Genomic DNA, 138,564 nt, shown 5'->3' with positions numbered 1-138,564 from the left:
TTAATCTTCCCTCTCGGTTTGCACGCGCCTCCCAGTGTGAGAAGTTTGATTTTAATGTTGTTACCTCTTCCGTCTTGGTTAAACACCTGGGGGTTGCCGTGGTAACAGCGAGTTGAGTTATCGGTGAGGTAGGGAGTCTTTTCATGCGGAGCGGCAACGGGAAAAAAGAGTTCATCTCAAAATGTTGCACCCGGAAATGGTAATAAAACATCTGGTTTGGTTTTATGATAACAAACGGGGTCATAACTTTCATGGGTAGCTCATCTGACCTTTACCAATCAAGCATAAATTCACATCTCTCTGTCCTCCCTTCTTGTGTAACTATAAACCCCGTGCATCGGTTCAGGTAAACAACGTGCTCTGAATATGTCATCACACTGGCTCTCTGACCCGTAAGATTTGTATCACCGGGTTTGAGGACGTGTTGGGTAGCAACGGAGCGCCGCGTTGAGAATAAAACCTCTCAGGGGACAGAGATTGAAAGCAAACCACTTGAGTTTCTCCACCGCTGTGGAGACCACAGTTGGAACAGGCACATTGTGTCGCTTGATGGAAATCGGAAGAAGCAAAAGCACGGCGATGTTTGAAAGGATATTTAATTATTGAAAAAAAGTCATTTGACTTGTGTACATGTACAATAAAGTGTGGTACAATAGAGAGGTACAGAATACACAATAAATAACAGTATTAATTAAACTGCAGAGAGTAAATATGATGGTTTGCATTACAAGTGGAGAACTAAATGTTTTTATGAAAAACAAGCTCATTTAGCCATAAAACCTGAAACATCTTGTGAATCCACAAAATCGCTCTTCCATTCTCTTTTCTGGATCATGTCCAGACTGAAGAGAAATTGGGAATTGAGTTATTGTGGCAGTTGTGGGCAGCGGAGGATGACCTAATTTAGGCTTTGTTGCGTAAAAATACATTAAAGTACTGTGAATGCAGGCAGGGTTTAAAAGGTGAAAAGTAACGGAGCCAAAAACATTGTCTGCTTGCAGGCAGACGAGCATGTGTGTGTGTGTGTGTGTGTGTGTGTGTGTGTGTGTGTGTGTGTGTGTGGCCACAGGAAACAACCTGAGGGAGAACATCAACAGCACAGTTGATGCATTGCATGTGTGCAGAATTGGAGGAAGCTTTCGCCAGACTCACAAAAAAAAAACTTTTTCCCCAAATGACATCTTGCTGCAGTGATTTCAAACTCTGTGGCCTGAATTAATCCTGCAGCTGCCTTCGGGTAATTGTAACGAGCTCGGGGCTGTTTAGAAAGGATCCCGATGGGCGCAGGGAAGACGACTCAAAGAACCTCATTGATTTCTCTTTGAGCACCACCCGACATCCGAGGGATCAAGACCGCGAGGCAGCTCAGCGCGGACAAAACTCCGCCACGTTACCGACAATGTGCAGAGATTCGCAGAAGAGAGAAGGAGCACGACCAGACGCCCACGGGGGGGGGGGGGGGGGGGGGGAGAACCAGAGCGGAGCTTCATGCAGTTTGACTTGACAAAAGTTCAAGTTTGTTACAAACTATGAATCAGAGTTTGGTTCGGAATGGGATCTCGCTCTCTGTTGCTGCTGTCGAGGTGTGTTAGATCTTCGCTTGAGGCAAGGAGAACATTTCAAGTAGTTTTTTTTGGGGGGGGGTTTGGGGAGGGGGGGGGTACTGTTTAGTCTTTGGTGTACCGGGGTTGAATCATTCACTCAATCTTCATCTATCTACACTGGATCACAGGAGGGAACCAACGCTCCCGAAGACGCAGTTCCGTTCTTCTTCTAATTCCTAAAGTCTTAACGGTTGTAAATCTGCTGAGTCGGAGGAGCAAACTGGAGACTGGGAGACACATGTGACCTCAGCAGGGAGAGCGCTGGTCCTGGTTGATGCGAGGTGACGGCCCGACCACTTAGCCGCCGCGGTGCCTGAATGGATCTGGGTCACACGGCCTCAGGCCTCTCACTTTATCTTTCGCGCGTTCACTCGTCATTCTTTCAATGTCTGCATTTGACTGCGACGCGTTCTTCCCGTGGTGTATGACCACGTGGAGTGACGTCACCTTTTTGCAGCGAGTTATCGGTAATGCGGATATTATCCAAATGTATTAGTGTTTGGCCACAAACCCCGTACAGAATGAAACATAATCATTTATTTGTACAAAACAGCACTTTCAATAAAAAGTTGAGCGATGGCTTTTGCATCGTAGGATGACTTGGACGTATATTCTGCAGAGCCCGAGAGGAAATCCAAGCTGGATAATTCTCCATAAGACCGGGCTGTGTGAAAAGTTGCAACGCTGATGTTGTAAAGCTCCGGAGTGATAATAAGGGAAAATAAGAAGAGGCAGGCGGAACAGACTGCAGGCAGACGGCTCGAGAATAAAAGGATATTACGCTGAGGGAGAGAAGAAAGAAGATGTAATAAAAAAAAAAAGATGAGAAAGAAAGTGGTGCGGAATCCCGCCTGATCGCAAGAGTCGTCCTCAGATCGGATGCTGAAGTCAGCGCATTTGAAGCGGCAGAAGCCCCCCCGTGGGAACAACTTCCTCCAAAGCGAGAGAAAGGGGGCCGAGACGTGGAGACGTGGAGACAGAGGAAGGAAGGGGGGAGGACAGAATGCAGAGATTCTCAAGGCCTGCCGCTACTTGGGTCCACTGCGGGAACGCAAATCTCCAGGATTTACTCAAGACTGAAGAACTAAAATAACAGAAAACAATACTGGCAAAAAAAAACTGAGGTACAAAATCAAAATGCATGTACAAGCAAGTACGTGTTGTGATTGATAAATTGCTTTTTTTTTTACTGTGATATCAAATTGAGGATCAATTATCAATGGATTACACTTTTCTACCTTTTCTAGCGTTTTAAACATCCACTAATGTCGTCGTCTTTTTCATTTTTCACAAAGGCTTCCGAGTCAAAGTCTTCCTTCAGGTCATCCAAAGGCCAAACCAGCCTGGGGAGGGAGACAATTAAAAGAAACTGCTCTTTTATGTTAAACCAACCTCAAGGCCTCCTGTGGGCATCACAAAAATCATTCAAGAGACATTCAAGAGCCGCTGAATGATGTGCAAATACTGCGGAGAGCTGCAGACGGTCAGAATGGACTCCGTTACAGTCAAACTTCTGACGTTAAGGTTGTTTAGCTTGATTAAGGTTGTTAGGGAGTTGGACACGCTCTAAACTTGCCTGCGCCATGCATCTAGGAAATGCACTATACGTCGTTTGAATAAGGCCATATGGCCACATGCATGAAACCAAATGATTACGTATAGTTTAGGCGCTGTGGTTGTTTTTTTGTTTGTTTGTTGTTGACAGGTCCCACCTTGTTTCCACATGAGATACAACCACAACGCATGCAGAATCAAGATGAGAGGAAAGCTTATTAATAGCACATGTAAATGGCAGCGATATGATCGGGGATAAATCCAGAATGCGGGCAACATTTTAAACACACATTTGATTTAATCAAATAATTACGCTGACAGAAACATGTGCAATTGACGAGAAAAAAGGTCACGCTCTGGCCATGTCCGCCACGACAGCGCCAATAGTCCAGGAACGCTTTGAGAGGAACTCACCATGGCCGATCAAGATATTTAGCAAGAAGTCAAGGGAAAGAAGGAATAGTATTTCACCACTCCACCATTATGAGTCAAACTGGTGGGCCTCCAAGCGTAAATGTCAAGGGCAGAGGCAAAGTCGGAGGGATGAGCCCGCGCACTGTAAAAGAAGCCATTTGTCACTGTTCCGCATGCCATTACAGGTGCTCAGCATACAGAAAGAAGAGAGGGGGGGGGACATGGTATCACCTTTTAGAGCCCGGGTAATCTCTTGAAAAGCCGCCATGCAACACGGCTGCAGCCCTCTTTTGCATTTTGGAGGCATCCTCAGGAGGCAGAGTGGAAAATACAGTTAGGGCTGATTTGAATCGATGGTTTGTTCAAACGGGTAACATCGCCTATTCCACTTTTCGGCGGGAAGTCTTTAAAGTGGAAGAATCCGATAAAAACGGGCTCTTGCTGCCAGATCCAGTCCTGCAAACGGTGGAAGTTCAGAAAAAAAAAAGAAGGAATGTTGCACTTAGATCCGCTTTGATCCGAAGGAGCCTCGGATTTGAGGAATGTTCCTTACCCTGGTGCTCTATATTTACTCCATCTTAATCAATACCCCCCGGTGATGGAGCCATCTCGGGGCGCAGGCATCGGTCCGGCTGGGAAACTTTCTCTGATGTAGCACTTTCTGTGTGAGTGGGCAATTTTGCCCGAGTCCCTTATTTTGGGTCGATAATAAATTGGATTTTAAGTAAACAGTGATGAATCAGCTTAAGCAGTCCGTATTCATGAACCCCGCTCCCTCTCCTAATCATCGGTGACAAATGCACTTAAGGAGGCTCCTTCTGGGCCCCTTTGACAGAAGTGCTGCGTGCGCCCCAGATGAGACCCCCCCCCGCCCCCAAACCCCCCAATGTTGATCAAACAGCCAACCTGACCTTCCCAGCTCCTGCTCTCCATTTTGGGACTATATTTCCGCAGTAATCCACTCATCTGACAGTATCTTCAAGCCTTTTCATAATAATCTTTAATAAGGACGACCTTTGATGCCACAGACAGCTTCACTGGGGGCGTCTGATTCCCCCCCAACCACCAGCGTGTCGACAGGCTGGTAATCCCGCGCTCTTATCTCCTCTCCCTCTGATATCGAAGGCTTAGTCTTCTCGGGGGATGTGGCAGCGCGGTTGGTAATGAACTTGGCACTTTTCCTCCAGCGGGTTGACAGACCCCTAAAAAAGGAAAGGTTTGTGTACAATGACCGCGTCGGTCTGAGGTTCGCACGAATTGTATCAACCCTCTTCGAGGAGGGGGAAGCCAGAGTCGCAGCGACGTCATTTCACCCCCCCCCTCCCCCCCGGTGTTGCGGCGTTGGAGCGTTGGCCGCGTCGCTCGTGGCTCGCCATTCCGGGACAGCGGTCTGATGGGACTTGCACGGGAGAAGCAGGAGTCGCCGGATTCCCCCGTTAGGGCAGTTAGTGTCAGCCTGCGCTGCGGTGCTGACCAGGGGCCTCCACCTAAGCCGAGCTGATAGATGGTGGAGCCGCAGGCCTGTGGGACCGCCAAGCATCAGCGCACACAGCTCACTCACCCCCCTCCCCCCTCCTCACCCCCCCAGCCCTGGGACCCGCCAAAGAAGAGGAGAGCAATTGGAGAGCACCGCGAGTCTATTCTCAGAGGTTACAACGCCATTACAAGCTCGCGCCACTGAGGATCACTGCTTGGAGAACGCTCATCCAGGAGGTGGGGGAAGACGGCGAGGTGAGCGCGCGTTAATACTCACGTCACGCCGGTGGCATCCAGTCGTAGTTATGCGTCCGTGGTCGCTGAGCTCGGCGGAAGGCCCCCCCCCCCTTGCGTGTCTACGGCTCGTTCAGGACTTGTGTATTCTGTGCGTCTTGAATGAGGACGGGGTTGACAATGCGGCGGCAATGCGGTGAGACGGCGCCACGCCACGGCCCGCTTTGGGGGCGGGCGGTTGGGGCGTGGTTTAATATTCCTGGCACGGCCTCTCAAGGCCCGGCGCCCCCGGTAATCAGCACCCACAGCTGTTTCGCGGCCGGCGAAGGCGCCCGACGGGCACCGACAACCAGCCGGCGCCATATGTCCGGGATATTAGTGCTCAGTGTTTTCATCACGCCACAAATCGGCGCGGTCTCTATGTGGAAGACGTGCTCGCGCTTTGGACCCAAATTGAGCTGTTTATGTCGGGGGGGGGGGGGGGGGGGTTTAAACAGGTCCTGCACAGCGATGTAACCTTAAGCGACTAAAAATAACAGAACTGAAACAATCCCCCCAAATATACCCCCCAAGTGGCTGTCTAGTGGTTCAAGAATCATTGCACGGTGTCTGTTCTTTTTGCTCGCCGCCTGCCAATTGAAGCAATGCCAACCTGTAATTCTCTTCTCTCCTCCAGATCCCCACACTGACATCCAGTGAAACAAGTCCATCCCTTTCCTGCCTCCGGAAGGCAGGCTGCCAAATAGTTCCATTAGCGTGCCTCTGGAGGAAGGCGGCCAGGCAATAACGTGGCTCATCCTCTGCAAGTCAGATGGCGAAGTGCCGCTGCGGCGAGGCGCCGCCGGGCCTCGCGAAACAAATGATTCATGGCCACGCGCGGATGATGCTGTTGTAAAAGTTACACTTTTGATACGGCCTCGCTGGAACTATCTCTGCCCTTCTGACCCCTCCCCCCCCACCCCCTCCTCCTCCACCGAGGGGAAAAAATCTTTCCAGCTTTCAGGATTGTTGGGTAACTTGACTGAGGGATAGTAGGCTTTAGTGGTTTGGTCCCAAAAGCATTACGGAAGATAGATGGACTAAAATCTCTTCCCCTGCATTGAAATATTTGTGGGAAATAATTTGCGGTAAGACTTGGTTAGTATGGAACTATATTAATTGTATTGCATGTGCTTATAACACGTATTCATGCATGTCAAACAATGTCAATGTAGCATTGTCTTCTTAGTATTCAGTGAAACTGTATCTTTCACTAAATCATTCATTTGAGTGATGAGACCAGACAGCGGTGATAATTTAAACCAGAAAGGTGGAAGCTGACAAACCCGAGCAGCTAAAAACAGTTTTTAGTGCTTCACCACATTCAGATCTGCATAACTGAGATATAATTACAAATTTCAACTTCAGGTTAATGTCACAAAAATGTCACATCTCTCTCTCTACCTGCTCCTGCTTTTCATAAATATTCAGGATTTTTACCCACCGACTCGGCTCAGAAACTTACTGCACTTACGCGTCGCTTCGTTATTTTTTAAAGAAAGTCGGGTTAATTTTCCTATTTTCCATCCCGATGGCGAGCTGTGGCGCCTCGCGACTGCCCGGAACTCCAAAAGCCATTCAAGCTCTCAGCGAGCGGCATTAACACCCCGCGCTGCATGTGGGTTTCTTGATGAGCATTAATGAGGAGTCTGAAGGATCGTACAACCCTGAAAGGACGTGAAGTGATTAATGAGGAGTCTGAAGGATCGTACAACCCTGAAAGGACGTGAAGTGACTGGATCGCCTGCACTCGGACCGGGCCGTCTCCAGGCTGCTGCGTCCCCCCCCCCCCACCCCCCCTCCTGCTCTGTTCTCTATCAACGCCTTCTTCACGGCATTTCAAATGTATGACTACATACGACACCGAGTGAGGCAAGCGAATTAACGGTTTTTGCTTGATTCCGAGTCTTCTTCTTTACCCTCGAAAGAGAAAAAACAAGGCAGTTTAGCTCTATCGTTCTTTCACACACACACACACACACACACACACACCATATATCCTTTAACATTTCTTGAGTCAACCATTATTGTTCAGTGGTAATCAAGGCCGCTGCCAAAGAGCCCAAACAATTAATCAATCAATCGATAAGATCGACTTAAGAAATATTCTGCCTGAATAATGGACTAATGAGTAAAGTATTTAGTGGACGTGGGTTGGAATTCGCGCTTTAATCAATCTCCTTCACACTGAACGACTACATATTCTATCAAACATGCAAACTGGAATTGAGAGATGGATGGACGTTGTTTTGGCGGCGAAGTCCGATTCGGTCTCTTCCCCAAGGAGCAGGGGGGGAAAAAACACTCCTCTCCACACCTGCATGGACGGCCGGGCGCGTGCCTCGGAGCCACACCGTTGCCTACATTTAAAAGGCAGAGTACTTCTCCAGTGACCAAAAAAAAAAGCGCTAAATCGCGCTGAACGAAGGCAGGTGCGAAGGCGGAGGGAGAGACTTTGGCAGAGAGGTGCATGAATTCGCTTTGAAAAGCATCACTGACGTGTCGCCCGTTGGCCTGTTAAATAGGAGGAAAGAGACGGCTAATAGCAGCCGGGGACGACTCAGACAGATGCACCTCTCCTCAGTCCTCGGCACCTTATTAAAATGTCAAAGAGGCACCTCTGTGAACATTAGTTCTACACCACTCCTTTGCTGCGCTCTAACAGCCTGTCGCTCGGCATTCGCAGTGTGAGACAAAAGGGGGTCTGCGTGACCTCGCAGACGTTTGACATGCGACTGCGTTGCTTTGTGCAAAAACTATTGTCTATTTTTCTGTGCTATTTGATTTGTAAATGGGCCAAAAGCGAAAGTTCTAAAACGAGTAGTTCAGACTCTGTGGTTTAAGTGTAACTAGTTCTATGGACTACTTCCAATGGTTTTGGGCAGTTAAAAGTTCACAGAAATATCTCCCTGTGAAACAACTAAAGCAATTGTGGATTTAGCAAATATTTATGGTAAATAAAACCAATCCTGTAATTAAGAAATGACCCATTAAAACGGTTAATTGCGGTGTGAAGCCGTCATTGCAATGCTCTCTCTCTGCAACAAAAACTGTGACTAAAATGAACCTGATGTTGTCGAGTTCTGTGCCACAATGTCTGCACTGCATCAAAGTCCAGGTAAAGGGCACCTGAGGAAATCATTGGAAAAACATTTCATACAATCTGAGTGTCAGGTGAAGATGAAGTGATTTGTACCCAATGGGCTCCCTGCGCAGGGTTACATGAGCACAACGGATCCACTCGTCCTGCACTTCCCTTCAGCCCACGTCACAAGAGTTACCACTCGGCTTGTGAATAATGCAGGCAGCATTGCAGTAATTGCGGTTCATTGCGGTTCTGCTGAGAACAGCAGGTGCCTTTCATCAGCGTGACACAAGAAACAAGTGACACGCAGCGGGGTGTTTGCTCAGCACAAAGATAAATAAAGCCCATAAGTATGCATGCACGCATGTGCAGAGTGTGTGCATGCGTGCATGTGTGTGTGTGTGTGCGCGCGTGTGTGTGTGTGTGTGCGTGTTGGAGAGCGAAAGAGAATCACATCCTTGGGGAAATTACCTCCAGAATGTGGTATTGAGTGCACTTTACTGATGGACGCGAAGTGTCCCGCGCAGCAGTCGAATTGAAGGGTGAATTGTTTTGGTGGTGTACAAATGAGAAATAAGTAATGCCAGTGAAGTAAAGAAACGTGTAGGCCTAAACCGAGACTATTGTGTTTTCACTCCAACGAACAAGCAGACGCTTCCCCACTGACAATCACTCTCTGGGTCTATTCCACTCTTTGTGGAAGACGGGTTCAGCTCTTTGACTCAAAGGCCGATTTTGCTATTTTTTATTAAGCGAAAGTAAAAAACGGAGACGACCCGTTTATTTTTAGATTGGACCAGTATCAAAGATGCAGGGCCGGCCCTTCCTATAGGCCACCAAGGGGACCGCCTAAGGCGTCAAATTTGTCGGGGGGCGCCCTCTAGGTGTCTCTCAACAACATTGATTAACAAAATATAAATGAAATAAACCCCTGGTGAAATGAAACCATCATTAAAACAAATAAACATGGCGCCACCCGTTTGAGGTGGGGTGGGGTGGGGGTGGGGGGGACCTTATGTTTGCGGCCTTATGTCTGCGTGCGTTGCAAGGCAATGGTCCCACTCAAGCTCAAGATCAAGCTGACGTAAAATCAAAAGGTCCAAACTCTCTGGTGCAAAGGGACGAAAACGAAGAAGAGGAGGAGGAGAGGAAGGCCCTGCACAGAGGTATCTCAGACAAGTCTAAAATCTACTTTTGTCCATGAGAAAAATCCAGAGAGTCTTTTTTTTATGCCTTGCACACTATGTTAAAGTCGGTAGTGAGCGTGCCAAACTATAAAGACAGTGTTTGAGTAAATTTAAGTTAATAAGTTGAAGAAAAAAGTTAAAACAAGTTGTGAGCAATAACTTCATAGGATCTGGGACCATACAATAACATCCCGACACAAGTAGTGTCAATACTCTCATCTAACTTTTAAAAGGTTATGGTTCAAAGTGGGCCTAGCTGGTAGGTTGGGGGGGCCGGGGGGGGTCTCCAGTCTCCATCCACTAAAAGCCTTATTTCCCACTGACAGGTGCAGATTGTTATGCGTCACTTTCATGTCTGCAGCATTCGGAAAATCTGTCGTTCTCTTGCTAGTTTCTCAAGATTATTTCGGAATGACACTTTATTGTAATTATCACTGACTGTTTAATGTTGCGGTAGGAGCATATTTGAATTACTTTATAACCTGGTGGTGGTAGGTTGCTCTACTTGTTGGCGTGCACAGTTTATTCCAATAATAATAATGAACCGAGCTGTCGAGAGGGGCACAAAAGTCCCGTCCCGCCCCCCCCCCCCCCTCCCAATAAGAAGAAGCTTGAAGCTGAAGAGCGTGGGCATTCCCCTTTAAGGATCCGGCTTAACATTTAATCACCCCTGAAATTCCCTTTGATATGTGTTACCAAGAAGGAGAAGGAGAGAGGAGATGAGACAACGCGGCCTTTCAACAGCCCGAGCGCTGTGATGGTGATGGTGATGATGATGATGATGATGATGATGCCCGCTGCAGAAAGCTCTTCTTTCTAATTACCTAAACTTCAACTGCAGTTTCCTTTGAAGGCGGCTGCCTCCCAGGCCGATGGCGCCGTGGCCGTGGGCTGGATCGCTCCGACATGCATGTGCACAAGGAATGTCGGGAGGGGGGGGAAGCCGCGGGAGGTATCTGCCGCGATTTGTCGTTTCTATGGTAATTTGAGAGCTTTTTAGGAGTTTTGGGGGGAAGTGAGACGAGGGTCGTTTCATCCTTCAGGCGATGCGGTACGCGTTTTTTAATCCATCTTCTAATTTAGAGGATTTGATCTGGCGTTTGTCCTTCCTCAAATCCATATTTATCAATCAATTCCTCCAGCTTTCCCGCCCCCCCCCCCCCCCCCCAGCACCCCTGGGATAATCTGACACTACGAGTGGGAACTGTTTTAAAGGGTCTTCGACGTTCCACAATCTGTCCCTCTCACGTTAATCGCCGTGCCTCCCATTAAAATGGCTTTTAAAGTTTTGAAACCTCGGTCCAAAAGGAAAATAGCATTTGCACCGGAGGCCTAACACGAGGAAACGGCCCAATGGTAGAACATTACTCTACCTGATGATGTAAAGCCGGACTCTAGATTGGAAACCTAATTTAATACAACGCATAATGTTTGGGTCATCTCACTATTTTTGTAAAAAAAAAAGCAATTTTCTCAAATGTTGTCTCATTTCCAGTAAATATGTTCCAATTATAAATTCTCATGAAAAAAATATTTGACATTAAGAATGAAAATGCTCTCTCTGGTGAATGTAAATAATACAAACAATAATCAGAGATAATCATTTTAGTAAATAATCATTTTAGTAAATCAGTAAATAATAGTTAAATAATAGGACATAAGTAATGATTTGAACCATTCACAGCTTCTTTGTTAAAACCAGTGAAACCGATACATACCTTTTTTTTATAGACAAAAGTCTTAATTATGTACTATCAAATATCAAGTAATTCTAATTATAAGAGTTATAAGCCAACATTCGTCATCTCGCTGACAGGCAGGACGATGAGTTAAGCCCCGCCTCCTTTGTCTCAGCCCCTTCGTATCAGGTGGCTCCCTGTGGAGATCATGTCACGTCTATATTCATCTTCAGCAACTCAAATCAATGACTTCCCTCGTATTAGCTCCTCCGCCTGTTACCATGGTAACCTAAAGGCCAGTGAATATTGCAAGGGGAGAGGCGGGGGGGGGGGGGGGGGTGATGGATGCTGAGAGTAAAGGAGGGGGGGGGGGACACACACAGCTCTGACACATGGAGAGAGGGTGTGTATCCGGTAGGGGAGACAGAGTGCGTGATGTCTCTGATGTTCCACTGTGGCCCGTCAAGGATGCACGTCTCCCCCACCCCCCCCACCACCCGGAAAACCATCTCTGTTGTGTCCCGCTTTCTGCGACCCCGAACTGAGGCTTTGACAAGGAGGCGCGGGCACGAACACGGTTTATTTTCCCTCTGAGCGCGCTTTCACTGAGTCAAACCGCACGATGCGTCAGGCGTGACGAGCAGGAAACGGCTCATTCACGAGAGAGAGAGAGAGAGAGAGGGGGGGTGGGGTGTAACTCAAGGTCATTTTAGTTTCTTGTCATATTGTCTTTGCGTGAGGATTACAAAAAAAAAGAGCAGGGTGTATCCAGCTTTAACTCATTTTTTGGGCCAAATAAAAAAAATGAAATGAAATGCACCTCACACTTCAATTAACTTCAAATCTTGTTTATGCTCATGCAGCTTTAAGGCCAATGTGATTGGAAAAAACCATTAAAAGAATACATAAACTGCACCAACAACGCTGTGAGGAGAAACGCTGTAAAGGCTCCGGGGTCAAAGGAAGTCGAAGTCCCTCGTTTTTAAGAGAGAAGTGCTGGAATCCACAGGGGGGCTGTTTGAGAGTCTGGGGGCGAGCGAAGAAGAAAGAGGCGGGCGCCACTGGGAGCTGCAGCGCGGCGGAGTGAGGGTTCAGGACGCAAGCTGCCAGGAGATCACTCTTCAAGACGCCCCGGGAAGTGATTTAGAAGCAATTAGAAGCACCCGCGGGTCAACGCGTGAAGCGCCAAGACTGACAATCCAGAAGGTCTCTGTGAGGATGTAGGTTTTAAAGGTGTGAGATGTGCCGATCTCCTCACAGCTCCTGCGTGTGTGTGTGTGTGTGTGTGTGTGTGGGTTTACTGGTTTAAAAGTAAACATCGCGGTGAATTATTCATTTTTCTTTTGTTGGCGAAAAAGGCCCAAGGACTTGTTATGGCTCCCATAAAGGCAAACTATTTTAAATTAAAAGTGAAAATAGAAGTTTCCAACCTTTTTTTTTTATCAAAGAATGAGTTGCTGTTTTTTCCTTTTTCCCCAAAACAAACAGGAACTCTCTTTATTTCAGCAACAATAACACTGTTTTTTTGTTTTGTTTTCTTCAATCCGGTGTGAAACTCCACTGTTCTTGTCAGTGAACAACTCTTCCCATCACACACCAGACGGTTCCCCCAGATGCTTCCAGCTGTGCTATTAATTCTTCACGGAGCTCAAAGGGCCCCAAACGCCACCGACAGGTGTTTGGTTTTGGTGGCACGAGGTGCAGGATGTTGCTTTTTCTTCTTTCTTCATCAAACTGAAGCCACGAGAAGGACCTTGAGCGACCGAACGAATGAGCACACCAAATGTCTCAGCAGTCCTGTGACACACACACACACACACACACACACACACACGCGCACACACTCTGACTCACACACGCGATCTCATTATCGACCAACTGGTACGGAAGATGTCTGCGTTCACTCGGCGTTTGTTAACAAGCGGCAACCCAGGACCCTCAATGTCCTTCACGTCTTCTCGGCGGCGCCTTATAATTGTTACACGGCTCTTCCTCGCCGTGACGTCCTTCGACGGGGGCGGGGGGGGGTCCGAGGAAGAAGGGAGCAGGCTCTCAGAGGCCGAGTAATCGGAACCGTTCGTTGATCCGGTTCATGGTGCGTGTGCAGTGTGCGTTGGGAACGAGGCTAAAATCATATTAAAATAATGACATTCAGCTCTGCGCTTCCTCTGGTTACCTAGGTTACCGCCTTCTGCTGATTGGGTGTTTTGATGGCCCCAGAAGGTGGACCAAATATTTAGGGGTTAAGTATTCCATGTCCAGAGTACTAGTACTTTAATGGGAATGTGCTTTGTCCTCTTTTCTTCGTTGACAGGGTATCAAAGCGCCGCAACGCGACTCACGCCGTGGTCCCTTCTCGGGATTAGTCAGAACGCACAGGCCGCCTCCCCCCCCCCCAACGCTCCCCTCGTGACGGTTGGGTCTGAGCGGGAAGTTAAAGGACTGGACTGGTGAGACGAGAGGGCGAGAAGCGAGGTTCGGTCCCCTCGGCGGCTCGACTCGCTCAACCGAGTGCGCGAGGAGCTCTTGAGCTGTCGAGTGGAAATGCTGCTCTTCTGTATCTCTGCCTGAGGAGAGCCCCCCCCCCCACGCACCCCCTCCCTGCCCGAGGGGCCGGATCCAGGACACGGTGTCTCCTCGCTGGCAAGAAAACACCTCAGGAATGTCAACAAAATGACCGGTTTCCCCTTTTTGCGCCTTAATCCCGCCATGCCATGGGAAATAAACCAAAACAGGTCACGTGCTCCATCACGTTACCGTTAGGGAGACATCACCCCAATTTAACCTCAAAAGTGTTCAAAACGGTTCAAACACTCATCGGGTTTTCAGTCACGCAGAACAATCCGCTTCATTTGATTTGAACAAAATATCAGCCCACCAACAGCAGGCCAGACCTTTGCAAAGATTTGCACACCGCGAAGACACTTTAGAGCAAAAGATGCCGAATAAATAAAAACTGAGGCTGGCTTTGATTCCACGTGCCTTTACGTGGGAACGTCCCCTCTCCTCACCGCACCTGTTGAAGGTTACAGTCTAAAAAAAGTGTCTCTGGTGAGAAAGAAATCAAAGCTTTGGGAGTAGAGCACCTTCTTGTGTCACTTGCTTGTTAGATCAGCTCAAACTGTATTTTTTACATTGAGTGAGTGCTTGAAACCCCCCCCCCCAAAAAAAAATTGAAACAGATGCCTCACATCCGTTTTTTTCTACTGCGAACAAGCATTTGCAGCAACGCCAGATAGTTCTTAAAAAAAAAACGGAGCCTCGGCAGTTAAGTGTCACGACTTTTCATAATTTACGCATCCACAGTAATAGATTAGGTATCAGGCCATCGAAACACGTTCAAAGTGGAGTAACTACTGTCAAAATAACCAAATTAAATGGAGATTCGCACACTACAGTATGTGCACGCTTAATCAGACCAAAGGTGTTTCTGTAAAGCTGATAAGGTGGGATAAATTACCCCGCCATAATAAAGGAGGGTTTAGTAAAAAATAAGGGGAATGCAATTATAATGTCTCGGAGGAGTGATTACCATATTATCAAGCTGTGCATTTGTATTGTTTTATTCTGACAGAATGAAGACCATAACGGGGCTGATGAATAAGCATCGGATGACTCATCATCTGCAGCACTTGCACATGATGAACGTTGTTTTAATAAACCGCACTGGTTACAGCCTACAAATCCCATGAGTCCCTCTGTCGTTATTCTTTTGTGTGACGTTCCGCTGGCACCGGATAAAAAAGGTGTGTGTCCTTAAAATGGATCACGGGGACACATTCTATACTCTATGCTATGTTTGATTGCTGGCAATGTAAGTTGGTCATGATTGAAAACCACTATCAGGTGGACTGTAATACATTTTCGTACATGTCTGGTGCTTTAAAGTGCCAGTCGCAGAATCCAGGCCTCTAGAAGGATGGAATAATTGGCTCTTTTCATGGGACTCATCAACAAAAATGTCTAACACCACCGGATGTATTATTTAAGGCCCAACCGAAACGGTGGGCTTAGTTTCCATTTGAAGAGTCGATGCAATCCTTCAAAGTAAAATGCCGAGTTCTCAAGAGAGGCTGCCGCTGGTTTTATAGGTCAGGTATTAATATAAGTTAGTGGAGGGTTTCAGGAGCTTTATTTCCAGGCCTGTCAAGGTGTGATTGGCTGTCATGTTCTGTACTCTTACCTAGCTGCTCCCCGAGGGGATGAGCCCCCTGAGGAAGGACAAGTCCTTCTATTTATGTTTGTGTAAATGTTAGGGGACCATAAAAATAAAAAAACCGCAGATGTACTGTGGAGCTTTTCCACGGGATAATAACTCATTCCCTTTCACTTTTTCCAATTAGTCAAATCAGATGAAAAAAAAAAAAACATAGAAATCCTTTCATCACCTTTTAAAAAAATGACATTTGAAAACCCAAATGAATTTGACGTCATCAGAAGCTTCCGTTGGCCTGTTTGTTCCCGTAATCAAAGCAGCTGTTTCGCAGCTCGTTATCCCAGGCGGAGTTTTGCTTGTTTGCGCATCTGTTCGTTTGCAGCTCGTTTGCCAACATTACAGATGTGATTACCGCTGGAACCCGCATGCGCTCGCGGTACAGAGGAGACGTTTCAGCTGGATCGAATGTTGACCATTATTTATTGTTCGATTCCATTCACAAAGCGCTTTTTTCCCCCCCCCCCTTCTAAATAGCTAATTTAGTCTTATTTCTACATCGTCAGCATCATTAAATTTCTCAAGCTCTCGATTTCCTCCATCATGTTCCACCTGTGAGCCATATAAACTCTTTAGCATTTTCATTTTTTCCCTGATTGCACAATGAAAACCACCAGGGACCAGGGTGCCAATCACCAACAAACCGCCGCTCGGGGGGGGGGGGGGGGCGGGATGAAAGCCGGCGGGCCGCCGTGTCCTCCGTCGCCGCGACTTCTCTGCAGCCGGATCCCTTCCTCGCAAATAATTGTGTAAACGTGTTCCGTTCAAGGCTGTGATGGGTTTCATAAGAAAAGTGACACACAATGAGAGGTATGAAACTGCTGCTGAATGGGCAGCCGTTCAGGCGCTTTACGTGAAAGGAAACGGAGAGACGGTTGGACGCCGAGGCCGAGAAGGCTTTGTGTTTGCCGTGTGGGGGTTTTAACCTCGCGCTGTCGTGAACTAAGTTGTCAATGGTACTCCCTCCGTCCTGCTCCATCTTTAAAGACCACGTCGGCAGTCAGCGGAGACTCAGCCTTCCCGTTTGAAAAGAAATTCTGAACCTTCCGTGACCTTCTGTCAGCGATTACAGGCTTAAATTGTTATGTTCCGTTGCCACTTTTATTGTTTCTCATTCACGGATATGCACCAAACACTACGCTGTGGCTGAGTTCATTCGCTCCAAACCGGTCGATGACCAAGGGCCTAATTTTCCTTTTTACCTGTCACTTTTGGACGTTTGATCCAAAACCACGCATTTTTATCAGGGACCCATAAAGGCCCCGCTCGCGGTAGCGTGAGAGGTGTCCCTGATAATAACCCTGGCTTTGTTGGATCCAAGCCTTTCAGCTGGAATGACAGAGAGACAGCGTGACAACAGGAAGCTGAAATTAAAGCCACTAGATGGAATTCAGCCGTCATTAGTTTTAATATTTTTCAGCCGGGCTTTTTCCTCCTGAAATGGGTCCAAATGTCCTGCGTGCAGGAAGGCCCGTCGCTGCCGGTGTTGTCGTTAGTTACTCCACGTCGTCCAGTTATCTATTATCCATGGTCCTCCGCGGCGGTTTCCTCGCCTCGGCTATTTGTGGCCCTGAACGCGGCTGCCATGGCCTCGGTCAGCACGCGGCGCTGTTCGGGCCTAATGAGGCGACGAGCTCGGGCCGAGAGTCGAGCTTTGATTTCTCCCCCCCGGCGCGACCCCTGGCGGGCAGCTCCGCTGCCTCGTGGATATTCGGGAAGCCCGTCTCGACAAGTCACCGGATCGGGAAAGCGATTCCAGATCAGGGCCGGGTCTAGGCAGGGGCAAGAGGGGGCTTGGCCCCCTCAAATAAATGTTGTGCCCCCTCAAACTAAATCCCCCAAAATATGTTAAATTTCATACATAGCACAATGCCCCCTCAAGATTTGTGGCTGGCCCCTCATACATGCCTGTCTAGACCCGGCCCTGTTCCAGATCAATTGGAACCGCGCGCGTTGAGACACGCCCACGCTCCCGCTGCCCCCCCGGGGGGCCCGATCGATTCTTCCACCGCACAAACTTTTGAATAATAAGTGGCGTGGACGCTTTGTTAGCAGAGCCACTTAAGTCATCACAATGCCGCTTAATTGACACATTCCAATTAAAAGAATAACTTCCCTGTTAGATGACTCTGCAGAGTCAAATTTACCTCTAATGGCAACAGTCAAGGCCAATGCAGCAGTTAATGAAGCAGGACAGTGTGTTTTGGAATGTAGGCTTCGGGGCCATTTGGTCATAAATTCAAGTGTTGGACCAATTAATAGCGCTTGATGAATAGTCAATTAACCCTGTGGGGAACACGGACGTCTGAACCAAATGTCATGGCGATCCGTTCAATGTTTGTTTAGACATAAGACAGCCGGGGGATTACTAAAGTCTTGAATATCCTTTTGGGAATAAGATATTTGCCAAACCCTCTTTCCCATAAAAGGGGAGCTTTGGACCGGCTCAAGGCTCTGCACTGAACGGTAAAAAGCAAAACTCACCGGAGAAAGCTGGAGGAGGGTTCGACCTTCGTCCAGGGGGATTCTACGCTGAGATTATACTCGATAAAAACATCATAATACACTTCACTTCCTCATTTCAGTCCTTTGATTCAAAGACCCAGCTGTTGACATATTCTTCTAATATTTACCTTTACCTGCAGCTGATCAAGTTTAAAATGAGCCGCGTTTCTCGCCACCGAACCAGAAGTGCGCGCTTTCCTTCTGGCATGTTCCCAATGTGCAATATCGGCTCCAAACCAAGCTCCAAAAAAAACCTAAGCGATATCAGCATGCCACGCACACGTGCCTCAAACCAGAAGATGCTACAATCCGTAATGAGGCCCGGATTGTGAACATCCGAAACAGGTTGTCTGCCGCGCGGGTATTGTCATGCACAACATCAGCGCGCATTCAAACATTGACAATGTTCTCACTTCAGAGCGACGGGGCTGGTGGAGCCAGAAGGCAGCCGTCACAGCCAGATGGTTGAGGCGGCCACGTGGCGCTTTGACTAATTGCTTTTTGATCTCCGCGTTATTCGAAGATGAATAAGTACCCGGTGTTATTCAAACGTGAGTGAATATGTCGTTTATTTTGCCTTGTAACTCCCGTAAACCTGTTTTTAATTAATGGCTGACATTAGTTCCAGAGCGAAGCCTGTTTTGATCTCTCTTCATGTGCTGCGATGAGGTTCTGGACACTGAGTCAGGAGCTTTGCACCTTTTCTAGGAACAACTTCACATGATGATGATGATGATCTACAAAACATGAAAGGTTTCCCTTTTTCATTCAGCGCACAGTACCCGGTCAGTCGACTCAATGCCGTCCTTCTAGTGGTCAAACGCGAGAGAGAGCCGAGAACACGAGTGTGCCACGTGACACTTGGGTTTCTTTACATCCAAATGTTCTCCGACGCGACACAAAGCCGCCCATGCAGCACGCGTGGCATGTTAGGACGCCCCCCCCCCCCCCCCCCCCCCCCCCCACGAGCAACGCAGCATCCGAGTGCGACGGTGTTCCCCTCCTCCGTAAAAATGTAAATTCACTGTAAAACACTGTAAATATAATTCACCGCTCTCCCTCGCTCGAACGGATGTGCCCTCTGCGCGGATCCCGAGCTGATAGTCAGGGGCGGCGGTCTAAGAGAGCGACATCAATCCGGAGTGATGACTTTTCCTGAAGTGATGCAGTGTAACAGTGAGCCGTGAGCTTTGCGCTTCTCTCATTCTGGTAAATTAATCTCTTTTCACCGAATCCCCACCCCCCCGTGCTGCCGGATTGACAAAGTGCGCAGGGACAGCTAATGAACCGGATGCCCTCACAACACACCTGAAGGGAGAAGGCGAAAAAAATGTAAATATGAGGAGATACTGCAGGGATCATTTCCCTGTTCACTCAGATAATGGGGATATTTCTCTGAACCTGTGAGCGGCTGCCCGGATAATCGCATCGCCTCTTGTCTTTTTATCTTTTATCTCTGGACCGCAAAGTCACATCCGCACAGAGTGATGCTGCTGCTGCAGAACCATTCGTTCAGGGGCTGAAGTAACTACCAGGCAAATAAATGCAATGGAGAAGAAGTATAGAGGAGCATAACATGAAAGGTGATTTAATGTCACGTTATCTGACAAGTATCGAAGCGATTATTAAAAAGATGGATTCACTGGGTTTGAGTGAGCCAATACACATTGAATCGGGAAGCTGATTCCTTTAGTTATTGATGGTGGCACTGAGGCATCGTTATCGAGTATTTGGGAAAAAGAAAAATAGAGGGAAGCGGGGAGAAGGTCTGATTTGGTTTCTCTTTCTGAATGCCTACTGGGAGGGGGGGGGGGGGGAGGTTGGCCTGCCTCACTGTGGATGCATCGCACCCAAATAGGACCGGGCAAGAGGAAACCAAATCCTTGCATCCATTAGAGTCGTGACACTGACGGCTCTGCAAGCTACTTCAGAGGCGGATGGACGACTCTGGGACGACGCGCCCTGAGCTTTGCATGTTCCAAAAAAAACGACCAGCCGGCCAAACTGTTATCGCTCTTGACACATGGTTAACGTTTTAAAAGAGATTAGCCCTTGAATCGTTGTCCGGGCACCCGGGTGACACTATGCAAATGCATTACAAGGAGTTTGTATTCTAAAGGATATTTGGTTCGCGTTGAGTCCCGCTCTCTGTAAGCATGTCAAACAGGAAGTGTTGTTCTGTGCTGACGCCAGAGCGCCTTGACATGTGATAACCTTCAGGGGTTCTGAAAAAGTCTCTAAGTGGGAAAAATATGGAAATTGCACTGCCAAGGAAAAACCTGACCGCCTGTGCCCCACCCCCCCTCCAAATGCTACGAGTGCCAAAGTGTCCCATTTTTAGAAACCTATATTTCGCCCACATGTCTCTCTGTAGCGGCATGTGGGCGGCCTAATGCCCCTTTGGTCACCATTAGTGCCCCTCTGGTTGGCACTAAGGACCCTCTGGTGAACTCAAGTGCCCCCCTAGTGTGACCCTGGAAGGCAAAAAACGAACAATCACATTAAAATGCACATGGCTGCCCACGTTCTCACCAGAATGGTCTCGGGGGGGAAGAGCACAAAATGACCACAAATCCGCGACGCCGCACATGTAATTGAGCTGAAATGTAATTCATGGCATTAATGGCTTCACCAGAGTCCCGGCGCTCTCCTCTTTCTCCGAGCGCAGGATACGGGAACATTTGCCAGGAACCGGGGAGGGAGGGGGGGCGGGGGGGGGGGGGGGGGGGGGGGGGGGCGGTTTCAGAATAACAACCCCAGGCTCCTATCATGAGAAAGAGAAATGTCTTAATCCCCCCCCTCCCTCCTCACCAGGGATGGTAATACCGGCACACGTTGACCCGAGGGGTCTCGGGCCGCTATCTGGCCCGGGCTGGCAGCCCCCCCCCCCCCCCCCGCAGGCGCTCACTCACCGCGTTGAGGGCCGCGTGGCATTCTAATAAAGACTCCCGGGCTCACCTGCATTAGCGCGTCTCCTGCCGGGTGTTGTGACGCGGCGGTGCTACGGCGCTGTGTCTGCCCTGCCGGGGGTGGAGGGGGGGGGGGGGGGGGTTTTCGCCGTTATCTGCGCCCGGCCAGGCTCCCGCAAGAGAGCTATAAGTGAGCGCCGACAAATGCGATAGCTCATGTGTGGGCCGTGCGCTACCTTCCACTCTCATGCATTAAACAGTATGCAACAGTAAGTCTTCGCCGTTTCCGCAGGGAATATTTTTGGGGCGACACAACCCTCGAACGGGACTGTGTGTTTGTCGTCGACCCCTGTTCCCCCCTCAAAACACACACATTTCAAACCATGTTGGCATCAAGCCCCACATTCTGTGTCCGACTCTCCGGTTCCAGTCGCAGCATAATGAGAGGTTCGATTTGTTGAGGAAAGAAATCTTTCTGCTCCTTTCATTCTCTCCATGAAGTCTTCATGCCCTCCTTCTACAGACAAACAGCTTACCTTTTTCGGCGTGACCCATTCCACCGTAATAAGCACAGAGTACTTTTCAAATCCATTCGTTTGATGAGTGAGGGGATCTCTCACTTAGCAATCACACTCGGGACAATTAAACGCACGCCCAGAGAAAAGGGCCCGTCTGGAGGGCTTTTTACGGCCAATTACGTGGAACCGTCTCAACGTCTAATATTCTGATGAAATGAGCCATTGTCATCCGAGAGCCACCACTGCACCAACCGGGCGTTCTTGGCTACAAACCCCCCCTTACGTCAATCCGTTCAAATGTAACATGAGGCGAGCTTCAACTACATTCACAGCAAACCCAAACAGAAAAGGTGCATGAATCTAAAAAAAAAGGGGACCATCACTGCCTGCTGCTTTATTCATTACACTGTGTACTTCACACCCTCCACCTCATCTCACAAAACACCTTTTGAGCTGCAGCTATCACAACACGTGACGAGAGGTGCGAACCAGCGGCCTAGTGACAAATAGACCCCCCCCCCAGCCAGCGTAGCCCTGTCTCACCTGACTGGACAGGTTGTCATTTGAAGGTCATGATGGGTCTCAATATTGGTATAGAAGTACAAAAAAACCAAAATTGCAGCACAATTGGTTGCAAAAAAGTCCTCCCCCAAACCTTTCTGAATGAATTGAGTCGGACAGCAGGAAGGCTCGGGGGCCACATCGACCTGTCCGACCCCGAGCTTCAAACCCGACCCCCCCCACCCCCCCACAACGACGCATGAAGGACTCTGAGGGTGTTGAACAGCTGGATGAACGCAGGCAGAGCCAACAGTCGCCTCGTGACAGCTCCCCGCTAACAGTGATGAGTATTTCCCCCCGGAGTCCACAAAGGATCAAGAGATTGTTTCGTATCCCGATCGTTTGGATCACACACTCATGGACGCGATCACAACCGAGACCAAGAGGGTTTGTTACTCATACGGATTCGCTCTCAGAGAAACAAAGGGTCGTTCTCCGCCCACACTTCAATAGAGGCGGTAATAATAGCACTATTACATGGCTGAATAGGAAAAAGGGACCCCAGTCAGGGCTGGTAGGGTTTTTTTTTAGGCGGGTTTAAACAAAAAAGCCCTATCACAGCAGCAGAAATGGGACGTCGCATCTCGCGGTTTGTTTCCGTCTAGGTGCTTTATCCCTTGAACGAGCCACCTTGTTTTCGTAGACAAGATTAGATCATGATTCCCTTCATGGAATCAATTTCACAGCGTATTACAGCGGCAGCCTCTGCAAGATTAGTCTGAATGTCATTTTGGAGAATGATTTGTCTGAGTGCACAAGCATTTTTCCCCGCGTACAGTACCTACACTCCTCAGTTTATCCGATTTGCTCTCGGAAAATCATTATTAGCGGGCAAAGGCTCGCGGCGGGTGTCGCGGGGGGGTGTCGCGGGCCGTCACCGATGCGGATGACAGTCTCTTTCGGCGCAGCACTTCGACGGACGCGGAGACACTGAGGATCTGTCACGGAGCACCGCGGAAACTCACTGCTCCAGCTGCACCGGCTATAAATACATTTCCCCAAATAACCATCAAGTCATTCATGAGTGTGACTGACTCGTTGGGAAGGCGGTTGTTGGTGTTTCGACGGATGGAAGAAGAGTTTAAAGGGCTATTTTAAAAATAAATTCTGGCCTGTTAATTTCTCCAGCGTCACGCCAATTATGCTAATTACCAACAGCCTTTAACTCCGCTTAGAGTTTCCTTTTTTGCTGAACCGGGTGTTAGTACATGTATGAAAAATGTGCTTTGGCGGAACCCCTCGATTCATGAAACAAAGCCGCGGAAACAAGTAAACGTAGAAAGGTTTTACCAAACTGACTGTGGATCAGATCTGGAGACGCCATGGAGAGGTCCAATTGTCAAGTTCAGAGATTGTCACAGTACAATTTCAAACACTATGTTGTCGTCTTGATGTGGGTTGGAGTGTTGAAACAACCTTTCATTGCCAGCAGGAGACGGCATGTATTGTTTTCACAGTGTGAGTGTTGATGTCAGCGTGTGAGTGTGTCATCATAGCAACCGTCGCCGAGGCGGTTTTTGAGCACTTCAATCAGGTGTTTCTTTTTCTGTCCGTCTGAGAAACCTGTGGACAGATATGGCGGCAATGATTGCATCGCTGTGGTGCGGCATCCCATCAAAACTTGTGTAGGGTAAAAAAATGAAGGCACGGATGTGCTCCAAGTAACGGTGGAAGTGAGGTGAAGGGGTCGTTGGACCTCGGTTCAATCCCCCACACACACAATCGGCGCCACATCTGGTGTGACCCCATCGAAAGATGGTGACTTTTTCCTATTTTGCTGAAAATCCAATAAAAATATGTTATATGTATTCATTCGTTTTTGCAGGAAATGCATGTTTTCATGTATTTTTTTAATAAGTTGTTATTTTTCTAGTCAAATCTACTTGCTTGCAATACTGTGCGTAAAAGTTAATAAATCACTGAATCTACAATGACACTGATAAACAATTTCATGGCAATCCAAAAAATGGCAGCTGGTATTTAGGATAATTAGAGGCGAAAAAAGTCAAATTAAGTTGAGCCATGATTCTTGGGAGCACATCTGACGCGGCTGTTTAGCAAAATCAGGGCGAGAAGGGATACAAACAAAGTGATGAAGGAGGCAGAGGAGAAGCGCGAGGCCAGGTGGAGGCGTCCAGATGCTGCAGAGAAGCAGCAGAGCAGATAATGTCCCGCCTAGATTACCTCCGGGGCCTGATTACAGTGGAGCGTCTCATCTGGGTCACCTCCAAGCTGGTTCTGCAGCGATCAGCTGGTCTCCCCGATGGTCCGAGGTCTCATCTGTCCCTCAGCGCAAGAGGTTTGAAAACATCTCTCTGCTGTGTTGTGAATGGAAGGGTTCCTTTCAAAAGATGTCACACATCCTTTTAGGGAAATGTATTGTGAAATGTATTATACATGGTTTCACCTGTATTATGCTGTTAATGGTTTCACCTGTATCATGCTGTTAATGGTTTCACCTGTATCATGCTGTTAATGGTTTCACCTGTATTATATATTGAATACGGGACTTTCAGACTATGCAAGCTAGTTTTGATCAATTTGTGTCACTTGAAATGTTTAGAATGCACATTAGTGATCATATTTTAACATAATAGACTATAATAGAATATATATATATATACATATATATATATATATACTGTATATATACATATGATATTGTACCACTTAAATCTGAATTTGTATCCCTATGGCTGAAATGCACTTATTGTTAGTCACTTGGGATAAAAGAGTCAGCTAAAGCACATGCTAAATATCCCAAAAATATATAGTGTTTTTTCATTCAGATGAATCATTTTAGTCGATACTGACTTAAAATGCTAAAGTGGAAGAGTTTATAGATTTGATGTCTCTGTGCACAGGATGATGACTGATCACAGTTAGTTGTTCGTGTCGACGGCGGCTGATTTAATTTTTAACTCCTGCGGCGAGGCCTCCATCTTCTCATGGGCCAACACTGTTTGGCTAATTGCAACATGACGGCCTGCACACTGAGGGACTGATGATTATTGCTTATGGGGTCATTTGGAGTATCAATACAAGGTCCAAAGTTTCGAAGGCCAGAGGCATTTCCAGCTTAATTATGACCGACAATCAATTCAGATTAGATACTCAATTTTCCAACAAATCTTTTTCTGCATTGTGTCTGGAATCCTACAACGGCTCAGAATACTTATGGGTCACTGCAAAGGATGTCTGCTGCCGTACTATATGATGTCAAACATGTATTTATTGAAAGACCGAAATGCATCAGCATCAATCTCTTTCTTACTGCTCCTTTCCTCTCATTGTTTCCATTGATTTCCCCTTCATGCTTAAACATTGGATGAAACCCATCCAATGTGGGGGGGGGGCGGTGTAACTCGAGGATTGGACATACAGCAAGGAGACACTTGGCAGGGCAAACATAATTAACTAATCAGGCCGGCTGACACGTTACAAATACAGATCTAATTTACTACCAAAATGAGTTTGAAATATTCAGGCAGATGAGTCGCAACAGTTAAGACGGTGATACTGTAACAAACACAATCCCAAAACTAATTGGGTCAGCCACTGCTCAAAGAGGCAATTTGAAAAGCAATTACAGTCTCCAGTTTGCTCGTTAGCTTCTGACAGCCGCGTGGAAATGTCTAAATCATCCGATGAATCTCGCCAAAATGGAAGTTTGCTCTTTGCAAGCGTCACAGCACCTAATCAATTCCAGCATCAAAGATAAGCAGCGGACGCACCGATATTACAGCCACCAGTCCTTGAATGAACTGTATTCTGCAGAAACGTTTCAAATCCCACCGTCCAATCCCATTATCGCCAAGGTAACGGTCCCGAGCTGCATGTGATCAAACACCCGGATTTGTGCCTCTGAAGTTTCTCCGACTGAAACCAAATCCAAAGGAGCAGAAAATGGAGCGACTGATGTTGAAGGTGAATGAAATTGCTCACCCGTTCCCTCTTTTGTGGAGGGAACAAATAGAAAGGGAATGACTGGCGAGAGGCGAGAGTGAAGCAGCACGAGGTGCTGCGGTTATTACTCAGCAATGGATGAAATAATCAATGTCTAGTTATAATTTAAAAGCTGATCACAAGATGTTAACAACTTTTTTGGTTTCTTTTTTGAATGCTTACGATATTGTTGGGATTTTAATGGGTCAGCTCACTCAAATTAAAAGAACTATCATTAAAAAGTTAACTGGTATCACCTCTAGTTGGTTTTTGAGGTTTTCAATAACAGCTTTTACTCCAATCTAATTACTACAATCTAATATAGCAGAAACATCGTGTCTATTTTATATGCTTGTTTTTTCGGGTTCAAGGGAAAGATATTGGCAGCGGTTTCCTGATGCTACGTATATCCATAAGTGTAACTGAAACGTGGCAAATATCAGGTCTCCAATGATCATGGGTGAATTGTGAGTGTTTGCCGTAGCTGCAGGGAGACGTCTCTTTGCAAGCAAATTATGATTCACAGCTCTTTCAATTAGCTCAGAGCTCCTAATATAGTAGCCGGGGAACGCCACATCGCCTCAGCCATAAATCAAATGGAATTAGTTTATAAACTGGAAGACGTGCCAAGGCTGAACATGGAAATGCATCCCATCTAAATATTCATCTACATATTCCATCTATTCATTGATATACTACCATTTCCACAGCCACCAGTGCATCACTTGATACAGATTAGTCACAATGAGTGCCTTGAGTCAGCTACTGCTCAGCTAAATCATTAATTTGATCCAATTAAAGTTGTTTGTTGTTTGTGTGCCACGGTTTATTTGCATTTTCAAAGCTCCTTACCATTTTTTAGCATCCAGGAAGCATCCAGCAGATGGCTGCTATTCAGTGTTTATCAAGCAACACTAACTTTTTTTTTTATCTAACTCTGGTCCTCAGAGGCTCATTACCAATGCTAGTTACATGCTAAAACAAAAAGCTCAACACCTGGCAGCAGAGATGAAGAATAATACATTAACAGAATTTTTAAAATCCATTAGAAATAGGCTTGAAAGGGACACATTTTAAGGTGGATCGTCAAAATGGAAACCATTGATTGAGGACCCGACCTCCCGCGATCCCGTCCAAAAATGGACCATCCTCAGATTGTATTCGTACATCCATCACATAAGCCTATTTTCTTTCATAGCCAGGCTTTATCCGTGAGGGATGTCAGGGCCCCAGGCACAAACCCACTGAAAACCATCAGAATAATTCAATCAGATTGCCCAGAGATCTTATTACCGGTCTGGAGTGGGACGCTAAGCATTACGCTTTCAGTGTTGCCGGCAGAAGGCGCGTGGAGGCGCCGGGTCGGCTGATTGACGGACTGGAGGTTCTTTCAGGGTGAGTTCATAGTTAAATTGCTTTCTGCCGCCCGTTCTCTGTGCCCGCGCTCTGTCTTTCAACTCCGATGCCGACTTTGAAGTCCTTCATGTAAAAAAGGTACGCAGCGGCCAACGCACTTAATGGGTTTTCCTTTTGGATGGGCAGTGTATTCTTCAGTAACACCAGGTTTTCAGTATAGTTCTTAAACTCAGCTAATACACTTGAGGTAGTTCTAAGATAGCTCTTTCAACAATGTTTTTTGAGTGCAGCCAATAGATGTGTGTATCTCAGTGATTGACTGTCTGGTCCAATACCTCCTGTGCTGTTGAAGTATCACAGCTGTGGTTATGAAAAAAAACGACAGATTTCAAATAAAATGGCTTGGTTTCTCCCCATAAATCATCACATATATTTTAATATAGTGGATATGTAAGCAATTTTACAGCAACGACTACAAACGTCTGTGTCCTGAAGGTTTTGTACACCAAAAATACTCATGTTATCTAATAACTCATGACTTAAGACTGCAAACATCTTACCAGCTACTAAAAACTCTGCATTTCACTCAGAGCACCTTGAACCATGTTTACTCTAAAATATCTAGAGATCGTTGGATCTTTTTCTGGCGCAGCGTTCCCGTTGTGTAGAAAGAAACATCATTTTTTTTCGAAAAGTCTCAAGAGCCAAGTGTGAATTGCACATTTTCATCTGAGCAGCAACAAATGAAGTTTGAAGCTGCGCCATGGATTTCTCTTTGCATTTGGATTTCTTGGATTTCTTGGATTTGGAGTCTCTTTGCATTTGCTTACAACATCTGCAAATGAGAGTGTACACATTTTCTCAAAATAAAGTCTCCGCTGGGAGCTAGGGGTTTATTGCCTGCTGGTTGCTTCACAAAAGACTACTTTGTCATATTTTGTATTACAGAGGGCACATGGTTCAGGGAGAAATCTCTAAAATACAGCAAGTATACTAAATGTAGATATTTCCCAAATCTTATCCGACAGATATATGACATATGGCTTGAAATAAACACATATTCTCTCTATTGCACCATACTTTTTTGTCATTTCTGTCATTTCACCCCCCTCATGAAGGTTGTCTCTCAAACTGCAGCTTCACATGACTTCACTAACCTGTCTTTCCCGTCCTCTCCATCTCCCACAGACTTGCTCCATTTATTCTCCAATTATATTCCATTACCAGGCCAATACTGGAGGATGGACCACTTAGCTTTCTAACCCCTCTCTCTCGTCGATTTTTCTCTCCTAGTCCAGCGTCTTTCATGTGACGCATCCAGACACTAAAGAAAGCACCAAAGTCTACAAGTAGTACGGAAAAAAAACAACCAAAGGGAAAATATATCAGTCCTCAAGTGACAATTACAGCTTAGCAACCGTTACTAGGCAGGTTGTTGAAGCCCGGGTGCTTGACGTTTGTAGAAGAGTGCTTTAAAAGGGAAGTTTTCTTCACAAAACCAAAAGCAAAATAAATGAATTATGACTTTGATCTCCTCCGACTTTCTTACTGCCCACATTGCAATGAAGCATTGTCTTTATCTAAGATTTGGGGCCATAATTCTGGAGCCCCCCACACGCCTACAATATCCCCGATGCAGAGCTGTCTTTCAGCTAATCCAAGATTTCTCCTCATGTGACAGATTCATTTTGGCGCTAGGAATGCGTGCATTCCTATCTTCTCTGGCTGCGCCTGTTAGAGTTTAATGACCACTATATCACACTGTATGTGGTGCATTTTTTGGTCAGCTAAGGATAACATGGTGCGCAGTGGGCAGAAGTGAATACGGTCACATAATAATAATAATAATAACCTCCCTCCCGGCCCTTTGGTGAAATAACAGCTGCACATTAGGGGCAGTTGCAGCCTAAAGAAATGTGGGCTTGTGTCTGTTAATGTCAAGAGGTCAAAGCTCCGATCTGGTTGCTGACGTTTGGGAGAGTTTCCTGTCTTCGGTGCCCCGAGGACATCTGGCCCAGAGCTGCTCCACTGGGCAGTAAGCAGAAGACCGTGGTTGTACAGAGCTGCTCCCAAGTGTGACCTTATCAGGGGGGAAACCATGCAAGTGCCGTGCACAATATGTGTGCTCAGCAAACCTTTTCCTGCATAATTAGCACGAGGAGAAACGAACTCGGGAGGAAATGTGGTGAGGTCGGCCCGCTGCCACCATCTGTGCTGCAGGAGAAGAGCGATCGTTGCTGTTTTGCGCTGAAGAGCACTAAATGAAATCCACACCAACACATCGTCAAGACCCTCTGATTTATTCAAAAGCACCAGAGATCGACATTAATTCAGATGAAATGTGTTGTTAAATATTTATTTGGTGCTCAGTTTTGTGGTAAATATGTGAAGATGTTGCCTCAAGGCCTGACAGAGTAAATTAAAAAAAGACGCACAAACCCTTTATTGCAAAGCTCAAGTTATGAATCCGATTGCATCCTTACAGGATACAGATGTACAGCACATATAATATAAATAAAAACAGTTTGCTGGTACGCTAGCAGCTCTGTGAGTCAGTCAGCATGGCGGGGTTCAGCATGCCGCTGGTTAGCATGGCACTAGTTAACATTGTGCTGGTTAGCATGGCGCTGGTTAACATGGCGCTGGTTAGCATGGCGCTGGTTAGCATGGCGCTGGTTAACATGGCGCTGGTTAGCATGGCGCTGGTTAGCATGGCGCTGGTTCCCCGCGCCAAAAAGCCCACAGAGTTTATATTCTGCAATACTCCACTGATATATTCATTATAGAACAAAACATTACTATTTCTTAGATGTCCGGTAACAACAAATCATACAGGCATCAAACCAAAAAGACGTGTAGGTAAAAAATGCTACGCAAAATAGTGCTTTCACATTTCTACTCCAAAAAGGAAATGTAACGGCGCCTGAGGTGCAGGTACATTAGTGTGAAGTGTCAGCTTCAATGGACCAAGTTACTCAGTGGTTGAGATGAATGTGAAATTTGTCACAAGGGAAACACTGCAGGGTCGCCCATTTAGAACGAGCTACTCGCAGTGTGCACGACATCGATTTGGCAGATGCCAAAGCCACCAACAACGGCAACAGCGCGACGCTGTTTTTTAAAACAATGCGAGCTACTCTGCTGCGATGCAAACACAGCGGGCGTGCGACTCCCAACGCGCCGTTGTCTTCGCGTGCCACCCGGAACTAAATGGAACTATTTTGTTCACTCAGCGGCGAGGGCTTAGCCGTCGTCTGCTGCTCCCTCCAGCCTGTGCCGGGGGGGAGGGGGGGGGGGGCTTTGTCCGTCCTGGAGAAGAGAAAGAGAGAAACGGGGGGGTTTCAGAGGAAGCCGAGGTCCATAATGAGGTTTTGAGAGTGGAGCGGTTCGTGCCACCGCGAGTCAACAAGGCGCCACCGCGACGATGCGATGCGGCCCGCGGCCAAGGAGTTACAGTGAAGGGTGAGAAGCAAGGTGGCGCTTTCACATTTGAGATCCGGGCAGCGGAATCAGAGGTATTGACGATCTTCCCGGGTCACCGAGCAAGCACCTTATTGAGGTATTTGAGGTTATTGAGGGAGCTCTTTAAAATCGCTCGACTCCTAATTGAAGAAACCGCAGAATCTATCCCCCTATATTAAGCAATCATCGATGATGTTCCATGTTCAAGTAATAACTGTATTCACGAGCCTACCCTTAAACTACCAACATTCTCTGTTCATGGTCTGAAGTTGTGGATTAATACATTACGGTTAGTGTGAGTCTTATGTGTCCAAGCCTGTTCCACCTTAATCAGCATCCATCACTGAACTTCTCTTCATCTATCGAGATCCTTGTCTAATCAAATATAAATGCAAATTGGCTGCAAATGCTAAAAGATAAGCGCGTATCACATTTAACCTTTAAGGGCAGGGGAATTGCAGCGGGTGAGTCAGCGCCAGGCTTTTTCTAGACAGGTAAGGGATGGGGGCCTCTTAGAAAAGACCCAGCATGGTCTCCTTCCCAACGCTGGAGGCTCCTTCCAGGCATCCGCATGAGACGCAGCAGGACGACAAGAAACTGCTGTCCACGAGTAACGGCATTAAGTGCATGCAACTACTCCCGCGTGTCGGGGGGGGACGTATTAAAAAAAAGAGAGTCTGCAGAAGGAGGACGGAAAACATCAACAGCGGGGTCCGGACCAAGCGCCCCGATGTGACCAGGTGGGAACGGGAAGGGGTTAAAATGCAGCTCACCTCCATTATCACCAGACTCCACGGAATCTGAAGCGCTATTTAAAAAGGTATTTTTATACTCACCATAGGGCACTTTTATGTCTCTCTTTTTACTCCCAGAAGTGGGTGCAGATGTTACATTACAACCACCACATATCTCATACCGCATTGTTTTCATTCTTTCAAAGAGTTTACAAGCATAAATTACAAACTGAGGATATGCTGGACATATGATGAAGCCTTTTGAACGCGTTAAGCTATGAATCAAACTACTTTGCCTGACAAAACAGCAACAATGAGATAGTTTTATATATTTTTCATATCAAATATGATGAGGATTGTAATGAACCAACATTTAGCTGTATTGCATCTGTTTAATTCTCTTCATATTAACTCCAGTACAGATTATAGTTCATGTATAACTGCTGAAATGAAACCAAATGTCAAATATTAAATGTGATGGGATGATACACTTCTTTTTCTAATCAAACAATTCATTATCAACATCCATTTGACATTTCATTGGCAGACTAATTAATGACATAATCCCCGTTGGGCAGTTTTTTTCCCCTCATTGTACAATAATCCAGATTTTATCGGAGTCTTTACGCTAATGAGTTGGCTGTTACAAGTGGTGCAGATTAGATGTTTTTGTAGATACAAGTTATCAGACAACAACAAGGATTCTTCATTGTACATTTGGCATTTGTTGATTCGCCCGCAGGCTGTCGTGTCCCATGTCGTCTCGTCCACATTCCTGACGCTAAGTCAACTCCTCTGATACAAACTCCAGAGAGAAAGAAATGAAGTCGTCGGCTTGATTGCCCGTACGAAAACCTTTTGGATGTTTGACCTATCAAAACCTGAGCTGTAGTAACTGGGAAATGAGAATATATGTGTGATTTTTCTTTTTTCCTCACTGCGCATATTAATCAAGAAAAACAGACGTGTTGCCATTACGCCGAGATTAGTTGCCCGTGGCGTTTTTTTTTTTTTTTTTTTCTCGAGGAAGCATTCCGAGAGAAAATTGATGTGAGAATCGCAAATTAATTGGGTTTCCGGGCTCAAGGAAGGATCCATAATGGAACCGGCACCAAAATATTAGTGGTTTTATGCTTGAAAGGTCAAAAGGGAATCACACAACTGGAGGCAACTTTATTAGAAACAGTTATATACTAAGTGGTGGCAGGATGGATTGAGGAGGAGGATTCGTTTATATTTTTCTTCCTTCCCGGGTCTGAGGCCTACGATTCACGCCGCATCAGCAGGATGTTTATTCCCCCCCCCCCCCCACCCCCCGCGCCCCGCGCCCTGCTGCTTGATTGTGCCACGGGGGATTTAATGAGTGGAGACAAACGGCCTCGGCGGGGTTTTTTTTTTCCTCCCTCCGGAGCACGTGGCGGCGGGGTTTTTTGTCGGGGGGGCGGGAAGCGTTCGCTATTAGCCGCGCCGACCAAAGCGGTCACCTGGAGGGTTCGGGCCGCAGTGAGACTCCTCGAGATTTTTTGATTGCCTGCAATTTCCACCCCCCCCCCCCCCCACAGCGTGTCCCCCGCGTAATCACACATCAAGCTGCGTGCCCACTCCAATTAGTGTGCGACCGAGTGCGCGGCGGGAACGTGATGCGGCGCCTCGGGAGGACTCCGGCGTTTGGATTTTTTGAGGCGAGAACCAAACGGGCCTTTGCGGAGGTTGTGATGCGACCTCGAGCCCGTCGGTTCCCTTCTGCTCCACCCACAAATGTCACGCCATCGACCCGTGTTACGCGCGCGTCATTTCAAAATAAAAGTTCGGCATCCACAGGAAACCCGAAAAGGATATTGTTGAAAAGATCCCGGAACAACAAAACACTCCAAAACATAAAATAGCATTTTGTGATTGAGGGACTGACCTTGAGGTTCTAAAGGTTTCAAAATTGAATTGTAGGGTCTTGTTTTATGCTGCAGTGTTCCTTCTTTTAAAAAAAAATGATTGTATTGAAAAGGTTTGTTTGGTTGTAATTGGTTTGAGAAGTTTGTGAGAAAGAAAAAAAAACTTTGGATGTGGAGTTCAAATCGCGCTTTCGTTTCAAGGCCCTCTCTCTCTCTCTCTCTCTCTCTCTCTCTCTCTCTCTCTCTCTCTCTCTCTCTCTATCTCTCTCTCTCTCTCGCTCTCTCTCGCTCGCTCTCTCTCTCTCGCTCTCTCTCTCTCTCTCTCTCTCTCTCTCTCTCTCTCTCTCTCTCTCTCTCTCTCTCTCTCTGGGCGAACGACGACAACATCCCTGTTTTGGTACATCGTCGTCTCGTTTGTTGTGCTGTAGAAACAGTCCAGCGCCCCCTTTTGGAGCGTCAACACCTCCTTTTGTGCCGCCTCGGCAGACGTTTTGAAATTGAGAAATTGGTTTTTGTATTTGTGAGAAATGTAATGAAAGGTTCTGTGTGGATTTGACAATAACTTGAAGGGGGGAAAAAAACAAAAAAAACAAAGAGAACACACAGGTCCATGAAACGTGTTTGGCTCCTCAAACAATCCGATGACAAACAGCGTCATACTTGCATGCGGGTGCACGGTGAGCATTTGCACCGGGATGGTTAGTGGGTCTCGACCAGACGACCATTACTTCAGCTTCATTGGAAAGCTTTCACCTTGAATCAAAAAAGGAGTAAAAAGGTTCATTTGGCCGGCAGGAATTAGGAGCAGCCGCTAACGTGGGCTCCGAGTTATTCAAACGCATCCAGACAATTTTGTGAGATGAATTAACATTTTCCAGAGTCACGCGGGGGGATTTGAGCCTTGAGGAAATCTCTGCTTTCATCGCACCACTCTGTTCATTAATGCGGCGAGAAACACGCTGCCTTTCAACGTCGCCGCGCTCCACACAAGGCCCTTCCTCTGATTGAGGAACGGCCCGCGTGGCTCCTCCCGCGACCGCGGGAAGGTCAGAGTGCTCCATTAATGGAGGTCTTTTGCCTCTTAAACAGGGGGGAATAGACTTAAAATCTAATGCAGAAGCCGACTCGGTGTCTGAGGATTAAATGTTTGCTCGCGGCAAAAGTAAACTCCAACAAAAGTAATACACTTCATAAATTATTGAAATTAGGCAATCTAGCGTCTTAAATTGAAATGGAAATATCTTTTATGTAAGTGGGACGGAAGTGTAAAGAGGCAATCTCCGCAAAACTTTTTAATTAAGCCCGAATCACTATAAAGGCGAACATCTTCAATCTCGCGCTCCTTCATCTCCCGCCTGATACGCACAAGTGTCCCTCCATAAACAAGCCCGGGCGCGGGTCACTAATAACAAGGGGAGAGCCATTTCATCTCCGAGTAATTGAGCCGCCGCTCGCTGTGAACTCCCCCCCGCGAGCCGCGCGGCGGCCCGGTCGAGGCTCCTCCTCCTCCTCCTCCTCCTCCTCCTCCTGCTGCGGCCCCCCAAAAAGAAAAGAAGAAAAAAAAATGCACCTGCCCGGATTGGTCGGCCCCCGGACGCTGCGCTCCCACGGCGTCCTGGCGGAGAGAGACGAACCAAGCGCGAGGCTGGGTGACCTTTAACCTCACGTGGCTGGAACCTTTTCTCTTCTTCAAAGGGGCAGTCGTAGAAGGTCGCGATTTTACGATAAAAAGAGCCTTTGAAGATGTCTTATTGACATTTGTGGACAAAATGCAGACTTTTTTTCTTTCTCCCTTTCGTCCCCCTCTTTTTTTCCCTCTCGACAGTAAACGCAAATGAAATGACTCGTGGACCAAAGCCGCATTTAATGCACTTCTGCTTTCCGCTGATCTGATCCCAACAAAACCGCACATCATTACAAGGCGGATACAAAGGATGAGGTCGTGCCGTGTGAATTAGAGGTCGTGCCGTGTGAATTAGAGCGCTGCTTCTGAGCCGGGGCTCCACTTTGAAGACGTTTCACCGCGGGCCGAAGGACTCGATCGGCCGCCTGTCGTCGTCTGAGATGAACGCGCTGCAGTGACTGAGAGGGAGGATTTCACGCCGCTCTGCCTCCCACGCCGTCATTATGCTGCATTCGTGCACTAATGCACAGTGAATTAGCTTAAATTAGACACCGATCCACTCAGCGTTCCTGTGTTTTACAGATCAATGTGTGTGTGTGTGTGTGTGTGTGTGTGTGTGTGTGTCAGCGTGTCATTATTTAAACACACACATACTGTGACCGTGACAGTGTGCGGCTGTGACCTTTTAGAGAAGAAAATAAACATTTTAAAAATGTTTCCAGTGATGTTTTTCATTATTTATTACAAAGCATACAAAAAAAGAAGCATATTTATTAATTAGTTACATCCAGTTATCCAGCCGTGCATCTGCAGTCGCCAGGGTTCTACTCTTCTTCTACTATTTTGAAACATCCGCCTCACACTTGGACAGAAGACAGACCATAAAGACACTCACCATTTAAAGTGAGGTCGTATTTTCGGTCTGCTTAGCAACTCAAAGGCTTCATTTCTCTCAAATGTTAACTCTCTGAGGACCAAAACTGAAGGGCATCAATATCAGAGAACAGTTCTAAATCCGGGATCAATTAAACAAGTAACATCGCCATGGCGACGCCACCAGGGCCGAGTGACCACATCTGTTTTCTGCAACGCGGCACTTTAACGGTCGGAGTGGAGCGAAAGGATGCCAAAGACGCCATGTGACCATCGGTCATCGCCATCGGCCCCAAACCACAAACATCACTCCAGTCGGGAACGGCTCCACGCCACTGATGACATCACCAACAGGAGTCCGCGGCGAGGCGGGAGCACCCCGAGCACACGTGTCCGATGTTCCAGATGACAATCCGCCGGGCTGCAGGAAAACCCACGAGCGATTAGCATCGGCGCCGTTTGGCGCTCGCCTCGTGTCTGCCGGAGTTAATTAAACTGTCAGTGTTTTAGAAGGTAATCTTGACGCAATCTCCATCCTACTGGGTTGTTTTTATTTGAAGACTTTAATGTTAAAGCAAAATTCATGAAAGTGAGATTCATTCTTATGCGAAATATGGGAAAATAGGGAAGGACGCACTAAGAATGAGGGACTTTGGGTAAAAGCTTTCACGCTTTAATGAAGCCTTTGGGATGTTGTTTTTTTTCTGATGTCTTGTGAGTTGAAGTGTAAAATTCCAACCTATTTTCAGGAAAGTGTAATATTTGCATCACTTATCGCAGTGCTGAGCATTCGCGCGCGTTGCATCATTCCTGTGAACACTAGAAATGTGTCTCTGTCCTTGAGGTTTTAATTACTGTAACGTAAAGAGGGGAAGAGAGACATCGTCCATGGAAGGAAGACTTCTATCCGCTGGCTTTTTTTTTTTTTTTCCTTTTCAATAAACCGGTGAATTAAGGCGTCGCTTTTGTTGTTGTTGTTTTTTTGCGTTTCCACTAAAAAGGATTTAAATGCTCAACTGTGGCTTCAGACGTTTCGGCCGTTTCTGGATGTAGTGAAATCCTCTCCAATCCCGAGCGGAGAAACTCCCAAAAAAAAAAAAAAAGCAATTTGGTCAACATAAAAAGACTTAAGGTTTACTTCTGGAGAGAGAGGAATACTGTGGAAATTCGGCGAAGGGGGCTGCAAATTGTGTTGTTTTTACAAAAAAAATACATTATGGATTCTAGTCTCCTCTGTAATCTTGTTTTTTTCCCTCATTTTTCAATAAATACAGACACATTTTTAAAAAAGCCACGCAGGCTTGGGTATAAACAATGTCCTCCCACAATAGCAAAAGCGTGCGGCTGTTATCGCGTGCCCCTGATCCGCCTCTCCTATACCTCCCCGTCACCATGGCAGCAGCAAGTAAGGAGCGATTTGATAACTGTTTCTTTATCAGGAGAGAAAGAAAAAAAAAGGAGCTCCGGCTGACATTTGGACCGAGATGGCTGATATCGCCTCGCGGCCCGACATTCATTTCACCTCTTTGAACCCCCCCCCTCCGTCTTCATCTCTTTCTGCGTGAATTATCAAAGGCGAATAATCACAGTTGAGGACAGATGTGTTGTGATAAAGCTTTAGAATAAATTGTATTGAGGAAATGCAACACACTGCGGCGTTTGAAATGAGATCCTGAGACAGCGGGCTGCACGTCTCCATCCCACCGCTACACAAAGCTGCAGTTAAGACACCTGGACCAGACATCGAGTCTTTTTAGTCCGGCCAGACTTAATTTCCACTTATTTCTATGGGGATTGTGTCTTTGGTTGCTAAATCCTGTGAGGCTCTACAAAAAAAAACCCATTTACCAGCATTTTAAATTTGTGGTATTGTGTGATTATATTTTTGGGGGGGGATTCATAAAACGAGCGATCATTTCTAGGAAAGACATTTGTTTGCTTTTTTTTAAAAAAAGTTTTAAGGGTACTTATATTCCACTCTCTGAAATACACTCAAACCAATGGTGCAGCGCATGAATGGTGCATCGTGAACACTGAGTGATGTTGAACGTGGGGGCCCGGAGGAGAGGGAACTCTTTCTAGAAGGCATCAACTTTCCTCAAATTCAACCCTTCTGCATCCGACAAGGTCAATCTGTTTGTCACGTTGCAAACACAAAAACATTTCTTTTTTTATGCTAGAACACTTTCACTCAACAAGTTTAGTTGGTTTTTAGAGGTTAATTAAAATAAAATAAAGGCACCCTTTTCAAATTCACTCCACCTATTAAACGTAGGTCAAAGAGACTCCAAATGTCCCCTTCACATTCTAAACAATCGGCCACTTGAGTTTGACAAAAAGGATCTGATTCATTAAAACATCGCCGGTTTTGAGCTTAAAACGATTGTAAGCGAACGCAGACAAAGTTTGATGCCCGAAGGCGGGGGGGGGGGGGGGGGGGGACCACGCTAATTTATGTTCTATTAAATTAGTCGTGTCGAACGCGATAATTGCTCATGTTAAGCGAAGTGATCATCCGCCGGTGGACGCTGATTCGACGCGCCATATCTTTTAAGCTGGTGGGCATTTCGGCGTTTCTCTCAGTCATCACAGCCGGGCCCCGGCGCCTCTGATTCAAAAGCTCGCGGGCTTCAAAGCGCTCCAGCTGTTCCAGCGCGTGCACGCGCGTGTGTGTGTGTGTGTGTTTGTGTGTTCAGTGACATACACACACACACACACACACGTGTATAAACACGTGTTTAGAATTATTTTCGTCACAGTGTACCAGATGCAATTCGCATCATTAACCCTTTCACACACCGAACGCCTTTGAGGTCAAAGTAAATGACAGTAAAACCAGCCCAAGTCACAGACCTGATCTGTGCGGCCCACACGTGATCAGAAGAGAAGGGAGAAAAGCGCTGATAGAACATGGCAGCCGAGGGATGATTGCGCGAGGGGGGGATTGGGGGGGGGGGGGGGGGGGGGGGGTTTGTGTCACAAGGCCCCGGGTCCTGCCCCTCCTCGCAGGAGTGCTGCTTCTGGTAATTGAAGCTCATTATTGACGATTACGTGCACCTGCTGTTTGGCCTATTTAAAACATTTGCCTGCACTCTGTCACTGTTTGCATGGAGGCGCGGCCTCGCTGCAGAGCCGGTTTGAGCATGTCCCACGCTCCCATTCAGCAGGAAGAGTCGCCTGGGCAGCTTGTGAAATTTTTATTGGTTATTATTCATTCATTCAACACGTCGTCACAAACTGCACAGGCAGGTTTTAACACGTTTTGTTATTGTCAAAATAAAAGCCGATGTATTTCATTTTTAGTCTTTATTCCTGGTCCTAACGGTTCCCTCGGTGGGTTCATGTCACCTTCAATGACTGTTAAAGTTCATTAAAACATTCCTGCATGTGTGTCCCCTTTTGGTCCTTCAAGAAAAAGCCTTTAAGGACTTGATGGGTTTTGATTATTTAAAGAATAATGCAAAGTGAAACTGCCTGAGCTCCTCAACTAGGTCATCCTAAGATATTATTTCTGCATCCGCTAGCGACGCAATCTTAACTATTAACAGTGAGCTCTTCCAGCGGGTGGCAGGGAGGTGGATGGGTGTGAATACCACACGGGTTCACACCCACGGGTGTCCCAGGGTGTGGGTTCCAAGGAGTTGGTGTGAAAAGACACGATTGTATATAATATAAGTCAGAAAAAAAAGAAAGGTGTTTTGGATACCTTACGGCCACCGGTTACCATACACTTTATTTTCCAAGAAGCCCACCGTGGACCCAGTGCTGCAGGATGAAGACCTAGACAGCAATTGCAGGTACAATGTCTTATGCTACCACTTCCTGTTTTATCTTTTTTTTAATTGTCATAGCCCAGGTTATCCAATGTATTCAATAGCCCAGCACACTGGAACAGATATTTATTGAAAACTAAACGTTTCCCTTTAAACAATTCTGTATTTGTTTTCCTATTTTTAAAGGATGAAAAAAAAAAAAGCAAAACTCTTAGCAGCCCTTGTCTTAAATGTTACAAAAGCTTAAGCGGTCATTACGAGTTCCCATCTGCCAGTGTTGCTTTTAATGTAGCCAAAGTTCAGCTTCTAATTGAGACGATTAATTCAGCCAAAATTCATTTAAACCATTCAAACCTCTAACTGTCCAAAGCTTAATCTGCATTCCTAATCACCCGGCTGTTTCTGTGTGGGACGACCGGGTTTAATCAGTCTTAATCTTCGTAGTTCACAACATCTGGGAAATTAAAGCTGTTGTTTTTTGGAGGGGGGGGGGGGCTCTGCACCTGGTGGAGGCTTCATGGATGAAGTAAAATCAAGAACTGAACGAAGACGTTCCAACATTAATTAGTTTTAAAAACAGAAATTCTGGGATCTTTGAAATCTTCTGCAGGATTGTCGCCACATTAAATCTCTCAGGAGATGAGAATGATAATGTGTGATAGATAATGTTAAGCCTGGGAATAGTTATGTCCTGAAATGGTTCTCATTTTAAGATGAGAGACGAGAGATTAAATATATTTACCTTTCCCTCGGGGCCATCATGGTGTTCCTCAAGGCTCAACTGTAGGTCCCACGGGATTGTAAACAAGAAAGAAGTTAGCTTTGACCACCACACTTTAAAGATTTGATCTGTATCTCTCTGTGAAATTGTTCCAAGATAGCACTTCAATCATTTGTCTCGTCCTGACTTTTTAAAGGAACGGCATGACATGACATGACTGACTGATGCAGCTCTCGTCCAATTTCCTTTTTTTTTTCAAATATCAGAGATCAAATAGTTATTTCAGTGTTTGTGATGCTGGAATAGATTTATTTAAATGACAACATCTGCTTCATTTCCAACTGGCGACTTTGGACACTACTTCCTCACTACTCCATCATGACGAATAAGGAATCACTGTTCTCATTATATGTGCCATTACGAGATGGTTCTCACGGGTTTACATTGTTTTAGGCTGTAATGTTAGTGAGTTTGCCTTTCACAGAGGACAAGGGAGAATCCCAGAATATTATGCATTACACAAAGCACCTGTGCAGAGAGCTCCAGGGATCCACTTCTGCCCACCGGTACTAAACCTCCAGCAGCGTTAAGCAGTCAGTCCTGTGAGAGTCTGCCATGTGGCTTCAAGTCCCGTTTCATTTTGAATCAGGGAAATAATTAACTACACCAATAGTAAAAATCAAAATATATTATTACTACTATTATTACCCCAGGCTGAATTTACCCCCCCCCCCCCCCTCACTCTGAATAATTCAGCGCCTGCTGACGTGAACAGTATAACTTCTGCTGCAATATTCATACGGAATGCGGCAGCTATCAAATATTGACATTTGCTGCTAAAAGACATCCTGGATGTTTCTGCTTTGAAAAATCGGAGTTCATTTGCAGATCGGAGTGTTAATCGTGTGCTGTTATTATTATTATTTTTATTTTTTCAGCAGGGGCACAAAAGAGTAATTGGAGGCACGGTTATATTTACAAGGACGCGTCCGTAATGTCAGCGTCCGACCCCGTGATTGCACGTTAGCGGGCGATCGCTGTGCGGCGCGGTAATTACAGGCCGCGAGTGTCCCTCGGGCCAAGGGACGAGTGGCCGCTCACACGGGCAGGCCCCCCCCCCCGTATTTAGCCCTCTCTGTCTCTGCGTCGGGGCACGTGGGATGGCTGCCGGGCCCGTCTTCTCTCTGCCTGTAAGCGTTCAAACACTTTCTGTAATGTTGAAAGCGTTTGTGTTTTGATGCACTACAGTGTGAGTTTTCCTATTCCTGCCGCGAGCGCCTCCACGTCCCGGCGTGCAGGAGGACCAGGGAGCGGAGAAGGTTACGTGCAGAAAGCAGGGCCGCATTAGGGAAGGTTTTGACATGGGCGCTGTGGGCGGTTCTCAGTTGAAGGTGTTTTTATGTAGCATCGTGAAAAGAGGACAATGTCCCTTTTCCCACAGGATGACAAACTGTTTACTGATGTCCTCTGTCGGTCGCGTTTCTATGAGAAAATCGATCAAACAAGTCCATTTTCTTTCCACGTGACAGTAATTGAAAGTCAGTCAGTCGTCTTATTTACAGCTTATCCCCAGAGGTCCGTGGGGGGGGAGACAAACACGCATCCACGTTTACACACCTGGGGCCAATCGAACCCTGGACCTCTCAGCTGTGAAGTCCCATTCGTATTTTCATGTTTGAGGTTTACGATGTTTGCTGTGAGTTTCAGCACCAAAGTCAGGGTTGTACATTTCATTTGTGTTATTTATTTATTTTGGGAGACGTGGTTCTGAGCGCGGCTTTTACCAGCTTCTGTAATTGTTGAAATGTTGGACCGCAATCAACTCAATTTTTCCCTTCAGTGGAATCAATGCAATCAGCAGCTTGCTGGTGGAGGAGAAGGATGTTTCTAATGACGTGTTCCATCCCATCTGTTGCAAGGAATGTTTTCTCTGACAAATAATGTCATCGACAAATCCTCCACAAATAATGTATGTTGAGTATAGAAACATTTGAAATTTAAGCATTTACATGAAATATCATTTCAATAAAAAATAAATTAATAAAGCTCGCCATGGCTCAAAAGTGACTTATCTTGAATACTTTCACGCTGACCGTCACGCAGAGAAATGTGTCAGCACCTTTATGATGACTGTCGAAGTTAAGCCCCTCCCACCACTTCACAGCTCCGAGCCGCAAAGTGTTCGTCAGACCGTCCATTTACTCGCCTTTGAATCACCGCCGCAGGTACGCTCCGAGCACGCCGTCCACGCCGCTGTGCAGACGTTCTGAGGGCTCCGACTGCCTCCGGGCATGAAGCGACGCATTCCTGAGAAACGCGGCTGCCGCGCTGCCCGTCTGAGAGACGACGACGACGACGACGACGACGACCCGGTGGAATCGTTTTACAGCGTCTCATAAAACCGCAGCCAGAATCCCACCGTCCGCCCGAGGCCACGCAGCCAGGGTTTGGCCGGGACAACTATGGAAGTAAATCTGTGTCATCGGGGGTTGAAAAGTTGAGCGTGCGTCAAGCGAAAGGAGCGAGCACCCAAAACACCTTTGGATTGTATCCATGCCCAATAATAACAGGGCTAGACAACTCTCGCCATGAGGAAATGTTGTTCGGAGGGTTAACAACAACAGTTATTTCCTGACGAGGGTTCGCTTTTAAAATCCTCGTCTGCAGGCCCCCCCCCCCCAATAAAAAGGCCGTCCATGCGACGCGCCGTCCATTCCCTCGAGTGACCACCCCCCCCTCACCCCGCCTCCTCCCCCTGGCCCGCGCCCACAGGTGACAAGCTAGAATGAGAGATAGCTCCATTTGCTTCATGTAGCTAATTGGATTAGTGCTTAAGGCACTACAATAACGGCTGAATTTAGAGAGACAGGCGGAGAGAATGAAGGAGTGGGTGAGGGTGGGGGGGGGCGCTGAGTGGTGGAGCCAATTTTCCAGTGAAATGAGCTTTGCTCCAGGTGAAGAGGGAACTCCTGCAGAGAAATGGAGAGAGGATTTAATGCTCTACCAGACGCGGTGCTGAATATCCATTCAGAGCATCCCGTGACGGGGGGGAGGGGGGGGGGGGGGGGGTGGGTGCTTCATACCGTTAATTCACCGCCGGGATTGTTTCAGTTGGTGTTGTGATCGCGGAGAACGCGTGACGTGTCACAGGCTGTTACTCAACTGTAGGCCTCTTACAGGCCGAGGCGCACTGCACCAAAAACCCACTCGGCGCGTCCTCGAACCTCAACCGACGTGTTGCAAAGCCTATTTTTAGCCTCCGTTCCCGAAACCGGCATTGTTCGCCTCCTTCTCACCGAGCCTTTGTCCTCCTCCCTCCCCCCCCCCCCCCCACCCTCCCCCGCTCTCACACGACAAGGCCGTCTACCGTGGACATGTTTTCAAGGACTGTGAAATATCTTAATTAGCACGCTGGAAAAAAAAAAAGGCTGGTTTCGCTTCACTGCTTCGCTCTCTTTGGTGGGTTCACCTGCAGCCACCGCCGCGTTTTTTTTCTGCAGGTTTTGTTGACAAGTCTCTCGGTTCGCCGCTCGCTGTAAATCTTCAACAAAACACCCCGGGAACGCCGGCCGCTCCAGATGCTTGGCAGGAGGTACGAGACGTCTGCAAAGTGCAAATATGCAGAGTTGATGTAACCTGAAACCCGCGCCGCATGCAGGTATCCGTCGATGAGTCTGCGATGCCTCACTTAGCCGGAGCGAGAGGAGCAGGGCGATCAGGGGAGAAAGAGTATGTAGATGTGGAGCAGTGTAATTCCCAATAATGACCTCACGTAACCTCTTCGGCGTTTGAGCGGATAGACTTTTCTATTCTGTCGTTCTCACCAAAGGGCCAAAGGCACTAAGCCTTGAGGGCAATCATCTGGATGAATTCCAAACCTGAATTCTGAGCATTCCATTCATCCCAGCGTGCATCTGTTGGTCGGTGAGTTATCAGTAATTACGTATTGAGCTCAGCGACGTTAAATCATCGCACACAGAAGCGAGCGGCGACCTGTTCTGTAGGAACAGAGCAAAAAAGTTTTGTCACCCCAAAATCACACAAACCGTAGTAGAATTAGGCCAAATAATTTAAAACCCTTTTCCAATGAATACATACCTGAACAATTACGTATATTGTTTGGTAACAAGCATAACACGATCAGGGTTGAATAGCGGTTGACGCTGTCAAAATCAATTAGCGTCACGATCTGAAAATTGGCCATTATCCGCTTTATTATTCTCCCAGAACTCCTTTCTTCGCATCGGATCACAGTTTTCCTGTTATCTGGGCCGAGGTGTGACACGAGTGTAAATAAACGCAGCCACCAATCGGGGGGAGGGAGGCGTTGAAAGATGACACAGAGGAGATAATTGTTGAGGATGAGAAGACGGACGCGCCCCCCCCCCCCCCCCCCCTCGTGTTCCTCATGCCCTGTCCGGCTGGATCAGTGAGGCCCGGCTCTGCTGTGGCCTTAAATGACTGTAAGTAGCTCATTACCAAGCAGACCTCAATAGAATAAAGGTGTTGTAAATGTGTGTGTGTGTGTGTGTTTGCCTGCCAATAAACACCAAGGCCGTGAGGTAGTTTGAGTTGCAGAGGTTTAATCAACCAGGTGGAAGGATTTCTCCCCCCTCAAGCAAATGCATGAAACCCCCCCCCTCCCCCCAAAAAGGTGAGAAGTATAAATTCTCCTGAAAGTAACCTCCTGAAACCTTGGTCTCTGTGGGTGTACAACGTGGCGTGAAGAAGACCAAGCGGCTGTCCACAACTGGACCATCAAAGGCCAGAAAAAGGAGAAGGAAGAAAAAAAAAAACAATAAAAGTCCGTCCATCCATCAGCGGGCTGCTGGACACTTGGGGGGGGGGGGGGGGGGGGTGTGAGTCTGTAGGTGGGACGGCGAGGCCTGACACCGACTCTAAATCACTCGCTCTTATTTCCTGCATGACTGGACACTTTCTCCTTCCTGCCACGTGCCAGACGACCGACTCCTCCCCAAGCCCCCCCCCCACCGCCCCCCCGCCCCGCTCAATGGCGAGTCACGGGTCTGCATCGAGGGAGCGAAGAGGCCGCTTAAAATCCGCTTATAACACTTTAACGAGATGCATTGAGTGCGAAGCTCTTTGAATCAACCCGAGTGTCTCTCACACCCCCCACCCCCCCCCCCCCCCCCCCAGTGTCCTAAAGACAACGACAATCCGCAGCCCTCCACGCGGCGCATGGCTCTAGCACCAAATAGTTCAACTGGGGAGGCCTTAAAACAGTTAACTTGTAGAATTTGTCCAATTCTGTGAGACACAGAGATCCGTCTTCAAAAAAACCTCCACGACTCGAGGTGTTTTTCTTTTAACGGTTGACACGCTCTGTTTGTTGAGCAACCACGAACCTGAATTAAGAAAACAGGATGAGGGAGCCACGACATGCTTTGGTGTCTGTGCGCATGGAAACGCCGCGTTGCCTTAATTAGGACTTAGTTGTGTCTCCGGAGCTGGTAGATAATCCCCAAAGGCGCCGCAGCGCGTTCGTCAGAAACTGCGAACCCGGAGCCACGCTCTCTACCCAGCACACTTTGGGAGGGAGGGAGGGACAAAAGTAAAGAGGGGGGGGGGGGGCTGTTTAAGTGACGACGCGTCGCACGTAGCTGCCCTCCAGCTTCAGGATGATGACCGGGAAGCGTTTACACTGCATATGTGCAACTTTTTGATCATCTTTAGCGTTGCATTTACACGCATTCCTGCATTGTACTGCGACAGCAGCGCAACAGTTTTCTTCCTTTCTTCTTTAGAAAACCGTGACTTTTGACTCTATTTCCATTGCATTTCGTTGCATTTTTATTGCAACGAATGAAATAAAATACAGCTGCGGTTTTTCGTGCAGGGAGTTAAGACAACACGATTGGTGTTTTTGGGTAAACTAGCTTAGCATGCAGCGGGCGGGAGCTCCTGGATGCATGGTGCATTAACCTTCATTGTCCACGTAGGCTAACAGCTTTGATCCTGCCAGGCCTCGGTAGGGGAATCCATTGATTTCCCCTTAATCACTTTGTGAGTCTGACCCATCTGTGATGCAGATTCTCAGCTGAGCGCCTTCAAAGCGCCACCGATGACCTCCAAGGACCACTGCGTTTCACAGGGAACTCATTACTTACCCTTTTCCCGCTGTCTTATTACACCCGCGTTCTGTACTTTTTTGAATTTGTACATTATTGTCTTTGCAATGCAAATCTTCTGCTTTGTGTACACCAGGGGGGCGAGGGGGGGGCACCACGAAGGCCTCTTCCCGTTGGGCCGCTCGGGCGAGCTGTCGAAAGGGGGGGAAAAGAATATTCCCATTTTCACAAGGGTTGCCGGGTTTTTCTTCTTCTTCGCAGGTTTGCAGTAAACTGAACTGCGCTGATGCGCCTCTCCTGGATGGCGGGTGATGGCTCGCGTGTCATCGCTTCGCCGCGTTTCCCCCCCCCTGCGGCGTGAGAAGCCAATGCGTTCAGTAGACACAGATGTGGGCATCGCCTAATGGGATCCGGTCAGCGCGGCGCCGATACCATCAGCAAGTCGCACTGCCAGAGCCTCGATAACACCGGGCTCTCTCCTCCTCCTCCTCCTCCTCCTCCTCCTCCTCCTCCTCCTCCTCCTCCTCCTCCTCCTCCTCTTTCGAGCGATGGCAAGTGTCCGGGAGAGCCCTGCAGGGTGTTACATATTAATACTTCTCCACGTTCGCCGGGCGATAAGCGGGCCTCGGGAATGAATATTTCTTTTTCGCGAAAACGCCCTCATTGAGGAAAAAATGTGTATTTTCACCTCACGGACCAGGAAGCCAACATATGAAAACAAAAACAAAAGCATGGTGTTAGTAGTGGAGAATAGTAATAAGAATGACATTACATTGTGACGTACACGCTGTGTAATAAACAAATACACATGTGTGTGTGTGTGTGTGTGTGTGTGTGTGTGTGTGTGGTGAAACCACAGCCAGGAGACAAAGAGCTCGGCGTAGAGGCTTGAAACGGGGGGGGGGGGGGGGAAACGGATAAGTCATGTGGGGTCAGGACGAGGCGTCTGAAATCCCGACGCGAGGTGCACAGTGAAACCAATACAAACCGTCCCCCCCCCCCCCCCCCCTTTTCTCCTCCTCCCCCGGTGAAAAATGCACGTTCTATTTCCCCCATGAAATATGAATTGCGGTTTATAAGACGAGATATAAATATAAAAATTTCCGTGTCTCATGCGTTCCCAGACGCTCCCTCGCAGAGACGTCGTCTGGGTTCGTTCCTGGAGCCGCTCACAAGTGTCTTTTGTTCAGGTCCGGGAAAATGTGAAGGCCCGACCGGGCCAAAGGACGTTAACAATGACCCATGAAGCCGTGTGTGTGGAGGTGTTTTTTTTTTTTTTTTTTTTTAAACATGCGCTTCAGTTAGCACGGCGCTAGGGGAGTCGCCTGATCCCTCGTGGTGGGCTGGCATAAGGGAACGAGGCATGTGTCACATCTTGTTTAAGCAGCTTGATGCAGTGTGTGTGTGTGTGTGTGTGTGTGTGGTTTGGGTTGGATGGTTCACAGCTACTCCTCAGCCTCCCCCACCCCCCCCCCTCTCCCCTCCCTCCCCTCTTCCCGCTATAACCGGCGAGACAGTTTTCCCGCCGGATACCACGACGACGACGACTGTCGCCCGCACATTGCGCCGCCGCGGATGGAGGTCATCCGAAGAGACGGCGCCCTTACCGTCGCTGCCGTGGCTACGAGAGCCGGGGGGTGGCGGGGGGGGGGCTCCGCCGTCCCAGCATGCAGTATCGCGCCTTCAAGCGGGGCTGAAGACGAGTTCAGCCGGGCCTCTGTGGGCCAAAACACATGAATTATTCACCACAATAAAGTAAAGACCCCAAGTCTCCGACGTCTTCTTGTTCCAGTTGTTTTTTGGGGCTTTTTCATCCGTTTGTTTGCATTCCCTCTGGTTCATGAATGCATTCGTTTCCACACACACACACACACACACACACACACACGCGCGCGGTACCCACGATTGACTGTTTGACTGAGCTGGAAGCCGGCGGTTCCTACACGAGTGATCTTCTCTTGTGGGGTCGATGGGGCTTGACTCGGCTTCTGTGTGTGTGTGTGTGTGTGTGTGTGTGTGAGTGTGTGTCTGGTGCTGAATGCACTAAACACCTGGAGTCGGAAGGGCTGTGATGTGGGGAGAAACAGCCTGTTACAGGCGTTCAGAGAGCGCCGCTCGGCTGTGAGATATTAGGATTTTTTTTTTTTTAAATCGGCTCAGCGGAATTTGTGCCTTTTATTGAGATCACGAGTTGAAAGCTCTGCTGTAATTCCTAATATAGTGAGGTCCGTGACACGGAGCCATTGGAATAGCAGACCAAAACCGCTTGGGGGACTTTCAAAAACAATATTTGGCTGGTGGTTGGACGGAGCGTCTGTCAATCAAACTCCAGCCGGGAGGAGGGCAAACGTGTCCATAGTTTCTACTAAACCAGGCGCCATTGTTTGGATCGAGCGCTGGTCTCTGCGGGTCGTCTCACGCGCCAAAAGCATCGCTGGCGACTGAAAAACGCCTCTTCAATAATAAAATATGCAGAAGCAGCATCGGTTTCCCTTTTCGTGCTAATGTTTTCTACCTTTGTACAAATTCTGCACAAAAAGAGACCGCAAAGGAGAAAAAAAACATCAAACGCACATCTTAAACCTGGATAATTGCATTCAGCCAATGGCAGCGAGGCCCGGACGAGACGAGTCGACGGCGAGAATAACGCGAATAACCAACAGAATCAAATATTAAATGCCCTCAAAAGGGGGGGGGGGCAACGCTAATCAATCCACATCTTTGGGCCCGATCTATTATGGAACGGCTCAGACGAAAAAAAGAAGAACACAAGAAGAAGTCGATCCCTGTGCCGTCATCTCACTGCTTAATGTTTGCCCGACCTCTTTGTGCCCCCCCCCTCCTCCCCCACCCGGATCACCTCCAGTTCATCTGCACCCTCGGTGCGCTCCGCCGTGACGGCGCGCGTGGACTTTATTTGGCGGGAGGGAGGCCTTTCGCGGATTGAATTCCTCTCCTCTTGACAGATTTCCTCCTCCCTCTGATCCATCTTTCTCGGCGGCTCGGGCTCCCGAAACGGGAAGAAAAGGTCACGGCGTTAATGCACAGAGCACGAGATGCATCACCGGCAGCCACGCCGACTCCTGGCAATGCATCCCACGCTGGGTTTTCACTTCGGAGGGAACGGGAGTGATGAGACACAAAGTCTGTGTTAAAAAAAAAAGAAGAAAAAAATGTATTTCTTGTTAGCAGTTTTTAATAAGGAGGTAAACAAATACATTATTTATAATGTACCTTATTTAAGGAAACCAGATACACACTCACTCCTTTTGCCCTTGAAATAGTGTTTATTTTGCCAAGTTAGATACTTTGCACTTGGTTTCGAAGAGTTTCAATAATTGAATAAATTTGTGCTTTTCAGTAAAAAAAAAAAAGTTAGTCTCAGCAGTAAATGAGAAACTTCGGCATCACAGAGGTTTCTTTGCACTGGTGAGAGGGCACTTGGCTCAGAATCGAGCCCCCGGCGCTCTGGACTCGTTTGAAGCACCTAAAAACGTTTTGTTGCATCGATCCTGCAGATTGCAGCCAATGAAAGCGGCGCTTCAACCAGCGCCGTGACTGGCAGCCATATATTATATATATATATATATATATATTATATTTACCTCAGAGCCCAAAATATGTGGGAAACCAGGGAGGCAGAAACTGGAAGTAAGACGCCGTCGGCTCTGGCTCTGCTCCCAAAACGTGCACCTTCATCTGAAACCCAGCTTCTTTTTCCTCTTTTTTTTTTTTTTTCATCTTCTGAATGCTCAGACGTACGGCCCGAGGTGGGCTCGCTGCCGCCAAACGTGATTGATGACGGTTGTTGTTGTTGTTGTTGTTGACACGTTGAGGCCGCTGAGAGTAAATGAGCCCGAAAGGAAACTCAAGACTGTCGCGGCGAAACTTGAAATGAGGCATAAAGTAGGATGTGAATATCGAGAAGTGGGACACAAATTTGAGACGAGGTAAATAGCTTAGGCACGAAGGGTGGTGTTTAAAAAGGTCCTTTTTTTTTTTTTTGCCGTGTCATTGGGCTCCCTCCATCACTCCCGGGCCTTGTGGGTGATCAGAATGCATCCCGGCTGTCTGTCTGCACCGCTCATTAATCACGCCGCTCGTAAACACGCTAAATCTACAGTTCTGTTCCCATCTCAGCACTGGGCACAAAGTGCTGTTGCAGCAGAAACTGGACCACGAGAGACTCCCGAGCCTCTCCCATTAGGTCCTAAACATCAGACGGCACAGGTTGGGATCCTTTGTACTCGTCCAACACGCCGCTTTCACCTTCAAATGGCTAACCGACCTCAAATGAGCAGCATTTGGTACAAGTCAGCGCATATTGTTGGAGCAGAAGTTTGAACCATTCTCGACTGAACGCCGCCATCGGGCCAAAAGGCGATGCTCCAGATGTGGAGTTCGACGGAAAATGCAAACAACCCCCCCCCCCCCCCCCCTCCGATCTGCGGGAACATACGGGTCAACTTGAGAATAACTGTGATTTCAGAGGAGAGCGTTTCTAACTCAACACGCTCGATGCCTACAACCATTAAACCATTAAAAAGGATGGCGCACGCTGTAATTGGACGCCCCCCTTTTTCATATCGTAATTATTCCGCCTCCACATTCAAACCCCCCCCCTCCCTCCCCCATCGTTCCCCATTGCTGCTGCGTGATTCACAGGTGAGCGTTCTGAGGACTGAGGACTCAACCAGCCAGCGTGTGAGCGTGCAGCTCTTTGCTTTGTTTTGAACCAACTGACCCCCCCCCCCCCAAAAAAAAAGAGGGGGAACCAATTATATCTCGCCAAGGAAATGAATGTACACGAGAACCACAGGGGTGAGCCTTGATTTGATAAGTCGTCTGATTCATCGCCCGCCCCCGAAGACGAAAGGGATGAGGCTCGTGCCGACCGGGACGTCTGGGGATCGGGGGCCCTGATTTGAAATGTCAAACCCAATTTGCGAGTCCCAGTGAAGGAGGGTTGAAACGGAACAATATGGCGAGAGCAAAGCTGGAGGCGAGAGGTGCTACAGACGTGTAGGGGGGGGGGGGGGAGTCATCCCCTTTGATAGCAAAATGACTAAATGCATGAGTCATAATGGCAGTGTTACATTTTACAAGTGCGACATTTAGACCAATTAACAAGGCGAGCGTGTTACTACGGAGACACATAAGGAATGTGCATGAAGGTTTATAACTGATTCATGTTTAGGGGCAAATATTTGATGTTGCGTGAGTTTATTTTGAATCAAGCCCCACTTTGTTTTTTTTTGTTTTTTTCTCTGTTGGTTTTGTGCACAAAAAGGTACATAACTAAAAAAAAAAAAACATCCGGCGGTGTGAATTTGTTAGTTCCTCCCTGCAGCGCGATGGGTTGCGGGATGGGGGGTGGGGGGGGGGGGGGGGGGTGTTCTCCCTCCAGGTGGATGTGCCTCCTGGGTGTGAGGGATCATGTTTCCCTCTGACAGGTTGTCTGTTTGCTCGGGAAAAAAAAAAAAAAAGGAGATGTCAGCGGTTCATCTGCAGCTTCATTCCCTTTGAAACACGGCGCAGGCAGCACTTTGCGCGTTGGGGGGGGGATGGGAGGGGAGGGGGGGGGGGCGTTTGGAGCGGTGGGTTCATCAACACAAAGATGTCTCGTTGACTTACTGACCTTTCTTCTTGTTTCTGTATCCGCCCCCCGTCCCACCCACCCACGGCGTTTCAATTTGAGCCCGCCCCCCCCCCCCCCCCCGCCCCCTGATAATCCTCTGGATTGCATCTTGCATATTTCATGCTTTGATTTCACATTTGCAGAGAAGCCGCTGGATTTTGCTCTGGCAATTTACCCCCGCAGATGAAGAGGCCTCCCCGTGAAAAAACAGCCGTCCCCTTGGTCACAGATCGTCCAGCTTCGGGGGGGGACATTTCTTTTTAGCCCCCGAAAAAACATCCGTTTTCCAAACGTGTCATTACCGAGTGATTAAAGAAAGACGGTCCAATTACTGCACAGTATTGATCCGTAGCGTCATAAAATAAACCCAGCAGCAGATTACCAATATTACAACCAATCACTGACGCAGTCACAGCCGCAGCTTATTGACAACAACAACAACAACAAAAATCATTATAATTATTTTGTTTTGAGGAAAGGGGGGGGGGGATGATGGAGTTGAGATAAACAATTTAAATAAAAACACACAGAAGAGTACAAAATCTCGAAGAGTCATCACGGAATGCCTCAATATCTGCAGGTCAATGAAAAAAAAAAAAACACGATCGTTCTCAAGGAAAACAAATTTGCCCCCCCCCCCCCCCCCCCCTCCTTCTCCTGCTCTCGCATGGATTTATTCCGACAACTGTCAGGAAGTATCACTCGGAGGGGAGATGACACCGAAAGTTGCAGTTATTTGGAGACCTTGAGCTCAGCCAGAGAACTGCTCGGGCATCTTCGGCCTCGTCCTTGCTTCTTGTTAAGGTCCGGGGGGGGGGGGGGGGATTAGGGGGGGGTTGGGGGTGATTGGCAGGCCCTGAATTCCCTTTTGTAATGACTTACCGGAGCCCCGACCTCAAACGTCACAGAGGTAAAGTGGGAAGCGAAGCCGAGCGTGACATTTCCGGGTCATTTCTGCTGCACGTGATTGGAGCGCCATTTGTCTACATGGTTGGAGTTAGTCGGGATGTTTGGGGGGGGGGGGGGGGGGACGCCGGGATCAACAATGTGACATTCCCGTCCGGTGACGGCAATGACAATGGCGCGGTAAAGGTCGGCGCAGCGTGACCTTTGGAGGGCCTCGCGGACCCCAAGCGCAGCAGCGGGACGTAAAAAAGCTGCCCTTTTCTCTCTCCTGGCGTCGCGATTGGTCGCCTCCGAAAGGCTTTACTCTCCCCCCCCCCCCCCCCCCCGTTCGAGGGAATATCAGGTAAATCAGCATCTCCGAAATGGCACACAGCCAACGGCGAGTGTTTGAAGGAACGCGTTGATTGCGAGAGATTAACACGCCGTGATGCGGCTCGGGCAACATGCAGCGGGCGGAATCGCGCTTTTTGCTGTGCATGCGCGCGGAAGAGTGCGGCCGTATTGTTTCGCTGCAACCACTTTTAGATTTTACATTTGAATTAAAAACTACTTCGGAACACAGCCGCGGGAGGAAATCACTCAGAGAGAAGAAGAAGAAGAAAAAACACAAAAGCACAGAAATGATGTAAACAAAACATTATCCTGGAAAGGTCAGCTGTGGATGTTCTCTCACACAAATGAAACGATGTTTGACCACTTGGCTGTTAAGCAGCCATTAGACGAGCTGACTCACCTCTTCGAGGGGGGCCGGACGGCGCCCCCCGAAGGCCCGGTGATGCACCGCGGGGTCGCATCGCGGTTCAGTTCACGCCGGGACCTCAAAGCGCCGCTTCCAAACCGATGAATCATCCGTAGCTGCTTACGTTCTCTCCTGCAGCCGCCTCGGACAGGGAGCCGCTGGCCCAACGTCGCGGGTCTCCGTCCCCGTTTGGGGGGGGGGGGGGGGGCGTCACAACTTTTTCCGTTGTGCAAGTTTGAATGAAATCTGCTTCATGGATTGAGAGGCTTGTGGTTTTTTTCTTTCCGGTCCTTTAGCACCACGCGGTGCAGCAGCTGGGCAGCACAGGTGTTAGAGACTGTGTGTGTGTGTGTGTGTGTGTGTGTGTGTGTGTGTGTGTGTGTGTGTGTGTGTGTGCATGCACTGCACAGCCGTGTGCATGTGTGGTGAAGTCCAGCGGGTGGCGTTTTTGCCGAGGCCGACATTTTTAAGAGGTCGAAGGTCAAGCACACAATGATTGAATCTAGACAATTGAGGGCCTTTAAAGTGATTTAAGTGCATGTGAAGGTTTTGTTTTCTGGTTTGTGCCGTGTGGTTTCTGCCACATTTGCTGTCCACCTCAAATACATTGATTATTATTATATTGAGGAAGCTAGCTCAGTTGTTGGCTAGCTTAGCGTGGAACAAAAACATGGCGGCTTTGTCCATGTTTTGGGAAAACAAACTAGATTTAGCGTGTTAATGTCTGAATGTAAGAGGCAATAAGTTACATTTTGATACAATTTAGACTGTTATTCTAAGCTAAGCTAACCAGCAGCTAGCTCTAGCTTCATATTTACAACTTCAAACAAAGCATGTAAATGTAATGTGTTAGGCAGCAATTTTTTACATACTTTTTAAAACTTTAAATGAACTTTGAGAGGTTTTATCTTCCTTACATGTTCTTTGTTGTGGTTTTGTGGTTCTTGAATTAAAATAAAAAAGGCCTGGATTCTACCGATGAACTAATGTTTTTTTTTTTTTTTAATAATTGGAATTCACATTCCAGTTACAGTGTCATATAATCCATTAAATACTTAAGATATGAACTGTGGTCGTAAAGACGTTTCCTGTCTCACTCTCGGACCCCGCTGCTCTTCAACTGTACTGTTTTTCAAGTCACTCGCACAAGAAGCCCCATCATCCATCATCCACGCCGTGTTAATCACACGCCGGCTCCCATCCACGTTCCGAATTAGCTTCGCAGAGAGGAACCCCTCTGAGATAATCACTTTTTCATCGCCGGCAAAGTGACGTGTGGCAAATTGGGACGTGGATGTGCTGGTGAGACAAAGGGACGGAGCGTGTCTCTGTGCAGCTTCACGTAGAGCTTCAGTCTGCGGACCCGGGCCTTCGGGCCTGCTGAGTGGATCCTGCTGCTCGTCTACTTTAATACAGCGCTTTAGACGCAGTGAAGTGGAACTTAAGGCTCACTTAAGAGTCAACTCCCAATATTTACATCCAAGTGCCTTCACTTGGATCTGTTTAATATATGGTGTTTTTTATAGGACTTAAGTAGAACTTCAATTGAACCTGATGGGTTCAATAATCAGTATTATCAAGCAGTGTGGAAAGATGTACATTAAGAATTGGCCCAACTCAGTTAATATCTATGAAGAGACATTGTTTCATATATGTATCCCAGATGTGATTCTTTAACAGTCTCATCTTTTGAATGTGCAATGAATTGCATCATTTCCTTTTTTTTTTTTTTAAAGAATACATTCAACAAAAACATTTCATTTGATGAAGCTGAAATTTTAAAGAATCAAGTAAAAAGTGCTTGAAATTTGAGTCGACTGGGAGCCGTCCGCTGTTGGAACCCTTTGTTTCATCCTGACAGATGAGCTGCTCAGTATCTGTACGAGTAGTGCTAACCTGGCAGTTTCATGTTGCAAATACAGCCCAAATGTCTATTGGAATTATATCGATATATATATATTATATATATGTGTGTCAGGACTAAGCTACAGTGAGGTGTCAGCTCGGGTTTGTTTCCACAGTGAATGTCAGTCTGCAGCAGGAAGGCCACGTTCATCTGTTGCAATCAGTGCACACTGTGGGGATATTTGACCCGACGTCGCCCCCCAGTGGTGCAATCTATGATGACAGCACAGCTACAAACAGGGAATTTATAGTCCAACTGTGACAAATACAATCATACTTTGTTGGCATTTTTTTTAATAAACATTTGCCAAAGGAGGAGAGAGGGGGGGACAAAATAATTTCAGTACAAAACGAAAAGACAGTTGTTTTTTTCTCTGTTGCGTGTTTAGTTTTGTTCATTTTACAACACTTATTGGCAAAAGGGCATGTGGAATTTAACATGAGAAGAGCATTTCTCAATTAAGCCGGATCAGATTTTCTGCAGCCTAAGTACTACCAGTCTGTCTGATGCCAACAGTCCTAATTCCTCAAACAGCCCAATCAGCATCGCTTCAGCAGAATAATTGTCGTAATAAAAAGACATTACTGGTCATATTAATTCATTCATTAGTTGTGCGGATGAAGCACACCAATTTCTTTTCATAGCTAAAATAGTTTCCGCCTACTTCAGTTAGTAGTGCAAAACATTAATACTAATCTGCCCTGGAGCAATTACAGAAAGGCTACGGTAGAGATTTAAAATGTACCCAGCCTGATAAATGTACACACAAAAAAAAGGTAAAAGTTTAATTTAAAAGACAGCAGAACAGATTACAAAAAAAATAGGAAAATGGTACGAGCATGAAAAGCTCCTGTTGTGTTATTCGGCCATCGTTCAGGCAGCAACACGCTCCACACTGAGGAGCAACACAACGCCCTAAAAACAAATCCTCCTCCTCCTCCCCCCCCCCCCATGCAGCTCCTTCTGGGCTCGCCTGAGGGGGCTTCGGGCTCAAAAACAGGCTCCTCCCACTTCCTATCTCCAGTCTCTCAGAAGGGCAGGCCTCGTCCCCTGATCGCCGCCGTCGAGTTCACGTGTGGGACGAAGCCGAGGGGCAGCGGCGGAGCCCCCGCCTGGGACGGGGAGCCCCAGGCTTGTCCCGGTGGCGGGGGGGGCGGGCCGCCGTCCTTCCTGGCCAAGGCGTGGTTGTACAGGTGGATGGCGTTGGGGTTCGGCTGCCCCTCCGCGGGTAACGGGCTGTGATTGTACTTGAAGCGGTGGTCCTGGTCCCCGGTGAACACCATGCTCCTGGCGCCGGCGCCCGGGGGGAAGGGGTCCGCGTGGACGCCCGCGGCAGACGAGGAGCCGGCGGCCGCCCCGTGCCCGCTGAACACCTCCCTCAGGGCGTGAGGGGGCAGGCCTCCGCCCAACATGTGACCCATGTAGCCGTCGGCGAACCCAGCCGGGGTGAAGGGGGGCGGAGGCGGGTGGATGTAGTCGCCGCCGTATCCGGGCCCCTCTGCTGTGGGGAGCGGCGGGTAGTCCGGCTCCGGGGGCCTCCCTCCGTCGCCTCCGACGGCAGACGCAAAAGGGGGAGCGTGGCCGGTCTTGGGCTCGGGCGGAGGCTGCCGGTAGTCGAGGTCAGCGTGTGGAGGGGGCTCTGGAGGCTCGGGGGGCCTCTGGTTTGGGGGCAGGATGGACACGCCCCCTGCTTCAGACACTGAAAGACAGAAAAAAAAAAAAACACTGAGTTAGAAGGTTTTTCTAATAGTTTCACATTTTCTTGTGTGCTGCCGGAATATGTATTTAGCGGCAGGTTTTGAATGATGTCTGTACAGCTGCGCGGCCTACGGGTTACCGGGGGAGACGGGGCTGGGCTCCGGAGGCTGTTTCACCTCCGGAGGTGGAGGCTGCGGCTGCGGCGCCGCCGGGTTGGCGCCCTCCGCGCCGCCGTCGCTTGGGTCCTGCCTCGGCCCCTGCTGGGCCTGCAGGAGCTGGGCCAGCAGCATCGTCATGGCCGTCTGCGTGGCCGCCGCAGCCTCTCCGCCGTCGGGAACACCCGCCGGCGCAGACATGGGGGGCGAGGGCGGCTTGGGCATCGGAGGGGTGCGGGGAACGCCTGCAGGGGCGGCGGCGGGCTGGGGAGGCTTCGGCGGCGCGGGCTGAGGAGGCGGCGCGGTCGAGTCGCAGGGCCCCAGGGCTTTGGAGAGCTGCTGTAGTGTTTCCTGGTTGACCTTGGTGCCCATGCACTGGGCCAACTGGGCCGTGTTGACTGAACTCTTGGGGTGGCCGAGGAAGTTCAGGAGGACCGCTAGCTGCTCCTGGGTGAGCTGGGAGTTTGAGACCTTCGGGTCTGCGAGGAGACAAGAGGCATCACTCAGAGACATTCTGGACCTGGGCAACGCACATCGAGCCCGTTGATTAATAATATTCATAAATAACAAACATCAGTTCGACTCACCCAGCAACGTGGAAGCAGCGGCGTTCTGGGCCTTGGCGGGCGGCTGGCCCTGCGGCGTGTTGCTGCGGCTGTCGTCGAGGCCCAGCTCCTTGCGGGGCGCCTTCGGGGCCGCCACCTCCTCCGGCATCTGCTTCTGCCGCCGGCGTTTCTTACTCCACAGCTCGTGACAGTCCTGCCACAGGGGAAGACTGGACAGGACAAAGGAGGAGGTCAACTCGTGAACGTTGTGATCCTGGCAGGTGAAGAGCGCAAGGAGGAGCACGCACTCTGGCGGGGGCATCTTGTCCGGGTCCACGTCCTTGAGGAACTCGCTGCCCAGCGCTTGCTCGGCTGTGCAGCGCTTGCTGGGGTCCAGGTTCAACATGTGGTCAAACAGGTCCAGGGCGGACGGCGGGATGCTGGACGACGACAACAACAACAACAACAACAGCAGAGGCGCGTGGGTTCAGTATCGTCACTGCTAGAGGGATTCTATCGGACGTCATAGAAGTGAACTTACAAAGCAAACTCCTCTCGTAGGCGTCTCCTGTACTGTTTCTTTGGTTTCATGGTGTTGAAGAAGGGGAGTTTTATGACATCCGGCCAGACAGCAGGACAGGGGCTGCCACATATTCGGCTGGAAGACAGAAAGGAATAGTGAAGTGTGCGGACCCGATTGGACTCCCTGCATGTCACAGAATGTCTGCATGACTATGCCAGGAAAACTGGCGAGACTTGTTGCTTCGATTCAAATGTGCAATTGGACCCCAGAACGAAAACAGTTTATTTCATTTGACACGGCGCAGAGAGGAATCGGCACAAACGGGGGGGCGGGCCGCCCCCGCTGGATTAATCACAACCGTCACCTTTCCGCCAACAAAGCCAGTCATAAGAAAACATCTTGCGGTTTTTATGTAATTGAGTTTTAGATAGCTGAACCCCATTGTCAGCGGCTTCAAACACGTACTGTGAACCAGTCGATAGCTCCAGACATTATCACGATTTAGACTGAACTCACCTGATTAGCTCCAACTGGGCGAGCTCCTGGTTGGCTTGAAAAATTGGTTTCTTTGTGAACAGTTCTCCAAGAATGCATCTAAAGCCAAAACAAGATACAGATCGTCATGACAAATTGAAAAAGGCCCGATACCAACAGGGCAGATAATCAAGTGACAAGAAGTAAAGTTCTTACCCGCAGCTCCACACATCAATAGCAGGCGTGTACCGCTCTTCTCCCAGAAGTAGCTCAGGGGGACGGTACCATAGTGTGATGACTTTATTGGTGTATGGACGACTGAAAGGGAGAACAAGAGACACGTATCGTTGGTATTATCAGGCACGGGGGACAATAATTGTAACGGCAGGTGAGCTTCAAAGGTTGTAGTGAATATCTACTATACATACATACATATCCTAACATAATACCGGAGACTCACCTCTCTTCAGAGTTATACAGCCGAGCAAGACCGAAATCTGCCAGCTTTATTTGACCTCTGAATAGGAGGGAAAACCAATAATTAACGTGGTCTGGGAAAGAATGCGTGACTATGCAATGACCCGTGAACACGGTTCATACGGAGGACTCACTTGTTATTGAGCAGAATGTTGGAGCACTTGATGTCTCTGTGCAGAAAGTTCTTCTTGTGGCAGTAATCGAGGCCCTCGAGCAGCTGTCGCATGAACGACTTGATGTGGCTCTCGTTGAAATGGACCAGGCCGGACTCCAGCAGACCCATCAGGTCGTGGTCCATGTATTCAAACACAAGGTAGAACGCGCCTGAGATGACAGAAGGAAGATTTTGTCACTCAAAGAAAACGGCCACTATGTTTGCACACAAAACCACATTGTGTGTGCTGCAGAAGAAAAACATGCGGCACCTTTATCGTTCTTGAAATCTAGAGCATCCTCCTTGTCTGTGACGATCTCCTTCATGTTTATGATGCTCTTGTGGTTGAGTTGTCGCAAAATCTTAATCTCCCTGATGGCTGTGATCGGGAAGCCCTCCTTTTCGTTGTCCAGCCGAACTTTCTTCAAAGCCACCATTTCAGCTGCGAGGCACAACGCAGAGCAGTGTCACAGACTCACCGTAAACAGATGCTTATCTACCATCGCTTACGTTAGTCACCTCTGAAGATCACTGGAAAATGGATCCCTATTCACAATGCTGATGTGCGGGAACAAGATGAACGTATACGTCTTCACTCACCGGTGTCTTTGTCTTTAGCTTTGTACACTTGACCGTAGGTGCCTTCCCCCGTGATTCCAATAATCTCGAACTTATCCACACAGCGTTTGCCCCAATCGATCTCAGTTTCCTTTATCTCGCCGTGTCTTGGGCCACAGATTCTGGGAAATCCAAGAAAACACAGGTTTCAGTGGAAGCTCAGTGAACATGAAGCAGACAAACCGGTTAAGATCATAACTGCGCCGTAACATACTTTGGTCTCCGGCGAACGCTTTGGGACTTTTTGTCGTCGGGTGGGCTGTGCGGGGAAGACGTGCCACTCGGGAGTTCAGGCGGGAGGGGCAAGTCGGAAAGAAGCGGGCGAGCCTTTCTCTCGGACTTTTTCTTCCCCGAGAGCAAGCTGTCCTTCAAGCTGGTGGTAACAACATGCAGGAGATACAGAGAGAAGGGATCGAGTCTCCAGTCTTAACTATAAAAACAAGAATTTCTGATCAATTGGCCCGATGACACATCCATACCTTTCTTCTTTATTAATGTGCTCAAGAACCATTGGGGGCAGCGGCAGGGATGATAGAGCCGAGACCATTGGACCGGGGGCTCGGTCCTTCTCTTTGCTCGGTGCAGCTGCTGGTGCTTTCCGTTTGTCCCGATGCACAGAGTCGTCTTTCCCCTTGCCATCCCTGCTGCTGCTGCTCTGCTGCTGCTGCTGCTGCTCGGCGGGCCTCTTGGCCGACCTGTCGGCGGGGGACTGGGGCAGGCTGGACGTGGGCGTTCTGGGACCCTTCTCCGGTGGCGGCGGAGACGGGGGGCGGCCTTTTCTGGATGCGTGATTGGACTTCGGGCTGGGTTGGCGAGCAGACGAGGAACCCTTGGTAGGGGTAGATGTGTTGCTGGAGTTCTTGGCCTTGGCCGCCGCTTCGGCGGCTTTTACCTTCTTCTGCTTGCTGAGTTCTGCGGCGAGACTGGTTTTGAAGGTGAGCGTGCTCGGCGAGAGGCTGGAGGGGCGACTGCGGGAGCGCGAGTGGCGGTGGCGGCTACGAGAGCGTGAGCGCCTCGCGGATGAATATGGACTTCTGCTGCGTGATCGAGCAGATCGCCTGGAGAGAAAAATGACACTTTAAGATTTTGTTTCAACTTCACAAACATCATGTGACATATTGAATTGATTGTGAGGTAACTTTGAGATAAAGGAGTTCTAACACAAATGTCACGTCTGGTTCCAAGGTTTTTGGAAAGGCAAATATGACAACGCATAAAGAAGGCCTAAATATACATTTTCCAACTTTGTACTTGTGTACCCAAATGAAACACGCACCAGCCGACCAGCTTTGTGAGAACTAACCTGACATCTGGACTTGGGCTCATGGACTTTCTGTATGGACTTCGAGACCTCCTGCGGTTTCCATAAGGACTTGAAGCAAAGTCCACTTGATCAAAGGGACTGTGTCGGCCATAACTCGGGGACCTGCGCCAGGTCGCTGGGCTCGCTGGAGATCGCTTCCTCTTGTTGCTGGAGTAGGAACTGGGTGACTTGGACGCGCCATACGGCCCGTAGGCGTCTGCATCGCGGTTGTAATATGTGGAACTGGGAGAGAGTCTTTTGCTGCCGTAAGTTGGACTTCTTCTCGATATTTGCTGGTTATAACCAGCGGGAGACTGGTAGCTATACGAATAAGACGTCCCATAGGGACTTTCTCCTTTGAGACCAGGACTTCTCCTGTATGCCCTGGGGTCTTCACGCTCATCTCTGTAAGCTTGTGGAGCCTCTCTGTATGCAGATGGCTGCTCTTTATCAGATCTGGTTTTACTCTTCGGCCTCTTTGAATCCCGCTTGTCTGCGGATTGCGAGGCCTGGGAGGAAGATGTCCTTTTGCCATTCCTGTCGATGCTCCTTGTAGTGTCTCTGGGATTTTTGGAGCCACCGAGGCTGCCTCCACTCCTAACTTTGGAGGAGTCTCTCTCGCGGCTCTGGCGGTCCTTTTTCCTGCTCTGCTCCTTCTCCTGCTGCTGCTGCTGCTTGCTCCTCTCAGATGGCGCCCGGCTCTGTGCCTCCTTGCACACCGCCTCCCGGTTTCTCGGGCGACTCCTGTCCGGTGAGGCCGGTCCGTTGCTGTCGCCCAAGTCAGCATCGCTCAGTCGATCCACCGAGAGCCTGTCGGCGTGCGGGTCCAGTTTCGGCGAAGGGCTGCCAGAAAACCGCTCCGACTGGGAGCTAACGTCGTCATACTCTACCAACGTCCGAAGTTCGGCGTCCTTATCGAAAGCGCCCCTTCGATTGACGTCGGGGTCCCCCGCGTTGCCGGCGGGCCACGGGTCTCTCCCCTTGGTCGGCCTGCGTTTCTTTTTCCGAGAAGCCGACGACCGCCTCCTCTCACGGTGTTTGTCTCGCTGAGCGGCACCGCTCCCTGGCTTACTGCGCCTGTCCTGTCGGTTAGCATTCCTCTGAGCAGAGGGGCTCCGTCCGCGACCCTCGCGAAGCACCTCGGAATTAGGCATTTATCTAAAAAATATAATGAACGCACCAGAGCCACGTTGAGGAGAACCGGTATATTGTATGCGCCACTTAAACTATCTCCCTTGTTGTGTCGTGGAACCAAACATTGGGTTAGCAGCGAAACGTCGACAGGCTAGTTAGCTAACGTTACTGCAAATTCACAATCAGGACAGATAGCTAGCGTTAGCCAACATTAGCATTACGAAGCTAGCTCGGAGCAGATTAAAGAAAAGCAAGTTACCCCCAAAAAGGTAGTTACTTCATGACACTTGGCGCCTGTAGATTCCGCCACATAAATCCACAATATAATTATCCTTTTTAGTTAAAGAAACAGTTGGTTCTCAAACGTTGTCCTCCAGGACGGAAATCTCGCAGTAGCTAATAGCAGTCTGTTTAGCCAGCTAGCCTCCAATAGCTAACTGTGTACAGCTAGACAGTCGCATTCCATTTCATGGTCAAAGCACAGGCCCGACGCCACTCTAAATCTAAAATCCAGTTCTTCTGCGAGGTTGCAGCTCATGCGAGCATGTAAATCCAATATCCAGATCGTGTTAAAGTCGAAGTAAAAAAACTCCGTCTCCCCTCCACAAACTTCTTCTCGCCTTCCATCACACTCCAATGTGCAACAAGGAAGTGAACAGCACACGAGTTGGCTGGATAGCCGGCGCTAGCCAGCTAGCGCCTTAGTCGGCTAGCTTCCCTTTCTCCTTGCGTGGAGTTCAATGAAACTCAAGTCAGGATGCCTTATAACAATGCTATTTAAAAGAAAACACGCCCGCTCACACGCATCTCGCCGGGCCGTTGCTCCCTCTCACCACCACGTGGCCGAACAGTAGCAACCGTGTTCCCGTGACGAAATGACCAACTATTCCTTGAATATTTGTCAAAATATTGTAACTTTGTTCGCAATGTGGCTAGCGGCGCAATTCGCCAGGCCCGAGACAGCTTTCAAACTACAGGCCTTGTGCGTCGGTGTGAACCAATGATACCCGTATGCGTAACCACGTCAGCGGTTACGTCACGGCCATGGGAAGCCCCCCTACTTCCACAATATAACGCTAACAAACAATTCATATGCAGAAATAGACTCATAAATTCATACAGAAGGCGAAGTATGTTTTTTTTCTTATTTCTTGAACTATATACGTGATCTTTGTAAATCTTGCGGTTAGACGTTTATTTAGGGAAATAATATTAACTGATAAATGTTGAATATAAATTCTGAGAATATAACCGAATGATGTGCTGCTGCTACTATATTATTGTCTGACATGAAAGTGGCATTGAGATGCAGTCATTGAAAGTATTACTATTTCCGAAAAAAATACAAAACGATATATAAAGTACTCACTCAGGAACTGTAAAAGATTTCCACATTATATGGACCATATTTTTATATTTAATGTGGCCATGGTACCAATTTTATACCAACTTGATTTAAATATGTGGCAGTAGTTTACATTAGTACAACTGTTATGAAACAGGACTAAACCAACTACTATACGTTTGTGTCTGTCTAAACACAGAAATGCGGCCAAGCTGTCCGAGTGCATGTAAATGTACATTAAAGTTTAATGCGATATAAATCTTAAGATTGGGCTTGACCTGATTGATAGAAAAAGGCCTGGTTCTGCAGTATGATCACAGAAATACAAAGAAGAGCAACACAAATCTTCACACAAAGAACATCTGAATAATGCATTTGAAAAATGTCATTAACGTCCACTTTATTTGCCATTTCAAAGTACCTCACTAACAGACAAAAACAACTGAAATGTAAGCTTCACCTCTTGCCTTCACGAACAGCCTACACCAGTAGTTGAGTTCAAATGTAGTGAACACGAAGGAGATATTGAATTAATGGCATACATACAACCACCCAATCAAATGCACTGATATTTACTCTTTATTTTCAAGGGTACTTACATAAAAGGCAAAACAAAATATGTTAACACCCCGAAGTGCAGCTTCATCATGGCGTTCACACAAATATCTGTTCTAGAATCCCCAATTAAATCCCAAGGAAAACCGTTCGGCCATATTAACATCAAGAACCGTAAAAGCACCGAAACAAGAGTTTTATATGCATATGTTGAGAGCAAACAAGCACTATGGTGATGGCTTCTCCCCAGCGATGAAGACACACAGCAGTCAATAGAACGGCGGTTCGCTCACTCTGCGCCTGTCACTTCAACTTTCAGGTGCGTCTCCATCCCGGTGCGGTGTACTGGAGGTTAGCCCTTAAAACAGATTACCTAAAACTACTTTCTAAACACTCTGACGCCAAAACTTCTCAACATTTGGGATTTTCAGTCACATATCATTAAATCTCTCTCTCTCTCTCTCTGTGCTTTTCAGTTAACATGAAATACCACGGACAATCTTTTGCATTTTTTATCTTGAATAAATAAAAACAATGAACTGTATGACAAACAAAGCCTGTAATCAAAGCCAGGAGTTAATAAGTGTTATTGTATTAACTCAGAATAATAATAATAATAATAATGAGACAATGTTCAGTGTTTTCAAATATAAAAGCATATGCGCTGGGGTCAGATCTCTAATCGGCATTCCCGTTTAAATGCTTCTAGTCTCTTGCTGACACTGGTTTGAATAGTCTCCAACTTTCTTATTCTCTCTTTGCTATTACAATGATACACATTTTTGCATAGACTCCAGTGTTGCGCTTCCTATTGGGTGAGGAAATCCTTTCATGTAAATGGTGAGCCGTTGCCGTGGACACCGTGGCAACAACCCCTGGATAGTGGTCACACTTTGATAATAAAAATAAGTTATTTTAAATAGGCTAAAAGACATAAATTGGCTCAGTCATAAAAGGGAAACTAAGAGAGTGGGGAGGGGGGGGGGGGGGGCGGGACTTCACAGTGGGTTTTGGTCTAAGCAATTTAGCTGTTCCTCCCCCCTCCCCCACTGCTTTAATCCTCATTTGCCTGTAAAATGACAACACAAGGGGCATGAGGAAATGAGCAGGCTGCACATCACTGGCAGGCTAAGATTACAGGCAAACAGGATGGGGGCAGAAGGGGGAGAGAGCAGGGGGGGGGGGGGGGTGTCACATTCACAATGGACAGAGAGGCAACAGTGATGCACTGTGCAGGAATGACTAAACCACCTCGCAGCCTTGCATTTCATTCCCAGGCCGCTCAGAATTAAAGTTCCTCCACTCTGTGCAGTGTTTCCTCTTCATCGTGTGGCACCTCTTCCTCTCTGGAGCAAGGTGTCGTTCACTCGCAGTAATAAGTGGGCACTCGTCTGTTCTAGCTAGCATACTTCTTTGGTGTATGGGAGCAACTTTTTGGACAGGCACCACTTTACTTCGATCGAGCCTGCATTCATTTTCAACATGGTATGCCTTCGAATTCATCAATCTATTTATTCATTCCTTATTAGGGAATACATTTAGGCTAAAATAAGAAGAAAAAAAGAGGAACTACGTGGAAGTGTAGCCAGGAAAAGCTAAATTGGAACAATAAATCTTCACACGACTTTCCCCGATTAACTCGAGGGGTTTACAAACAGCAGGGGGGGAGGGGGGGGGGCGTAGTGTTATTGGAATCGCCTTTTATCGGGAGCACCAGGGATTCATCAAAAGAGGCAAAAAAGAGGCAAAGACAGTGGTTGGCGAAATGAGGTAAAACATTTGAAATGTTACTAAAAGCAAACAGTCACAGACGTCGGGGGGGAAACGATCAATGTTTTGTGCATTTGAGAGGATTCAACGGCGCGATGCCAAGGGGAAGAAAACGGAACCGCCGGTGTGCTGCTAGCTTCAAACGGAAGAAAGGGTTTGACTTCATAACCGTACCACGTGGAAGAATTGAGTTGTAAAACGGTAAGTGGGGATCGGCATTACATTTGGGCTCTTGGTCTTTCAATTGAAACGCTTCTTTAGATTCGCTCGTTGTGGCACTTGATGAATTCCGAGGTTGACGCGACACCGAGTCTGTTCACGTACATCTTCTCCCCCCACTATCCCGTCCAAAGCGTGGCTCTGACGCATTCACATTCGTTTCTTCTGCACATTTTGTCTGAATATATATATTATACACATCATACTTTACAATGAAAGGTTTGGGGCTTAGGACCTAAATCAAACATTACACTTTGTAATGTGGTCGGAGTAAAAGAAGGAAGACACATCAAGTGTCAGCAGAGTTAAGAGCTATAAATGGTGAGTGCGGTGCCACCTTACTACTCCCCGACACGCGGTCAGAAAGTCATGGTCAGGTATGGGCACAAAATAAATGCAAAAGTCTGAGAAATGTATTTGTACATAAGCAGCCTTCCTGCCCTCTTTGACCACTATAAAATACAGCATCTCTCTCGAATTCTCTTGGCCAAACTTTTACTTTTCTTCTTGCCGTTCTTCTCTTTGCTGTCCTCCATTTTCCTCGCCCGGATCTCTCTCATCAGGTCAAAGAACACCTGTTTAAAAAAATTAATAATAAAAAAAAAAAAAAAAGACAAAAAAAGGAGGAGTTCACGCCTCTTTGTTTGGACCAAAGTCAACGACGTAAACGCCCGCTAGTCCCTACGTACCTTGTCCACATTGGCCCGGGTTTTAGCGGAGGTCTCCACGTAGCACACGCCCCACTGCTCGGCGCGGGCCTTCGCCTCGTCGGCGCTGACCTGCCTCCGGTCGTCCAAATCAGACTTGTTCCCGACCAAGAGAAAGGGCACGTTCTCATCCTCCTTCACCCGCAGAATCTGCTCTCTGCAAAGAGGGTGAATCAGAAAACGTGACATCTGGTGATGTGGCTGAAATGGGGAAAATAAATAAAAAGGTCTCTTTTGCATTTGAGCAGGGGGGGGGGGAAGGTCACAGTCGGTCACATCTAAAAGGACGTCTCTTGACGACGCCTCGTTTTTCTACCTGAAGTCGACCGTCGCTGCGAACGACTCCAGTTCCGTGATGGAGAACACGCAGAGGAAACCCTCGCCGCTGCGGAAGTAGTTATCTCGGATGGCCGCGTAGTCCTCTTGTCCAGCTGTGTCGAGGATGTCGATCTGCACCTCTTCTCCGTCCAGCACCACTTTCTTCCTGTAGCTGTCGGCTTTGGTGGGCTCATAGTCTTCAACAAACTGCAAAGGGCGGGAAAGGAAATAAAATATATTCACGTCAACAACTGTGGTCCCGTTTGGGTGACGCTTTGTGCCAAGAAGTAAGTGAGTTGCTCACCTCGTCATACATGAACTGGAGCGTGAGGGCGGACTTCCCCACCCCTCCACTGCCCACCATGATCACTTTGTGAAGGGCTAGAGAGTTCTGCCCTTTCGGCTTAGCAGCTGCCATGGCCGTGGGTGCCGAGAGGTCCGAGTGTGAAAGGTGAAGGGAAGGACTGAGAGAGGAAGGCTGTAAGAGTCCAGCTGCAACAAGGGGGCCGAATTATTAATCCTGGGGAAGAAATCCAAAAAGAAAAAAGGTAGATGAGAAAAGAAATCCAGAGATTTATCATCATCATTTACAAGGCGAAGCCATCACTGCTTCTTAAAACCAGGAGAAAGTGCCATTACACTGTAAATGTGACATTAGTACAGAGGATTATGCTCGGTTGCTGGTTAAGAATGCGGATAGATGAAATGCGATAGGTAGCATCAGCACTGAATTAGTACCTTAAACTGCTTTACGAGTTTTTTTAATATTTTCTATGTTCTTGCAAAATGATTACATTTCCCTTCAAGTAGCTTTTTACTTCACACTGTTCCTTTATTCTCTCCAAGAGAAAAGGTAATTAGGCAGGGTTTCCCAGTATAATATGCGGTTATTATGTGGAGGGTCCCAGAAAAATAGATCTGCGAGGGAGGTGCATTCACCGTCATTCAGATAATGTAAAGATCAGAAAATGAAGAAGCTGCCACGCCTTGTTTGCAAAGCTACTACTCGCGGTGATGAAATATAGATAGGTAGACGTTACTACCATTGAATACAGTAGGCACATTCCATTAACCTAAAACGTCTCTTTGAAATCTATTCAGCAAAGAAATATGATTTTTTTACAGGTTCTGGATGACAAAAGGCAGTATTACCCAAACTTCCAACAGGACTGCATACAAATCTGACACTTAGTGAGTGAGTTTCCAGTCCAAGAAGAGTAAAGGAAAACCATGAAGGGATTGTTAATGCTCTTTCCCCATCACAGGTCCACACAGACCCCCCCTTGGGGATCAGGGATGGAGATGGGAGCGCGGCCAGCAGGTCATTATACAAATTAACAAATCGAGGGTGAATGCACTAAAAGTCAATAATACGCAGGTGCAGTGCAGGATGAAATTACTTTAACCATATAAAAGGCAATACATGAAAGTTAACTCTTGGTATATATATATATATATATATATATATATATATATATATATATATATCCCTGGATCCATATCAACCATGTTTACCATTTAAAGTCTGTCATTATAACCACGTGACTAATTCCAAGCCGCTCATGAAATTGGCTCATTAGCTGCAGTTAGAATCACAAGCACGTCAACAACTCCGTAAAATCACCTGTGCGTTTACCTGACCGCAGTAACCAATTTCACCTTGTCGTTACAACATAAATCACGAATAACAACACGCAGTATTCTTTCCATCATGCCAACTTAATAGCATGTTAGCTGGTGCTCTATGTCAAACAGCAGGTGAAACCAACAGTTAGCTAGCAGGTTGACTACGATGTGGCTAACGAGCTAACTAACCGACTCACGCACGTCAACGTCACCGCAACGTTATTTAGGACGTGAGGGAGTGCAACGTGAAGGTAGAGGCCCAGATAACACACAAAAAAACACCCACACATGCTTTAAAATCGGTTACCCGGCAACAGCTGTTCGGTCGATCCTCGAGAGCCACAAAAAAAAAAAGAATGCTAGCAACCGACAACGAGCAGGTAATCCCAACTAAATCATGCCGCGCTAGAAATGTACAAAAACACTTAAAAAATAGACAACAAACGTAACAATGACTTGCAACGGCAGCATTGCCGCCATTGACATCACCTACCCCGGCAAACAGACCCCTCTGTTCGTCGCTACGCGGAGGAACTTAACGTCGGTTTTAGCCGCCGCGGTGTGAGAAGACTGGGGCTAGCTGCTGCGTTAGCTCATGGCTAGCTCCGCTCCAGAGACTCCGCCGCGGTGTGACTGCGCGTCCTGCGGCTCCTCGGCTCCGTCTGACAACGCCCGCCCGCCCGAGAGAACCAGACGACACTCGGCTTCACCTCTTTGTGCGTGCGCGCGTGCGTGTTTGTGCGTGTGCGAATGGATATGTCACTCATAGAAGCATCTCCCAAGCAACACGAGTTTGGATCGTTGTAAAACATTAAGCTCAGATTGAGGTCAGTTTATTGAACATGTGATTGATTGATTGATTGATTGATTGATCGGATGATCCGCATAAATGTTGGCCCGTTTGTACAGGTGGAGACTGTTGTCCAATCAGCAGCAGGAGGAAGGTAATGCTGATTTAACGTTTTATCGGTCGATATCCAACTGTAAACTACTTTAAAATGGTGTGTGTGGATATAACGACTGCCGTTGTGTCTCCCTTCGTATGCTGCTCTAGTCATGGAGTCCAAAATCTCCAAACTGCACTTGAAATTTGCAGAGAAAACCTGGCATGAAACCTTTCAACTCGTCCGAAGATGCATGGTGAAACCAACCAACTCCACATACGTGTTTCTACTCTGAGTTGTATGCACGGGACGGGCCGTTATTGCTTGTTTCACACAGTTTACTGGTTAATATGATGCTGATTTTTAAATGGGGAACTGGTGTGGCGATGCACTGGGAATGAGCTCATCTGACCGGCAACACACCACGTCTTTGTTGTTGGGTCGGTTTGTGCACCATGGACACTGACTTGGGTTCACATGGACCACATGGCATATAGTTTGAGTAGAGAGCCCTTTTGCAACAACACAAAGTTGTTGTTTTTTATTAGATTTGGCTTCTGGTCATGGCTTTGTTTCTAATACATTTGACACTCAATCAACATTTGTTCTCCGAAAGATGCTCCACTTGCAGATGGATACGATCGTGGCTTTAAGAGTCTCACGCGATGCTTCGCAGAGTCCAGTGTCTTTTTTTTCTTCTTCCGCCTGACAAAAAAAAGGCTGCAATGTGGATTTAGCACTGGGAAAACAAGACGTGTGCTTTGGGCTTTGAGAGGGTGCGTTTGTTTTCTTTAGATTTGTCATGGCTGGGGCGGTGGGATGGATAATACTTTGGGATTAATGCAAAGTGGAGCTTGGCAGTGGTCAGTCTCCGGGGTCCCGCAAAGAGTCCGTGATTAGTTGGTGGTCTGAAGTGATGTGTGGTCCAAGGGGGGGGGGATAAGGCATCTGGGGTTAGTCATGCAGCTTCCTGCCAGCAGTGATGCGGAATAGAACTTTTATAGGACCACGTCAAGAAAAAACAAAACCCCAAAAGCACTGGTGATGTATTTAAATAGTTCTGCAGGTTTTTTTTTTTAAAACAACAACGTGGATCCCTGAGTGCAGAGCACCCAAAGGGTGTCACGGGGATGGGCCCGTTACACAAAGATGACTTTGCTACACAACCGGTCCATTGTTGTTTTGTGTCGTCCCTTTGTGTCCCCGCAGGACAAACCCAAGGACAAATCCCAACCCTGTAAGCCGCTGGTCAGCTCCCTGGAACGGCTCCAGGAAGTGTTTAATGGTAAACAAAGGGCACACCCGCCGCTCTCTGTGTTTTCAGCTCAACGTGTGAGCAAGTTGCTCTCTGTTTGTTTCAGTGTCCTCTATGAGAACCATGAGGTCCCGTCTGGAGATGATTGCCAAACAGCAAGGGTAGACTTTAAACTTGAGATATTTGACTATTTAAATCTTTGGCACACATCTCCTCCCTCTCTGCCCCCCCCCCCCCCTCCCCTCACCCCCCCTCTTTAGAATGGGCTTCCACCTTACCGAGGCCACCTGCTACCTGACGGCAGAGCTGTTCTACCTGGAGGTGGTGTTGCTGCCCTACGGTGGGGTGGAGGAGGTGAAGGTGGCCCCTCACGGAAAATCCCCCGTTGTAAGTGGACTAGTGGACCCCCCCCCCCCCCCCCCCCCGCTCTCGCTTTACGCCGAGTGATAATGACCAGATGAAATTGTCTTGCAGCCCAGCGAGTCCTTTCTCCAGCTGCTGAGGTAAGATGATGATGATGATAATCACATAATGATGCATTGTTTTACACGTTTTTGTTGTTGGTGCAGGTCAAAAGATTTTGACGAGTTCTCTGTGAAGCTGGCGGGCCTCTTCACGCAGTACAACATCCCAGGAGACGAGTATACCGGCTCTTTAACCGTTATAATTATCTGTACCATGCAGTCATTTAACTCTTTGTGTTTTATTCTTTTATGTTTCAGTGAAACTCGTTTGAAATTGTTTTCGTCCATGCAATGGCTCTGGAGAGACCTGCAGCAAATATCCCAACTGCCAAGGTGAGGGATGTAAAAACAAATCTTACTTAGTGTAATTTATTTATGCAGATATTTGATTCTTTCCCAGCGTGCCAAAGGACTCAGACCCCCGAGTGGACATGATTAACCACGGCAGAAGCGGGTGTCTGATAGCTGGACAAGAAGGTACATGAACAAGAGGAGACGACGGCGTGAAATGAACGCGCCGCTTTGCTCAGTAGATATTTCTCATTTCGCTTTAGATTGCCCCATGACCATCCAGTTCCACACCGCCCCGACCGATGGCACGAAGGCCTCAGATCGACGTAAGCGTTTGAACGCGAGAGGCCGCCTTCTTGTATTCAAGTGCATCTTTCGAAAGGCCTCAACACTTGTTCAAAGCTCTTCTCTTTGAAGAAACGGCCGCCGCGGAGACGCTGGTCCAGGCCGCCCGGGTGACCGTCGGTGTCAGCGATGCGGCTCACAGGCTCCAGATGGCGTCGCTGCTCCCACAGCCTCCACAGCTGGATCCCCAGGGGTGACGTGTTGCCGTTTTTTTTTTTTTTCTTGCCTCGACACCCCGCGGTGAATGTGAGCGTCGGGCGGCGCTGACGTGGCGAACTTGTGTCGCGCCCTCAGTCATCCTGTGTTCCTGTCGTTTGCCGAGGCGCCACACGAGACGCTGCCCGCCTGCTTTCTCCTCAAACTGCAGCCGGCGGTACCCATGACGTTGTCTTTTGTCAACGGGCTCAGACAGATCACAGGTCAGCGCGTTACATTTAAACAAGCTTTTTTAAAAAAAATTTTTTTCAACCCGCTTTCATTCCACAGAAGTCAAATGTTTACATCTTTGTTTCAGCGTGTAAAGCCCTTTTAACTTCTCTTTTAAAGTTGTACTAAGTTTCTTATTATTTGAAAGAACGTCCCACAAGGATCGTCCCCCTCTGACGTGCTTTCGTTCCCCCACTGTGATGTTTCTTAGATGTTCCCATACCCGATGTTGACCTGCAGTGGGCACCCTTACCCAAGCTTCTGACAGGGCGTTCGCTGGGTTCAGTGGATGAGCAGGATACCATTTACACCGTGGTACGTATGTTGATCAACGCTCTTCCCAATAAGAAATGTGTGTGTGTGTGTGTGTGTGTGTGAGAGAGCGAGCTGAATGATCCAAGCTTCTTGCCGTCCTGCGTGACTTTGAAAGGGAATCGATGGCGTCTCTGTGCAGCCTCTCCCCGGCGGCGCGGCGCAGCGCTACGTCCTCCTGGCGGCGGCGTGGGAGGAGCCTGCCCAGAGGGCGGCGGCGGTGCACAGCGTCCCTTTCACCCACCCGGCCCACGTGCCGGCGCTGCTGCAGCTGCTCCGGCACCGGAGCGCCATCAACGCGCTGCTGAGGAGCTGCATGGGGCCCCCGGGGGACGCAGCAGGTAGGGACGCGTCTTTTTTATTTTTATTTTTAGGGAGGTCGTGAAGCCCCGTACCGTTGGGGGAACGCAACGCAACGTGGCGGTTTGTTGACGGGATTCCTTCCGCCAGCAGGTTCGTTTTGTGGCCTGCACTTGGAAGTCCTCCCGGAGTCTGAGACCAGCTTTTCTGTGACCTTCCAGCGACCCGACGCCGACTCGCTCGCCGTCTGTGAGCGCTTCACAATCTCCATCAAATACCCTTTTTTTATGTTTTGCGATGTGTGTGTGTGTGTGTGTGTGTGTGTGTGTGTGTGTGTGTGTGTGTGTGTGTGTGTGTGTGTGTGTGTGTGTGTGTGTGTGTGTGTGTGTGTGTGTGTGTGTGTGTGTGTGTGTGTGTGTGTGTGTGTGTGTGTGTGTGTGTGTGTGTGTGTGTGTGTGTGTGTGTGTGTGTGTGTGTGTGTGTGCTTTTGGCCTTCAGTGTTTTTTGCATTAAGAGGCTCTTCTCTTTTTCCTCCCCTCAGTGCTGGTGAACGTACGTGATTCCAACCAGATTACCTGCACTTTGTTCGGCTCCGGAATCGTGGATCCCTCTTTAGATGAATACCTTTCCTGCGTCATGAGGAGGTAAATCACTTCTATTTGGTCCTTTTTTACTCCTAGATGATAAAGATGATTCCAGCCTTCATCACTGGGGGGGAATCTAATTGCGATCTTTCTGATTTGTGCGACTTAAAACACAAGTTCAGCGGTTCCGTTCCGGTGATCTTCGCCTTCCTGGTCTCTCCCTAACCCCGTTTTCAGGTTCATGTCCGTTCCCGTGACCTTGAAGACGTTGCACGGAAAGCTGGAGGAGTTCTCCTCTGCTCCGCTCTCTCCGGGGCGCCCGCCCACCGCCGAGGCCGACAATGACCACTCGAGCGCCGCCGCCGTGACCGACCCCAACGGCGCCCTGGCCGCACACTCCCAGAGTGCAACGGGGCCGGAGGAAGGCTGCGCCGCAGCCGAATTCTGAGCTCCTTTCTGAAACAAACGCTGGCGACTCGTACCCGTTCGCTCACGCGGATGTTTTCTCCAATGAATAAATGTTTTGGCAAAGACCAAGTTGCTGCAGCAGTTGCTTTTTGTTTTTTATGAAGAAGGCTTCCTGTGAAAGTTTGAGGTTTTGACCTCTGTCATGTGAGCAAATCAAACGTGTAGTTGGAGGCAAGTAGATCAACAGGTTGAAATGGGAAGTGGCTTCGGCTGCTATTGTGATAAAATGTTCCCTCCTTTTTACATTTTTTTTAGGTTTAGGAGTAAACGGCACCATGAAGTGCTGTTGTGCACAGATGTTCGTCAAATGACTTCTTGGGTCTGTGGCTTCCTTGAGCTTAAATCAGAGAGACGCTTAAAACTTGCCCTACGACCTCTTCACCTTCAATTTCTGAAGCCTTTTCTCACTCCATGCAGTTCTCCATTCGGGAATATTCCGACGTTGAATTTAAACTTGGCGCGTTTGTGGCCAAGCAGCGAGTGACGTGCAACTTCTGTGCACTTGAACACACTAATCGGTAAGTATATATCAAAATACCACGTTGTCCTCGCCAGAGCTGTCGGCTGTGTGCATTTAGAAAGGAATGTCAACATGAACCACAATATTAAGTCACCTGTCTACAGCAGACAACTGGTTTTGTCCTGGAGCTTAACTTCTACATATCCAATGACCTGTAGGACTGCTATTCATAGACACATTCCCAAATATGTGGTTCGACCATTCTCCTCTGTCAGCGGGCCTATATCCTCAAAATATTTGGAGACTAGAAAATGAATTTCCCGCTGAAAATGCGTTGGAATGCAAAAAGCTGAAATTAATTTCAAAACATTGTTTAAAATACAGAAATGGAAAAAAGCTGAAATTCTAAAAATTGCTGAAAGAATAGAAATAGGAGAAGCTGAAATAAATTTAAAATAGGCTGAAAATACAGACATGAGAAAAGCTGAAATGAACTTTAAAGAATTGCAAAAAAGAAACAAATGGGAGAGGCTACTTCTAAACATTGCTGAAAGAATAGAAATAGAAAAAGCTGAGAATTAAAAAATACATTTTCTGTAGTAATATAAGGTTTAGTACACTAGTATTTGAAAGCAATTGTGTACCTATGGTTGAGGTAGAGATAATCATTGAGGCTTTTATTGTTGGAATGCATCAATGCATTCCAACAATTATGTGTCCTTCACTCTGATTGGCTGGAAATCTTAAAAGTCACACCTGTGACACTTAAATGTTAATTGCGTACATGAGGCGAAAAGAAGTTAAATGGTACACTGACTGCTCCCATTGTGTAAGTTATGAACTGTGATCGTGTCATTCCGAGGGTGGAAAGAGACTATTAAGGTTCCTTTGCGTGAGTATTTCCATTTTTTCTGCTACTTTATAGGCTTCTTCTACTCACTTCAACGACTTTGGACTTCCCTAAAGTATTTACTCCGGCGCATACATCGGTGACTCTAAATGAAGTGAAATAAATGTGTGTTCCGTTTCTCTAAAAGTCCACATGTCCCTCTCCGGTCTGCGGTCTCTTTAAGTCCAGATCCCGAGGAGGAGAGCTGCGCTCAGCCTGATAAACAGCTGCTTGCCATTTGGGCCACTTCACAAAAAAACTTTGCTCTCCCAACTCCTCGAGAAGGGATTTGTGTGTGTGTGCGTGAGCGTGCGTTTGCGCGCGCGTGAGTGCGTGCGTGCGTGCGCGTAGCCCTCCGCGCTCTTTGTCCGTGGATGTTCGGATATAGGAAGTCTGCGCCGCTGGAAGCTCCAGTCTGGACTCTGGGTTTGCGTAATGCCGAGGCGTCCTGTGCTCCACATCTGGATTGACTATTTGGAGCTAACGGGCCCCGCGTCTCGTCTCGTCTCTTCATGGAGGCGCTGGTTTCTTCTCTGGAATTTAACCGCGTTGGATTCACCGAGAGTTGCGCGTAGATTATGTATTCTCTAAAATGGGTGCGAACAATGGAAAACAGTACGGAAGCGAGGGTAAGTGCTCCCGTCGCCGCTTTAAACGCCGCGTTTCAGTGCCACATCGAAGGTCCGCTTCTTTGTGGATCAAGCCAGACGCAGCAAAGTACCCGACGATCTGCAACAGCTTCTCTCTCTCATCAACTAGAACATGGGGAGCACAGTGTTTGTTTCCGTGAGCTGAAAACCCCTAAACAACTTTCAAATATCTGCACATTGCGAGGATGGGTGCTGATGTGGCATTTTTGGACTTATCTTATAAATTATCATCATTATCAACGCCCTGTTGGTATTCATCGTTTATTCAGAGTGACATCTGTTGGTCGTATTTTAAACATTTAGTACAGTATACCATTTGGAGTTTATACAAAAAACCCCACTATCTGCTACTGTAACTTGTATAGTATGTGCTTTAATGAAACTTAAGACAGAGGCATGCCATTTACCAGCAAACGTAATGAAATGTTTATGAAATATCATCCCACATAATCAGTCAAAAGGAGCCGACTTGGCAGCCAGATCTTCAGATGACACCATGCATTAATTTATGGACCTCTTAAAGAGTGGTTGTCTGCAGGTTTAGTGGAGGCGGGTCAAAGGACACCAGTGTTTGGGCCTGTTGGCACTTAGTCAGTCTTATCTTGATTAAGAGCCAATCCCACCGATTTTTCATTTCGAATCTCTTAAAAACCCATCTGTTACTTGATTTGGCAGCCATGTTGTGCATGTTGGCCCCTGCCATATTATCCATATGTCGACGAAAACATGCAGAAGAGGGAAGAAAAATATCCTCCTTGCATGCTTTCTTGTGCTGAGTACATGTAGCGTCTTATTTAATGTAACATTTCATTATGTTTTACTACCAAAAGCCATATCAACCGACTCTCACCAATGAAATGGTAAAAAACATCAACCTATTGATGAGCTCAGCAGGACAGACTCACCTTCCCTGCTATTCATGCATAGTTAGACCTCCTTCCATATTACTCTCTATTATTCTGCCTCCTCTCTCCCCAGCTGACTTTTTCATCTAATCAACATTACTTAATCAGAAAAAAACAAACTTATTCTGACTCGGCCACGTTATTTTGGTCTCCAGAGCAGAGCTGTTTGTATAAATAACATTCCAGTGAGCTCTCTTCCTGAGTCAATAACTGCACCGAACAGATTGGAAGCCGTGACGTTAAACATAACAAAGGGACCGGCTCCACCGAGGGGGGGGGGGGTCCGGCCAGGCCATGTGACCCGATCCGAGCACATGTGTGGATCCTCCTCCAGCTCAATCAGCAACATGCCAACTGATTCTTCCTTTTTATTCCTCTCCGTAGACACTACTTTGTGCACCAGCGTTACACTCTGAACCCCAGTGGAGCCTCTAGTGGAGGCATCTGCTGGATGTTCCTCGCGTGTCCCCCCCACAAAAGCGCCCTTTTTTGCCGTGTCCAGGGGGGGGGCCTTGGTCACCAGTGCAGAGCCCTCCACTTGTGCTCCCAAGTGCGACTGCACATCTGGTTACACACCGGCCACGGCTACGCGGAAGCAGCCCTCCGCCGAGGCGTTATGTAAGCGCATGGCGGGAGGATCCTCACGTGCGCAGGGAGAGGAGCCCGTGACCAGCTGGACGGTCTCCGGTGCTTCCAGCCATGTGCCCCTCGGGCTCTGCTATCCCCCCAAAAAATTGGACCGAGCCCCGAAAATGCCCCACCATAGATAGGAGTTGGAGATCTGAAGGCTGAATGTGGAGTCGACGTTTGCATTTATTTTATTGCATCCATGCACAGGGCTTTATATATATATATATATATATATATACACGCGGGCCTTATTTCGGGAGGTGTGCACGTGACGCGCACGCGGGTGTGACTGATTGAGAATCCCCCCCCCCCCCCCCCCCCCTTGCGCCGGGGGCGAGAGGCGCGGGGCGCCGGGGCGAGAGGCGCGGCACTCGGCCTCAAGGGGAAAAAAGCCACAGGGCTGCATTCATGATGTGACGGAGGAACGAAGCGCCGTAAACTCGGCCCCCGGGGGGCCCCACGATTGGCTTGCGGCGCCACGGGCGCACAGTCAGAGAATAGCTCCCTTGAAACGCAGCAAGTGTAGTAACAACACAACAGGGTGTCTGGTAGAGTAAAGTAGTAGAACTAGAAGAACTTTTCTTGGAGTAAAGCGGTAGAGTCCGCCTCCCCCCCCCCCCCCCCCCCTACCCGCTCAGTCCTGGTCCCCGCCCTCCCTTTGCTCTGGCGGGCCCAGAGGTCCCGACTAGGTCTCCAGCAGCGGGGTGTCGGTTCCCAGGCGGCCTTCCACCCTGCGGGAGAGGTGAGGCCCCCGGGTCTGCTGCCGAAGCCTCGCTGGAGTTTTTTTTTTTGGGGGGGGGGGGGGGCGGGTTTATGGAGAAGTCATTCCTCAGGCCAACCATCAAAAAACAAAAAAAACAACGGACCCTCACTCAAACTAACCAGCGACGACTTTGTGCACGTGCCAAGCCCAGCCATTCATCCAAAAGTGCAAGAGCATAAAAGCCCCGAAAACGTCATTCATCCTCCACCGCATTACATCCATCACGAGACACCTTGTCTCTGACCAACAGGAATTAACCATAAAAAGAGTTTTCTCTCAACCCGAAGGGATCAAAGGCTGTGTGAAACCCCCCCCCCCGATAAACCCTATAGCTGCAGTTTGTCATCTCCGAGTTGCTACACCGTGTCCCAGCAGTTGTGTTTTTCTCCCCGGCAGGTAAAGGGAGCTCAAGCATCTCTTCTGACATAAGTTCGAGCACAGATCACACACCAACCAAAGCTCCAAAGAATGCGACTACCACCGAAGGTAAGGCATCTGGTGCTCATTAACCAAACTCCCCCTCCTCCTCCTCCTCCTCCTCCTCCCTCCCCTCTCTGTGCTCCTCATCCACTTTCTGGGCTGCCTATTTTTGGAGAGAAACCTGCGTGTTCCCGGTATAAACTGAAAACAAACTCACGGCTCCCATCAGAAGCCAAAGGCATTTCTCAGGCTTTTGTTTGAGCAGAAGAAAGAAGAAAAAAAAAACCCCACGCCTGGCTTCTCACTGTGGAAGAATGCTTATCTAAACTGTGGCCGTATCGGGCTCAAAGCGTTGCCAGGGAGGGAGGGGGCAGTGGTGGGGAAGGTGTGGTGGAGTGAAACGTGGGAGAAGAGCTTCACCCCGAGCTTCTCGCCTCCTCGCAGCTTTCAGCTGCTGGAACAGCAGGAGCAGAAATGTAAGATTTCATCTAAAGAACAGACGGAAATTAAGTTCAGTCGAAGCTTGACTCAGACTCAGTCTTGATATTGGTTTGAGACAAACATAAATCTGTAAAAGCGTCACTAACACCATACAATCTATAAATACACCAACACATTAGCTGACAAACGCAAACACGTATGCAATCCTCTTTTAGACATTTTGTTTATCCCAAACTCAACCCCATTTTTGTCCCCTTTTTGGTCTCCACCCGATCGTGAGCAAACCATCCGTCTCTTCATCTGCTCATCGCAGAAGGTCACCGCTTGTAGGGAGAGTGTGTTGAACGTGGCGTCCTTGTGGCGTCGGCCCGCGTTCCGGAACAGTCACCCGGGCCGAAGATTTCTCTTTTGTTCCTTGGCGCGGCGGGGGGGTGGGGGGGGGGGGGGGGGGGGCGCGCGACCTCATCACGTCGCGGCGCCGGTTAATTCACAGATTAACGGCGACCTCGCGGAAGCACGAGGTCGCCGTCCTGCGCCTGCGCATCAGCACCAGGGAGGCGACTCATTTGATTTCCCTGGAAGTGCTGACTCACTTGGATCTCTGCGTTGAGAAGCTGGGGGGGGGCGGGGGGGTGAAATTGACAATTGTTTTAAACGCGTGTGCTCGGAGAACTACTTTGCAGATAGAAATACGGAGTGAAGACCGTGACCAGCGGCTTTCCGATCATATTCGTGTGTGTCTTTTTTTTTTTTTCCTTCCTTTTCCTCCACGCTAAGTGGGAGTAAGGAGTAATTACATGTTCTGGAACCACCGTGGAACCACAGTCGAATCCCCCCCCTTCCCCCCCTGCTTAAAAAGACACACACACACACACACACACACACACACACACCACGTCCACACACTCACCGTGGCGGATTGCAGGGTCCCGGGTCCGCCTCGTCCTGCAGGGTCCACCGAACTAATCAGGAAGCAGTCTGGGCCGTTTCCACCGCACGCTGAGTCCTGGTACGAGGCCTCACGCCGCGTCCAGCAGGCCCCGCCGCTGGCAGCTAATTGGTCCGTTGGTCGCTATCGGACGCCTGTTTTGTGTAAAGCGAAGCGCGCAAGAAGGAAGGAAGGAAGGAAGGAAGGAAGGAAGGAAGGCCGGTAACGAGCTGTCGTACCTGCTTCACGATTAGCCTCCTTTTGAGTCTCTCAGGCGTAAAAACGACACTTTTCGGGGGTCAGAAAAGGGGAGAAAAGAATTCCCCGCTGTGTTCTGTATCGTTGGAATGGCACAGATCTGCTTCACGGACATTGCAGTGTCAGCATTATTCATTTAAGTTACGGTAGCCATTCTGGTGTAAATAAATTAAAATATATTAAAGTATACTTTAATATATTTTCTCCATGTTTTTTTAAAATTTTAACTGCAGTTGAAATAATGTTTTTGGATAACTGAACTGTACAATTTCCCCTTAAAGACGCTATTTAACTTTTTGCTCAACGCCACCGTGGTTGTTAAAGGCTGCAATAAAAAAACAAAACACAGCTATTATTGAATTGAGAAAGAGTGAATGTTCATGGATTCCACTTTTTTTTTTTTTTGTAAGAGAAAGTAATTTCCTCTGTTGAGAGACACATAATCTTCCCTCAAAGCCGTGTGCGTTGGACTCAAACCAAAGCCGCTGGAGACGAGAAATGTTTAATTCCTCTAAAAATAAAAGATTTCTGTCACCAGAGGAGACCGAGAGATGCGATAATCATCTCGAAGCCCTGGAATTAAACTCCACCAACTATTGAACCACCGTCCAGCGTGAAGATGGAGACGGCCATTTTCTGTAACACCCCCCCCCCCCCCCCCTCCAAAATCAACAGTTGGAAGTTTCACTCGTTCTGCTCCTGAAAACCAACCCATCATCTGGCAGAGTGCCCCCCCCCCACCCCCCTTGTTTTTCATTTATCATGTAGACAGGCTTGTGGCAGCCTGACCCGCAGACTGAAAGGCACAGTAAATCCTTCCTGCTGGGATGAAACTGAGGATCTCCCAGCGGGTGAGGGGGGGGGGGGGGGGGGTCGCGCTTGGGACCCCGTCTGGGGCCCTCCGGGGGGCTTTGTCCTTGCGGCTCGACTCCGTAGGGATGTGCCTCAGAAGACATTCGGCCGTCTTCCTCCTCGTCCCGTATCAGCCGTCAGGGTCGGGTCAGCGCCTTCGTCCCGTCCGTAATGGCACCGGGAAGGTAGCTGAGGAACAGGCGTGGGGGGGGTGGGGGGGGGGCAGAGGGAACAATGAACATGCCGACTTCCTTTGGGTCGGGCCAAGGACCACAGCAACAGTGATAAGAGTGACGGGGGAAAAGCTGACTGTGAACTTCTTCCACAGCAGAACAGCCCTGCAGATGCAGTTAATGAGAGAAAGTCCATTTAAGACGTCCTTGGTTGATGTTCACGTTACCGGTTAAAAAAAATTCCTCACTGGAATTTTGCAAACGCAAATCTCACAACACCCACTGAGATGTTTTAAAATCACAGTGACTAATAAAAAGCCTTTTTGCATTGGGCCTCGGGTTATGATGCAACCGCAAACTCTCAACATAATGACACGCGCGCCCGTTTCGGTGGTTTTCGGGGTCAGCTGATTCGTCTCAACCTCCACGTCCAACGCGTTAATACCTTCGCCTTCTCCCGAAGGGCGTCGCAGATCCCTCACGCGTCATCTGCCCCGGCAGCCCGACCCCCATCTGCTGGTGTTTACTCAAGCCCGTTGTATCGTGTTTCACTGTTGATTTTTTTTTTTTGCCGGGCCAAGAATGGAAGAGGCTGGTGGGGGGGGGGGGGTTTGAGCCGCTGCGTCATTTTAACAATCTTTCATTACTGCAGAAGGTCTAGTTGGCCCGACCTCTCTCTGGGGGGGGCAAACCCTCGTCCCGCTGGACCTGCGTGAAGGAGCATCGGTTTCTTCAGGAGGGAAACGTTTTGGGCGCCGGTGCTTCACGGAGGGTTAGAGGAAGCACTGGCGGCGAGAGTTCTCCTTTTTAATGCTCGCAGGCCGTACTGGGGGAGCAAAAAGTCCCTTTTTCTACAATCCTCCTCCCCCAGGGACACAAAGCAGCAGCCTGCAGTTGAGGCTTCTTAAACAGGCCGATAGTAATAGTAATGAGACCAATAATAGTGTCCCTCATGCTCCTCATCGGAGATTGCCTTCGTAAAGAGAGAACGCAGCGGGACGGAGAATGCCAATGCTTCCCCCCCCCCCCCCCTCCAGATTCAGAGCAGAGGAGGGGATGGAGGAGGGGAAGGAGAGGCAGGACTCCTCTCCGGTTACCGCTCCGGTCTCCTCGGGTCTCGGGGAGGAGAGGCGTCCATTCTCCTCAGCAGGGTCACGTCGTCTTTCCTCAGTTGTACTACAGCGGGCGCGTTTTGACGGGAGTTTGGAGGGACGCCACATGGTTCTCAAGGACCAGAACCATTGGTGTTAGAAATATTTGAATCTTGAATTAACATTATATTTGGTTAAAGAAGGCATCTACTCTGCAGGCAAAGTTGTATCTTACAAACAAACATATTACACATTGAATGTACATCTTCACAATGACCGACATGCTTATTCTTGAGTTGTTTTTTTTACCCTTCTAAAGGAACCGCTTCGGAGTTGAATTGGACCGTTTTCTCAGCAAGAGCTTTGACCAGAACCATCCAGCTCTTCCCTTGGTTCTGTCGCTTCAACCACATGAGATCATTGCATTTTCTCCTCATCACAACCAAAGCAACCGCTCCGGCCCGGCGCTGGCTTTTCCATCGCTGTCTGACGAGCACTTCTTCTTCTTCTCCTTCTTCTCCTTCTTCTTCTTCTTCTCCTTCTTCTTGCTGTTTGCCGCGCATAGCCAACGTTACCCTCCTGAGTCGTTTAACACACACACACACACACACAGAGGCCAAAGAGGATAAACTGTACAGAAAAGCACTTCATTGGAAAAAAAAAGTCCTCTTTGAGTGGATTTCAAAGGTTTGGCTTTTAGAGTCTGAAGTGCCAACTTTATTCACACAGATGCTCGCTTTTTTTTTTTTTTTAATTAATTTTTTTACATCAAGTGGATCGCGCCTCTTTTGAGGCATCCGCTGTCGTCCCCCTGCAGAGGATTCATAGAGTGACGAGGCCGTTTGCGTCTTTTCGAACTGACAGAAATCAGTCGCGTTGTCGGGGGGGGGGGAAAAGAGCGTAATGGTTCCTGGCTCCTTTAAAAAAAATAATAAAAAAAACTGAATCCAGAGACTGAGTGAGTGTGAGAGTAGCCGCAGTCCAGAAAGCGGTGGAGTTATGGGGGGGGGGGGGGTTGTGCGAAGCCGAGGAGTCCGTTTCCTGTCCAAGTGAGCACATTGTAAAGGAACCAGAAGGCCCCCATTGTCTCTCCGGTCGCCCCGGTGACGTCACACCTTCCTGTAGTGAAGGCTTTTGCTGATAGGCCCGGCCCCCGCCGACACGGTGCGGTAATATCAACTTCCATGTATTCAATAAAACCCAAGACAGACCCAGATGCTTCTGATCCCACGGAGTTCTCTCGCAGTCTGCCCTTCTCTTTTTTTTTTTTTTTTTCTTCGACCAAACCAACAGTTTAGAGCAAATCCATCCTCCTGGTTGCCTTTTTTTATTAGCGGAGCCTTTTTCATTTACCCTCGAACCGTCGAATCGAATGCGATGTGACTGTCGAGCCTCTCTTGAATTCTCACGTGCACCACGCGGCGGGGGGGGGGGGCAACATGGTCACAGGGCTAATGGCATTGAGGTAATGGATCGGTCTGTCCTGCCAGATGCGGCGGCGATAATCCAGCGAGCTGCAGACGGGGGCCTCAGCAGGGCGCGAGATGCAGAAAAAGGACCCCCCCCCCCCAGCCGCGCCGGTTCATGACCCGGCTCTGCAGTGACCCGGCCTCTCTGCACTTGTCTCCGTCTCTGCTGAAGTCTGCAGACTCTTTTGCCAATTTATCTTCTCTTTTCCTCTTCGCCCCGGGTTTTTCTTTCAGAGGCCCTTGAATCTGTTTTTGTGTGTTGGTTTAAAAAAAGAAGAAGAAGAAGAAATTCGTCGGGGTTTATGTCATTAAAACGACATCACTTCCAACACGCAGCTGCAGCAGCATCATCATCCTCCTCCTCACGCGAGCACGTTGTCCTTTCAGTGATCACTTCCATTCATTTACATTGAACTTCTGGTATCAAAGCCCGATCCAGATGTGTCTCAGAAGTGAGGTGATGTTAATGGGATCCTGCTGCGGATCAGCTTAGATTTTTGGATATTAGTGGCAGTGATTTCAGCCAAGTATGCCTCTCTGTGGCTACGCGCAACATTCAAAATGCATGACTTTCTCTTTCATTTCACCACTGTTCCGTTGTTCTTTGTAGAGGTCGAAGACCAGATGTTTCACTGCTTCTCCTCTGATTTCCTCAACTGAATTGAGTCTCCCACCACACGGTTCCCCTGAAGAGCATTTTAACAGCTGCGCGGTATCTGTTCCGTTAATGATAGGGCGGCAGTGATACACACATATAAAACGAGACACCCCACTGGTTAACTTCCACAGATTCCAAAGTTCCTTCTTTCATGGTTACTCTGGAGCAAATATTACCCAAGGCAACTTTTTCTGGAGCTTTGAATTTTCAGCTGGTCTTTATTAAGTGAGTTTACTTGGTTGTCATGGACGATAGATCTGCTGTCCACAGCACTTCTCATTTAAAAAAAGGATGCAGGATTTGATTTTTCTCAGGCTGAGGAAATGCTTTCTGCACCTGATGAAATGCTTTTTATGTATTTAGGTCTTCAAAAAACATCCGTTGACTTGCAAACGCAGCATAGCACATCGTCACATGGAGGGAAAAAGAGGTACCAAAGAAGAGAAAATATTTTGATCTTTTGCAGTATCGAGTAGTCGATGCCTTACCCCACTAGAAAAAAACAAAATAGTGTTCTTAAAGCTCTCTCTCTCTCTCTCTCTCTCTAAAATGAAGCTAATCTGCAAAGCTGTCTTCAATTAACTTTCCCTCCAGCTGTGTGGACGCGTGACTCCGATGGGAGGATGCAGTCTAATTAATGGCGCTGTGTTCCTCCCCGCTCAGAGCTCTCTTCTGATCAGGGACACATGTGACTACGCAATTTCGGAGGTCTCGCCTCGGCCCAGTGGCGGACGAGTTCATCCCCCCCCCCCGCGTGCGGAATCCATCGCGTTAGCTCGGGGTTTGGACAACAAAGACACGCATTCATCGAGACTCGAGCGGTGCAATCTGATCTCCTCCTGCATGTTTGAGACTCTGGGAGATCTTTGCCCCGGGGTTGACACTTATTTATGAGCTTATAGCATCAATATTCCTATTATTTAATAGGAATAATGTCACAGCAGGCGATCCTTTGGCCAAAATACACAGATTTCATTTAGCTCCGTGTTGCACAGTGTGTGGTTTCCAGCCCCTGTTGGATCATTTGTCGATGACTAGGTATTAACTCAGGAATCTGGCTATTCTCGCAGTGTACTTGAACAAGCATTAAAAAGCCTTTGCACCAACCCCTGTCATGACATATTTGGACAGGTGTGTGAAATTTGAAATAGATGAAGTGTTTGCAAGGGCCTCAAACCGTTAAATCCTTTTGTATTAAGGTATAAATACACAGGCCAGGGTAAACTAAATCATCCCGGACATTAAAAGTTGAGCTAATCATTTGCAGACCACCCAAGAATGTGATGTATTAAAACCTAAACCGAGTGCAGGTCTTACTTATCACGCGATGCATGTTGGACGCTCGCAGTCCTTCCTCGAACCTGCAGCCCAACGGGAAACTTTAGGGCCCACGAGGGAGGAGTTTGTAAAGTAGCCGTGAATCGGCGGACATGTTCCCGGGGGGGGGGGTCGGGCCTGTGGATGTCATCAGAGGCGAGGCGGGAGGCAGATGTATCCCGAGGTCTGGGATACAGATCTGCAGGACGGTGTGTCACTGACCCAGCTGTCTGTGTCCCTGCACACGGGATGCGGTCCGGTCGTCGTGGCGATGCGGAACCAATGGGTGCATTCGACCAAGAGGGCACAGACCTGTGTTTATAAGCAGGTACCATTTCAAGTGCAACTAAAGAAAATAAACTAAAGAAATGTGTCTAAACCTATTGAGTTCCTGAAAAGGTTCCTTCCTTTCCGGGTGCGCGGTCCCGACGCCTCACCACGCCACCGTGACGGGATCCAGCCCCACCCCCCCTCCCCAATCACCGCAGCTGCGTGGTCGGAGCGCACATCTGCCGGGGAGGGCCTCCGTGTTTACATAAGGGATAACCGCACAGTGTCGCCCCGCCCCCCCCCCCCCCCCCCCAGCACTGAACCTCCTCAGCTGGGCCCTTTGAAGCCACAGAGTTCACCCGATGGAGAGGCCCCTCTGACTCATCTTTTTCCAAACGTGATGTGGAGATCTGTGGAAACTCCTGCTCCCCCTTGATGATAATAGCTGGTGTGGATGTGTGGCACCATTGTGATGCACTTTTCTCAGCTAGTTTAAACCCAAACAAACTTTTATTGGTCTCCTTCTCATTTCTCCCCCATCTTGTGTTCTCATTATTCAGGCTTGGACTCCAGCACCCGGACTCTGAGCACCCCGAGCCCCGGCCTCATCCTGCCCTCCAAGTCCTCCTCCCTCTCCAGTAACGGCCATGACACCAACTCCTCCTCCTCCTCCTCGGCCCGCGCCGAGACCGTGGCCGTGGTCCACTCGCAGCCCGGCACCCACGCCCGCTCGCGCCACTCCAAGAGCCACCACCACCACGCCCCCGTGGACCTGCTGCCCGACCACGCCCTGCTGCAGATCTTCTCCCGCCTGCCCACCAATCAGCTGTGCCGCTGCGCGCGCGTGTGCCGCCGCTGGTACAACCTGGCGTGGGACCCGAGGCTGTGGGGCACCGTGCGGCTGACCGGAGAGCTGCTCCACGCCGACCGGGCCATCCGGGTGCTGACCCACCGGCTGTGCCAGGACACGCCCAACGTGTGTCTGACCTTGGAGACGGTGGTGGCGAACGGGTGCAAGAGGCTCACCGACCGGGGGCTGCACGTGGTGGCCCACTGCTGCCCGGAGCTGCGCCGCCTGGAGGTCGCCGGCTGTTACAACGTCTCCAACGAGGCCGTGTTCGAGGTGGTGTCCCGCTGCCCGAGCCTGGAGCACCTGAACCTCTCAGGTAAGAAGCAGAAGAAATGTGCTTTCTATGACCTTGCAGTAATGGCAGGGTAAGGGTCTCTCTGCGTGCACATGCGCACAAAATCAATCCCCCTCCCGAGTCCCTCTCGTTTGTTTTTTTTCGACGGGAGCTGGTGAAACCATTAGAGGAGCAAACTTTTTAAGCCAACCTTAAGCTGTGAGAAGAAAGGCTTTCTTTAGCTGAAAGCAGAACCTCACCTCGCCGTGAGGGAGGAGAGCGGTCTGCTGCTTTCATTAAGCGACACAAATGACATTGACTCCATGAATCTGGTGGCCGTTACCTTTGTTGTAAAAATAGCCTACTTGTGGTTTTTATTTAAAGTGGCAGAGAAAAAAAAAGGAAATTAAGTCTATTATTTCAACTGGTGGAAACATTAGCCTTAGGTTGTCTTATGTCACCCTTTGGGTTTTCCTTGGAGTTGTTTGCACAGTTTCGTGCTTCTTGCTGCAGACTCAGCCGGTTTTACTGTGGCGCCCTCGGGTGGCGACTCAGAATACGGCTTGACCAATAAATTGTGTTATAGGGATTTCAAAATCTTCCCCCTCGTAATGCGAGACACCTTGAATGATCTCGTCAAACAAAGGGGCCAAACGACTCTCTTGACCACCTGCGCTTCCTCCTCCAGGCTGCTCCAAGGTCACGTGCATCAGCCTCACCCAGGAGGCCTCGCTGCAGCTCTCCCCCCTCCACGGCCAGCAGATCTCCATCCACTACCTGGACATGACCGACTGTTTTTCCCTCGAGGACGAGGGCTTGCGGACTATCGCCTCCCACTGCCCCCGCCTGACGCACCTGTACCTGCGGCGCTGCACCAGGCTGACGGACGAGGCCCTGCGCCACCTGTCCCTCCACTGCCCCTCCATCCGGGAGCTCAGCCTCAGCGACTGCCGCCTGGTGGGGGACTTCGGCCTGCGGGAGGTCGCCCGCCTGGAGGGCTGCCTGCGCTACCTGAGCGTGGCCCACTGCGCGCGCATCACCGACGTGGGCGTCCGCTACGTGGCGCGCTACTGCCCGAGGCTGCGCTACCTGAACGCCAGGGGCTGCGAGGGGCTCACGGACCACGGCCTGAGCCACCTGGCCAGGAGCTGCCCGCGGCTCAAGTCCCTGGACGTGGGCAAGTGCCCGCTGGTGTCGGACGGCGGCCTGGAGCAGCTGGCCATGTACTGCCAGGGCCTGAGGCGGGTGAGCCTCAGGGCGTGCGAGAGCGTGACGGGCAGGGGCCTCAAGGCCCTGGCGGCCAACTGCTGCGAGCTGCAGCTGCTCAACGTGCAGGACTGCGAGGTGTCGCCGGAGGCCCTGCGCTTCGTGAGACGCCACTGCCGGCGCTGCGTCATCGAGCACACGAACCCGGCTTTCTACTGAGGGGCCGGGCCGGGTCCTCTGACAAGTGGATGTTCTGATACTCCCGCTATGGAGTCGGCAGAGTCCGGCGGGTCGAAGGCGCTGCAGACACTTCCCTAGACTGTATTTAACGTATTTATCTGTAAAAAGGCGGAGGAGTACAGTATTTCAGCGTACAACGTCTTCCCCCTTCACGATGTCACAACGCGACCACGACACGGAGCGCCGGGTGCAGATGTGCCTGCACGTAGCGGCATTGTTATATATTTCATGTCAACACCTTACAGCCCTGAAACATAACCATAATTATACTGCATCTATTTATAAATGGCGAGTATCTTCAGACTAAACCACTAAGAATGTAGCTACGAAACAGAACTCATTCTCGGTTTCACTCTGTTTATGTTGCACGTGCACTTTATGCATTTGTGCCGACGATCACTTAAAACTGAGCTCAAAGCGTCATCTTTTCATTTGCTGTAAATTCAAACTATAAGCTGGACATTTTCTTCTTTCAAAGCCAGATATAAACAATCCGTTTTTTGAGACAAATGAACAAAGAACACGTTGCTGCTATAACTGTGCCAATAAACTTCTTCAAAATCCGCCTCCTCGAGCGCTTTACTCAAATCCCGGGGTTGCAGTCTTATCGGATCATATCCTGCACATTTGTGAGTCATTAAAGTAACTAAAGACTCTCCAGTAACACCATATATGGATGATTTAAGGAGTCAACTGCAAGAAGCAGCATATTTACACTGAAACCCTGCACACTGTGTATCTTCAGGTGTAAGTAGGATACAGCGTGACTTCAGGAGGGGCCTCTGGGTACGATGGTTAAACCTCTGGCACAGAGGTGTCAAACTCAATTAGTCAATCTTAAGTCTTGTGAGAATTGTTCGAGTGGATTTATAGCGCCAACTATGCAACATTGGTTAATTTTTGGTGAACTTTTTGAAGGCCTCAAGGTTATGCAGTACCTCATTTTAAGGTATGAAATGTTGATATCTGAAATGTTTTCACTTAAATTTGATCAAATCTTTGGAATGCAGTTACTGTAAAGACGAGCTGATGCATCCTGGCGCCGATGGTTTCACAATTTGTATCTGCTGCCTCCCAGCGGCCATGCAGGTGCAGGTACATTCCTTCTCATATTTTTCATTGTTTTAACCTTAATTGCCTTTTGCGGTAGGAGAGAAAAAAAACAGCATCTCCAGACGAGGCCAAAGATTCACCGCTTTATTGTCGTGATAAACAAAAGAAAAACATTTTAAAATGTACTTTACAATAAATTACAAAAAAGATACTTCTTGGTCTCTTCCCACGACCTTGATCTCTGCTTTCAAAGGCCTTGGGTGTTAACGAGGTAATGATGAATAACTTGTCCCATCTTCTCAAAGTGCCTGCGTACCACAGAGCTGCTTCATAGGAGAGTCGCCTCCTCCCATGATGCACTGCGACTGTCGTCTGTCGGGTCCTCTTCCTGCACTGCGCTCTCCGTGGTGACGAGGAAGGTCCCTCATCCATGTTGCACCTTTGATAAAGTCATTAGTGTTTGAGCAGTGCAATAGACGACGTGTCCCTCAGGAAGCGAATCCCAAGCAGCGGCTGACGTAGCAGAGCGTCGCACGCGACGGGTGGAGCGTTTTATTTCCCTCGGTGCTGCTTTTCTCCTCTCGCAGAGTGTCCACACTGGAGGGTCACATTTCCATTTCACAGGCTGTTAAAGTGTGTGTGTGTGTGTGTGTGTGTGTGTGGATCGGGCCTCCTGAAAGCTGGCCCAGAGGAAAGCGATCCGATGACTGAAACCGAACGGGGCTCACTTCCTGGAAGGAAGGAGCGAGGACGTCGTGCACCGTCACGGTTTGCTGTGGAGCGGGAGGTGTCTCTGCACCTGCACCTGCACCTGCACCTCCCGTTGTGGACACGCGGCATGACCCGGGCTGCTGCTGCTGCTGCTGCTGAGCGCAGGCTGCGGTGACGGAGTCCACGTCAGCTGTGAAGACAAGAGAGGCGCTTGGTTAAAGTCGTCATGCCTCTGCGTGATGTTTTCTGTGGTGAAGATGGCAGAAAAGCAGCACTCGAGTGGCGGCGGTGTTGTACCTGAGATTTGAGGACACATAGTTCACTGCGAACTTTTCTAAACTTTTTCTCTTGTTTTAGATGCTTCTCCATGAGCTTCTCCCTGTCGCTGCGCTCCTTCAAAAAGTCTTCCTTGTAGACGTCTGCCTAAAAAGGGACAACAGGGAGACAAAAAAGCAAGGGTTCAAAAATTTGTGTAGACTAAATATTTTTTATCCTAACTTACTTATTTTTTATCCTAACTTAGACTAAAAATTTCCCATGGTATTTTTCAACATCGCATTTTATCTAGAAAGATTTTAAATCTATAAAATTAAATCACTATTTCTTTACTTTTTAATGACATTTTTCTACAAAATATTTTTTAATGCATATATTTTATTAAATATATTTTTTCCAATAATAATTCTAACTTTTTCCCCCATGATATTTTTCAAAAAAAAATATTTTTTGGACTTTTGGAAGAATTTTCTGACCTAATATTTTTTTACTTTTACATTTTCCTACAAAACATTTTTTTCGCTTTGTTTTTCATCTATTATTTTTTACTTTTTTTCCCCCCACAATATTTTTTGACCTAACATTTTCTTTCCTTTTTTCCATGACATTTTTTCACCTAATATTAGACGTTTTTCAATTTCATTTTTCTACAAATCATGTTTTCACTTTAATATTTTTGGAACTTTTTGACTCAGCGTAGAACATATGAATGGGTGAGTTATTTTAGAGGTCGTGGTCATAACCTCTGGCTAGTTATTTCCTCTTCCTTTATGCTAAACTAAACTTTACCTGCAGCTTTACCGATTTGTATCAAACTTCTCACCAAACTATCGGCGAGAAATAATAAAATAATAAAGATGCACACATATATATATGAAGGAAGCTCACCTGATGTTTCCACACATCTTGTAGGGTTTCACTGCTCACACTGAGGGGTTGAGTAGTCTTAAGTGCCTCCTCCAGAGCCTGCAGGAAACATGTCAAAGCAGCTGTGATCCCACCATCACAACCGTGAAAGTACCACCTAAAACCCCTTTGCGCTAATCGTTGCAGGCCTCACCTTGTTCAACCGTCTGATCTCGTCCTGCTGACGCTGCCCTTTTCGTGTCAAAGTGCTGTTTTGTGCTCGCAGCTCTTCTGCCTCTTTCAGTAACTTGTCTTCAGTCTGTGAGAAGAGATCAACACATTACACACATATTTTTTTTTTCCCCCTCACAGATTTGAGTTCATTAAAATGCCTTGAACGTAACCTGGAATTAAAATACAAAGTGCATTTACGTTCTCTTTGTGGTTATTTCCTCCCTCTCCACACATCAGCTCTTCGGAGTGACCACGTTGCAGTAATTCATTTAAATGTCGGACCTGAGCATTCAGCAGAGAAAAAGGACATTAAGGCACGAAAAAGACACAAAGTCATCAGAAAGCTGAAACTCAAAAAGTGCTCAACAAAACCGCGTTGTGTGAATTTACCCTCTCTTTGTAGTAGCGAGCCATGGTGCGGTACTCCTTTGCCCATTTCGTATTGATAGAAAGTAGCTGAGGAAAAAAAGAGAACTAAAAAGTATTAATTCACAGTAGTGAAAAGTACACGTGAGTTTGTTGGGATGAATATGAATGTACTCACCTCCTGCTTTTGCTCCTCCAATAGAAGCATCTGCGCTTTCACTTGGACGTCAATACCTGCCGTTGACGCCTGTGACTGAATACAAAAAGGAAAAAAAAAAAGAGGAACTATTAAAGTGTGGCATACGGTAAGTCCATCTATGACTGCACCAACAATTGTGCAATATTACTGGTATCCACCAACTTCCTTTTACATATTTTTGGAAGTTTTTGAGTCGAAGCGTTTCCAGTCACAAAGACCCCAAAAGAACACACAAGTTTTTTTTTTCCACTTTGTGTTTCAAAGACAATCGGATGGTGACTATTATCCTCTCCACGGTGCAGATGTTAATGTTACCTGAGGGATTCTGTCGGGGGGCTTCACTGCAGCCGCGTGAAGCTTTTCTCCCGCCACACAAACCGTGAACCTGGAAACATTTGACCATGTTATATAAAAAAAAATAAAAAAAACATCCATTTATTTGCAATTTATTACAGTGCATGAAAACTTTAATCAACGTACGCCTGCAAACCTCATTCGATTTGTGTATTTAAGCCTAAAAGTATCTGAAAGCTTGATGCATACACACTTTGAATTAATCCTTTTTACGATTTACAAGCAAATATTGGATTTTTACTAGATTACCTTCATTTTAAAACACTTTTACAGCACAATGCCTCTCATAGATACTTTATAAGCTGGCAGCGCTCATAATGCTTCGTGGAAGTATTTCTACCTCTCCACGAGGATCTGAGTACTTCTCCTACAGGCAGCCCTCTGTGTGCAGTGATAACATCTGGTCTACGTGAGGAGATCTCACCTGTCTGAGCCGGGCAGGGATGGATAGAGTCTCTGGTATCTCTCCACATCTCTCGGGTTTTCATTTTGTGACTGTCAAAAGACATGTTGAAGATATTGCTCATCATTTATATGGTACAAATAAACTGATACATTTAGATTTTCTTTTCCATATGTTTATTTTATGCCATAAAGGGTATTGTATTATAGCACTTTGCGTTTCGTTATAAAAGATAACACTTTAGTTTACTTGCTATTAATAAAACAAAAGATCATTAGAAAATAAATATGTTTAATATAAACATGAAATAAAAATAGCCCCCAAGAACAGCAACACTGCATATCAAAGACAAAAAAACAAAATTATTTGAAAGAATTCTCATGGTCAAAATGAATGAAAATCCATAATACACAAACATATCAAATTATATGAAAATAAAGCAAGTGTGTACTGTGCTATAGAATAGCACAACGTGACAGCTGACTCCAAACCACATCACCTCACACAGCAGACCGTCCTCACATTAAACACGAGTATCTCTTATCAATAATCTCTTATTAATAATCTATCACCTGAGCCGCAGTTGGAGGAGGACTTCCTGCACGATACAAAATATGAAACTTTCTAAACTAAACCCACTTAATAACGAAACGAGAGCAAACATCTCACCATGTTGTTCCTTCTGTGGCTCCTCGACGCATCAACAGCTGCGGTGTGGAGAGGCGAAGGGGTTCCGCACGTGAAGTTATAGCGCGGCCCCGGTGACGCGTTTGAACCGGAAGCGTCCAGTTGTATCGAAGGAAAGGAAAGTACAACTGGTAATTGATCATGTCATTATGGGATGGATCGATGACTAAGATAAATAGCTGACTCCACGCTGCAAGAAATGAGCCACTGTGTTTTTCCACTGAAATTGCACTTACAAAATGCAGGACATTAGTAATAAATTTATTTTTAATGAATCAAAATCAATAAGTGAAATAACAGGGTTTTATTAGAATTAGTGTGACCCTTTCATTTTGAAAGAATATGTGATTAAATGACAAAATAACACAAAATAATTATTACAATAATATAAATGATAATATATGTATTTGGCGCTTTTGAAAAAAGTACTCGGCACTGAGGCACTGAAAATCAGATACGAATAATTCTAAAATTATTTCAGAATCCAAATAGCAGCCTTCGAAATCAGCACATTTTTGCGCGAGCGCGTCAGCGTGTTTTCTTGCTGCGTCGTTTAACTTCACACGTAAAAGCCGGAAAACGTTTCAAAGACGCGGATGTCAAAGTGAAACTGTCTCTCTCTCTCTCTCACACACACACACACACACACACACACACACACGCGCACACACACACTAAAAGGAAACCAACGTGTCCGGGTCTGTGGGAAAATCACACGCATTGTTGTAGGCGGGTCGTTTCAGGGAAGCAGGAGAAGGGAAACCCCGCCGCCGCCGCCCCTCCTCCAGTCATCGATACTCCTCTGTGATCTCCATGTGTTTCTGGAGCCGGCTTCACATGTTGTAGCCCACATACTGGTTTTTAAAAAAAAAGAAGAAGAAGAAGAAAAAAAAAAGACAGGTTGATGCCCGAATGAAAACAGGCTGAAAAAAAAACCCCATGTGCCACTTTTACCATCAATGATGACTTGGCACATTTGTGGAGGTGAAGTTGGAGGTTCCACTTGTTCCTTTAGGTTTTTGCAGAGGTCAGGGAGGTTTCTGCAGAGCAGTGTGGGATACCCCACTTCACCAAGAGAACTTTTTAAGAAGAAAAACAAAAAAAACACCTGGATGGTTTTCTGCTAAATGAAATCAAATGTCAAGGTCCAGTGCGGAGCGCCAGGATGACTTTGCCATTGTGAGAATACAGAGAGACATTAATTGCATTTCTATCAAAGTATAGCTGCTATTCCTAAAATATCCACTGGGGGCCGCCCTCCGTGAGCGAGCGCGTGCGTTTGACCAGGTCGCCCGGTCGATCACCTGCCACCGAAATGAGTAAAAACAAACATGGCGTCAGGTTCCGGTATGCGGCGCCGTTGTTCCGTACGGTTCCCGCTCGTGATTCTTCTTCTTCGCTGGTCCAACAGGCCTCACGTGTAACGCCGGCTTAAATTTAAAGCCCAGCCTCAGAAGGCCGCGTGGAAACGTCACGCCGTCTCACAAGTACTTTCAGAAGCTCGGTGACTGAAAGTGCGGCGGTGATTACCGACATTGCAGTACTTGCCAGCACAAGCACCACATGTCATTGTTTTTTACAGTGGAGTGGAGTGGGGGGGGGGGGGGGGGGCTTTCATCATGTAACAGCTGTGTTCCCAGCACCCACCGCTGTGCGTTTACGGTACGTATGACACACTAAGTCCCTAGAAAGGAAAGAGGAGGGTATTACTCTGCTTCTTCTTCCTGCCACAGCAATCTCACTCAATTCACACTCTTTGTTCCTGTGTGTGTCGCACACACACACACACACACACACACACACACACAAACGCTTTCGGTTCCCACACTAATAGATTTGTTAGGTGATTTGAAACGTTTCACATGTGGGATGGTGGGGATGTGGGATCGTTATTGCCAGGAATGCCGCTTTGCAAACTTTATCTTTGACATTTTAATGGTCTTAGGCCTTTTATGTCAACATAACACCAGGCGCTTCTGATGTACCATTCAAAATTAACGCCTCTCAGAATACCATACATGAGCCAATTTCCCTGTATTGCTCTGTAATAAATTGCAATATCTCAATCACCAGACTACATTTGGTCATTTTCAAATTAGGTTTAAAAGGAAACAATTAATACTGTCACGACCTTTCCACTTCAGGTTGATAGTACACATCCCCAAGGTGACACTTATGGATAACCAGGACATTCTGATGTTCCATCCCAAAATAAAAGCCTCTCAAAATACCATACATGACCATCCTTTTGAAATATTTTGAAAGGTTGTTTTTTTTATTGCGCCCTACGCACATACTTTAATATTTCTTCCGCCAAAATGAAACTTTTAGAGGCCAAGATCTGTGCGTGGATTTGAAAAGAATCGTGTTTAATCTCTGGGAGGAGTTCGGTCTTTTACCACTGCAAGAAATTATGAAAATATGCCAAAAAGGCACATCTTCAATGATTAAATGCGCTATAGAGACATTTCTTTATACCCAAATGTGAGACCCAAAAATTATCAAGTTTTTTAACAGTCCAGATATCCATGCCAAATTTAACAACTTTTTGAATATGATAAAAAAACCCTGGTTTGTGAGAATAATAATAGTTCCTTGAAATACAAAAGGTTCCTCTACGACTAGTCGTAGCGAGGACACTAATAGAGATACAGTTATCCTGAAGAAACAGCATGAGTCCATGAGTCCGCTGTGTAATCCATGAGTAAACATGATTGGACTTTTGCCCTGAGTTGATCAAGAGTAATGAATCACAGAGTCAAGCCTTGACTGAAGAGGTCACACAACCCGGTGAAGATGTTCAGGATCAAAAGCGGGTCCTTTCACTGGTTCTGCTTGAGGACTCATATGTTGAGCAGTCAGTGTTTAATGTGGACTGCAGGATCCTCTGCAGCCCAAAAACAGAAAGAAAGGGAACGTTAGAACGTTCACAGTCGCATCCACATCAGAGTCACTTATTAATCTGATCGTCAGAGGATGTTTTTGGTACTTTGGAACCGGCGCAGACACGGAGAGGAAATGCAAACTGCACGCAGAAAGACCGCTATGAGGAACCAAACCTAAGACCTTCATGCTACAAGACCTTCATGCTAACCACCAGACGGGTTCAGTGTCCCCCATGCTCGCTCTCTGACCCTTTCAGTTCAGTACAAAGGCATCTGATCCTGATGTGTGTGAGTCTGATGCCATAAGGTCCTCAAAACTGTTTTGACATCTGCACCTGCTGTGTTACCAATACCAACCGACAGAGATCACAAGAGTTGTTGAGTTGGGGTGAGATGCAACTATTGTTCCGCAAAAAAAAGACTGAAAAAGAAGGAGAATTCCTGCAAGGTTTACCTTCATTGCTTTGAATGAGCGTTCTAGTTTGCTACTAGTTTTTGTTTGTTTGTTAAATAATAAACCATGTTGATATTTGACAGGGCCAAAACGTCGTTTTTTAAATATGAAAATTATATGGATGCCAAAATAATTTTTCTGGGCTGACTTACGGTGTTTCACTGTCAAATAAACTAAATTTAACAAATTTCTTCCAGTCTGTTACGGTCGGGATTTGACAGTTTTTCACTGTAGATTTTACTGACTTTTTTTTACAGTGTACCTGATATGTATGAAACTTCCTATAACACAGAATCTATGCAAACATCTTATGTTTTTCATCATCCACAAACAATGAATGTGACACAATGTGTGCAATCCAAAAGTGTGTTCATCTATTTTCAATTATGTTATCAAGGGTCAAAGGTCATCACAACTCCTCTTTTCAAGTTTAATTTACCTCCATTTGATATTGTGTAATGACGTTTGTTTAGTGTAAAAACTCAAGACATTTTTACTTGCTTGCTATGTAAAATTTTATTAAAAAACATTGTAGAGCAGCACTGCTATTTCCCCTTACAACTCTTAAGATTTAGTAAAAAAAATTGATAAAGGTTTATTTTCATGTTGCACAAAAGGTAAAGAGGGCTCATACAAAACATTTCACATTAAGTCAAACTGGCCCATGGTACAAAAAGAATCATCGCTCATTATTTTGTTCAGTTCACCAACAGGCCAATGCCTGATTTGAGATGCAGTTGTAGATCTAATCCCTGCAGAGAGAGAGAAAGAGAGAGAGAGAGAGAGAGAGAGAGAGAGAGAGGTGACATGGGGTCCTCACAATGGACACGTCCTTGCAGTTGTACGTAATTCCTGCTGCCAGATTCCTCTGCAAGTCCATCAAAGACGCGTCCTTACAGTTTGTCCTGAAGAGGGAACAGAAAACGTGACTTTAGGGTCGACTAATGACTCATCACATTCGGTTTTCTCGATCAAAAAGGACGAAGGAGACAAGGAGGCGGAAATCTTACACCACGTTCTTCTTTGTGACCAGAACGACCTTCAGCCTTTTCACCCTGGGGTAGCGCAACCGCGGCAACTCGAATCTCGCAAACGTACTGACAACGAGAGACAAAAGAGACAACAACAACACGGGGGATCAAATAAAATGACTTGCACATGTTTCATGGACTCGATACTCCGCAGTTTGACTTAATTTCTTGCTGCAGCAGAGCAGCGTACCTTGAAGAATCGAATGGTGTGGCGTTGGCCGCGTTGAGCATCACTGTGACGTCGCCACATGCAGCTTCTGCAAACTGAGCATAAGAGCATCTGTTTTTGTTACTTTGTTTTGGGAACTATGATTAAAAGTGTGCGTTTGTGTTGGTGGTAGTTTTTATCACAGAATGAGACCCAGACATACCAAACCATGTGTGTGTGTGTGTGTGTGTGTTGGTTCTGGTGGAGAGGAGAGAGCTCCGCCGTGTGTCTCCACGGAGACCGGCACAAAGCCTCATTGATGAGGAAGCGGGCCGACTGACCCATTCCTCTCCTCCGCCCTCTTCCTAATATCCACGTGTGCGTTACCCCCCCGACCCTCTGCTGCCAGGAGCAGAGAGTCCTTGTTGATGACTTACAGCAGCGGAGGCTTCGTACCAGAAGGAGTCAACGGCGTTGTTCTCACATTGCCTCCTTCCTGGGCAGCAGATAGTAGACGTTCCTACAGCAACAAGCACAGAGTCGACACTAATGTTCACTTGAATAAAAGAAAACAGGAGCCTTAGACGTCACACACTGAGACGGACAATAAGAGACTTATTTATATATCTTTAAGAATTTCTAATACTGTTGTGGAAATTGTGTGTACATTTTGTCTTTCACCACTTCTCAAATGTGTTGTGTTCGACTTGGGTGAAGTAATTGTTATTATTATTATTTTTATTATTATTAAAAGAAGGATCAGATTGAGATGCTTCGTGCAGAGACCACTGGCCCTTTTTGATTGGCTGATATATTTTTTACATTACATTCCATGTCATTTAGCTGATGCTTTTATTCAAAACAAGAAAGTGCAATTTCATCAAATAAGCCAATTTACAACTTGTTATAGATTATTTTTGTGTGCTTTTACTACAAAAGTGAAGATGCTCTCACTACAAGTATGATATTTTACCTCCTACACAAAAAAAACCCTTTTCCACAAATGTGAAGTAACAATGTGCACTGTTTGAGTAGATTCACAACATTTTTAAAGTAAAGTATAACTAATATTTACAACTAAGATACACTAACAGAAATTAGTAGAAAGTCTACCTAACATTTATCAACACTTTATACAAAGGATTTCTGATAAGAAGTCATAACTCTAGATTATAAGCACTTATGTAATACCTTAAAAAAAATCGTAAAACTTAAAGAATCAACAATATGACGTATTAACCATTACCTAATCAGGGAAGGTAAGCTTTACTTGTACTATTTTATTAGGCTGCAGTTGTTTCTGTTTTAAAATAGGTAGGTTACCTATAGTCATACATTTGTTTGCTGACTAAACGATTTGCATGGGTTATAATTACTACGCTCCAAAAGTTGTTGTTACAGTGTAGAACTGTAACTGCATCTGTTCTCTTTTCCTCTTTTAAGATCTTGGCCTAAATGAGGAACTTTTGCAATCACAACTTCATGAAAGTCCTTTTTAAATGAGGTTGTGAGATAAAACATTTTTAAGATATCCTAAAATTTTGCGCATTCAGCTTTTAATCTATATCTTTAATACTAAAGTTTGCACAAACGAATTCTCTCACCATTGCTGCCCTTCTTTCCGCACCAGCTCTTTCCGTCCAGCACAGACCCCAGCAAGGTGTCCTCCATGGTCACGTAACTGTCGTTCTTCTTAGTGAAGTCATGGACCACATCCTTCGTATCGCTCCAGAGCATCATCTAAACCCCCCCGACCAAAGAAACCCCAAAAAGAAACGCACAGGTGTTGAACCTACTGGTCGAGAGGCGGCAGCGTGCGCGTGACGATGTTTTGAAGTGCAGTTTATTTGCTGCATGTGGCTCCACAACCGCTCCGCTCCACGTAGTTATTTCTCTGAGTAATATTGGCTCTATTCATTGAGCACTGTTTTTTTAACTATGTGCTTCACAAAACACAACTCCAATGGAGAACTGAATCTGGACTGAATTCTGTCCCTCTCACTGAAATCTCCTCATTATTACATCCTTCAGTCTGTAACAATTCCATTTTTTTTCATCATTGACTTTTTTTCTGATGCAAGCTTAGGAACTCTCCACAGAAACGACCTTTTAGCCCCGTTAGACTGCAATGTTTCATGCACACTTATATAGACCCTAACACGGAATCCTAGTATTCTTACTTACTACAAATATTTAACATATCTTAAACTGTATCCCAAACTAACTTCATCTCAGTCACAGTTTATTTGACACTGTGCGATGCAAGTAAAGTTTTAAAAAGCTCACCCCTTGAACTTCTCGCACCTCGCGATGAACGTCTTGTTAAAGGGCCACAAACAGTACACACAGAGCCCGGTGATCAGCAGAACCACCACGGTGGCGATAAAAATTAACTTGCATTTCTCCATCTCAGTTCCACCAGCGGCAGTGAGACGCCACACGGGGCCACGCTTCTATTTATGGGAATTTATTGGATCGTCCAAAGTCTGGGGAATAGACGGGGTGAGACAGGGACCAAGGAGGAACCGGCGCACACACGGAGAGGAAATGCAAACTGCACGCAGAAAGACCGCTATGAGGAACCAAACCTAAGACCTTCATGCTACGAGACCACAGTGCTAACCACCAGCCGGGTTCAGTGTCCCCCATGCTCGCTCTCTGACCCTTTCAGTTCAGTACAAAGGCATCTGATCCTGATGTGTGTGAGTCTGATGCCATAGGGTCCTCAAAACTGTTTTGACATCTGCACCTGCTGTGTTACCAATACCAACCGACAGAGATCACAAGAGTTGTTGAGTTGGGGTGAGATGCAACTATTGTTCCGCAAAAAAAGACTGAAAAGGAGAATTCCTGCAAGGTTTACCTTCATTGCTTTGAATGAGCGTACTAGCTTGCAACTTGTTTGTTAGTTAAATAATAGACCATCTTGATATTTGACAGGGCCAAAACGTCTTTGAAAATTGCATTGTCTGTTTTTAAATGCATCTCACGGGATACATACTTGACGACAAGCAAATTATGAATTCAGACATTTTAGCCGCGACCCAAATCTCAACTTCTCAAATTTATTCAAAATCAAGTTCATAAGCTGAATTTTATATTTTATATTCAGGATGTTTAATTATCCTAAAAACCCAATGTCTCCCCCATATATGAATGGTTTGACCCAACCTGACACACGCTGCTGAAAAAAAAGCGTGTCCCACCAGTTGAGAATCACTGGTCTAATTGATTCATTTTCTGCAGGAAATGCACTTTCTAGTTCTATAAAATAACCTAGAACAAAACCCTGGGCAGTCACAGTGAGAATCACCACTATAATATTTCATCAAATAGAGACCTACCAACAGACTGAAACGAGTTAAAGTGGCGTGGTCATCATGTTCAGCGCAGCATTGTCTCCTGGTTCCTCCATCAGTCATCAAAGGTCAACTTGGGGATTGTGCTGAGTGGGTGATTGGCTAATCCTTACCTCCGCAAACCACGACTTCCCACCGTTCTTCCTTCATTACCTTACATGGAGCAGTCAGCTTCCTCTGTTCTCAACTATTGCGCAATACACACAATGCCTGAAAAGAAAAGCAGTTTTCCCTTGGGTAATACTGGTTTTGTTCGTATTACAGTGTATTACTGTTTTTAGTACAATCTTCTTTACAATTAATAGTGAGAACCTGTTAACTTTACAAAGCATGACTGTGCTGGCAGTTGTATAATGTTTTATTTCCATTGGCACTGCGATGGTCCATATAATTCACACAAGTAATTCATGGAAAATGTTTTCCATAAAACAATCAATTTGTTTAGTACAATTTCTAGTAGAATTAACAGTGATAACATGTATTTATTAACAATTTATTTTTTCTGGGCTGACATATATGTTTACAGTGTTTCACTGTCAAATAAACCAAATTTAACCAATTTCAACTCGTCTGTTATTGTCGGGATTTGACAGTTTTTAACTGGAAATTTTACTTACTTTTTTTACAGTGTACCTGATATATATGAAACTTTCTATAACACAGAATCTATGCAAACATCTTTTATTCTTTATTTTTTTATTATCCACAAACAAAGAATGTGACACAGTGTTTATCTATTTTCAATTTCACAAATCCTCCTTCTCAGTTCAAGTTTAATTTACCTCCATTTTAAATTGTGTATTGACATTTGATTAGTGTAATTAGCTTCATCTTTTATTATTCTGTTCAGTTCACCAACAGGATGCGCAGGCCAGCGGTGGATTTGGAAAGCAGTTGTAGATCTGAGCCCTGCAGAGAGAGAGAGAGAGAGAGAGAGAGGTGACATGGGGTCCTCACACTGGACACTGGACATGTCCTCTCACACAAACATGCCGTACGTACTCAGACACTTCCTTGCAGTTGTACGTAATTCCTGCCCCCAGATTCCTCTGCAAGTCCATCAAAGACGCGTCCTTACAGTTTGTCCTGAAGAGGGAACAGAAAACGTGACTTTAGGGTCGACTAATGACTCATCACATTCGGTTTTGAAAATCAAAAAGGACGAAGGAGACGAGGGGGCGGAAATCTTACACCACGTTCGTTGTTGTGACCAGAACGACCGTCAGGCTTTGCACCCTGGGTGAGCGCAACCGCGGCAACTCGAATCTCGCAAACGCACTGATAGCGAGGACAAAAGACAAAAGTGAGAGACAACAACATGGGGGATCAAATAAAATGACTTGCACATGTTTCATGGAATTAAAATACTCAGGAGTGTGACTTTATTTCCTGCTGAAGTTTCTATTAAAGCATTTGGTAAAGTTATGATAATTATTATCCGATTTTAAAACAAAACCATATTTCAGTAACTCAATTTATGAAAACCAGGCATACCATATGTAACCATATGTAACAAAATCAATCTCATCAATCTCAAAGGAACGACTACTAACAGCAACAGTGTTTTATTGGGCAGAAGGAGGAGCAGAGCACCGTACCTTGAAGAATCGAATGGCGTGGCCTCAGCCCCGTTGAGCATCACTGTGACGTTGCCACAGGCGGCTTCTGCAAACTGAGCACGAGGACGACTTTAGAGGAAATGCACCTCGGACGACTTCTTTTACAGTGTTTATTAAGACATTTGTGATTCACGCAGCAGTGAACATGAGCAGATCCACTGAAACGAGTCCATCTGTTCTGGTAAATACTTGTTATAGAATTTGTCGTGTTGTTGCCAGAAGCAGAGAGTCCTTGTTGTTGACTTACAGCAGCGGAGGCTCCGTACCAGAAGGAGTCAACGGCGTTCTTCTCACATTGGTTCCTTCCTGGGCAGCCGTTAGTTTACGTTCCTATAGCAACAAGCACAGAGTCGACACCAATGTTCACTTGAATAAAAGAAAACAGGAGCCCTGAGACGTCACACACTGAGACGGACATTAAGAGAATTACTTATATATATCTTTAAGAATTAAACACTGCTCGGGAAATTGTGTGTACGTTTTGTGTTTCACCATTTCTCACCATGTGTTATGTTTGACTTGGGTGAAGGGATTGTTATTATTTCTATTTGTATTATTATTTAAAGAAGGAACAGATTCAGATGCATCTTGCAGAAACCACTGTCCATTTTTAAAATATTTTGTGTGCTTTTACTACAAAGGTGAAGATGCTCTCACTACCAGCATGATATTTTACCTCCTACACTATAAAAATAAAATGACTCATTTACCATTACCTAATCAGGGAGGGTAAGCTGCTATTCCATTAGGCTCCAGTTTAAAATACGTAGTGTAGGTGGAAGTTACCCATAATAATACATTTGTTTGCTGACTAATTTAATCGATTTGCATGGGTTATAATTATTACCCTCCAAAAGTTGTTTTTACAGTGTAGAACTGTAACTGCTACATGGGGAACTTTTTCAATCCCAACTTCACGAAAGGCCTTTTTAAATTAGTTTGTCGGTTAAAACATTTTTAAGATATCCTAACCTTTTGCGCATTCATCTTGTAACAAAACACTAAAATTTGCACAAAGGAAGCGTCTCACCGCTGCTGCCCATGTATCCGCACCAGCTCTGTCCGTCCAGCACCGACCCCAGCAAGGTGTCCTCCACCGTCACGTAACAGTCGCTCTTCTCAGTGAAGTCATGGACCACAGCCTTCGTTTTGCTCCAGGACATCATCTAAACCCCCCCCCCCCCCCCAAAAAAAAACCAGAAACGCACAGGTGTTGAACCTACTGGTCGAGAGGCGGCAGCATGCAGGTGATGAGCGGCGTTTACCTGGTTGCATTTGAGGGGGAAGGGCACGGCGGCAAACAAAGGCCCGTAGGCTTCCACGGGAACGTCACAAGAGTCCCGTCCCTCGTAGGCCTGCTCAAACACGCCCCAGATCTTCTCACAGTCCAAGGGCTCGTAGAGCGTCCTGTGAAGATTGTCTGATTATCTGCTGTTGTGGTTGATGTTTTTTTGCAGAAGCGGTTTTATTGGTTTTGTTCATGTTCTATGTTGTGTCTAATGGTGCATCTCATTAGGCACAACAGGTGCGTCCCGGTATTGACGGTGTGCCACTCTGCTCCTTTAAAGAGCCTGGTGTGACACGGGAATCTGGACTGAATTCTGTCCCTTTCACTGAAATCTTTAGTCTTTGCACCTGTTACAATTTTATTCTATTTCATCATTGACTTTTATTGCATTTCAATGTATTTTTTCGATTTGGTGATTACATTTCTATCTGGAAATAATAAAGTTATCCATCCATTTTTTCATCCAGAAACAACTCACCCTGATTGGTATGAATGGGAAGGAAAATATAATAAAAAACCTGTCACCTGCCCTTCTGATGCAAGCTTAGGAACTCTCCACAGAAAGGACCTTTTAGCCCCGTTAGACTGCAATGTTTCATGCACACTTATATAGACCCTAACACTGAATCCTAGTATTCTTACTTACTGCAAATATTTAACATATCTTAAACTGTATCCCAAACTAACTTCATCTCAGTCACAGTTTATTTGACACGGTCCGATGCACGTGAAGTTTTAAAAAGCTCACCCCTTGAACTTCTCGCACCCCGCGATGAACGTCTTGTTAAAGGGCCACAAATAGTACACACAGAGCGGCACGGTGATCAGCAGAACCACAGCGGTGGCGACGCCGGCGATGACAAACCAAATGGCTCCCTTCCTCTCCGTTCCAGTTCTCAGGGGCTGAGCGCGTGCGTTGGGCCCGTGGAGAATGCAGGCTCCAATCAGAAATCTGTTCGAAGTGGAGCTGCTCGAAGTGAGGTGCGAAACCGTGTTCATTGATTTATTACTAACCTGACGTATAGGCACGCCATAAACCCTGATCTACATAGATAATACATTTCTTTGAGGTATACTTGTATTGCACCTGCAATATACATTTCAGCGGCAAACAATGTACCATTTACTCCACTAAACTGATTTTTCAATTGCTAACAAGCATTGTTCAATACTCAAACCAACACTTTCAAAACTCTTCACACATTCAGCCACACACAAGTGTACACGGACCTAACTGTGAATCATTTTTCATTGCTTTCAGACAAAATGCATTCAATGCATTAAATGCATTCAATTCACTAAATGCACTAAATACTTTCAATGCATTACCACATCTTTCAAAATCCACAAACACTTTTGTCGTTCAACTCCACAAACTGCAAGAAACTGTACATTTGCAGGATATTTTTCATATGCTAACACACTGCTTTTAAAAACTGATAAAAGCACATTAAAATCAGAATGATGACACATTTTTTCTGTAGTAATCATTTTGAAATGTAGAAAGTCTAAAATCAAAGAATAATCAGTCCAAGCTAATTGCAATTTCAGCTCAAATCAGACCCAGCTGCTTTACTCTAATTCCCATGTTTCAGTGAAAGGCGATGGCTTGGAACTGATTTTGTTTGGAAATATGGATCACAGAAGACAGGTCGATGTGATGAGGCAGAGTGTGTGGAGGCCAAAAGAGAGGAAGACTATCTGATGAAATAAATGGGAACATGGTCTCCCTTTGAGAGAGATTGTCATTCATGATTGAAGGAGATGAAAAAGGAACGTTGCTTGCCCTATGGGCAATAAAACTTGTTCCTTGGGAAAATACCCAGATCCTGCTCCATGAATCCTCTTTGACATCTGTTTATCTCAGGCACACCATTTATCGGTTCATAAGCTCACAGAGCATCTAGCCACTTACAATGAACCGTATATCAATGGTCAAGGAGCAATTTCATGTGATTTTTCTGTGCATATGCACTGTCACTCAGTGGATGCTTCCATTTTTATGCTGCTTTCTACATTTTTAAAACTATTTCTTGGTGCATTATACCCATTTAGCTGCTGAAGTATAAGCGTCGATTGAGTCTACAGCTTTGTTTGATCTTCCGATTTATGATTACTCCACCGGCCTCCTGATGTTGCCTTATTGATTGTAAGTCAATATCTACTTTCGATATGATGCAGACACAATGGACAATGGACCCGTTTATTGACGGAGCTCATTAAAGCTCATTCTATGGCAATGCAAGCTTTTCAGGGAAATGACCTTAAAGTCCTGTTGGACTGCAATATGTCATGCATACTTAGATGTACCCTAATAACTGAATCTTAGAATGCTTACTTACTGCAAATATTAACATAAACATTTAACTGACTCTCATCATTATTGCATTATTTGCACCTGTTACCATTCTATTCTCATCATTGACTTTATTGTATTTTTCCACTATGGTGATTACATTTCTATCATGGATTAATAAAGTTATCCATCCATCCATTTCCGGGGAGAGTTCCTTAGCGTATGTATTTAGCTTATATATATTATGATAATAATAATTAATTAATTGGACTTTTTATACATCTGTTCCATTATATTTTATATTTTCTTTTAAAGCAGTTCAAGTAATGCAGTTTCTTCTATGCAATAATACGTCTTTGTTTATTTATTGCACACCCTAATTAGTGAATAATGTCTTTTTACTCATTTCAATGATCAAATCACTTATTTTGGACCATTCCCACCTCAGCTGACTTTGAGATTTCTTTACTTGTCTGCTCCTGTTCTTTCAACTCTTAAAAATATGCTTCACATAAACAATCATTAGAAGCTGAAGACAATTTTACATGATTGCATTGCAACATTTTATTAAAAGACATTTTTAATGTTCATTCACCAGGCAACTCTTCAGATTTAGTAACAAAATGTAAAAAAAAAAAAAAGTTTTTTCATGTTATACAAAAGGTAAGAGGGGTACAAAACATTTCACAATAAGTCAAACTGGCCTGGGTACAAAAATAATTTCCGGCACATCGCTTCATTTTTTACTGGTTGTTATGGCGCCTTGTTTTAATCTGGTGTTTAGTTCACCAACAGGCTCCGCAGGGCTTCTCTGGGTGGGAGCTGCAGTCGAGGATCTGAGCCCTGCAGAGAGACAAAGAGAGGGGTGGGGGGGGGGGGGTCACATGGGGTCCACACACTGGACACGTGGAGACGTCCTCTCACACAAACACGTACTCAGGCACTTCGGTGCAGTCGTACGTAATTCCTCGATCCAGCTGCTTCTGCAAGTCCTTCAGAGACTCGTTGCCACAGTTTGTCCTGAAGAGGGAGCAGTGAAAACGGGACTTTAGGGTCGACGAGGGACGCGACTCGGGTTCGAGAAGAGCTTAAAAATCTTACGCCGAGTTCTTCTGTGTGACCAGGACCACCTTCAGGCTTTTCACCTTGGGGGAGCGGAACCGCGGCACCTCGATGCTCGCAAACACACTGACGACAACAACAACAACAACCACAACACAGGAGGGGATGTAAAAGAAATGACTTGCTCAGCAGTGTGGCTTTTTATTATTTTGAAATGCTTTGTTATGGGACATTAAATATCATTCCAGCTTTTTTCCTAATTCTGTTTTATTTCCAGCACCGTACCTTGAAGAACTGAATGGCGTGGCGAGGGTCCCGTTGAGCATCACCGTGGCGTCGCCGCAGGCGGCTTCTGCAAACTGAGCACCAGGACGACTTCAGTCACGCCGCGGGGTTGTTTCCTGTTTTATTTTGTAGTTTCCTGCCTCTCGTGCGCCTGGGTTAACTTCACTTCCTGCCCTGGTGTTTTCTCGTGTGGGTGATTGTCCCCCGTGTCCAATCACCTGCACCTTCCCAGTCTATTTAAACCGTCTGCTCTGGTAATACTTATAATACTTATTATACAATGTGTGTTGTTCAGAAGGAATCTCATCAGGTGAACTAAACGTTTTCAATGAAGGTATTTAGTGATTTTGTGGTTTGAAATGATCCAACCCGAGTTTTCACTCTGAAGGAGACGAAGCTGCTCCGACTCTGATTTCCTGTCTGGGGACAGTTTGGAAAACAACGAGGTTGTTTCGTAGGAATTTCCAGAGGAGATAACGAGTAGGTGAACAGTGAGGCATTCCAAGCCGACTCGTGACCTTTCACCTCTAACATGGATAGCCGAGGAACTGATTTTCAAAATAAAATACTCTTAAAGTAAACACTCTGTAGGATTTAGTGGCAAATATTATTTGGCCTTTAAAATATACACTGTAGGCCAAAGTTGAACTATTTTACACACACATGCAATGCTTCCTCATTTAGTGCTGACCAAGTTGCATTTTTAACATACTTGGATCTACTGTAAAAGCATATAGGGATGAAACCTCAATGGTTATTTATCTCTTATCATTGTTGGCACCAAACCTCCTGAATTGCATAACCATCGTTATGCTGAACTGTTGTCTTTGGCCAGCCGGAGGCAGCAGAAACGACAACGCTGAAAAACTTCGCCGCTCAATTTTAAAAAAAGAGTGAACTTTAGTTGTTTGTTAGGAAGCATTAGGATTCATGTCAATATTCACTAGTTTTAGTCTCAACAAACAATTTAAACCCAAACATTTGGCTCTTTTAGATTAAATCTGTGTGTTTTTCGTTGCTTTGTGTTAGTGGTTTTATCACAGAATGAGACCCAGACATACCGAAACCTGTGTGTGTGTGTGTGTGTGTGTGTGTGTGTGTGTGTGTGTGTGTGTGTGTGTGTGTGTGTGTGTGTGTGTGTGTGTGTGTGTTGGTTCTGGTGGACAGGAGAGAGCTCCGCCGTGTGTCTCCACGGAGACCGGCACAAAGCCTCATTGATGAGGAAGCGGGCCGACTGACCCATTCCTCTCCTCCGCCCTCTTCCCAATCTCCACGTGTGCGTTACACCCCCCCGACCAGGAGCAGAGAGTCCTTGTTGATGACTTACAGCGGCGGAGGCTCCGGTCCAGAAGGAGCGGACGGTGTTGTTCTCGCATTGGGTCCATCCTGGGCAGTCGGTAGTGAACGTTTCTATGGAAACAAGCACAAAGGTGGACACTTATGTTCACTTGAATAAAAGAAAACAGGAGACGCCACACACGGAGACGGACGACAAGAGACTCAAAACTTCGAATTCTGTTCAGAAATGTGTACATTTTTTCTTTCACGATTTCTCTAAATGTGTTATGTTTGTCTTTGAGGAAACTTGTATGATGGAGGTGCTTCTTGCGGAAAGCACTGCTGGAAGCGGAACTTTTTAGAAAACTATTGTACCAACTACAACTGTGACATTTGTTCTTTTCCCCCCTTTTAGGACCTTGGGTTTTATTGGGAGCTTTTGCAGTCCCAACGGCATGAAAAAAAAGCTCTTTATCTATTTTCTTAGTCGATAACACTAAAGTCTGCGATGATGTCGTCTGCACCGACGAAGCGTCTCACCGCTGCTGCCCTCCTTTCCGCACCAGGTCTGCCCGTCCAGCACCGACCCCAGCAGGGTGTCCTCCACCGTCACGAAGCAGTCTCTCTTCTCAGTGAAGTCATGGACCACGTCCTTCGTTTTGCTCCAGAACATCATCTAACCCCCCCCCCCCCCCCCCCGACCCCCACAGACCCGCAAAAAAAAACAGAAACGCACAGGTGTTGAACCTAATGGTGCTGCATTGGTCGAGAGACGGCGGCGTGCGCGTGACGAGCGGCGTTTACCCGGTTGCACGCGGGCGGGAAGGGCACGGCGACGAGCAGAGGCCCGTAGGCGCCCACGGGAACGTCACAAGGGTCCCGTCCCACGTAGGCCTGCTCAAACACGCCCCAGATCTTCTCACAGTCGTATCTGGAGAGTACAGCAGGAATGTCTCAGCGTCTTTGTGTTGGGGGAAGGTTAAAGTGTTTTCATGGGGTAGTTGCATAATGGAGGCGAGTGTTAACGCGCAGGTGGCCTCTGTGTGTTTTCAAGTGCGGTTTGTTTGCTTTATGTGGCTGCACAATAGCTATGCTCCACATAGGTGTTTCTCTATGTACAATACCAGCCCCTGTAATTTCATATTTCTGCATATAAACTATTTCACTTATTGTGGATTCTTGTTTTTAATTTAATTACTGCTATTTATAACTATTTTTCTGTACTATTCATTTGTGCATTTTACCCACTTAGCTGCTTTAATCCTGTTAATTTCCTGATAGAGAATTACCGTGTTTCTTTTGTATCTTATGCGCCAAAAGCAGGTCGTCTGATACGTCTGATAACAGATTACAGTGCAGAAATACTGATGAGTTGGCATGTGTGCTTGTGCCGTTGTGAGCAGCGCTGCCATGTAGTGATTCACACACACCAGAAAACGACGGGTGATAAGAGCCTCTGGCACCGAGACAGCAGCTAAATGCTGGAGTCCAGAGGCTTTTGCTTTGCTTGCTCTCCTGATCAATGATTACTTCGTCCGCCCCTCCTGATGTTGTCGTATTGACTGTGATCAAGTCAATATGCTTTAGATATGATGAACAAGCATCGTTTGGTTCTGATGGGGAGGATTTTATTGAAGGAGCTTTGTTTTTGTTTTTTAAACCACGTGCTTCACAAGGCGACTGAACCTGGACTGAATTCTGTCGGGAGGGGCTGGCCCCAAGCTGAATGCAATTTAGGACGCCAAAATAATATTAGAAGTCCCTCATCTATCTTTATCAGTGATTGGGCTAAACTGCTTCTTAGACCCGCCTTTTGAGAGCTGGCCCGAGCTCAGCTGTGACCGACGGAGGGAAAAGCAAATATTTTGCACAGATGAATTTACAAATATTGCTCGGTACATTCCAAGTTTAAAAAAACAACAACAAAAAAACATATATATATATATATATTGACTATAAAATGTATGTTTAATATTTATATAATATATAAATACATATATTACATTCTATGGACCAGCCGGCCTTAACCTAAGAATCCTTACTTGTTCTGACGTCTCAGGGACGCGTGGTTTATTTGACACTGACAGCTACATGCGCGTGAAGTATTAAACTACTCACCCTTTGAAGCCCTCGCACCTCGCCACGAACGTGTCCTTAAACGTGCGCGTATCGCGCCGCAGCGACAGAGGCACCGCCACGGCGACCACGACGCACACCGCCACCAGGACCGCCACCGCGCAGGCGACCAGGCGGCGCCTCCTGCGGATCTTCTCCGCCGCACCGGACCCCGCGCACTCCATCGGACCCGATGGAGCAGCTGTTTGCTGTCAGTGAGACGTCGCGCGGGGCCGCGCTTCTATTTACAGGGGATGGGGGGGGGGGGGGGGGGGGAGGCTGGTGCACTTGCTGAGCGCGTGCGTTGTGCCCGTAGCCACGCAAGGCTCCCAAACAGGAATCCCTCGAGGCGGAGCGGATGTTTTTCTTTACTCCAACAAACGGATTTTAAGCTTCTTTGCAGGTTCGGGTTTTTAATGCCGCATTTGTATTATCATATATTAACATTAACTATACACCGACAATACAGAAGAGTTATTGTCAGTGTTGTGCATTGTGCATGTTATCTTTACTTTAGTAAGAAATGTCCTCGAAAACCTCATATTTAATATTTAAATAAAATACATACTCTTCCCCACTCATTAGGTCCCATAATAATAATAATATAATTATTAATTCATTAGACTTTTTATACATCTGTTCCATTATGTTTTTAAAGGAGTTCAAAGTCAAAGTCTTTATAATAAAAAGTATTTTTTAATTTGTGAATGATTTACAAACATTTACTTTTTTCCACCAATGGTAAACTTAATGAACATGGTGCAGCGTGAATTCATTTTGGACCACACCTCACCTCACCTAACCTCACCTCACCTGACCTCACCTGACCTCGTGGTTTCTGCTCTTGTTCTTTCAACTCTTCACCTTCTGAATAATACTTGTATTGTATGAGCAGAGGTTAAAATAATAAATCCGAAACCGTTTTATTACCAAGAACGTTAAACAAGGTGCGACAGTAAAACACACAATTTGAAAACAAGAAATACAAGAAATACCAGCCGGCTCTCGTCCTCGGCCGTGGCTGCAGCGTACCGGACGGTGACGGAGTGTGTGTGTGTGTGTGTGTGTGAGAGCTCACCGAGCAACGCCCTTGCAACTCGTAACTCTTCCCCACTTAAGGTGCCTCTTGACCTTTTAACCCATAAAAGCAGACAACATGATGATGCTGCAGCAAAATGAACCTCCGTCGATGCAAAACATGTGATCAGATTTAATCACACACCGATTTGAAGAAAACGAAAACATCACAAGCATAAATCTGTAACTATATCTTGACATAGTCAGGACTAACTGATCCCATCATCGAAAACAGATCAGTTTTCTGACTTGATCCCACGATGAAGTGGAATCCCGTGAAGGGAACGATGGGACAAACCGAAACACTCATTTTCGTCCTCCCATCGGTTTTAACAGCCACACGGGTCCGTGGGTGGTTCCGTCCCACGCGAGAAGCCGCTCGCACATCGCTGACAGGAGGCCTGCTCGGGGTTCTGGACACACTGAAGGTTCATCAGGGTCCTGAGGACAAACATCTGCATTACATCAGGTCTACACATCAGTAACGTATGTTAGTGGGAAGACACTTGTGTTTCCATGGAGGTCACCTACTCGTCGTTGAGTGTGCAGGTCCAGCGGAAGCCTCTGGACCGCAGGATCTGGATCAAGTCTGCAATGGATCCTTTACTACAGGATTCTCTACGGAAGAGGAACCAATGGGACCTTGAACTGTTGATTTAAATGTTACGTTTTGTAGAGCTGGAACTAATGGCAATAACAAAGGTTGATAATAATATATATTAATTGTATTGTTTATAGATCAGCTCTAAGCCATGAAGAAAACCATCTGTTTAAGTTTTTCCTCTTTCTGGCAACAAGTGACTTAGCAGGAAATATGATCTCATAATCCCAAGAAATGTGTGGTGTTTTAAACTTTCAAACATCTGTCATGTTTGCAGTCAAAAGTCCTTTGGAGGCTCTTCTCAGCGGGTCAGAGAAGCAGACATGAAATGATATATAAGTAACTCATCAGTTACACACCTTACATGTATGATATAAGTGAAATTGGCATAACAGCTGTTTTTATGCTCACGTGAAAGGTCCCTCTAGATTGGTCACCACTCTTATGTGGACATAGTCCACTCTGCATGGGTCCAGCCCGTCCAGTTCCACACTTCCAAACATGCTGTGGGTTTATACAAAAATACGATATACAATTCATCCATTTTCACCAAACAGCTTTGATAAAACAGTCGCTTCTTAATGTGTTTCTCTACCTTTGCCTATTGAAGGCGTTGGAAATCGACCCATTCAGCAACACGGTGACGTTGCCGCATGCCATTTCCGCGAACTAGCAATAACGTTGGGGGGGGGGGGGGGGGGGGGGAGACGTCAGGGGGTGAGAAATGACGACACAGGTACATGTTTGGAGCGGCGTGTCGCATGCGAACGATCGTGAGCTCACGTTCTGCGAGGCTTGCCTCCACAGGGAGTACACTGGGTGACGTCTACTCGGAGCCCAAGGGGGACAAGATCCGAAATCAAAACCTGCGTGTCGAATTCACAGCTTTTAGTCAAAAACAAGTGTCCCCCCCCCCCCCGGCCCCCCAACATGACGATATCCACATTTTTGACTTCTCGTTACGAACGCAGTACCGGAGCGTTTCTCCCGTCCGCACCAGACCAGCTCGTTGAACATGAAGCCGACCAGCGTGTCCTCCAAGGTCCAGAAGTGACGCTCCACGGCCGTGTAGCTGTGCATTAGGTTCCTGGTTTGACTCCAGAAGAGACACTAGACACAAGGCCGGGGGGGCGAAGGCACCCAAAGGGGTCATCTAAAGGAGCATCTGCGAGTGATGAACGTTCGATTTGACAGCTTTTCTCACCCTGTTACAAGGCCACGTCTGAGGAACGGCGTCAAACATCTGATGGTAATCCACCGTCGCGTTGAAGGACGACCGAAGGACGACCGACTCCTCGAACCGTCTCCAGATGTCCTCACAGTCAACCCTACGCACAGAGGGCTGTCAGGTTTAATATTGTAATAAACATAAGTCCTGGTGCAGCGTACGTTACCTCAAGCTGGGGGTGACCAGAGTGATGTAATTGTAGCACCGACCAACCACAATGGGCCTAATGTTGGCCGTGGTGCCCAGATGTGCTCTCAGTTGACCGATGCACAGCTGGCTAATGAAAAACCCTTTGAGAGTGGACACAAAGACGGGAGGAGGGGGGGGGGGGGGGGATTGAAAACATCTCAACCCAATGTGTGCAGGTTAAATCAAAAAGGAGGAGTGGGACAAGGAGACTTGCCGAAAACAGATGTTTGAAAGGAGCCCATTGCAGCGTGACGCCGGAAGGCATCGGCCTCTTGTCGCCACACGCTGAAGTCCCGTCTATTGATCACAACCACAGCAAACATCAGGCGACATGACACTTTCTCAGGAACTCACAGGGTGTGATTACGCTGCATAGTTGACTGACATTTACTTTAGAAAATTAGCTAAATGTTCTTCCCACGTTCTTTCCTCCCAAGGCGGGAGTCCCTCCGGGGTATTTTTACGCAGTACAGTATGGCCGACCTTCTGCAAAACAATAAGACCTTCCAAGGAGATTGGTTTCTGGCTGTCTTTATAAATTGGAAGCCCTGAAAAATGATCTTTATCAGTACCATCAACTTCATTCCAAGATGCAATATAATATGAATGAATGTGTTGACAACGCATTTAGCCTGGAAGGCATCGCTGAAGTCCCCTCTATTGTGCACAACCTGTCACGGTTTGGTTCCTCTTCCTGTCTTATCTTGTACTTTCATGTCTCTTGTGTCCCTGGGTTGGCTTCACTTCCTGCCTTGTCCTGTGATTGTCTAATTGTTTCCACCTGTGTCCAATCACCTGCACCTCCCTCGCGTAATTTAAACCCTTTGTGCCTGATGTCCCTTGTTGCGTCATTGTGGTGGTTTGTGCACATGTGCCTGTTTTGGATTAATTAAAGAACACTTATTTGAAAGTCCCGCATTTGAGTCCTCCCTTCTGGTACCTGCAGCGCCCGTTTCTGACATAACCACAGCAAAGTTTAGTTGGCAGTGATGACAGACACTCTTTCAGGAACTCCAAAGGTGTGATTACGCTGCATAGTTGACTGACATTTGCTTTAGAAAATTTGCAAAATGCTCTTCCCACGTTTTTCCTCCCAAGGCGGGAGTTCCTCCGGGGGATCTTTACGCAGTAAAGTATGTCCGACCTTCTGAAAAACAATAAGACCTTCCAAGGAGATTGGTTTCTAATAACAGTACGTGAGAAGCTCTGCACACACTCCCACTCCCACGTTTTCCTGTGGCATCACAGGAAAACGTGGAGGTAAATGCTCACCTTTGTTCCCGCGCAGAAGGTCAACTTGGGGTGAGGGTCTCGACCCAAAGGTCACATTTGTGCAAAGATCGAGTCCGGTTCTGATGTGTCCCTTCGTCCCCGGGGGTGATGGTTGACGTGAGCGAGAGACACAGCCTGATGAGATGTTGCTTCTTTTTTCTCTTTTTTTTTTTTTTTTTTACAGCTTCCTGTCGCAAAAAGTAGATCCTCATGACTCCCGTTATGGCCCCAATAAGAATCCTCCCACACAGAGTGTGCGCTGTTCTCCGGGTCATTGTGTGAAGGGCTGGAGGAAGAATTTGTGGCTGTCTTCATGAATTGGAAGCCCTGAAAAATGATCTTTATCATCAACTTTATTCCAAGAAGCAATATGAATGAATGTGTTTGACAATGCATTTAGATGCTTTTACCTCATTTTGAGTTCTTCCACAGGTTATTCGTTCTAGGAGAACATGATTCATGTGTTTATACGTTCATATGCATCAACTACAGAGTCATTTTCATTCATTCATCACACTTTTCATGGAAAGCATAAAGCTTCTGGGAATTTCCTTTTTTCTTTGGATTTTGTTGGTCCCTCAGAATAAAAGCAACCTCAGTGATTTCTTATGCTTGACCAAAGGTTTGAATGAATGAATGAATATCATGCGTGATTGTCAGCGTGTAAGTCAATGTGTGTGATGGGGTTGTGAGTCATCATGCGGACACTTACTAGGAACTTCCACATGCCGTCACAATATCCTTTTTGTCATTGTTAGTATTTTGTTGAAATCTGGACTGAGTTTGAAGATGGGTCTGATTTAAGATGCCTAAATGATGCCAGTCCTCTCGACTGCTGATGATAAAGTCTGCCTGAGGGTAAATCTGTAGCTTTATATGGTGCCCTTTTGTTTAAAAGCGAATGGCCTTGTTAGCGTGAGGTTAATAACCAAATATAGCCTAAAAGAAAAGCAAGACAAGGTGTGATTACTCTTCTCAAACATTTGTCACTGCGCCATCAACAAAATGCAGTGTAGCTTCGGGAAAATGGGCCATAATGGTACTACAATGTACTTCATCAGAATGAACAGTACAGTAGGATGTGTGTAGATGTGTTTCTTGCCGGAAGTTTGTGGTTTATTAACTCAATCAAAAGGAAGTTCAACACCGGAATATCGAAAACAATGTAGTATTTTTACCATGAAAGATGCATACAGACACAAACAAAAATATTAAGTGAAAAAAGTACCTTTATAGTTCCAGAGTCGTATGCAAAGTTGTATATTAAGTTTTAGGGAAACCGGCTTTAACATTGATTTTCTTAAGTGTCCAAACCTGCAACAATAAAAGCATCCTATTAAATCTATGCATGCGACCTGCTGCTGCCACCTCCTGGACAAAAAAGGGTAAGACAGCTGATTTACTCCACGCCGACTTTTAGGCCTGCTGTTCAGCGCAGTGTACGGATGGAGAAATGACAGCATTCCAGCCAATGAAAACAGCGATTGTTCTTCCGGTTGAATCTTTTTCAACCAATGAGAGCGGGAGACACACCCACGGTCCCGCCCCTCCACGAGCTAGCTAAAAGTCCGCAGAGAAGTGAATCCCGTGTGAAGGTGGGTCGGGTTAGCTTTAGTTCATCGAGCCACTCGCAACTGTCGTTTATTAACACGTAAGTTAAGACGTTACGAAGCTTAACGCCGTTACGTTACGTTTGAAGTGATGACGCTTTAACTGTATTAGTTTAAAAGCCAGCTAACACGGAGCGCGTATTCAGCTAACTTGACTCTTTCCACTCGTCTCGCTTTTCTTTTTATCTACAGACAGATGTGTCTGCAGCTGCTCGTCGTGAACTAACCCCGCGCGTGGCTTTCATCCCCCTCGACAGGAAACACGCGTTTTAATCCGTCATTATCCGGGAATATCGAGTCCTCCGGCTCCTCGTCCCGCGAATCAACATGAGTGACCCTTGGCAGGAGTGTTTGGATCTGTGTGTGGAAGTCACCAAACAGGCTGGCAAGGTGAATGAAGAACCCTCCCCTTGCTGTCACTTTGTGGGAGTAGAGTCCACTTGTATCTGTGTCATGGCAGAAGGGACTTTGCAGGATGTGATCAAATGAGATCCGAGAAGATCACTTGATGTTTCAATATTCACATATAGCCCTTTGAGGTCAGACAGGTGTCCAAGCGTCTCAAGTGATGGTCAGAACGTTCACTTAAAATGTGTCAAAAGATAGTAAGGAGATGTGTTTTCACTTTGATTCAACCCATACATTACAGCCGCCTCGTCACGCAGCTTCCCAAATACACTGCGAAAACTACAATGGACAAAACAAGACAAGAGAAAGCATTTCTTAGATCAAAAATAAGGGTTTACACTAAGTAAGGAAGCGTAATAAGAGTAATGTTATGTTAAGTTACCATGAAAGACATTTGTGATCATCTCTTGACACGTCACACGTGGCACACGTGACTGCAGCAGCAGGCGCTAAAATGCTGGGTTTTTATCTCGCTGTCGCTGCCAGATGATCCGCGAGGCGCTGCAGAAGGACATCGCCGTCATGCAGAAGAGCTCGCCAGTGGACCTGGTGACCGAGACGGACCAGAGAGTGGAACAGCTCATCATCTCCTCCATCAAGGAGAAGTACCCCGCTCACCGGTAAATGACCACAGGGACACGAGGGGGGGGGGGGGGGGGAGTTTTTTTTTCTGTATCTCTTTATCCCTTAAAGTTTGGTCCATTCATCTCTTCTTCACATTTTATTTTTCCACACTAAAAAAGTTCATGACTAAATACGCTCAGTGTCTTTATTAATAGACAATAAGTGCAATAATACGACCAACGCTGCATCCAAAGTTTATTTTCTTTCTGACGCCAAGCTTCATCGGCGAGGAGTCGGTGGCGGCAGGTGCTCCCAGCGTTCTGACGGACGATCCCACCTGGATCATCGACCCGATCGATGGCACCACCAACTTTGTTCACAGGTACCGCCTCCCGGCGACGGCAGTGATTTGTCGAATACTCGACTCCTGATTGGTCAACGGCAGGCTTTCACCGTGCGCCGCCTCCCCTTCAAGCCACTGCGGTGTGGTGCGGTTGCCATGGCTACGGTACCCACTGCGAGGGATGCAATATTCTTTTAAACAGCAGAAAAGTTTTTAAATCCTCAAAGATAGTTTGATTCCTGTATTGTATTAAAGTATCTTATGGCGGGGAACCGGCTTACCATCTGAACCCTGGGTTCATTATGCAGTAACGACCCGCTCGCTGTACATTAAGCCTTATACAAGCCATTAAGAAGCCTGATCGGGCACTGGATTGAGTTTATCTCCTATCTCTTTTTATCTTTTAATTGGGTTCTCTCTCGGATTGTCCTCTCCGTCAGGGATAATTAGACAATGTAGATGAAACTGAACAGATAATAGAAATTGAATCCTCCGAGCTTAAACCCCGAAGGGAGTTCATTAAAGGGAATGTTTTTTCTTGTATTAAAAATTCCTTTCATGCAGGTTCCCTTTTGTGTCCGTGTCCATCGGCTTCACCGTGAAGAAAGAGGTACGCGTCACTGTTTGCGAGTCAAGCGTTTTCTTTTGACACCGTAACATCTTAATTAGATGGAACCATAAGATACTCATTACCTCAGTGACCCAGGGAGTTCCTGATGAGTAGCAGCTTTCTGCGGTTCTATTCTCAGCCCCCCCACCCCCCCTCAACGCCGCATTCAATCCCAGCGGGTTCTCCTGTGCTGCCTCTCGCCCTCAGATCGAGTTCGGGGTCGTCTACAGCTGCATCGAGGACAAGATGTACACGGCGCGGAAAGGGAAGGGGGCGTTCTGCAACGGAGACCCCATCAAGGTGTCCGGACAGGAAGGTAAACGCTGGACATCGCGTGTTGTGGTTCTCCACAAGTCCACCAGGTGGAGCTAAAGTCAACGAGGTGCGCTCCGGTGTTTCTTTCGGTGCACTCAACTGGTGCTTACTGGTGCTTTTCCGTGTCATCGAAGATATCAGCCAGTCCCTGGTGCTCACGGAGATGAACTTCAACAAGGATCCCGAACGTTTCCAAGCGATGTTGGCCAACGTCGAGAGCATCCTCACCATCCCCGTGCACGGGTAAACACACACACACACACACACACACACACGGCGCTGCCGCGTGGTCTACTGACAGAAGAACATGCAATGAGATGTTTCTCCACACAGCAGCAGTGAGCTCCGTTACTCAAAGTATATCTAAAGATAAAAGCGTGATCCACTATCAATCAATGTTGCACAATAAAGCCCCCCCCCCCCCACATGTTTCACCTGTGAATCACGCTTTTTAATGTGAAGCAGCAGTGTTTATTTTTACATTTGAAAGCACTTCACGGAGGGGACGACCCCCCCCCCCCCCGCCTCCAGTCGCCTGATGTGCGAAGCACGCGACGCGGCGCCAATCGGCAACGATGCCGCGTCTTCGGAAGCAATTAAACACCTAACCAAGCAATGATCCCACGAATCCCACCTGTGTCCTCAGCATCCGCTCGCCGGGCAGCGCGGCCGTCAACATGTGTCTGGTGGCGTGCGGGTCGGCCGACGCTTACTACCACATGGGCATCCACTGCTGGGACATGGCCGGAGGGGCGGCGGTGGTTACCGAGGCCGGGGGAGTCGTCATGGACATTTCGGGTGAGGCACCGCTCGGGAAGCGCGGCGAAAAGAGTGAAAACCTCCTTTTTTTTAAACATTGGAGGCCTCTTTAGACGCTTCGTCCTCTTTGGGATCAAACGATATGTAACAATCCAAATCAAAGCGGTGCACATCGATGGCAAAAGAGCGACCGGCTGGTTTGGCGGCGGAGGTGACGTTCCCCTCTGCACGTCTCTCCTGCAGGGGGACCCTTTGATCTGATGTCTCGGAGGCTGATCGTCGGCAGCAGCAGAGCCGTCGCAGAGCGCATCGCCGAGCGGGTCACCGAGCTGCACGTCGGCAGGGACGACGCGGAGGGGTAGCGCGCTCGCTTCTGTGTTTTAGCGAGTCACGATTAGGCCTCAAGAGGTAAAACCATGAACTTAAAGTCCTCCGACGGGACTTGAGACTTCTCTCTGCTTTCTGTAGAAGTCCCTGTTGTGTTTCCACATTCTGCCTCTCACACATTTAGACTTTTTAGTCTATTTAGTTTACAATTGTGTTTGCTAATACTGCCTGTGTTTTGACATTTCCTGTCATCTATATTCATTCCTGGAACAATTCCTCTTCACGGCGTTATTGTATGTATTTTAGTGTAAATGTCTTCAGTTGAACAGATATTATTGCTTATGCACAGCTTTGTGCTGCATGTTTATCCACATTCCACGACAACACAACGTGCACACTTTAGTGCAAAAGTGCATAAACAAAACACATGTATCTTTACGTAAATCAGAAGTTGGTCCAACAACCTGTACTTTTAATGACTTTATTGTGTAACTTCTTCTCGGGCCGCAACACGCCGACTGGATGGAGCGAATAAAGAGGACTATAAATACCTCGTGCGAGGCCCCGCCTCTTTGTGACACACCGCAGACGGATAAATGCATGTCATTAAAGCCGCGCTGCGACAGCTGTCGGCATGAATCCACATGTCGGCTCTGCTCGTAAACCGAAGACTAGACATTAGCGAAAGGAGTAAAAACCTGAGCACCGGGCGCTTGTGCACAAAAACGCTGAATTTCTTCGACTAGAAGAAACGATTCCAGAAAATCTGCCAAAACTGATTCACCGACACAAAACAAAAGCTTCTTAAATTATCCGGCACCACTGGTGGAGATGGAAAAGTTCTCTATTGAATCTCCAGCAAGGCTCCTGAACACCTCGCCGACATTCTGACCTCAAGTAGACGTCCTTATTTGCTCCGACTCAGAAAACCGATGAACTGCCTCCTTGTTTCTGAAACCTATAAAGCGGAGAACATGAAGAGAGTCTCCTGCTTTCTTCATGTTGCTTCATCCGCCGTGATCTAGTGGAGAGATGAAAGCATTTACAGCCATTCTGTGGCATTCTCTGCTGCCATTTCATTCAGCGCTGCAGAAAAACTGCACCTGCAAAGCGGCCGACTGACCCCCCCCCCCACCCCCCTTCTTCTTTTTTCCACCTTGCGTTGGCAGATAACTAACCACTTTCCTTGAGCAAACTCGTGTCCTGTACTGCTGGAGGGGGAGGGGGAGGGGGGGGGGCCCTCCCGAGGACTCAACGGTCCGTGTTAGTCTGCAGCAGGGGGGGGGGGGAGGGGGCTCAGGCGTAATCGACTCAGCCAGCCGAAAGCAACGTGCTCCTGTCGACTCCACCTTCGCATCAACACCTGCTCGCGTTGCCGCTTCCTCAGTTTGTGTGTGTGTGTGTGTGTGTGTGTGTGTGTGTGTGTGTGTGTGTGTGTGTGTTCGTTCTTTACGACGTGGCTGTGTTGCTACACGCCGCAACTGTTCCCCCAGTTTTGGGTTAGACATCTGTAGAGCTCTTAGATCGACGTTTGTGTTCCACGTGCTTCGTCTCCCCCCCCCCCCCAGACTGTGGGCACCGGCAGGTCGCTAAAAGTTCCTCTTTTTTGGTTAAATGTTTGGTTGCCATAGCAATCTGATCAGTCACTTTGGTGACTTCTCATCTTTCATCGTTTCACAACCTCCTGAAGTCACGCGGGGGGGGGGGGGGGGCGGGCGGTGGGGTGTGAAGGACTCCAGACAGGAAACGACATGCTCGTCTCTCAGCTCTGTACCGCTGACCTTCGGCGGGCCCTCGAACACAGCTGTGATTCCGGGGGAACCAAAACGTTCCAAAGCATCCGTCATCCCCGGATTAATTATTCATTACGAACCTGCCGGCGGGACAGCGGGACTCATGTATTTGTTTCTGCTCGTCCCATCGCTTCCCTCCGCATGTCTCCCATCGGTTTTGCCATTTTTAGTGCACGGCGGCGGCGGCTCAAAAACCCAAACTTTTACCACGCGCGCCGATGCGGACGAGTCCCACGGGCTGGTTTTTGGCGGCCCGTGGGCCCGCAGGAGGAGGCCGGTGTTTGCCCGCTGTTATCGGGCGGCGATCAAAGAGCGAAAGAGGACAAGAGGAAGGATGCACGCGTCGGTGCTCGTCCCCCCTCTGTGCCAACGCAGAAGAGCCAACCGCTGGACCTATTATAACACATAAAGTAGAGTTATGCAAGGTGTGGCGGTGACTAAGGTGTCTGAACCAGCCCCGGATTATTATTTTTTTTTTTTTTAATACAGATTTCAGAATTTGGTTACATTCACAGCAACTCTCAAAAGGCCTCTCAAATACATGATATAATAATGACGGCTGCCGTTAGCGAGCTCTGCAGGAAGCCGGCGTCTCCTCGGGTTCCAGGTCGTCGGCACGTCGACAGGTGATTCAACGGTCTTGTCTTACCGCAAGGTTTGGCCTCCGGCGACTTCCGGCGTGTTCGAAGGGAAGCGCCACGAGGACTCAAGTGAAGAGCGGTCTACTTGCATTTCACAGTTGCAAATCCACTTTTATCTGTGGCAGCAAATCAAACTGTTTGGTGAAAAATGCTTCTTTTAATTGGTCTCAGAGCATTGCTGTTTGATATTAGCAATGGCTCCTTATTGTCCCCCTCACCCCCCCCCCCGAGCAGGAGAATGCATTTACGTAACCCGGGCATTCGGGCGTTGACTCACCAGGAGACCGTTTCAAGTTATTTTCCACCAGCGGGGGCACCAAGAAAGGACGTAAAGGGAAAGCACAATAGCTGTGAAAGTGTCATGAAGTGTACAAGTGGCATTTACAAGGTTTTTTTGTTTTCTCCTCATCAAATCTGGTCCGCTTTAACGCGTGCGCATGTGGCCAAAGGAAGTGTGCGGCAGGGTGTGTTGTCCCGAAAACACCCGGTGAAATTTTTCCACACGTCGTCGTGTTGTTGCAGGTCGGCCCTCGCAGCGCGCTTCTTCCTTTGGGTCGGTCTCCTGCAGGAGGGCGGTGCTGGTACTTTTCCCCCATTGTGTCACGCCAGTCAACGCAAAAAAGAAGTTGCTTAATCTCTCCGACTTAAGGCGGAGTTCATCTCAGGACTGAGCACTGTTACCCTGGAGCTACTGACAGCTGGTCCACCTTTTCTTCACAAGGTCAGGTTTACGTTCCCTTTTTTCCAATGATACCTGTGTATATGTTTTGTAGTGCAATATCTGTCATTGCATGCCACTCAAAGCTTCTACCTCACTGCATGTTGTGATATTGGGTAACTTTCTTTGCTTTCATCTTTTTTCCAGCCAGTAAAAAAACCAGATATCACAGATATTGGAATATGACGCATTCAGCAGTAATATAGTAAGACACTGACTGCTCAGTACTTAATTTTCTTGATAAATGTCTTACTTTTACTCAAATGTGGTTTCAAAAGTGGGTCTTTTAAACAGAGTATTTTCACGCTGCAGTATTAGTACTTTTACCCCCACCATTGACACCGCAACTAATCTTTAAATCATGTTTAAATATGTAAAACGAATTTCAAAGTAAAGTATTTTCTTTTTAAATTTATCGCATGTAATACGCAGGAAATTGAGTGCATTTAATTCCTCCATCAATTTACCGTCTCTTTACATTTCAAAACGTGAAACCTGGGTGCGCCCCCTGGTGGTGGTTTGTTACCGAGCAGGACAACAAGATGCAGGGAAGTGTTGCCCAACTCTTTCGTGCTAAGCACGCAGGACTAGAAGCATTGCATTGTGGGTCCTCAGCAACGGTTGTCATTATCAACACATTTTTCAACACGCTTTTCAAAAGTGTATCGTGTTTCTAATGAATGATAAACGTGAGTCCTAGCTGCACTTTTTCAAGCTTTCCTCCCTCCACAGGTTCTCCTCAGCAAAGACCCCCCCCGTGCACCCGTGATGGCGGACCCGTGGCAGACGGCCTATGACTTCGCTGTCCAGGTGGCAAGAGCAGCTGGAGCGGTACGTAGGAGGAGCCCGACATGACTGGGAGTCCGTTGGCTCTGATACCTTGGAAGAACCCCCCCCCCCCTACCCCCTTACTCTTCTACTCTTTGTTCAGGTCATCAGGAAAGCCGGGGAGGAGGAAATAAAGATCCAGACGAAGAGCTCCGCCGTGGACCTCGTCACCAAGACCGACGAGAGGGTGGAGAAGATCATCATCGGGTCTCTGAAGGAGCAATTCGGAGATGGCACACACTGGTAAGTCACCCCCCCCCCCGCCCCCAACACACACACACACATACACACATCTTTGATCTGTTTGGTGCATTTATTGATATCTGTCACCGGTTCTTTCCGTGCTGCAGTTTCATCGGAGAAGAGTCCGTCTCAAAGGGGGAGGCGTGTATCTTGACCGATAAGCCCACGTGGATCATAGACCCCGTCGACGGCACCACCAACTTTGTGCATGGGTGAGAGGGCAGATGTGCAGGGTTTTAGGGTGGATCCATTGGCGGGAATGTAAGATAAAGAACGTAACCAGGACGCTCCTCCCCACAGATTCCCCTTCGTCGCCGTGTCCATCGCTTTTGCCGTCAATAAGCAGGTACGTCAAATCCATCGGCAGTCTTTCCGAAGCGCTTCATCCAGATGTGCGAGGTCAAAGGTCGGTCTTTCTTTTCAGCTGGAGTTCGGTGTGGTGTACAGCTGCTTGGAAGACAAAATGTACAAAGCGAGGAAGGGCCAGGGAGCGTTCTGCGACGATGAACAGATCCAGGTGTCCGATGTAAAAGGTGACACGGCGTGTGTGTGTGTGTGTGTGTGTGTCCCGCTGTCACACCTGTAACCTTTTGCCTTTTCTGCCGTTGAAGATATCCACAAGTCCATCATCATCTCGGAGCACGGAACCGACCGCAGCATAGAGAAAGTGACCAAGATCTTCTCCACCATGCAGAAGATCCTCCGCATCCCAGTGCACGGGTCAGTGCGCCCCCGGCAACATTTTACCGCTCTCGCCTCCTGGACCTGTCAATCATCAGATAGCCACGCCCTCAGTGGTTAATGAATTAGTTACATAGTTTTAAATATGGTTGCCAAATATCTTCTTCTTCCTTTAACTAAATAATAAATACCTGCGTCCTGACAGGCTGCGGGGGTCGGGCACAGCTGCCACTAACATGTGCCTGGTGGCGTCGGGGGCGGTGGAGGCCTTCTTCGAGATCGGGATCCACTGCTGGGACATTGCTGCCGGAGCGGTTATCGTCCAGGAAGCCGGAGGACTCGTCCTGGATGTGGACGGTGCGTAAGAAAGAGAACCCCCCCCCCCCGAAAAATATCAAGGGATGTTTGTTGGTGGGGGGGAAACCCTTTTTATTAAAAGCTCTTATTTGACCATCCAGGGGGACCCTTCGATCTGATGTCTCGAAGGATGATGTCAGCCAACAACGACGTTATCGCTCGGAGGATCATCAAGGAGATCGAACTGTTCCCCGTTGTGAGGGACGACGCTCCGGTGCAGAAGAAATGAGCAAACAGGAGCAACGCTTTCTGTCCTGAATAAAGATTTTCTTTTTTTTTAATTATTTGCATACTGGGTGTTTCACTGGCTGCACATTATTAAAATAAAGGAATTCATTTCATTTCAGTCGTTTTTTTTTTTTGTCTTCTGTCTCTGGCCCACCGGCTCTTTTTGCACAAATATCCTTTTGGTTTTTTTCCCCACTTCTGAAATCCACCACAAGGGATCCGTGCACGTTTTTTGGTGCTTCATTTCGGCCCAATTTAAAGTCCCCCAACGGTTCGCTGGAGAAGCTGCTGTGACCCTGATGCTTGTTTTGACTGGATCACTGAATTTATCTTTCCTCCCTGCGTCTCGCGTGGCGCTAAATGTTTAATAATTGTCTTTAGAGGCAACGGTCTTTTAGCGCTGAGCTGAGTCGATGGTGAAGTGAACAACTTCACCTTGTTGCCCGAGAGCCTCTATTTCAGCATTGGATCTAGTTTATTTATTGCGCTCGTGCTCCCGATGGCCACTAGAGGCCAGTAATGCATCAGCAGTCAGACCGGATCTGACACTAGTGATGGAACTTAATATTTGTTTGAAGTTTATATCGTGGATTTTGGCACATGAAGAACATTTTAAGTCAAACAATGAGGGAAATAAACGACCCCACCCAAGACATGATGCCCTTTTTTTTTTTTTTTCCTTTGAAATTTTTCCTCATTTCTTTTATTTTTCTTCTTTTTGTCTTAATTTTTCCCAGTAAATTAAGAGCTGGCTACGAGATCGGTCACACGTGAAGAATGAAAAGGTGGATGAGCGCGCTGAGAGTGAAAACTACCAGCGACGGAGGAGCAGAGCTGCAGCTCCAGCAGCAGCAACAACACAAACAGCAGGAACAACAACAGCAGCAGCAACAACAGCAGGAGGCAGAGAGGGGGGGTGAACTAGTGCCTTTGAAATATAAATAACTGCAATTTCTTTGTATAATTATGATACTATACATCTGCCACTGGCGTGGTGTGTGTGTGTGTGTGACGTTCTAATGGAGATGCTGTTGTCTGTCAGTACTTTGAGCATCAGATGTGAAATATGGAGCTTTTTTTCTTTTTTCTCCATCATCATGTAAGGAGAACGGCGTGAGATGATGTGTCGCACGAGAGCCGGGCCGGATGACAGTTGCAAATATAGTACGTTTTAACATTTGCCAGAGCTCGCCCAGGGTACCAGATGGCTGGAATTTGCCTTGTAGGACAATACAGTAAATGCCACAGAGGTCAGGGGACCACTCACACACACACACACACACACACACACACACACACACACACACGTTTCAGAAAAAATAATTTAGCATATTTATTTAAACTATTTCTGTATCCTTATTCTGAACCTTTTTAATGCAAGCACATTTGAACAACTCATAATTAAATAGAAGGCTAATGGCCTAATGTATGCATTATTAAGAAGTGAATTTATTTACATACTAAATATGTTTATTCTGTAACTTCTGTATGTGCTTTATGTATCTTTTACCTCTCAATCATTCTATTGCAAAGGAATAAATTGTTTTATTTGTCTAGATTATATTCTATTAGAAATCATATTTTTTACATATTTTGAATATCAAAGTCATCATTTGAAGCCTAATTGAGCCTTTAGAGGCAGTGTGGAATAAAGACATTGGTTTATAACACATCGCGTGATGTGGGGTGCGGAGGCCGATCAATGAGCCGATGACGTATGGAGGTCCTGGTCCTCCTATAAATAAACTGAATTTGAATTGAACCGCCCATTCGGCTGGACGACCGTTACGCTTCTACAAGACCATTGAAATGCTCTCAACGGTGTTCACATCTGGTCGGTTGTCAGGTTTCCCAATGGCCGACCCACCAGCTGCGCAGCAGGTTTAAGGACTCGTCGTCACGTTCGCTTCATTATTCCGATCATTTGCTTGCTTGTCGGAGCTTTTTCGCTCCCCGGAATCAATGGTAAATTGTCCTTGGCCAAATACTGTAACAGGCACAATCTCTACCAAATTAAGCCGCGGGTCATTTTAAGGGTTTTGATTGCCCGGTCGAAGGTGTTCGCTATTTGCCCGAGACTCCAGCTATCTGCTGAATTCTCAGGCCTTTTCAAGGTGCTGTCGGATTCAATTAAAATCCCCGACTGCTGAGGCAGTTTAAAGTCGGCGGAGCGGGCGGCGGGGGGGGGGGGGAACAGAGGTCCAGAGAAGTGACACCGCAATGCTGAGGCGTTGGAAGCAGAGCTGGTTCCCAGTTGTTGAGGCTGCCGCGTCGGCCTGATTGCTTCCAACGGCCCGAGGGCCCCCCCACGAAGGAAAGGAGACCGCGTGGAGCTTCCTGTGGAATTGAGCTGACATTGAGCGCCTCTTTCGGGCTGTGACTGTGACCATGTAGGGCAGAATTGATGAATCCATACACAGGTGTATGAGTTTGGACTTGATACCAGAATCCAGGTTTCCGTCCTCTGGCTAATTGCACAGCAGACGCTTATTATGTTTGACTTGATTGCTTCTGGTTAATTGATTAGAAGCACATTGTGCTTCCAGTCATTGTTAATCTTTTAAACATACGCTGTTGTATGTAAACATATTAAAGGAAGGCGAGCTTCTGTCCAATCAACAGTGTCGATCAAGAGTATGCCAGCGTTGCCTGAGATATTTCTTAAACTCATTGCATGGATTTAAGGGGGAAAACATTATTTTGTCGATTTAGCTAATTGACTGAGCGCCTCCACCCTGCTCCTTATGCACCAGATTTTGCGGCCCCCCCACTGCATGCATCATCGTGACAAGAGAAGAGGGAGCAAATTGACACGTCCTCCATCATTTTCCCTTCAAGTGCCTTTACGGAGGGAAAATGTGCCGACGTGGCTCCGGGGGGGGAGAGGAATTCGGAAATAGTGACCAAGAAGGTACCGTTAAAACCCCTCGAGAGCTGCAATCTGGAGAAAGAGGAGTAGCGGCTGCCCCCCCACCCCCCACCCCCCCGGAAGCAGAGACAATAAGATCCCGCTCTCCGGGTTTGTCTTCTTCCAGTTTGGGATGGGAGAGGGGGGGGGGGGGGGGGCACTCGCCTAATCTGTAGAAATGATGTACGACGTAACGGCTCGATTATAATGTATGTATTCAGCAATCAATAATGCAGAGTATATGTTGTATATTGGGCTCCGGGATCAATAGCGCCGGGAGTTTAAGAGAGCAAAAGAAGCCTCGCTGCCTGAATTCCTGATTTCCCACCATTAATGTCTAAGTGTGTCAGCGGGTGTAATGGAATTGAACACTGGGACCATCAGAAGCACAAGAGCCCCTCAGATAACCGCTGAGAGTCCGTCGGTTCTGCTTCAGCAGAGCAAGAAACACGGGGTGGGTGGGTGGGCGGGGGGGGGGGGGGGGGGGGGGGGGGGGTGGGCGCTGCAGAAGATTGAGTCCGCGAGTCCTGTGGGTGCAGCAGGGAACGGCACAGTAAACAAACCGTAACCGTAAATCCAAGTGGAAGAGACAGGAAGCCTTTTAATTCGGGCTAGTTAGCACTAGCTGTCAGCGTTGGGTGATCCAGGCCCGCGGGTCGCTGTAAGTGCTGCGGACACCCGGTGTAATGAAGTACCGGTTTTACGGTGAGCCCCCCCCCCACCCCCCGGCTTCTGAAGGAATTAGCTCGGTCCTGGCCCGGCGGCCACGCCGAGTCCCGGGGTTTGTTTCTGCATTTACGCTGAGTCGGGACACATTTCGGGGGCCAAGCTGTCCGGACGCGGGCTGTTCTTTCTGCGGTCGGATCGATGCATCCTGACAATCCCGAGGAAACGGTTTCCGGACGTGGCAACGGAATTCCTGAACTGAGCGCTAAGAGACGCGCGACGTGTGAGCGGCGTCCATCAAAGGCCGCTCAAATCGATGGGGATATTAGCAGCGCCCCTCACACACAGATATAGACAAAATCAATAGTGATAATCCTAAGTAATAGCGCTTGAGGCCTTTCCTACATTTATTTTAACGGATTTATTTATTTATTTTGGCCCCTTGGAGGTTTCCCTGACAGAGTAATTGCTCGCTTAAGTGCTCCATTTTCTCCTTTAGTCTCCTTTGTCTTCTATGTCCATCGTTATCGATCCGCTAAACACGCACTACGTGTCTATATTTGCTTCTTTTTTTTTTCTCATACCGCACAGATTTAATTGCACCTGCTGACGCCGTGCTCTCGGCCTGAGTGCGCACATCTCGTCCTTCGGTTACCACTTGCCACCTGTCCTTATGTGTTACAGTCCTAAGTGGTTTCGTGTGAAATACGCGCCCTCCCGAGGTGGATTTACCCACCTCCCGCGCCATGTGCCGGTCTATCGCCGCTGGTTTCTCGGTGTCATTCAGCTTGTTTCGGGATGTGAGGACGAGGAATCAATATCCCGCCCGGTGCCTGCGTAGGCGTCGGTAATTAGCAGCTACAGCCTCAGACCGGTGGCAGATGGATCAAACTGCACAGGGGGGGGAAGGTTTCCTATTAGTCGCTAATTTGACAAATAACCATGCAGAATGTGCCAACCTCACCTTGCACTTTGGCACTTTTAATTGACAGGAGTGGTGGATCTCACGGAAGTTTCAAACTCTTAATTGGAGATTTAAAGGAGACATCTGCCGGTATGAAATGCAACGAAAACGAAAAGTTTTCTCCGTGTGACCAAGCGCGATATAAATGTATATCTTCTCTGGAAATAAAAACAAGGAATCACCGTTTGATAAAAGAAAAAATGTCCACATCTTAAGTCGCCTGTTGTGTCGGAACATTTTGTGTTTAAATGCTGCATAAATGCTGCAACACACTGTTTTCTGTACTGATTAAACTAAAAAAGATCACATGTATTAATTAGGGAGCCTCAAAGCTCCTGGACGGAGTTTTCTTTTAGCTGTGTGCTAAGCTAAGCTAAGCTAGGCTAGGCTAGGCTAACGGGGATCCGTCTTACCCTCATTAAGAAAGCAGACGAGCAAATGGTGCCAATGGATTAGAGCGTCATTATTTGAACCGCGTCCTCTTCTGTTTTTGGCTTTCACAACAAACAACAAATCATTCGGTCGCAAACAAGAAGCATCTAATTAAATTCCACAAAATGTCTTTAAGCCGATTTATATCGGTTTACAGCATGTCAGGCAGCCGCTCGTGTGTGGGTGGCCCCCGCGAGGCCCCCCGGCGACACCGTGTCACCGCGTGTCACCCTCGTGACTGGGAACAGTCACCCCTCCCTCCTCGAATCCGCAGAGAAGGCAGTCATTACAGCACGGGCCGCCCCCCCCACCCCCCAAAGGCAAAGCCACCGCGCATTTGAATAATCTATTGCACCGACCCGTACATTTGCATATCCGGGCACTTCCAAGTCACTGGGGCACCATGATTCACTCCCCCACCCCCCCCCCCCCCCCCCCCCGCCCCGGCTGTGTTGTTGCTAGCATGAAGCGGGATGGATATTAAGCTTGTTTCAACGCAAGTTCCCTCATGAATCTTTAAGGCCGCTGTGTAATAAGAAAAAGAAAAATGCGAGGCGACGCCACCAGACTGTGGAATCACTTTGCTTCTCCATCCTGAGGCGGCGGCGGCGTGGGAAGTTCCGTCCACAAGCAGATACCTGACAGGGCTCAGAGTTGCAGAAGAGGAATGAGTGTGAATTTAACAATTGCCGGTTGAAGAGTGTAAAGAGAGGGTGTGTGTGTGTGTGTGTGTGTGTGTGTGTGTGCGGCGGACCTCCTCGATATCTAATGGATACGGCCTCCGAAGGATTTAGGGATGGCCCCTTGCGGCTCGCCTGCTGAAATGGAGCTTTGCACGGGACTCCGTCCTTCCGGGAAGGCTTCCCGGCCGTGAGTCACATGGGGGGGGAAAACTCTGCGGTTGCTCGGTGTGGCACAACAAACAAAATAATTAAATCTGCTCTGTGACCTTTCGCGATGTTCCGACATTTGCTTAGATGGACGTTGGAGCAGAGGGGGGGGGGGATTACCTTGGAAAGAAAAGGGGAAAAAAAGCACCAGAGGAGCCGCGCGAGTGAAAGATGTTGAGTTTGTCACGAAAAAGACGGACGGGCAGATCGCGCTGGCTCAGTGTCCTCGGGGACAGACGGGCTCCTGTTAAGAGTCACATTTTGTGAGAAGCTCCTCTCATTTTCTGAAGCGGGGAGAGAGAGCGAGAGAGAAAGAGAGAGAAAGAGAGAGAAAGAGAGAGAGCAGACCTGCTTCGGGCTTGTTAGGCCGATGGCGCCTGTTAAGGTTTATGGCCTGTGTCGAGCAGAAAGTCCACAATCAACCACCGTGACACGCGAGATAACGGAGGAGAAAGCGGATGGATCCTCTCAGCGGTGTGTTTGAAGAGCCGCCCTCCCAAAACTTTAACGAGTGATGACATCATCGGGACAGTGGATCTCATTCCGATATCCAGTGAACATCTTTGGATATCTAGAAATGTAAAATGTTGCAAAAATGTTGCCTACATACAGTTATTTCATATTGTGTTGTGATCGTTTTGTATCACATCTTGTGTTATTTCCTGCTACGGAGGAGCGGAAACTTATTGACAAACAAACAATTAAATAAAAGCCTGGAAACAACAAACCAACCCTGCGGTCATATCTTATCATCGCCCACGCCGCCGCGCAGTCTCGCTCTCTGGCGGTGCCGGGTGTCGGCGCCATGGGTCCGGAGCGGCGGGTCCGGGTCAGAGGTCGCCTGGAGAGCCAACAGAAGCCCCCGCTGAATAGATGATTCAACTTTGGCGGCCTGTTACTGTTGCTTGGATACCGTGTGGCTCTAATTAAACAGTTTAGTAGTAAACACGCTCTCCCGTTAACCTCGGCTTCGCGCGCTGTCCACGCCGTTGCCGGCGACTGGAGACGGAAATTCAATTCCTCGCAAAAAAACGCCTAAAAACTCGCCTAAAGCCAAATGTGTTGGATGGAAGATCAGTTTGGAGGCGGATCTGCCTTCAAGGGTCACAGACCGACGACCCCCCCCCCACCCCCCATGTGGAGACCCGCTCTCCTGCTTGTTATTTTTTCACATTAGAACACCACACGATTACATAAAGTCACGATTGAGCACCGTTTTTTTACAAACAACAAACTCCTTTTATATTTCTTGAAAGCCTGAATGTTCCTCCTGGGACCCGGAGCTCTTTTTAGCGATTAGGAAAGCTGCACCACTCGCAGAGTCTGCTCTTTGAATTAAGTCCCCCCCCCCCCCGCCCCGCCCCTCTCCAGTAGGCCTCTCCTCACCAGGCTGCTCTTGCGGGCTAATTGGCCTCGCCGTCGACGTGCAGTGTTTTTACCCGGGCCAGGGGGACGGGAGGAACCGGCAAGAGTGGAAGGGGGCGCCGCCGCTCCCCTACAGCCAGCTGCACGGACGGCCTGTCCTTGTAACCCCCCCCCCCCCCCCCCCGCCCCCGCTGTGCCTGGTCGGGACGTAAAAACCCTTCTCTGCGTGATAGTGAGAGTCATCGTTAGCATGAACAAGAGACAATTTCCATTGTAAATGACAACAGCTAATTACGTTTTAACAGTACACAGAAAATACTGTCAGCGTAACCGATGCATTGTCTTCTGTTCATCTGCTGCATGATGCTCTCTGGCGCCGCCACCCGACGTCGTTGAAATGCGGTTCGCTCCCGGACGACGAGCACTCCGCACCGGCAGGGTCCACGAAGGTGCTCGGGGTGTCTGGCGTTCTCTGAGAGACAAATCAATGACCAGGGAAAATGCCATGTTGCAGCGGAGGAATGCAAACGGCCTGTCGGCGGTTTGGGAGTCAAACAAAGAGACACAGCTGACCTGGAGGAGAGAGAGTGTGAAATATCAAACGTCTTAGGGGTGACACTGCGGTTGTTGATTTTTCTTTTTCAGGGGTTTTTTTTTCGTTCAAGTACATCAAACATTTCCTGAACACGGTTCTGTAGCAGAGAGTCTGCGGATTAATGAGAGCATGCGCCTCCGTCAGGTGGGATTTGTGCCATTATTCAGTAAATCCTAGATTATTAAATTACACAGACGGAAAGAACTGCACCGGCCTAACAGGAATTGCACCCTTATTTCAAACTAAAAGTCCGTGAGCAAGCCCCGGAAGAATAACGGCCAAAACCCCGGCTGCCCCAAAATGCAGAATTTCAGCCTTTCGTTCCTTGTTTGTGTCACAAGCGAGTCCACTTTCCTGCTGCTAATACCCAATTAGGGAGATGATTATTGATTTGGGTGTTGAAAGTTTGACTGCTAATCTCCCCTCTCTCAGGTTGAGGCAATCAATAGGTGAGTGTAATGAGCAACCTGGTTTCTCAGTGCTAACAAATAGAATTAGATTTCTACTGAATACAGATTTTTTTAATGCAATTGACGGAATATTTGGGCTGCAGAAATCTCCAGTGTTCATTTTGCTTGACTAACACGCTGTGCAGCACACACGTGACAATGTTATTTTTCTTTGCCAGTAACACCAAAAAATGTTTAGGCTAGTTAGCATCTCGGTAAAAGAGCACGAAAGCCATTTCGGGACTCCGAAGGTATCTGTTTATCGAAAGCGTCACTTGCGAAGCCACCTCTGAAGTCTCAGTGCTTGCATCTGAAATGTCAAGACCCTCGGGTGCCTATAAACAAACCGTGATTAAGAGCAAAGTTAAGCTAACGCCACCAAATAGCTACGGGAACAGCGTGATTATGGCTAATTACCTCCAGAAGGCAATGGCCTACCCGCCTCCTTTTTTTTGTTGTTGTTTCACCAACTTTGTCATGATGAAAGGGCCTCGTGAATGAATGACTGGTTGTTTGTTGCTGAAATGGTCAAAGGGAAATTGGAAGGGGGTGCGGGAGGGGGGGGGGGGGTAATTTAAAGAGGAACTTGTTCTTCAAGGACGACACAGCGACACAGTTGTTCTCGCCACACGGATCCGAGAACATTTCGCGCCGTGTTCCCAATCAACACCTCAGCGGGGCATTCTTTCTCGATCCGGGATGCCATTTTTAACCTGTTTGTATATAAGTATGTATTTTTAAACCTTGAGTCTTAAGATTCACCGTCACCTGCTCCGGTGTTGAGGAAATGTCGCGTTTGCCTCCTGGTTGTCGCTTCCCTCTGAAGAGACGCTACGCCGCGATGGCGTCTCCGCGGGCCGCGTCCTCTTTTCGGAGACGGCGTGTTAAAATGCAGGAAATCAGCTCAGCACATTAAATCTCTCACGTTTGGTCTTTCACAACTTACTCAGAAATGCTGTGAGATGTGCGACAGTGGCAAATGTAATAATAAGTCTGCTCCACATCTTTAAGGATAATAAAAAGCCAAATAAGCTTTTACAACATTCCAACATGAGCAACATCATATCAGAGAATCAAACCGATATTTCCAGAGGGAGTTGGTGGAGACCAAAGAAGGGCTCGAAGTAAATGTTGCAATGAATGAATTATATTCATTGTGTAAACAAAAACTACTACAAGTTAACACCTTCAACTGGGTTAGCTTTCACTTTCCCTCCCTTGTCCCTTTTTTCTTCAAAAGTTTCCACTTTCCTCACTTGCCGGGGGGGGGGGAGTCTTTACAGGTACACTCCTGCAAAAGTTTGCTCAGCTCATTTGCAAAGCTGGGTTAAGCGTATGTAAACGAGATGCACACCGAGTACGTCGGAAGGGCCGGAAACAAACACTTTCCCCTCCTCCCCTTCCCCCTCCTCCCCCCCCTCCCCTTGAAAGACAGAGTGACAGCTATTTAAATGCAAACTGTCATTAACAAACACAACCCCGCGCGACACCTGCTTTAATCACGGCAACAAAGGCGCAGCGAGTGGCCGAGAAGGAGCCCCCGCGCTCCGTGTGATATTCAAATGACGGGGCGGTGCAAAGGCGCAAAAACAACAACATCAAAGCACGGGGCTGTGCGGGGAGAGGGATCCGCCGCTCTACGGGCCTCCCACCAACGCGGTTAATCAGCTTGATTTTCACAGTGATTAAAGCAGGAACGGCTGAAAGTCCCTCCTGCGCTTTACCCTTAGAACGCGTTTCACTTCAAGATTTTTTTTTTTTTTTTGTTATTTTTTCATCCATTCACTTTTCACCTTCTCTTTTTTTTTCCCCCACGTAAATGGCTTCCGGTAAAAGTCCGTCTGGTGGTGCTTGAGACGTCCCCCGCCGTGGTTGCTGCTTCTAGCGCGGTCCGCCCATGCAGGTTTGTCGTAGCTCATGAAGAAGGACCAGCAGAGAGGGGAAGAGTGTTCGGACCTGATGGCCTGATTTGTGTCCGTCGGGGGGGGGGGTCCTGTTGTGCCCGGCCATTATTCAAATTCAAATGAAGAAGTCATTGGGCTGTAACATCCCTCGTGGCCGCCAAGGCCCCGGCACTTGTAACTAAAGCACGGCATTTGTTTTGATTAGCTTTTGTCTTCTTTTGTTTTCTACGCAATTACTGCACCACATCCCGGCCGCATTTGCAGCAAATTTGCTTTTGTTTGTTCGACCACACATTTGCACAGTTTGAGCTCAGAAATGATGATGATAATTTCCTCCTCGGTGTTGGTTTTGTTTCATTCATTCTACGCTGTGTGTATTGACTCTGCAGCTAAAATCTGCCCACCACTCACCGTAATCACAGGAATATGTGTTTCATTTTATTCACTGCGTTTGTCTTTCTTTTCCTCACGGACGAGTTACGCCGCCATTCACTTCACCGAAGGCCTAATCCAACAAATGGGTTTTTACTACACGTTGAGTACATTCCATTACAATTTGGTCACATCTCCCAGGAACAAATTAGCAAAATTCCTAATGCTTCCTAACAAATTGTAATTTGACGGATTTGCTGGGTACGTGCTGCATGTTGCACCAGTGAGAAGTGGGCCCCGCCGTATACGTCTCGTCAGCCCTCTGCCACGTTTGATTCCCCGACGCGTGCGTGCAATGATTAGACTAATTCCTGGAGTGAATCGTGCATCTGTGCAGCGGATCGGCGAGCAGAGGACTGGTGCGCCGGCGCCGGCTGCCTTGCCGCGGCTCTGGAACCGACGCGGCTGCGATTATTAGACATCTGGTGCGAGAACAGGAGAGAATAAATCAGGAGCCACTCTAACTAATCAAATTTAATCACACAACCAGCCTACTTAATATAATGAATGGATACAGCATATAACATACATCTACCTCAATCTGCTGGGCATTGTAGCTACTCAATTTTGTAATTAAATGCAACGACGTAAAAGTCATGCTGCAGATAAACTGTTTGATCGTGATGAATGAATTCCACTCATCCTTTACTTGGCCGAGCTACATCACCACTTTCGGGGGGGTTCAGCCCAGTGGCTCCCAGGCTCAGGCCCCGCCAAAGGGTCAAAGAATGAGTTTCAGGGGTCATAGGATAAAGGATTTTCAGAACAGGAGAGTAGTGATTACTTTGGTTCAATCAACTCCAGAAAATGAATTGAAAAGAGATCTTCCACCTCTCTCCATTTCTCTGCCAGTTCTTTTCGGTTCGGGTTCATCTCAGTGCAGCAGCCGTC

The 138,564-nt window shown here is 47.4% G+C and overlaps 10 protein-coding genes across 34 annotated transcripts; 4 read left to right on the top strand and 6 right to left on the bottom strand.

Moving 5' to 3' along the window:
• Nucleotides 1-55,824: 55,824 nt before the first annotated feature.
• Nucleotides 55,825-63,735, bottom strand: cdk13 (cyclin dependent kinase 13). The gene is made up of 14 exons (XM_037456045.2): nt 61,581-63,735; nt 60,757-61,335; nt 60,492-60,650; nt 60,260-60,399; nt 59,931-60,101; nt 59,640-59,829; nt 59,489-59,545; nt 59,245-59,346; nt 59,071-59,148; nt 58,573-58,689; nt 58,340-58,471; nt 58,074-58,261; nt 57,471-57,965; nt 55,825-57,332 (listed from the first exon to the last, which is right to left on the bottom strand). Exons 1-14 carry the CDS (start codon nt 62,732-62,734, stop codon nt 56,662-56,664), a joined length of 4,233 nt encoding a protein of 1,410 aa, XP_037311942.2. The 5' UTR covers nt 62,735-63,735; the 3' UTR covers nt 55,825-56,661.
• Nucleotides 63,736-64,442: 707 nt separating this feature from the next.
• On the bottom strand, nt 64,443-69,946 carry ralaa (v-ral simian leukemia viral oncogene homolog Aa (ras related)). The gene is made up of 5 exons (XM_037455503.2): nt 69,748-69,946; nt 67,933-68,148; nt 67,627-67,835; nt 67,293-67,467; nt 64,443-67,178 (listed from the first exon to the last, which is right to left on the bottom strand). Exons 2-5 carry the CDS (start codon nt 68,044-68,046, stop codon nt 67,056-67,058), a joined length of 621 nt encoding a protein of 206 aa, XP_037311400.2. The 5' UTR covers nt 68,047-68,148; nt 69,748-69,946; the 3' UTR covers nt 64,443-67,055.
• Nucleotides 69,154-74,652, top strand: zgc:111976 (mediator of RNA polymerase II transcription subunit 1-like). Of its 19 annotated transcripts, none has more exons than XM_062559211.1 (18): nt 69,949-70,081; nt 70,164-70,198; nt 70,309-70,394; nt 71,348-71,423; nt 71,500-71,554; nt 71,654-71,780; nt 71,868-71,896; nt 71,963-72,034; nt 72,116-72,190; nt 72,258-72,334; nt 72,412-72,474; nt 72,566-72,686; nt 72,788-72,912; nt 73,131-73,234; nt 73,374-73,572; nt 73,682-73,780; nt 74,073-74,175; nt 74,353-74,652. In XM_062559211.1, exons 3-18 carry the CDS (start codon nt 70,311-70,313, stop codon nt 74,561-74,563), a joined length of 1,620 nt encoding a protein of 539 aa, XP_062415195.1. In that variant the 5' UTR covers nt 69,949-70,081; nt 70,164-70,198; nt 70,309-70,310; the 3' UTR covers nt 74,564-74,652. The 19 variants fall into 19 exon arrangements, with proteins under 19 accessions (XP_062415189.1, XP_062415188.1, XP_062415200.1 ...); XM_062559210.1 differs by having other exon boundaries at nt 72,551-72,686; nt 73,350-73,572; XM_062559204.1 differs by lacking the exon at nt 69,949-70,081 and adding an exon at nt 69,155-69,505 and having other exon boundaries at nt 71,963-72,190; nt 72,551-72,686; nt 73,350-73,572.
• A 464-nt stretch (nt 74,653-75,116) lies between these two features.
• LOC119198391 (F-box/LRR-repeat protein 7-like) lies at nt 75,117-89,890 on the top strand. Its single transcript, XM_037455502.2, has 4 exons — nt 75,117-76,561; nt 79,277-79,366; nt 87,318-87,923; nt 88,570-89,890. The coding sequence occupies exons 1-4, from the start codon at nt 76,525-76,527 to the stop codon at nt 89,304-89,306; spliced, it is 1,470 nt and encodes a 489-aa protein (XP_037311399.2). The 5' UTR covers nt 75,117-76,524; the 3' UTR covers nt 89,307-89,890.
• Nucleotides 89,891-90,504: 614 nt separating this feature from the next.
• On the bottom strand, nt 90,505-94,552 carry LOC119198683 (TNFAIP3-interacting protein 1-like). Its single transcript, XM_037456110.2, has 10 exons — nt 94,439-94,552; nt 93,791-93,861; nt 93,328-93,397; nt 92,992-93,066; nt 92,838-92,903; nt 92,646-92,729; nt 92,428-92,532; nt 92,256-92,333; nt 91,389-91,514; nt 90,505-91,281 (listed from the first exon to the last, which is right to left on the bottom strand). The coding sequence occupies exons 1-10, from the start codon at nt 94,439-94,441 to the stop codon at nt 91,144-91,146; spliced, it is 816 nt and encodes a 271-aa protein (XP_037312007.2). The 5' UTR covers nt 94,442-94,552; the 3' UTR covers nt 90,505-91,143.
• A 3,629-nt stretch (nt 94,553-98,181) lies between these two features.
• LOC119198455 (ADP-ribosyl cyclase/cyclic ADP-ribose hydrolase 1-like) lies at nt 98,182-100,714 on the bottom strand. Its single transcript, XM_062559225.1, has 5 exons — nt 100,579-100,714; nt 99,412-99,494; nt 99,017-99,090; nt 98,806-98,892; nt 98,182-98,700 (listed from the first exon to the last, which is right to left on the bottom strand). The coding sequence occupies exons 1-5, from the start codon at nt 100,712-100,714 to the stop codon at nt 98,541-98,543; spliced, it is 540 nt and encodes a 179-aa protein (XP_062415209.1). The 3' UTR covers nt 98,182-98,540.
• A 7,361-nt stretch (nt 100,715-108,075) lies between these two features.
• On the bottom strand, nt 108,076-112,513 carry LOC119198459 (ADP-ribosyl cyclase/cyclic ADP-ribose hydrolase 1-like). Its single transcript, XM_037455657.2, has 8 exons — nt 112,280-112,513; nt 110,966-111,092; nt 110,702-110,837; nt 110,211-110,293; nt 108,884-108,957; nt 108,638-108,724; nt 108,473-108,556; nt 108,076-108,379 (listed from the first exon to the last, which is right to left on the bottom strand). The coding sequence occupies exons 1-8, from the start codon at nt 112,459-112,461 to the stop codon at nt 108,322-108,324; spliced, it is 831 nt and encodes a 276-aa protein (XP_037311554.2). The 5' UTR covers nt 112,462-112,513; the 3' UTR covers nt 108,076-108,321.
• A 560-nt stretch (nt 112,514-113,073) lies between these two features.
• Nucleotides 113,074-118,606, bottom strand: LOC119198456 (ADP-ribosyl cyclase/cyclic ADP-ribose hydrolase 1-like). Of its 5 annotated transcripts, none has more exons than XM_037455652.2 (13): nt 118,481-118,606; nt 117,872-117,957; nt 117,054-117,085; nt 116,644-116,970; nt 115,586-115,668; nt 115,349-115,472; nt 115,159-115,282; nt 114,929-115,064; nt 114,738-114,820; nt 114,550-114,623; nt 114,366-114,458; nt 113,885-113,971; nt 113,074-113,794 (listed from the first exon to the last, which is right to left on the bottom strand). In XM_037455652.2, the coding sequence occupies exons 5-13, from the start codon at nt 115,611-115,613 to the stop codon at nt 113,683-113,685; spliced, it is 861 nt and encodes a 286-aa protein (XP_037311549.2). In that variant the 5' UTR covers nt 115,614-115,668; nt 116,644-116,970; nt 117,054-117,085; nt 117,872-117,957; nt 118,481-118,606; the 3' UTR covers nt 113,074-113,682. The 5 variants fall into 5 exon arrangements, with proteins under 5 accessions (XP_037311549.2, XP_062415204.1, XP_062415205.1 ...); XM_062559223.1 differs by having other exon boundaries at nt 113,704-113,808; XM_062559220.1 differs by lacking the exon at nt 117,054-117,085.
• On the top strand, nt 117,995-124,662 carry LOC119198458 (inositol monophosphatase 1-like). 3 transcript variants are annotated; one of them, XM_062559224.1, is made up of 9 exons: nt 117,995-118,238; nt 118,511-118,643; nt 119,148-119,281; nt 119,503-119,607; nt 120,133-120,178; nt 120,386-120,494; nt 120,628-120,736; nt 121,140-121,291; nt 121,496-122,132. In XM_062559224.1, exons 2-9 carry the CDS (start codon nt 118,581-118,583, stop codon nt 121,612-121,614), a joined length of 837 nt encoding a protein of 278 aa, XP_062415208.1. In that variant the 5' UTR covers nt 117,995-118,238; nt 118,511-118,580; the 3' UTR covers nt 121,615-122,132. The 3 variants fall into 3 exon arrangements, with proteins under 3 accessions (XP_062415208.1, XP_037311551.2, XP_037311552.2); XM_037455654.2 differs by having other exon boundaries at nt 117,995-118,294; XM_037455655.2 differs by lacking the exon at nt 117,995-118,238 and adding an exon at nt 124,536-124,662 and having other exon boundaries at nt 121,496-121,660.
• On the top strand, nt 124,595-127,181 carry LOC119198457 (inositol monophosphatase 1-like). The gene is made up of 9 exons (XM_037455653.2): nt 124,595-124,734; nt 125,464-125,562; nt 125,663-125,802; nt 125,910-126,014; nt 126,103-126,148; nt 126,227-126,335; nt 126,414-126,522; nt 126,689-126,840; nt 126,942-127,181. The coding sequence occupies exons 2-9, from the start codon at nt 125,500-125,502 to the stop codon at nt 127,067-127,069; spliced, it is 852 nt and encodes a 283-aa protein (XP_037311550.2). The 5' UTR covers nt 124,595-124,734; nt 125,464-125,499; the 3' UTR covers nt 127,070-127,181.
• The last annotated feature ends 11,383 nt before the right edge of the window (nt 127,182-138,564 follow it).

The sequence above is a fragment of the Pungitius pungitius genome, chromosome 19 (genome assembly GCF_949316345.1).
Source record: "Pungitius pungitius chromosome 19, fPunPun2.1, whole genome shotgun sequence".
Taxonomy (NCBI): Eukaryota; Metazoa; Chordata; class Actinopteri; order Perciformes; family Gasterosteidae; genus Pungitius; species Pungitius pungitius.
This window is presented reverse-complemented; position numbering and strand designations above follow the sequence as displayed.

Coding starts and splice junctions, on each gene's coding strand:
- cdk13 (XM_037456045.2), bottom strand. CDS start 62,734: ATGCCTAATTCCGAGGTGCTTCGCGAGGGTCGCGGACGGAGCCCCTCT. Junction 59,149..59,244: donor ATTGATGTGTGGAGCTGCGG/GTAAGAACTTTA, acceptor TTTTGGCTTTAG/ATGCATTCTTGGAGAACTGT. Junction 57,333..57,470: donor GCCCAGCCCCGTCTCCCCCG/GTAACCCGTAGG, acceptor TCTGTCTTTCAG/TGTCTGAAGCAGGGGGCGTG.
- ralaa (XM_037455503.2), bottom strand. CDS start 68,046: ATGGCAGCTGCTAAGCCGAAAGGGCAGAACTCTCTAGCCCTTCACAAA. Junction 67,468..67,626: donor GCAGCGACGGTCGACTTCAG/GTAGAAAAACGA, acceptor CCCTCTTTGCAG/AGAGCAGATTCTGCGGGTGA. Junction 67,179..67,292: donor CCCGGGCCAATGTGGACAAG/GTACGTAGGGAC, acceptor TTTTTTAAACAG/GTGTTCTTTGACCTGATGAG.
- zgc:111976 (XM_062559205.1), top strand. CDS start 70,311: ATGGAGTCCAAAATCTCCAAACTGCACTTGAAATTTGCAGAGAAAACC. Junction 70,395..71,347: donor AACTCGTCCGAAGATGCATG/GTGAAACCAACC, acceptor GTGTCCCCGCAG/GACAAACCCAAGGACAAATC. Junction 71,781..71,867: donor CTCACGGAAAATCCCCCGTT/GTAAGTGGACTA, acceptor ATTGTCTTGCAG/CCCAGCGAGTCCTTTCTCCA.
- LOC119198391 (XM_037455502.2), top strand. CDS start 76,525: ATGGGTGCGAACAATGGAAAACAGTACGGAAGCGAGG. Junction 76,562..79,276: donor AAAACAGTACGGAAGCGAGG/GTAAGTGCTCCC, acceptor TCTCCCCGGCAG/GTAAAGGGAGCTCAAGCATC. Junction 79,367..87,317: donor GAATGCGACTACCACCGAAG/GTAAGGCATCTG, acceptor CTCATTATTCAG/GCTTGGACTCCAGCACCCGG.
- LOC119198683 (XM_037456110.2), bottom strand. Junction 92,533..92,645: donor GAAATAACCACAAAGAGAAC/GTAAATGCACTT, acceptor CTCTTCTCACAG/ACTGAAGACAAGTTACTGAA. Junction 91,282..91,388: donor TATGTGTCCTCAAATCTCAG/GTACAACACCGC, acceptor TTGTCTTCACAG/CTGACGTGGACTCCGTCACC.
- LOC119198455 (XM_062559225.1), bottom strand. CDS start 100,714: ATGATGCTCTGGAGCGATACGAAGGATGTGGTCCATGACTTCACTAAG. Junction 99,495..100,578: donor CGGAAAGAAGGGCAGCAATG/GTGAGAGAATTC, acceptor TTGTTGCTGTAG/GAACGTCTACTATCTGCTGC. Junction 98,893..99,016: donor ACACCATTCGATTCTTCAAG/GTACGCTGCTCT, acceptor TCTCGTTGTCAG/TACGTTTGCGAGATTCGAGT.
- LOC119198459 (XM_037455657.2), bottom strand. CDS start 112,461: ATGGAGTGCGCGGGGTCCGGTGCGGCGGAGAAGATCCGCAGGAGGCGC. Junction 110,838..110,965: donor TCCCGCCCGCGTGCAACCGG/GTAAACGCCGCT, acceptor GGGGGGGGTTAG/ATGATGTTCTGGAGCAAAAC. Junction 108,725..108,883: donor ACGCCATTCAGTTCTTCAAG/GTACGGTGCTGG, acceptor TGTTGTCGTCAG/TGTGTTTGCGAGCATCGAGG.
- LOC119198456 (XM_037455652.2), bottom strand. CDS start 115,613: ATGGGCTCCTTTCAAACATCTGTTTTCG. Junction 114,821..114,928: donor CGGACGGGAGAAACGCTCCG/GTACTGCGTTCG, acceptor TTCGACACGCAG/GTTTTGATTTCGGATCTTGT. Junction 113,972..114,365: donor AATCTAGAGGGACCTTTCAC/GTGAGCATAAAA, acceptor CCTCTTCCGTAG/AGAATCCTGTAGTAAAGGAT.
- LOC119198458 (XM_037455655.2), top strand. CDS start 118,581: ATGAGTGACCCTTGGCAGGAGTGTTTGGATCTGTGTGTGGAAGTCACC. Junction 120,179..120,385: donor GCTTCACCGTGAAGAAAGAG/GTACGCGTCACT, acceptor TCTCGCCCTCAG/ATCGAGTTCGGGGTCGTCTA. Junction 120,737..121,139: donor CTCACCATCCCCGTGCACGG/GTAAACACACAC, acceptor CTGTGTCCTCAG/CATCCGCTCGCCGGGCAGCG.
- LOC119198457 (XM_037455653.2), top strand. CDS start 125,500: ATGGCGGACCCGTGGCAGACGGCCTATGACTTCGCTGTCCAGGTGGCA. Junction 125,803..125,909: donor TTCGGAGATGGCACACACTG/GTAAGTCACCCC, acceptor TCCGTGCTGCAG/TTTCATCGGAGAAGAGTCCG. Junction 126,336..126,413: donor CCAGGTGTCCGATGTAAAAG/GTGACACGGCGT, acceptor CTGCCGTTGAAG/ATATCCACAAGTCCATCATC.